Raw genomic sequence first — 144,179 nt, 5'->3', positions numbered from 1 at the left:
ACTGCTCATGCCTGGATCTCAGGCACTGAGCAGTCATTCGGCGATCGGACAGCGAGGAGGCAGGAAGGGGCCCTCCAGCTGTCCTGTCAGCTGTTCGGGATGCCGCGATTAGCCGCGGCTATCCCGAACAGCCCGACTGAGCTAGCCGGGAACCTTCACTTTCACTTTTAGCCGCGCGGCTCAGCTCTGAGCGCGCGGCTAAAGGGTTAATAGCGCGATCGGCGCTGCGCGCTATTAGAGGCGGGTCCCGGCATCACTATGACGCCGGGCCCGCCATGATATGACGCGGGGTTACTGTGTAACCCCGCGTCATATCAGAAGAGCAGGACCAAGGACGTACCGGTACGTCCTTGGTCCTTAAGGGGTTAAGTTAATACTTTGTAGCGCCACCTTTTGCTGTGATTACAGCTGTAAGTCGCTTGGGGTATGTCTCAGTTTTGCACATCAAGAGACGGGATGGGGAGCTTTGTGAACAGCAGTTTTCAGTTCTTTCCACAGATTCTCGATTGGATTCAGGTCTGGACTTTGACTTGGCCATTCTAACATCTGGATATGTTTATTTGTGAACCATTCCATTGTAGATTTTGCTTTATGTTTTGGATCATTGTCTTGTTCGAAGACAAATCTCTGTCCCAGTGTCAGGTCTTTTGCAGACTCCATCAGGTTTTCTTCCAGAATGGTCCTGTATTTGGCTCCATCCATCTTCCCATCAATTTTAACCATCTTCCCTGTCCCTGCTAAAGAAAAGCAGGCCCAAACCATGATGCTGCCACCACCATATTTGGCAGTGGGGATGGTGTGTTCAAGGTGATGAGCTGTGTTGCTTTTACGCCAAACATAACGTTTTGCATTGTTGCCAAAAAGTTTGATTTTGGTTTCATCTGATGAGAACACCTTCTTCCACATGTTTGGTGTGTCTCCCAGGTGGCTTGTGGCAAACTTTAAACAACAATTTTATGGATATCTTTAAGAAATGGCTTTCTTCTAGCCACTCTTCCATAAAGGCCAGATTTGTGCAGTATACAACTGATTGTTGTCCTATGGACAAAGTCTCTCACCTCAGCTGTAGATCTCTGCAGTTCATCCAGAGTGATCATGGGCCTCTTGGCTGCATCTCTGATCAGTCTTCTCCTTGTATGAGCTGAAAGTTTAGAGGGACGGCCAGATCTTCGTAGATTTGCAGTGGTCTGATACTCCTTCCATTTCAATATTATCGCTTGCACAGTGCTCCTTGGGATGTTTAAAGCTTGGGAAATCTTTTTGTATCCAAATCCGGCTTTAAACTTCTCCACAACAGTATCTCGGACCTGCCTGGTGTGTTCCTTGTTCTTCATGATGCTCTCTGCGCTTTAAACGGACCTCTGAGACTATCACAGTGCAGGTGCATTTATACGGAGACTTGATTACACACAGGTGGATTCTATTTATCATCATTAGTCATTTAGGTCAACATTGGATCATTCAGAGATCCTCACTGAACTTCTGGAGAGAGTTTGCTGCACTGAAAGTAAAGGGGCTGAATAATTTTGCACGCCCAATTTTTTCAGTTTTTTTTATTTGTTAACAAAGTTTGAAATATCCAAAACATTTCGTTCCACTTCATGATTGTGTCCCACTTGTTGCTGATTCTTCACAAAAAATTACAGTTTTATATCCTTGTTTGAAGCCTGAAATGTGGCAAAAGGTCGAAAAGTTCAAGGGGGCCGAATACTTTCACTATGCACTGTACATATCATTGGTTAAGGATACTCACGCGAGATTATGACGTGAAAACAGTTGATTGGAGATCTGGCATACAGGAAGTCATCACAATAAGAGCCTATATAATTTGGTAAAAGGCGTCTGTGAGAGCATTAGCCTCATAGCCCTTGACAAAGCTGATTCGTCAGGGAAACGTCGGGGAGGCTATCAGCTTGATGTTTTAATACAGTGGTGTCAACTGCTAACTTAGGCTGGGTCCACACTACGTTTTGTCCCATACGGGAGCGCATACGGCAGGAGGGAGCTAAAAGCTCGCGCTCCCGTATGTGACCGTATGCGCTCCCGTATGTCATTCACTTCAATAAGCCGACCGGAGTGAAACGTTCGGTCCAGTCGGCTCATTTTTGCGCCGTATGCGCTTTTACAACCGGACCTAAAACCGTGGTTGACCACGGTTTTAGGTCCGGTTGTAAAAGCGCATACGGCGCAAACATGAGCCGACCGGACCGAACGTTTCACTCCGGCCGGCTCATTGAAGTGAATGACATACGGGAGCGCATACGGTCACATACGGGAGCGCGAGCTTTTAGCTCCCTCCTGCCGTATGCGCTCCCGTATGGGACAAAACGTAGTGTGAACCCAGCCTAAGATAGGAAATCAGCTCTGGGAGAAAGAACGCATTGATAAGCTATAATAAACCAGGCTTAACAAAATACCTGCAGTAAGGAGAGATCACATATCCTCCCAAATCAACGATATACTGCACCACTGAGAATTTTAACCCAATATATGTGGTGTCACGATTCGGCTTACAGGTAGTGGATCCTCTGTGTCAGCGAGGGATAGGCGTGGACCGTGCTGGTGGACCGGTTCTAAGAGGCTACTGGTGTTCACCAGAGCCCGCCGCAAAGCGGGATGGTCTTGCTGCGGCAGTAGCAACCAGGTCGTATCCACTAGCAACGGCTCAACCTCGCTGACTGCTGAGAAGGCGTGGGACAGAGGGACTAGGCAGAGGCAAGGTCAGACGTAGCAGAAGGTCGGGGCAGGCGGCAAGGTTCGTAGTCAAGATGGATAGCAGGAGTTCAGGTAACACAGGCTTTGGACAACACTAAACGCTTTCACTGGCACAAGGCAACAAGATCCGGCAAGGGAGTGCAGGGGAAGTGATCAGATATAGCCAGGGAGCAGGTGGAAGCCAATTAAGCTAATTGGGCCAGGCACCAATCATTGGTGCACTGGCCCTTTAAGTCTCAGAGAGCTGGCGCGCGCGCGCCCTAGAGAGCGGAGCCGCGCGCGCCAGCACATGACAGCAGGGGACCGGGACGGGTAAGTGACTTGGGATGCGACTCGCGAGCGGGCGCGTCCCGCTGTGCGAATCGCATCCCCGACGGCCATGTCAGTGCAGCGCTCCCGGTCAGCGGGACTGACCGGGGCGCTGCAGGGAGAGAGACGCCGTGAGCGCTCCGGGGAGGAGCAGGGACCCGGAGCGCTCGGCGTAACAGTACCCCCCCCTTAGGTCTCCCCCTTTTTTTGTCCGACAACTGCTTTACCTGGGACGAGGACACCGGGAAAGAATGGAGGGTTTCCTCAACGGCAGGCAGTACAGCAGGAGTGGGAATGGGGAGGGAGGGCAGAGGGCGAAGCCTGGCACGGGGCAGTGTGTCACCAGGACGGGGGCCATGAGGAGGCACAGAGGCTTGCCTGACGGGACTGGGAGGGGGGGAGAGGCACTTCCTATGGCAGGCAGAGTCCCAGTTCTTGATCTCCCCGGTGGTCCAGTCAAGGGTGGGAGAATGAAGCCGGAGCCATGGCAGACCGAGGAGGACCTCAGAGGTACAGTTGGGAAGGACGAAGAACTCAATCACTTCGTGATGGGGTCCAATACACATCAGGAGGGGTTCTGTGCGGTAACGCACGGTGCAATCCAATCTGACTCCGTTGACCGCGGAAATGTAGAGCGGCTTGACGAGACGGGTCACCGGGATGCGGAATTTATTCACCAAAGAATCCAGAATAAAATTCCCAGAGGCACCAGAGTCCAAGCAGGCCACGGCTGAGAGGGAGGAGTTGGCTGAAGGAGAAATCCGCACGGGCACCGTGAGACGTGGAGAAGCAGACTTTGAACCAAGAGACGCCACACCCACGTGAGCTGGGTGCGTGCGTGCGTTTCCCAGACGTGGAGGACGAATAGGGCAATCCACCAAGAAATGCTCGGTACTGGCACAGTACAGACAAAGATTTTCTTCCCTACGGCGATTCCTCTCTTCCTGGGTCAGGCGAGACCGATCCACTTGCATGGCCTCCTCGGCGGGAGGCCCAGGCGTAGATTGCAACGGATACTGTGGGAGAGGTGCCCAGAGATCTAAGTCTTTTTCCTGGCGGAGCTCTTGATGTCTCTCAGAAAAACGCATGTCAATGCGGGTGGCCAAATGGATAAGTTCTTGCAGGTTGGCAGGAATCTCTCGTGCGGCCAGCACATCCTTGATGCGACTGGATAGGCCTTTTTTAAAGGTCGCGCAGAGAGCCTCCTTATTCCATGATAATTCGGAAGCAAGAGTACGAAATTGGATGGCGTACTCGCCCACTGAAGAATTACCCTGGACCAGGTTCAGCAGGGCAGTCTCGGCAGAAGAAGCTCGGGCTGGCTCCTCGAAGACACTACGGACCTCAGCGAAGAAGGACTGGACTGTGGCTGTGGCAGGATCATTGCGGACCCAGAGCGGTGTGGCCCAAGACAAGGCCTTTCCTGAAAGAAGGCTCACTACGAACGCCACCTTAGACCGTTCTGTAGGAAACAAGTCCGACAACATCTCCATATGCAGGGAACACTGAGACAGAAATCCACGGCAGAGTCTAGAGTCCCCATCAAATTTGTCCGGCAGGGATAAGCGGAGGCTAGGAGCGGCCACTCGCTGCGGAGGAGGTGCAGGAGCTGGCGGAGGAGATGGTTGCTGCTGTAGCAGAGGCAGAAGTTGCTGTAACATGGCGGTCAACTGCGACAGCTGCTGTCCTTGTTGGGCAATCTGCTGCGATTGCTGAGCGACCACCGTGGGAAGGTCAGCGAGACTTGGCAGCGGCACCTCAGCGGGATCCATGGCCGGATCTACTGTCTCGATTCGGCTTACAGGTAGTGGATCCTCTGTGTCAGCGAGGGATAGGCGTGGACCGTGCTGGTGGACCGGTTCTAAGAGGCTACTGGTGTTCACCAGAGCCCGCCGCAAAGCGGGATGGTCTTGCTGCGGCAGTAGCAACCAGGTCGTATCCACTAGCAACGGCTCAACCTCGCTGACTGCTGAGAAGGCGTGGGACAGAGGGACTAGGCAGAGGCAAGGTCAGACGTAGCAGAAGGTCGGGGCAGGCGGCAAGGTTCGTAGTCAAGATGGATAGCAGGAGTTCAGGTAACACAGGCTTTGGACAACACTAAACGCTTTCACTGGCACAAGGCAACAAGATCCGGCAAGGGAGTGCAGGGAAAGTGATCAGATATAGCCAGGGAGCAGGTGGAAGCCAATTAAGCTAATTGGGCCAGGCACCAATCATTGGTGCACTGGCCCTTTAAGTCTCAGAGAGCTGGCGCGCGCGCGCCCTAGAGAGCGGAGCCGCGCGCACCAGCACATGACAGCAGGGGACCGGGACGGGTAAGTGACTTGGGATGCGACTCGCGAGCGGGCGCGTCCCGCTGTGCGAATCGCATCCCCGACGGCCATGTCAGTGCAGCGCTCCCGGTCAGCGGGACCGACCGGGGCGCTGCAGGGAGAGAGACGCCGTGAGCGCTCCGGGGAGGAGCAGGGATCCGGAGCGCTCGGCGTAACATGTGGGGTATATATTTTAAACTGATCCAATAAAGAATAATAATTGTAGGGGGGGGGGGTTCTAGTAAGGGTTCTTCCCCGAAAGGGGGTGATCCCTTAAAGGTTGTATATGCATTATTTGCCCTGGAATCTCCAGGGTTTTTTTCTGTATTAAAGTAAAAAATTTTCGCAAATCAACACTTGCCCAGACCTGGCTTACAAAACTGTCTGTGATTTGCTACAAAATATGTAGTGTAATTATGAAAAAAAGGAAAAAAGGTACTAGTACCATATTCATTACATGCCATTCAACTACTTAATAAATTTGGTACACATATGCTTTACCACTACACAAATTTAAGGTGTCACTAAAACCGATGCTTTTTACATCTGGACATCCCCCCTTTTAAATTGTATCAAAAATGAGCTGACAAGGTAATTTCAGGTCTATAATCCTTCTATACCATTAGTTATCTTTTTCACCCTCCTATGCACTCTCTCCAGTTCAGAAATGTTGTTTTTATATAGAAAAATCCAAGGTAGTCACAGCACTGGTAAAACGTCCATGTATTAGAATCCATTAAAATCCACAAGATACAAAAAGGTGCAATTCTACCTGTTCAAAGTAAAAACCGCCCCGTTTAATGTCCTTTATAAAAAGGACATTAGAGGGGGCGGTTTTTACTTCGAACATGTCGAATTGCACCCCCGTTTTAAAAGGGGGGGGGGTGTCCAGATGTAAAAAGCATCGGTTTTAGTGACACCTTAAATTTGTGTGGTGGTAAAATATATGTGTACCAAATTTATTAAGTGGTTGAATGGCATGTGATGAATATGGTACTAGTACCTTTACAGGGGCCCAAAATTGGACACAATACTACATATGTAGTCAGACTAGTGATTTACACATCAAAACAAAAAATGTCCATACATATTAAAAAGAAAAAAACACAGTTGGCCCTGCATCTGTAGGCTAATTGAGTACATCCAAAGCGATCCTCTCTGGATGATCGTCCTGCTTAGTCCACAGTGGTGCTATCTTTCATAGAAGTCTAGACATAGATATCAAAATATTGGAGAAAATGTCCAATGGCACTCACCAATGGACATGTAAGCAGCTTACATACAGTGGGGCAAAAAAGTATTTGGTCGGCCACCAATTGTGCAAGTTCTCCCACTTAAAAAGATGAGGCCTGTCATTTTCATCATAGGTATACCTCAACTATGAGAGACATAAGGAGAAAAAAAAATCCATAAAATCACTGTCTGATTTTAAAGAATTTATTTGCAAATTATGGTGGAAAATAAGTATTTTGGTCAATAACAAAAGTTCATCTCAATACTTTGTTATATACCCTTTGTTGGCAATGGCAGAGGTCAAACGGTTTCTGTAAGTCTTCACAAGGTTTTCACACACTGTTGCTGGTATTTTGGACCATTCCTCTATGCAGATCTCCTCTAGAGCAGTGATGTTTTTGTCGCTGTGCAACATAGACTTTCAACTCCCTCCAAAGATTTTCTATTGTATTGAGATCTGGAGACTAGTTAGGCCACTCCAAGACCTTGAAATGCTTCTTACGAAGCCACTCCTTCGTTGCCGCCTGGGTGGTGTGTTTGGGATCATTGTCATGCTGAAAGATCCAGCAACGTTTCATCTTCAATACCCTTGCTGATGGAAGGAGGTTTTCGCTCAAAATCACACGATACATGGCCCCATTCATTCTTTCCTTTACACGGATCAGTCATCCTGGTTCCTTAGCAGAAAAACAGCCCCAAAGCATGGTGTTTCCACTGCCATGCTTCACACTAGGTATGGTGTTCTTTGGATGCAACTCAGCATTCTTTCTCCTCCAAACATGACGACTGGTGTTTTTACCAAAAAGTTGGTTTCATCTGACCATATGACATTCTCCCATTCCTCTTCTGGATCCTCCAAAGGCTCTCTAGCCGGGCACGGACATGTACTGGCTTAAGCAGGGGACACGTCTGGCACTGCATGATTTGAGTCCCTGGCAGTGTAGTGTGTTACTTCACACCAAGCTGTTTGCCTATTGCAGATTCAGTCTTCCCAGCCTGGTGCAGATCTACAGTTTTGCTCCTGGTGTCCTTTGACAGCCCTTTGGTCTTGGCCATAGTGGACTTTGAAGTGTGACTGTTTGAGGATGTGGGCAGGTGTCTTTTATACTGATAACAAGTTCAAACAGGTGCCATTAATACTAGAGATGAGCGAACTTTTCAAGAATTCGATTCGGCCGATTCGCCGAATTTTCCGAAAAAGTTAGTTTTGATCCAAATTTTTTCACTGCGAATCTATATTAAAAAAGGCTATTTCTAGCCTACATACAGCTTCTATAGGGGTATAGAACACTTTTCTGTGTTCTAAAACGCATATGGAGTGTGCTGGGGTAGTGAAATACTACTGTTATTCAGAATAACATGCAGATTACCGGCATCGCTTTTAGATTCACTGCACAGCAGCACAATGACAGAGCCTGGTGGTGGCATCAGGGTCAGGAGACCATATAGTGACTGAATGACATAGCATGGAGGTGTTGGCAGCATGAGGAGACCATATAGTGGCTGAATGGCACAGCGTGGAGGTGTTGGCAGCATGAGGACACCATATAGTGGCTGAATGACACAGTGTGGACATGTTGGCAGCATGAGGAGACCATATGGTGGCTGAATGACACAGCGTGGAGGTGTTGTCAGTATGAGGAGACCATATAGTGGCTGAATGACACAGCGTGGAGGTGTTGTCAGCATGAGGAGACCATATAGTGGCTGAATGACACAGCGCGGAGGTGTTGTCAGCATGAGGAGACCATATAGTGGATGAATGGCACAGCCCGGAGTTGCCAGCAGCATGAGTAGGCACTAGGCCTTCACAATCCCTAAGATTAAAAGATGAATTAAGAAATTTAAACCGAAGATTTTGGATAGCGGGTGCTACCTATGAGAAAATTTGAAATTCCCAGGCCCAGCAGCACCATCATTTTTTGATTTGAAATTTAAAACAAACTTTGAGTGTCCCGGACCCCAGCGTGTGGGTACGAAGGACTAAATGCAACAAGCCCCCACAGGGCTCATGTGCCCGTGAGATGTAGGCGCAACGTCTCCATTGCCCTGACCGGCCATTGTTTCCAAGACTTTTCGCCAAGGCAAACCATGTGAAGAACAGCGTGACACTGCCGTGCCCTGCACACATGGTAGGCTGAAGGGCCACTGAGACTTGTCCGGGCAGTGGAGGCTTAAGACACAGTGGAGGATGTGGAGGCGGAGTACCACACTGTCACAGGACCAAGGGGCTGACAGAATGTAGCAGGAAGCAGCATTGAGTACACACCAGGGCTTCAGAATCCCAAAGAAAAAACAACCATTTAAAAAAAAAAAAAAAAAAAAGTAAGAATATTTAGGACAGCGGGTGCTAACAATATTTGCCTGAATGACAGCCTGGAGTTGGCTGGTGCATGAGTATACACCAGGGCTTCACAATTCCCCCCCCCCCCCCAAAAAAAAAAAAACAACACAACAATTGTAGAAATTTATGAAGAAGACTTTTGGATAGTGTCACGATTCGGCTGGCTGGAGGTGGGTCCTCTGTGCCAGAGAGGGATTGGCGTGGACCGTGTCGGTGGACCGGTTCTAAGTTGCTACTGGTATTCACCAGAGCCCGCCGCAAAGCGGGATGGTCTTGCAGCGGCGGTAGCAACCAGGTCGTATCCACCGGCAACGGCTCAACCTCTCTGACTGCTGAGATAAGCGCGGTACAAGGGAGGAGACAAGAGCAAGGTCGGACGTAGCAGAAGGTCAGGGCAGGCAGCAAGGATCGTAGTCAGGGGCAACGGCAGGAGGTCTGGAACACAGGCTAGGAACACACAGGGAAACGCTTTCACTGGCACAATGGCAACAAGATCCGGCGAGGGAGTGCAGGGGAAGTGAGGTATAAGTAGGGAGTGCACAGGTGAGGATACTGATTAGGCCTGCTGCGCCAATCAGTGGCGCAGTGGCCCTTTAAATCGCAGAGACCCGGCGCGCGCGCGCGCCCTAAGGAGCGGGGCCGCGCGCGCCGGGACAACACAGATGGGGAACGGGTCAGGTACGGGAGCCGGGATGCGCATAACGAGTGGGAGTAAAATTGCAGCGCATCCGGTCAGCAGGTCTGACCGGGGCGCTGCGAATGAGAGGACGCTGCGAGCGCTCCGGGGAGGAGCGGAGACCCGGAGCGCTCGGCGTAACAGTACCCCCCCCCCCCTTGGGTCTCCCCCTCTTCTTGGAGCCTGAGAACCTGAGGATAAGACTTTTGTCTCCTCTGGGCCACAATTCTCCCAGTCAACCAAGAAGAATCTTTTACCTCTGACTGTCTTGGATGCTAGAATCTCCTTCACCGAGAAGACGTCAGACGAACCGGAAACAGGAGTGGGAGAAACAACTTTGGGAGAGAAGCGGTTAAGGATGAGTGGTTTAAGGAGAGAGACATGGAAGGCATTGGGAATACGGAGAGAAGGAGGAAGAAGGAGTTTGTAAGAGACAGGGTTGATCTGGCACAAGATTTTGAAAGGACCAAGATAGCGTGGTACCAGTTTATAACTGGGGACACGAAAGCGGACATACTTAGCGGAGAGCCATACCTTGTCTCCGGGAGCAAAAATGGGGGGAGTTTTTCTTTTTTTTCATCCGGGATGAAGCCTGTAAAAGAGAATTTTGGGTTTCTTTCCATATGGTGGAAAGATCTCGAGTCACTTCATCAACAGCGGGCAAACCAGAGGGCATGGGAGTGGGGAGGGGAGGAAGAGGGTGACGGCTGTACACCACGAAGAATGGGGATTTAGCAGAAGATTCGGAGACTCTGAAGTTGTATGAGAATTCGGCCCATGGTAGAAGATCTGCCCAGTCATCCTGGCGGGAGGAAACAAAATGTCGTAAATAGTCACCCAGGACCTGATTAATTCTTTCTACTTGCCCATTGGATTGGGGATGATAAGAAGAAGAGAAGTGTAATTTGATCTTGAGCTGCTTACAGAGGGCCCTCCAGAATTTAGACACAAATTGAACGCCTCTATCCGAGACGATATGCGTGGGCAACCCGTGAAGGCGAAAAATGTGTATAAAAAATAGCTTAGCCAACTGAGGCGCTGAAGGAAGGCCTGGAAGAGGGATAAAATGTGCCATCTTGGAAAATCGATCAACGACCACCCAAACAACTGTGTTGCCACGGGATAAGGGCAAGTCAGTAATAAAGTCCATACCAATCTGTGACCAAGGTTGTTCAGGAACCGGCAGAGGATGAAGGAGACCAGCAGGCTTCTGGCGAGGAGTCTTATCCCGGGCACAGACAGTACAAGCCCGCACGAAATCAACAACATCAGTCTCCAGAGTAGGCCACCAATAAAATCGAGAGATGAGTTGAAAGGATTTTTTGATGACCGCATGGCCTGCGAGGTGGGAGGAGTGTCCCCACTTGAGAATCCCGAGGCGCTGGCGTGGAGAAACGAAGGTCTTCCCTGGAGGAGTTTGTCTGATGGAGGCTGGAGAAGTGGAGATCAGACAGTCCGGAGGAATGATGTGTTGCGGAGAGGCTTCCACTTCAGAGGCATCTGAAGAACGAGAGAGGGCATCGGCCCTAATGTTCTTGTCAGCAGGGTGAAAATGGATTTCAAAGTTAAAACGGGCAAAGAACAACGACCACCTAGCCTGGCGAGGGTTCAGTCGTTGGGCAGACTGGAGATAAGAGAGATTCTTGTGATCAGTGTATATAATAACTGGATATTTGGATCCCTCCAGCAGGTGCCTCCATTCCTCAAGCGCCAATTTTATGGCCAGTAATTCTTGATCACCAATGGAGTAGTTTTTCTCTGCCGGAGAGAAGGTCCTAGAAAAAAAAACACAAGTAACAGCATGCCCGGAAGAATTTTTTTGTAGAAGAACTGCTCCAGCTCCCACTGAGGAGGCGTCTACCTCCAATAAGAAGGGTTTAGATGGGTCAGGTCTGGAGAGTATGGGAGCAGAAGAAAAGGCAGACTTGAGATGTTTAAATGCGTCTTCCGCTTGAGGAGACCAGGACTTAGGATTGGCATTTTTCTTGGTTAGATCCACGATAGGAGCCACAATAGTGGAAAAGTGTGGAATAAATTGTCTGTAATAATTGGCGAACCCCAAAAAACGTTGGATAGCACGGAGTCCGGAGGGACGTGGCCAATCTAATACGGCAGATAGTTTATCTGGGTCCATTTGTAGTCCCTGGCCAGAGACTTCCTAGGAAAGGAAGAGACTGACATTCAAAGAGACATTTTTCAGTTTTGGCATAAAGTTGATTGTCCCGAAGTCTCTGAAGAACCATGCAGACATGCTGGCGGTGTTCTTCTAAGTTGGCAGAAAAAATCAGAATATCGTCCAGGTAAACCACAACACAGGTATATAGAAGATCACGAAAAATGTCATTTACAAAGTCTTGTCAAAAAGATGGACCTCAAGTCCGGGATGAGCAAATAGGATTAATGTATATATTAAAACATAACGTTTAATTCTATCTAATAAAATAATATATTAAATTCTATGGTCAATAGAAATCGAACTAGGCGGCTCTGGGTTCTGCAGGGCCCAGCCAGCCCAGAGCTGCCACCCACTTGGGGTATGTATATAGCAAGAACCACAACAAGTAGGACTATGATGCAAAATGCCAACGCGTTTCTGCCAGTTTGTATTCACTGGCGTCCTCAGGGCATCAAGAAATTATCTAACACAATTGACCATTGGTTAAGAATGTATACAGGTGGCTAGACAACTTGTGGGCCTGTTGGAGGAAGGAGAGCATCCTGAGGGCCTGGGCCCGTTTACTAATTTAAAACCAAAAAGTAAAATTTTCCCTCCAATTAATGATACATCATGTATCGATGTCTTCTTGAGACTAGTCACGAGAGATATTAAGGAACTCTCAGATACGTCAAGAGAAACTTCTGCTCTAAGAGATAATTTAACACATTGGGAGAGAAGGGCTCTGTCCCAACTCAGGAGTGAGGACCAATTGATTATAAAAGCCTCTGATAAAGGGGGGAACATCGTCCTGATGGATAAACCAAAATACATCAGGATGGTAAGAAAATTACTTGATGATCAGGAAACCTATGAGACACTCCCCGCAGATCCTACCAATAATTATTGCAGGGAGCTAATATCGATCCTACAGACTGCCCTAAGCAAGAAACTTATTGACAAAAAAGAATTTGATTTCCTAACCCCCTCCACACCTACGATCCCCACGTTCTACGCCCTACCCAAAATACATAAGGGCCTAATTCCTCTAAAGGGCCGCCCCATTGTATCTGGGGTTGGTAGCATGGCGCAGAACGTGGGGATCTATGTGGATAAAATTCTGCGACAATTTGTACTCTGTTTACCCTCGTACCTTAGAGATACGATGGACCTCTTAAAACGGATAGAGGGAATTACAGTGACTGAAGGAACTATACTAGCAAGTATAGATGTTGAAGCCCTTTACTCGTCTATACGCCATTCAGTAGGACTACAGGCTGTAGAATACTTCCTGAACACTAGGGGCTCCCAGTACCATGAGCATAATCTTTTTGTTCTACAATTAATGAACTTTGTTCTGACAAGGAATTATTTTTTGTTTCAAGGCCGCCTCTACCACCAGCTCAGGGGGACCGCGATGGGGAGCCCCTGTGCCCCCAGCTACGCGAACCTCACCCTGGGCTGGTGGGAGGCGACCACCTTGTTCAGCGATGAAAGAGAACATTTTAGCGACCCAGCCATGATTTGGCTGCGGTTTATTGATGATATTTTTGTTTTATGGAATGGTACTGAGGAAGAGTTCGGTTTACTAGTGAGAGAGATCAATAAGAATAATCTGGGCTTGTTTTTCACCTATGAAACCCAGACCAAAGAACTGGCCTTTCTTGATATTAAAATACTGATAGACAGTGATCTCTCCCTACAGAGCACCATATACCGCAAACCAACGTCGACGAACAGCCTCCTGAGGTGGGAGAGTTGCCACCCAGCCCCCCTTATAAGGGGGATCCCCAAGGGGCAGTTTCTCCGCCTCAGGAGGAACTGTTCGAGACATGCGGATTTCCAGTCTGAGGCTAAAGAGATGACAAAACGCTTCCAGGAGAGAGGTTATCCACATTATATCCTCAAGAAAGCACTCACTGAGGCAACCACTAGGACACGCGGCGATCTTTTGATACCTAAACCTAGGGAATTAATGGGGCGCCAACCAGCTAGAATCATCAGAATGTTTGATAAACTAGCCATCCACATTAGAAACATAATTTCGCAACATTGGGATATTTTAAAAATGGACCCGGACCTAAGTGACTTAATAGGGGAAAAACCCGAGATTACATACAGACGTGGGAAAAGTCTAGGAGATCTTTTAGTACAGAGTCACCTGAGCACTAATGATTCTAGTAGACAAACTTGGCTAGGAAAATCAAGACCCCCCAATGGATGTTACCAATGTGGCCACTGTCGGGCTTGTCAGTTTGTTAATAAGACTTCTTGTATACCATCTTCTTCCCTGAATATTAATCAGTTCATTAATTGCTCGACCCCTGGAGTAGTATATGTTGCCACATGTACCTGCCCACTACTTTATGTAGGCAAGACTATTCGCCCACTAAAGAAAAGAGTCCTAGAGCATATGGGGGACATAAGGAATCATAGAGAGACCCCGGTAGCTCTCCATATGAATACTGTACATAGTGGTGATCCGAAGGCTATACACTTTACAGGAATTGAGAAGATTATCCCTTCAGAGAGGGGGGGCAACCTGGATAGATTGCTACAACAAAAAGAATGTCGTTGGATCTATAGGCTAAACTCCACATCCCCATATGGGCTAAATGAACAATTACATTTTGCTAGCTTCCTCTGAGGTGGCAATGACTTGGGGAGTGTGGATAGGCAGCCAGGGACAGCTTTAGCCAGGCTGATAAGGAGTCAGTCACTCCCTTAGCTAGGGCTAAATAGATTTTAACAGGAGGTTCCTGTGCGGGACCGCCCTTATTAGGGCGGCCACCCCGCCTAGGCTTAGGGCTGGCAGTGTAGGGCCTTCCAGGACCATGACAGGCTCCTTAGGGCCCCGCTATTACCCCTCCCTTACCATTTAGGGACCCCCTCCTTCTTCCTAATTGCCACCTCGGAGTATTCTCCTGAGTAATATACGATAACTCTTGGGGTTTTGCCCCCATTTTATAATAAAAAAATTTTCTATTTGCGCCGCGTGTCCTAGGGCTTGCCAGTGGCTGTGCCTGAGGTATTTCTAGCATTTATGCTTAATATATGTTAATCCATTACATCCCCTTTGTGGATATGTTTAGGATCTATCTTAATTATTTATCTGTCTCATCTAAATGACAGATATACATCTCAGCTTACTTAATAATCTCTATATCACGAGCCAGCGTTAGTATCCTGTCGGAGTCTATCTGCCAGATAACCCTGTTAGTTTGTTTACATTCGCCGCCCCGCCCGCGTGCTTTCTGTTGTGGCAGCGCGGATAGGCAGAGCCGGACCGCGCCTCCCAGGTCGCGTCATGGGAGGCGCGGCGCTTCGCGCTGTATAAAGGCAGAGCGGGCGGACGTGACGTCAGACGCCAACTCACCGCACTAGGTGAGAGATGCCGAAACAGGCGTCCTGCTGATCAGCAGGACAGCGTCGTATGCTGCTGTGACACTTCAAAACCGTGAGTAGGACTGGACCTGTTTATGTACAGCTCTAGTGCCTTTTCTTCACAGGATCAATTAGTAAATGTGGATTATCTTTCTTACAGGGAGAAGACCGAAACAGAGACCACTAATAGGGCTAGACTTCTCCCTTTGTCCCCCTATGTTTCTTTGCAGGAATCTGTCATGCTGTTTCACCTTGCAGGAGTAAACTAGGGAAAGCATATAAATATTTTCTTGCAGAGTCTCTGGTCTAATTTAATCGATTGTCACAGTATATATGACCAAGCCACAACTGTTGGCACAAATATTGATGTTTAGAATCAGAGAGACCTTTATATACTCTTAACCAATGGTCAATTGTGCTAGATATTTTCTTGATGCCCTGAGGTGGCATAAATATTGATGTTTAGAATTATTGTGACCTTTATACATTCTTAACCAATGGTCAATTGTGTTAGATAATTTCTTGATGCCCTGAGGACGCCAGTGAATACAAACTGGCAGAAACGCGTTGGCATTTTGCATCATAGTCCTACTTGTTGTGGTTCTTGCTATATACATACCCCAAGTGGGTGGCAGCTCTGGGCTGGCTGGGCCCTGCAGAACCCAGAGCCGCCTAGTTCGATTTCTATTGACCATAGAATTTAATATATTATTTTATTAGATAGAATTAAACGTTATGTTTTAATATATACATTAATCCTATTTGCTCATCCCGGACTTGAGGTCCATCTTTTTGATATAATTTTTGAGGCTGGATGTTGAATACATCGGGACCTGCGTGAGCCCCTTATAATTTTTCACGTTTTGATTAATTTACAAAGTGTTGGAAGACGGCAGGGGCGTTGCAAAGGCCAAAGGGCATGACCAGATACTCAAAGTGTCCATCTCTGGTGTTAAATGCAGTCTTCCATTCGTCCCCCTCCCTGATGCGGATGAGATTATAAGCACCTCTTAAGTCCAGCTTGGTAAAGATGTGGGCGCCTCGTAGGCAGTCAAAGAGTTCTGAGATAAGAGGTAGGGGGTAGCGTTTTTTTTTACCGTGATTTTATTAAGTCCGCGGTAATCAATGCAAGGGCGTAGGGAGCCATCTTTTTTGGAGACAAAAAAAAATCCAGCTCCGGCAGGAGAGGAGGACTTGCGGATAAACCCCTTTTTTAAGTTCTCCTGGATGTATTCCGACATGGCTTGGGTTTCCGGAGCAGACAGAGGATAGATTCTGCCCCGGGGTGGAGTAGTACCCGGGAGGAGGTCAATAGGACAGTCATAAGGCCTGTGAGGAGGCAAAGTCTCTGCTTGTTTTTTGCAAAAAACATCAGCATAGTCCAGATAGGCCTTAGGAAGACCAGATACCGGGGGAACCACAGGGTCTCGACTGTGAGTACTGGGAGCCGGTTTAAGACAGTCCTTGTGGCAAGAAGTACCCCAGTTCTTGATTTCCCCTGTGGTCCAATCAAGGGTTGGGGAATGGCGTTGAAGCCACGGTAATCCAAGAAGAATTTCTGAAGTGCAGTTAGAGAGGACCAAAAATTCGATTTTTTCGTGATGGGGTCCGATGCACATTAAGAGAGGTTCCGTGCGGTAACGAACGGTACAGTCCAATCTTTCATTGTTAACAGAGTTGATGTAGAGGGGTCTGGCGAGACTGGTCACCGGGATGTTGAACCTGTTGATGAGAGAGGCCAAAATAAAATTTCCTGCAGATCCGGAATCCAAGAAGGCCATAGCAGAGAAGGAGAAGGTAGAAGAAGACATCCGCACAGGCACCGTAAGACGTGGAGAAGCAGAGTTCACATCAAGAGCTGTCTCACCTTTGCGCGGAGTCAGCGTGCGTCTTTCCTGGCGAGGAGGACGGATAGGACAATCCTTCAAGAAATGTTCGGTACCGGCACAGTACAGGCAAAGGTTCTCCATGCGGCGTTGTGTCCTCTCTTGAGGTGTCAAGCGAGACCGGTCAACTTGCATAGCCTCCACGGCGGGAGGCACAGGAACGGATTGCAGAGGACCAGAGGAGAGAGGAGCCGGGGAGAGAAACCGCCTCGTGCGAACAAAGTCCATATCCTGTCGAGCTCCTGGTGCCTTTTGGAAAAACGCATGTCAATGCGGGTGGCGAGATGAATAAGTTCATGCAGGTTAGCAGGAATTTCTCGTGCGGCCAGCACATCTTTAATGTTACTGGATAGGCCTTTTTTTAAAGGTCCCGCAGAGGGCCTCGTTATTCCAGGACAATTCGGAGGCGAGAGTACGGAATTGGATGGCGTACTCGCCAACAGAAGAATTACCCTGGACCAGGCTCAGCAGGGCAGTCTCGGCAGAAGAGGCTCGGGCAGGTTCCTCAAAGACACTTCGAATCTCCGTGAAGAAGGAGTGTACAGAGGCAGTGACAGGATCATTGCGGTCCCAGAGCGGTGTGGCCCATGACAGGGCTTTCCCAGACAGAAGGCTGACTACGAAAGCCACCTTAGACCTTTCAGTTGGAAACTGGTCCGACATCATCTCCAAATGCAGGGAACATTGCGAAAGAAAACCACGTCAAAACTTAGAGTCCCCATCAAATTTATCCGGCAGGGATAATCGGAGGCTGGAAGCGGCCACTCGCTGCGGAGGAGGTGCAGGAGCTGGCGGAGGAGATGATTGCTGAAGCTGTGGTAGTAGCTGCTGTAGCATCACGGTCAGTTGAGACAGCTGGTGGCCTTGTTGCGCTATCTGTTGCGACTGCTGGGCGACCACCGTGGTGAGGTCGGTGACAACTGGCAGCGGGACCTCAGCGGGATCCATGGCCGGATCTACTGTCACGATTCGGCTGGCTGGAGGTGGATCCTCTGTGCCAGAGAGGGATTGGCGTGGACCGGTTCTAAGTTGCTACTGGTATTCACCAGAGCCCGCCGCAAAGCGGGATGGTCTTTCAGCGGCGGTAGCAACCAGGTCGTATCCACCGGCAACGGCTCAACCTCTCTGACTGCTGAGATAAGTGCAGTACAAGGAAGTAGACAAGAGCAAGGTCGGACGAAGCAGAAAGTCAGGGCAGGCAGCAAGGATCGTAGTCAGGGGCAACGGCAGGAGGTCTGGAACACAGGCTAGTAACACACAAGGAAACGCTTTCACTGGCACAATGGCAACAAGATCCGGCGAGGGAGTGCAGGGGAAGTGAGGTATAAGTAGGGAGTGCACAGGTGAGGATACTGATTAGACCTGCTGCGCCAATCAGTGGCGCAGTGGCCCTATAAATCGCAGAGACCCGGCACGTGCGCGCCCCCTAAGGAGCGGGGCCGCGCGCGCCGGGACAACACAGACGGGGAACGGGTCAGGTACGGGAGCCGGGATGCGCATCGCGAGCGGGCGCGTCCCGCGTCGCGAATCGCATCCCGGCTGGGAGTAATATCGCAGCGCACCTGGTCAGCAGGTCTGACCGGGGCGCTGCGAATGAGAGGACGCTGCGAGCGCTCCGGGGAGGAACGGGGACCCGGAGCGCTCGGCGTAACAGATAGTGAGTGCTACCTATGAGAACATTTTAAATTCCCAGACCCAGGCCCAGCAGCGCCATCAGTAAACCATATATTGCCTGATTGACACAGCCTGGAGTTGGCTGATGCATGAGTACGCATCAAAGCTTCACAATCCCTAATAAAAAAGATATAACATAAAAAATAAAACATTTTTGACGAAAATTTAGGACAGCGGGTGCTCTCTATATATTACCTAAATGACGCAGCCTGGAGTTGGCTGCAGTATGAGGAGACCATTGAAATGTCAGATTTTTTTTATTTGAAATTTAAATCAAAATTTGTGTCCCGGACCCCGCCATGTGGGTACAAAGGACCTAATCTCACAAGCACCCACAGGGCTCATGTGGCCGTAAGATGTAGGCGCAACGTCTCCATAGCCCTGACCGGCCATTTTTGTTTTTTGTACCTTTGTTTAAGAACAAGCGCATATCCAAGAGTCCAGAAGACTCTATAATGCAGGACGGTGGACCACCAAAAGACATTCTTCTCTAAAATAATTTTTTATGAAATAAAGAAGCAGAGTTCATCCCTCTCCGTGTTTTTTTTCAAAATTTTACTTAAAAAAATCACACGCAACAAGCTTTCAATCATGTAATGGTTATTAATCTTGAAAATTCAAGTTTATTACTGTGATAATTATCAGAAAATTTGAAAAAAAAAACACTACCCAAGAGTGTTTAACCCCTTAAGGACCAGGGTTTTTTCCATTTTTGCACTTTCGTTTTTTCCTCCTTACCTTTAAAAAATCATAACCCTTTAAATTTTGCACCTAAAAATCCATATTATGGCTTATTTTTTGCTACTACTACAATTTCTACTTTGCAGTGACATCAGTCATTTTACCCAAAAATCTACGGCGAAACGAAAAAAAATAATAATTGTGAGACAAAATTGAAAAAAAATGCCATTTTGTAATTTTGGGGGCTTCTGTCTCTACGCAGTAATTTTTTTTGGTAAAAATGACACCTTATCTTTATTCTGTAGGTCCATACGATTAAAATGATACCCTACTTATATCGGTTTGATTTTTTCGTACTTCTGAAAAAAATCACTACATGCAGGAAAATTTATACGTTAATTGTCATCTTCTGACCTCTATAACTTTTATTTTACCGCGAATGGGTTGGTATGAGGGCTAATTTCTTTGCGCCGTGATCTGAAGTTTTTAGCGGTACCCTTTTTGTATTGATCGGACTTGTTGATCACTTTTTATTCATTTTTTCAGGATATAAAAAGTGACCAAAAATACACTTTTGGAATTTCTTTGCGCACACGCCTTCGACATGCGGTTTATATAACGATATATTTTTATAATTCGGACATTTCTGCACGCGGCGATACCACATATGTTTATTTTTATTTACACTTTTTTTTTAAATGGGAAAAGGGGGTGATTCAAACTTTTAATAGGGGAGGTGTTAAATGATCTTTATTCACTTTTTTTTTGCAGTGTTATAGCTCCCATAGGGACCTATAACACTGCACACACTGATCTTTTACATTGATCACTGGTTTCTCATAGGAAACCAGTGATCGATGATTCTGCCGCTTGACTGCTCATGCCTGGATCTCAGGCACTGAGCAGTCATTCGTCAACCGGACACCAGGAGGCAAGGTAAGAGACCCTCCTCGTGTCTAACAGCTGTTCGGGATGCCGCGATTTCGCCACGGCGATCCCGAACAGCTCCCTGAGCTAACCGGCACGGTTTCACTTTCACTTTAGATGCAGCGTTCAACTTTGAACGCCGCGTCTAAAGGGTTAATAGCGCGTGGCACCGCGATCACTGCCGTGCGCTATTAGCCACGGGTCCCGGCTGTTGTTAGAGGCCGGCCCCAACCCGCTATGACGCAGGGGCCACGTCGTCGCCCCGCGTTAAAGAAAGGGAAAGGACTCAGGACGTACTGGTACATCCTTGGTCCTTAAGGGGTTAATAACCACATACATTGCACCATAAATGTTGAAATTTAAATTAAGCACGTATGTATGTATTTCAAAAATCCTAAAATTAAAGGCCCAAGCCCAGAAGTATCATGAAGTCAAGTAGTTCCTGAAAGACACAGGAGCAGTCAGGAGTAGGCATCAGCAGTACCCAAGAGGCTTTAATAACCCCTTACATTGCACGATCAATCGTGAGATCGAGCAATAACAGGTGTGTTATGCCCTCAGATGTCCGAGGCTGCAATCGAACTACACTGAACGGACCAGCGCATGTCTATCTTTCACCGACAGGTGGGGGTAACCCACTGAACCCTGTTCATGATAGGGATCAGGGATTGCAATTATTTGCCAGGAAAGAAGAATCCCAACTAAGTGCGGGTCATAAGCTCGGGTTCATTAAGTCCCTGCCCTTTGTACACACCGCATGTCTCTACTACCAATTGGATCGTTTAGTGAGGTCCTCAGATCGGCCCCGGCAGGGTAGGAGTAGGCCCTGGCAGAGCGCCGAGAATTTAAAGATCATTGTTGAAATTTGCATTCAGCATGTATTAGCTACTGCTAAACGTACAAAAATTAAAGGCCCAAGGCCAGAAGCGTCAGTGAGGCAAGAAGTTCCTGAAAGACACAGGATGAGCCAGGAGCAGGCATTTGCAGTACCTAAGAGGGTTTCATAGCCCCTTACATTTAAAAATCAATGTTGATATTTGCATTAAGCATGTATTTAGCTACTGCTAAACTTCCAAAAATTAAAGGCCCAAGGCCAGAAGCTCAGTGAGGCAAGTAGTTCCTGAAAGACACAGAATGAGTCAGGAGCAGTCATTCGCAGTACCCAAGAGCGTTTCATAAAGATCAATGTTGAAATTTGCATTAAGCATGTATTTAGCTACTGCTAAACATCCAAAAATTAAAGGCTCAAGGCATGAGGCATCAGGGAGGCAAGTAGTTCCTGAAAGACACAGGATGAGTCAGGAGCAGGCATTCGCAGTACCCAAGAGGGTTTCATAACCCCTTACATTTAAAGATCAATGTTGATATTTGCATTAAGCATGTATTTAGCTACTGCTAAACTTCCAAAAATTAAAGGCCCAAGGCCAGAAGCTCAGTGAGGCAAGTAGTTCCTGAAAGACACAGAATGAGTCAGGAGCAGTCATTCGCAGTACCCAAGAGCGTTTCATAAAGATCAATGTTGAAATTTGCATTAAGCATGTATTTAGCTACTGCTAAACCTCCAAAAATTAAAGGCCCAAGGCTAAAAGCATCAGTAAGGCAAGTAGTTCCTGAAAGACAGAGGATGAGCCAGGAGCAGGCAATCGCAGTACCAAAGAGGGTTTCATAACCCTAATTGATAACCCAAGAGGGTTTCATAACCAACCATAATTGGGAAATGTTGGTGTAGCAGCACGGTCAATCTACTCTGAGGCATCTGGCATTGGTGGCTGGAAATCCTGGCTGATCCATCCCTGATTCATCTTGACAAACGTCAGTCTCTCCACATTTTTAGTGGACAGACTAGTTCGCCTTGGGGTGACTATGGCCCTGGCTGCACTAAACACCAGCTCTGATGGCACACTACTGACCGGGCAGGACAGCTTTCCAGGGCAAACTCTGCTAGTTGCGGCCATAAATCAAGTTTGGCTGCCCAGAAGTCCAGCGGATCTTCAATGGTTGTTGGCATGGTCATGTCAAGGTATGCCACCACCTGCTGGTTCAGGTCCTGCTCCATGTATACCTGCTGCTGATGAGTTGCTTCACTATGCGGGTGAAGAAAGCTACTCATCAGCGACTGTAGACTCAGGCTGCTGCTGATTGAGCTGGTACTGCTCCTGCCACCCCTCCCCTCCCCAGCAGCCATGGCAGTGGAAGGTGAGCACAGAGGGCCCCCCGAGTCAGACCTGTGAGTGGATGGACCATGTGGACGATAGGCATCGGCCAACTGACTACGTAGAATCTCTCTGTAGTAGGTCAGTTTGTCCTCCCTCTCAGTGAGTGTAAAAAAGGCCCCCATACTGGGACGGTAGCGAGGGTCTAATAAGGTGGAGATCCAGAAGTCATCCCGCTGACTAATTTTGACAATTCGGGGGTCACTACGCAAGCAACTGAGCATGCATCATGCCATTTGCGCCAGTGACTCGGAGGGACTACCTGCCTCCATCTCCACTGCATACTGCCACGGTATGTCTGGGTCCTCTCTCTCACCTTCCTCATAACCCTCCAGCTCCTCTGGCTGCTCCTGCTCCTCCTCTCCTGTCCGATGACTAGAAACACCGGCCATCTCATCCAACCTAAACTGTGCTCCGCTCTGCCCCTCATCATCCTCCTCCTCCAGTTCAGCCCCCACAGGGCTCATGTAGCCTTGAGATGTAGGCGCAACATCTCCATTGCTGTGACCAGCCATGGTTTCAATCATTTGTTGTAGGAAATGTAGGAGTGGAATTACGTCATTCATAGCGTAATCCAGGCGAGTTACAAATAATGAGGCTTCCTCAAAGGGCCTCAGCAAACGACAGGTGTCACGTATGAGCTGCCACTGGTTCACATTGAAGTTACACAGGGGAGTACTCCTATCTGCTTGGATCTTCAAGAAATCGGTGATGGCTTTTCTTTGTTCGTATAGTCTGTCCAACATATGGAGGGTGGAATTCCAATGTGTGGCAACATCACAAATAAGACTATGTTGTGGGATACCGTTCTGACGCTAAAGCTCAAGGAAGGTGTGCTTGGCGGTGTACGAGTGGCTGAAGTGCATGCACAGTTTCCTTGCCATTTTCAGGAAGTTTTGCAAATGGGGTGAAGACTTGAGGAAGTGCTTGACAACCAGATTCAAAACATGTGCCATGCAGGGCGCATGTTTCACACTTCCTTGTCGCAGCGCGGACACGATGTTCTTCCCGTTGTCGGTCACCATGGTTACCATTTCCAGATTTTGTGGCGTAAGCCATACTCTGATTTCTTTACGAATGAACTTTAGCAGTTCCTCCCGTGTGACTCCGTTTGCCAAGGCAAACCATGTGAAGAACAGCTTGAAACCGCCGTGCTCTACACACATGGTACGATTAAGGGCCACCGAGATTTGGATGTGCAGTGGAGGCCGAGGACATGGTGGAGGATGAGGAGGTAGCGTCGCACACTGTAACAGGATCAACTGCCTGAGAGCGAGGAGGAGGAAGCGGTGTGACCTGTCCAAGTTGCTGTTGTGGCTGTGCAGGAACCACATTTACCCAGTGGTAAAAGACAAGTATTGTCCCTGCCCGTAGTTACAGCTCCACACGTCGGTGCTGCCGTGCACTTTTGAACACACCAACAGGCTTAAGGACTGGCCCACCTTCTCTTGTACAAACTTATGCAGGGCTGGTACTGCCTTCTTAGCAAAGAAATGATGGCTTGGGACTCTCCACCTCGGCTCGGCACAAGCCATCAATTCTCTGAAAGGTACAGAGTCCACCACTTGAAAAGGGAGGGACTGCAACACCAGCAACTTGGACAGGAGCACATTCAACTTCTGCGCCGTTGGATGAGTGGGCGCATACTGTTGTCTCTTGGACATGGCTTCGCCGATGGATTGTAGGCGGAATGGCTGACTAAAAGCGGGAGCAGGAGCGACAGAAGGAGGGTTTGACACACAGCTCCCTTCGGTGGTGAAGCCTTGGCTGGATGAAGGAGGGAGCGGATGGCCACTGGGTGATACAGCAGGCTGGACCACTACATCGGAGCCACGGTTCTCACAGGCCGCTTTATGGTGGCGAAGCATGTGTTGACGCAGGGCCGTGGTGCCGACATTGGGACCCTGGCCACGCTTCACCTTCTGCCGACAGATCTTGCATGTGACTACATGAACCTCCTCCAGATGCCTTATGAAAAACTTCCACACCGCCGAGTAGCTGATTTTCCCACCAGCAGTCCGCACTAAGTGACTGCTACTGGCGCCGTCTCCAGGAACCCCTGTTCCACTACCTCCCGGAAAGGTAGGCTGCCACGAAGCAGGGGGTCTCCCAATGGCACGTTTGGCTCCTGAATTTCCACTCCTGCCACCACGCTGACTGCCTTGCTGCCTCAAGGGCAACCTGCAACCCTCTTCTCCTGATGATGATGAAGCCCCTTCTGCACCTGGCTCCCAATTGCGATCGGCTTCATCATCATCAACAGGTGTGTTCCCATCACTGATGTCCTCCTCAGGTTCCCCAACAGTGTCTGTTTCAGGACCCTGAACCCTTGCAACACTGCCTCCCAGGTCACTCTCCTTATCACTACTTGGCCACCTAGCGGAGCATGTCTCCTCCCCTTCTTGGCTGGCTAGTAGCTGCTGACTGTCCTCTATTAGATCGTCCTCAGTAAACAGTGGAGCTGAACCCAAAGCATAAGATACTTCTTTAGGAGGGGGAACAGCATAGGACAAAGGCAATGGGAGGACACAGACTGCTCCCGGGCCATGCCAACTGAGGGTTGTGTCTGAAGAACCCACCGACTGTTGACTGGGGGTGTCAGATGTCACTTGTGATGATGTGGATGAGCGTGTTAACCAATCGACGACAGCAGATGGGTTGCTGGTCGAGACACGACCGCTGGCTGATAACGGGAGCTCAGGCCTATCGCTGCAACTCCTGCTGCCACTCACCCCAAGTCTGCTGCAAACTCTGCCTGAAGTATTTAGGCCTCTGCCACTCCTCTGCACATCCTGTCACTTCTCTGCCTGACATACTTAGTGCGTTTATGAGGGTATTACAATACGCTACACTACTCTCTAAACAGTATTTGCCTAGAACAGCAGCAGGTGATTACTTATGGCTGTCGTTTCACAGTATGTAGGCCCCTTACAGATTAACAGGTACAAGATGGTACACTACTTTGATGAACGTATGCGGTATGCACTGATGAGGGCAGTAATATTCACAACTATACGCAGAAAAAACTTTTTTTTTTTTTTTAAAACACCAGCTGGTGAATACTATTGTTTGGACTTTGACAGTATGGAGCACCTTGACAGATTAACAGGTACTAAATGGTACAATACTTGGATGTACCTATGCGGTATGCACTGATGAGGGCAATAATATGCGCAACTATACGCAGAAAAAATAAGTATTTTTTAAAAACACCAGCAGGTGATTACTTTTGCCAGGAGTCAGGACTTTCCCTGTATCTAGACTTGCTACAGATACAGAATAGTAGACTGCTTTGATGTAGGCATGTGTTATGCATGTATGAGGGCAGACAAATGCACTACAGTCCGCTGAAAAATAACGTATTTGTGAACAGCAGCAGGACCCAACAGTGCAGCACCACAATAAAAAAATATACAGGGATTAAACCCTAAATTGCAATCTGTCACACAATTCTGAGCAGCAGATGATTTGTGGAGCAAAAAAATAAATAAGTGAATTGCGCTGAAAAATGAGGTGGTAAGATGGTTGATAAAGTTCAGGCAGCTTGTTGATCTGTATGAGGCAGCTAACAGCTATCTGCCCCTCTCTGCTGCAATACTCAATAATGTGAATAGGAGGTTTAGCTATCAATGATCCTTCTCAGTGTGAACAGCAAAGCACTCTGCACTCCTGTCTTTCCCCAATGCTGATGTGACTAGCAGTTGCAGTGTAACGCTGTGGTATAAGCTAGTCAGACACACGCAGTCCCGTTCTCTCTATCTCTGAGTGCATAGACTAAATGAAGAGAGGCAAGATGGATGCCGATTATATAGGGCTTTGACATCACAGGGGTCAATGAATGCTGATAGGCTGCATCTCACATGTGATTCAGGGTCATCCCTCCTACCTTCATTCCCGCCCTCCCATAATCCGTTGCCCCTTGTACTCACACGTGGATCCGCCATTTTAGGTCTCCAATAGCCTGGAACGCTATAAAATGAAGTTTAAGCACACCACCTGATGCGCAAATACTTTGAGATCTGCAAGAAAGTATTTGCATAAGTCAGTGCGTGAATGGGTATAAGCCTCTCATAGTTGTGCACTTACCAATACATTAGCCAGGTCCAAATGGTAAGTGTAAGTTCCTCTCAACTGCACATAAAACAAAACACACACACTGTGGAGCTCTGGAATTGATTATGGAACCACATACCTACATATAGTACATGTACATATACATATTTACAGTGGCCAGCAGTGACGTCAGATGCCTGCACCGAGCGAGCAGACCTGGGAATCTCCGGTTGCGTAACAGCGGGTTTGTGCTATGCCCGCTACCCACTCTGCATAACCGTGAGTAATATCAGGGAACTGTTATATTACAGTCCCTTGTTTCTTTGCAGGGCAAAATGCTGAACGGGCATATGTGCATATGTCTCTTTTTATTTTGCAGGGTGAATCGGCAGCTGTATATGGCTAGTGTGGCACCATACTGGAACTGAAAGGACAAATTCTTTTGTCTACAGGATACCTGGCTGTGTATTTTTGTTCCTTACAGGACTCTTAGGGACAGCTTTTCCCTCCACGGCGGGCTTATGTACCATGGGTTACACCCATATGCCTTTTCCTTTAACAGGAGGTGCTGCCGTATAATTTACCTCTTCTGAGTCCTGTGGTCATTTTAAATTGTTATGATACGAAACCTTTGTTTAGATCTCCCTGATGATGCTACTAACAAATAAGTGGTAGAAACACGTCGGTAGTACCCTGTGTATTTCTTTTTGGCGTAGGTTGGCTTGCACCATTTGTTATAATAATATCAAGAATAGATCACACTATATAACACAGGATTTTATTTGGTGTTGGTTACACAGGCACGCTACTTTAGAATATTTTAGTGATCAAATAAAAGTTTAATTGGTTACAAAAGATTTACTGCTCGACTTTATGATGAAATTGTTTGATTAGAAAAATGTGATAAAAAATATACATAAAACTACTACTAAAACTTTTTACCATAAATTTTATTGTTGTCTCATTTATTTTTATAACACCCCCATCTACAACAATCCTTTGGGATAACACCCTTAAATTTATGTGAAATAAAACTTAAATCAAAATTGTATTGTAATCGGGTGGCGCGCATACTTAGCTGCAAATTTCAAGGCGTTCGCAAATTGGTTTGTGCGCATACTTACCTGTAAATCTTAAAGTGTTTGCACATCAAATTGTGTGCCCCACGAGCATCTGCGCAGTAGGGTGTTCCTTTGCATTCGGCGAGATTCAAAGCCTTAGCGCATCAGCTGATGCACATCCATGTCAGATCATTATAGCCAATAGATTGTAGGTGCACACCTCCTTCTCTCTCATTGGAAGATAGAATATGTTTTGAAAGGTCACAATGAGTGCGCGATTGAAGGCTCGATTGACATAGGCTGAGCCAAAATGAATGTTTTCTATTGGCTCCACCCTGAATCAACCCCCTTTAGTGATGTCACTAAAGAAGTCATTCTAAACTTAGTCCCGCAGCCTCTTGATAAAGCCACACACGTGGCAAAACTGTTGGGGGGGGGGGTGTCCTGTGTTAAATGGTTTTAAAATATGTTTAGCCCTATATTTGATCAAGCATACTGCAGACACTAGATGATCAGTATATTACATTTCAGAAAAATGAGACATAAATGGAATAACAATTAATTTACTATATAGGGTGCAACAATTTTTAAACGTTTTGTAGTGTGGGATTTCAATAAAGATTTTCTCATTTTAGTGGTGTGGTAAAATTAAAGGAATACTGTAGTGGAGTAAAACTTATCCAAAGGATAGGGGATATGTTATAGATCATATGGGGGGGGGTCGGGGTCCGGGCAGTCCCTGCATGACATAGAAACATAGAATGGGTCAGCAGCTAAGAACCATTTGGCCCATCTAGTCTGCCCAATATTCTGAATACTATAAATACTCCTTGGCCCTATCTTGTATGAAGGATAGTCTTATGCCTATCCCATGCATGCTTAAACTCTTTCACTGTATTTGCAGCAACCACTTCTGCAGGAAGGCTATTCCATGCATCTACTACTCTCTCAGTAAAGTAATACTTCCTCATTTTACCTTAAAATATTTGCCCCTCTAGTTTAAAACTATGTCCTCTTGTGGTAGTTTTTCTTCTTTTAAATATACTCTCCTCTTTTTCTGTATTGATTTATTTTATGTATTTAAAAGTTTCTATCATATCCCTTCTATCTCGTCTTTCTTCCAATATACATGATATGTGATCTATAAGCAAAAATAGGCAGAGCTCCTCATGGGACAAATACCATTTGGTAGAGGTGGTGAAGTTGAGAGGGTGGTTACACAAGTTATTGTGTTTGTTACACAACAAAGCAAGGTGAGCAGAATACAATCACATATGCGCATGTCAGAACCTGGAATAGTCCTGGCCGAACAGCATGAATTCCAGGATAGAAGAAAAGTGGTGTGGACACATCGGGGCAGAGCATGTGAGTGGTGCGTGTGTGAGACGCCGCTCTGACCACCCAGCCTACCCAGCATGTTTCAACTGAGGTGATCCCAGGTACCTGAACATATGTGCAGCTACTGCGCTCGAGAGGGCCACTGTACTTGAGGCGAGGTTCCTCAGGTGTAGGCAGGTGTTGAGATTGGGGAGAAGGAGGCTGAGTGCGGGAGACGTGATGGGGTGGAGCAAGGAGGAGGTGGACGATTGCAGTGGTGATACGGCTGTGAGAGGCGAAGGGGAGCGGAGGAGGCCGTGGAGGTGGCCGTGAACACGTGGGATACTGGGTATTCACGATCATGAGCCGGGACTGGTGAGAGGAGCGGAGCTCCAAATGTAGCCAAGAAGTGAGACTGAGATCTGATATGACCAGAATTGCTGAAATTGAAAAACAATAATCTAGATGAATTTTGTTTCATTTTGCCTCTTGGAACCCAAATTGGGTTATGGGGGACAAAAATAGATACAGTTCAAGGTTCTCTCCAATTATAACATATAAGCTATCCTGCCACCCCGGTTCTTAACGAAAGAAAAACGCTCAAATAGGATTTTCTTTTTTTCAATTGGTGAAGTAGGGGATAGTCCTGCAAAAAGACTGTGGGATACCAAGAATTTCCGCATAAATATTTGAAATCTATTTCGCTGCTATGTTTGGATCTGCTACGTTAAATTACTGCCCTTGTCTGATTCCCTAACAGTTAATATCAAAGTATGGGGCTCTAATATTTGTCTTCTATTTTAAGGCTCAACATCGGAGTAAGAGCCTTAAATCAACTGCTGAACTCTGAATTTTTGTGCTCTGACATTTAATATCAGACTTTGATGTTCTATTATCTATTTCCAACTGCTTGGCTATAATATTCAACATTTATTTAAGTGCCTTAACTACCTATTGATCCTGCTATTCCCTGGCCATAACCCTTCTTTCTCCCACTTTCTCTATTGATGCATTAACAGCAACTCCTGGCTAGAAATTATTATCGCTCTGCTAAGGATTTGGATAGAGTGCTTTTTCCTGGTGTTTTGAACCCAACTTGTTGAATTGTGAAAATTGATGCATTTTAAATGATTAACTGCTTCCTTCCCGAGGTTCAATATTTTATAACTGGATAACTGACTTCTATTCTAGTACTCGAATACCTAATGTATGACTTCATAATGACGGGTAGTGACTGAGGTTAACTGTTGTGGTAAATAACGGTAGGGTCGGAGGGACCAACTTGTGGGGTGGTCTTTGGTAGAAAGGTAAGGGAGAGAAGAGAGTAGAAGTTGGTCAGGGAGGTCAGGATAAAATGGGGGGGGGAGCGCAAGAAGAATGCAGGGAAAGAGGACTCGGTGGCCAACCGCATGTCAGGGGGTTGGACATCGACCCGTCAGAAAGAGAAGGGAGATGTTGCGGTGGACGGAGGCTCAATGGAAACGTTTTTTTAGATTTCCAGGGATTAAGGGGGGGGGGGGGGGGGGAAGTGAATCAACAAGAGTTGGAAAGGAAAAAAAAATAATAGCAGTAGAAAATTTTGAGGAGGATATAGAAGAAGACAATCAGGAAGAAGAAGGAACTAATGCAATGCTCAGTAAAATATTTGAGGGGGTAGAAAAAACAAATGAAGCAATAAAGGAGGTTCAAAATCAGATAGGAAAAGTAAGACAGGATACTGTAATCTTAAAAAAGGACTTCCAAAAAATTTGAGAAAGGCTGAATGAGGTAGAAGATAAAGCAAAAGGGATAGAACGTAAAATAGATGAGCTAGAGAAAGAGGTGGGTAAATTGTCAGGGATGTGTCAGGAATTGAACGACAAAGTGAGAGATCTAGAGGATAGAGGAAGACGATCAAATGTAAGAATAGTTAAGATCCCAGAAAAACTAGAAGGAGAAGATTGCCGAGGGTTTGTTAAAAGCTGGATACTAAAATTTTTTTATTACGGTAACAAAGTTTATCTAATCTATTTGAAGTAGAGAGGGCGCACAGGGTGCTGTCAAAACCTCCTCCACCAGGGGCTCATCCGAGAACAATTCTAGTCAGGTTGCTATCAGTGGCAGATAGAGATGTAATTACAAAAGCAGCCAGAGGAGCAGATAAAAAAAAAATGATGGTAACAAAATAATGGTATATGGTTAATATCAATTCTTTTTGTATAGATTTGTGGGGTTCTTTTTATTTTCTCTTGCCCAACGATTGATGGTGGGGGTTGAGAAGTGTACAGGTGGGAGGGTTTAAAAAATTCTGTAATATTGATGATATGTGAAGAAAATGGAAGTGTAATTTTATGAAGAATGTTTAACTACTGTTATTGAAATGGATTGATAAAGTAAAAAAAAAAAAAAAAGGATGGAAGAAAAGTATTACCGGGCTTCTGGCGCAATCCACCAAGCAGACGAAGCAGAATAACCTTAGAGTAATTTTTATTAGCCAAACATGACGCGTTTGGAGCATAGGAGCTCCTTCTTCAGATAAAATGGCAGACACTGGCGTCATGTTTGGCTAATAAAAACTACTCTAAGGATATTCCGATTCGTCTGCTTGGTGGATTGCGCCAGAAACCAGGTAATACTTTTCTTCTATCCTTGAATTCCAATATACATGTTAAGTTCATTTAAATGGGCACTGTCATTAAACATGATTTTTGATCCTTTATGCCAAATAAATAACTTTTGTAATTGGCTTGTAATGGCAGGAGACTAAACTCAGGAAGTGTTTCTCTGCAATGAGCTTGATTGACAGCTGCACAGAACCTCACTGAAAGAAGCACAGACTGAAAGCTGCTGCACAGAGCCTAAGGTCTTCTATTCATCACAGTGCCACAACGATGTGAGGGCAGAAGTGGTCCCCCAGCAGGCTTCAGTGATGTCATGCCTGCTGGGAAACACCTACTTTCTTCTGCTGAGAGATTGCACTATGTGAGCAAGAAAAAAATGTATGATACAGAGCTTTTGAAAGCTCTGAAATTTTTTCTAAGGGTGTAAGGGGTGTTAGGGAACATAACCTCAATTAGTTTAATTTTGAAAAACGCGGTAAAATTGTGCCATTGTAGTTGCGATTTTCCCCAAAAAAAATTCTTGTAATGTGACGTGTTCGTAACCTGTGGACACTGGAAGTATGACCCCACTGGGCTGCTACTATACACATCACCCAGCCCCCCAGGATATACTGCTGATCAGAGGGGAGAGAGGTAGCACACAGGGACATCACTCACCCTCACATGAAGCCGCTCTGTGTTCCTGGGAGGCCTGTCAGCTCCCGGCCCCCGTCCGCTTCCTGTGTTGGTGGCGGAGCCAACAATCAGGTTCCCTTCATCCCTGCCCTGCTGCCTGTCTCTGCTAATGATACCCAGAGTAGGAGCAGTGCAGGGATAATTATATAGAGAAAGACATCACCTGAAAGTAGCGCTTGTCTGACTGGGGATCCGGGACAAGTGTCATTAATCCTCAGCAGCTGCAGCGGGCCCTTTACCTGACTGGTCAGTCCGCACCTGAACACCTATACAAATGAATGAGGAGAGAAACGCGGGCGGTCCGGATGACTGGCGGCCGCGGTCCAGATCTGGACCGCGGTCCGCCAGTTGAGTACCTCATGTCTATACTCTGCCCGAGGGTCTTTACATCCCAGGTGCATTATCTTACACTTATCCACATTAAACTTTAGTTGCCAGAGTTCTGAGCATTCCTCTAGTTTACCCAAATCTTTCTCCATTTGGCATGTCCCTCCAGGAACATCAACCCTGTTACTAATTTTTGAGGCATCAGCAAAAAGACATACATTACCATCGAGTCCTCCTGCACCATCACTGATAAAGATATTAAACAAAATGTGTCCCTGTACAGATCCCTGAGGTACCCCACTGGTAACAAGACCTTGCTCTGAATATACTCCATTGACTACAACCCTCTGTTGTCTGTCCTTCAGCCACTGCCTAATCCATTCAACAATATGGGAGTCCAAGCTCAATGACTGCAGTCTTCTATGTGGGACAGGGTCAAAAGCCTTACTAAAATCTAGATAAGCGATGTCTACTGCAGCTTTCTGGCCTATAGTAGCATGATTCCTCTCTACTACCTTTCATTGTGGCCGCCATGTAGGGGATTAGTTATATTGCACTACTGTACTCCATTAAGAGATTTTTTGGACCACCTTTTAAGTTGGTCTATGTGTTAATAAGTTGTAATACCACATCTTTAACTTTAGGACAGGCTGTTTCTGGAAGAATTTTTTTTGTCCCTGAATAACCCCTTTATTGTTCTGGCTAATAAGAGTGGAGAGTGACGACAAGAAGTTTTGACCTCTCATGGCACTACATACAGTATCTCACATGTAAATATTTTATTGTATCTTTTCATGTAATAATACTTAAGTAATGACACTCTGCTACAACATAAAGTAGTGAGTACATGGCATGTATAACAGTGCTGAATGTTGTGTCCCACTAAAAATAACACACAGCCATTAATGTCTAAACTTTGGACCAATCCCTAGATCATCTTAACTGCTTCTGTGAAGAGTTTACGTTAAAGGAGCTTCAGAGTTAAGAGTTATCAGTCAACAAAAATAAAATCCACTTTAAATCAACTATGACAATAAATGTTAATTTCAAGAGTCTCTTTGTAGACAAAGCATGTTACCGCGAGTCAATATTTTACCTACATATGCATGGAAACAATAGCATATACAGTTATGCTGAAAAGTTGGCATACAAATTGAGAAGTTTTGGCATTTATTTAGAAAATATGACTGACTGAGTAACAAGGTAATGGGACTTTATAAGGATGTTTATATAAGTTTCATAGAATACAGTGGAAAATTTGGGCATTCCTTGATACCAAGCATCGGTCAGATAGGTAGATCAAGAAAAAGTTCAGTTACAACTGCCAAAAGAATTGTTTTGGATACAAAGAAAACCCCACCGGTAACCTGAGAAGAAATACTGTCTGCTTTGAAAAAAGACAGTGTGGTTCATGGTACACAATATGACGATACTTGAACAAAAATGAGCTGCATGGTTGAGTTGCCTGTAAGAAGTCTGTGCCAATGCCACATAAAGCCAGGCTACAATAAGCCCAACACCACCTTGACACACTTCTCAGCTTCTGGCACTGTACTGTACTATCCCCACTGTGAAGCAAAGTGATGGTTAATACACCTCCCCTAGGACTGTTTATTTAACATATCCATATTTTTGGAACACATTTTTGTGACACATTCAGCAATAGTGCCTGCCCACTCTTTCTCCTAGCCTAAAGTGGTGGCTAACTGTGAATTTATGGTGTGTGAGCTCTGAAGGCATAGGAAAACCAATGGCAAGATAAATGCAGCATGCTATAAAAAAATACTAATATATATAAAATAGGAGAGGATCCTATCTGCTAGTTACCTTGATCCGAGCAACTCAAATGGCACATGTACCCACGGTGTTGGAAAGTAAAGTGATTAAAAGGAAAATTGAGGCTCAGGATCTTGAATACCGGATAGACATTTATTAATTAATTGTTTAAAATATGTAATGTGCTCCGTGACGCACAGAGCCCTTGTGGATCAGCGGGGACACAAAATACAACTTAATAAATTATAAAATTACATAGATAGCATAGAATACATTATAATATAAAAATATGTAATAAAATACAATCAATATAAAAGCCACACGTCTTCTCTTCTGCAGACCTCTTAAAGCTGCTGAAGAAAAGTCCTATGGAGGACTTGAAACGCGTCCAGCTACTAACACCACATATATCCAGCCTCTATATTGGAATACAGCTATTGCGATTATACGGCATCCGCTAAGCCCCAGGTACTTATGCGCATTGCCACGGCCACGAGGACTCCACATACCCTCTGACCGCATCGGGGATTACCTGTACAGCCTCAAAAAAACTGGATCTTTCATTATTGCTGTAACTTCTTAGACGGCTGAGTCTCTATCAGTATATGCCACACATAATAGGACTGTGAATTTGAACATTGTCTCCATGCATTCTACGCGATTTGGAAAAATTCACGGCTCATTGAAGCGCTGCAGTCCCCATCATTGAAGCCCACTATCACCGATATCCATATGAGACGGCCGAGTCTCTAAGCGGCGATCTATCCTTCAGCTCTTCAGTACTGCAAGTATACTTAACATTGCTACTGTTTGTTCATAAACACTGCTAGTATACCAGACATTGCTACATTGTTACCATGCAATAATTGTTACATTATTGCCAACGGATACCACTCATTCTACAAACAGTGCATTGAACAGTACAATTCTGCACTTTACATATTCGTTTCTATTCAAAAGACACGTGCACCACTATTTTATTCTTACAGGCTGGAATATCCACAGACGTGTGGCTTTTATATTGATTGTATTTTATTACATATTTTTATATTATAATGTATTCTATGCTATGTAATTTTATAATTTATTAAAGTTGTATTTTGTGTCCCCGCTGACCCACAAGGGCCCTGTGCGTCACGGAGCACATTACATATTTTAAACAATTAATAAATGTCTATCCAGTATTCAAGATCCTGAGCCTCAGTTTTCCTTTTAATAAAAAAATACTGGCAGACAATTTGCATTCCGTATGAAAGCTTTCCAGCGCAACAATAACCCTAAGCACAAGGCCAAGTTGACCCTGTAGTGGTAACAGCAGAAAATGGTAAAGGTTCTAAAGTGACCATCACGCCTCATGATCATTGAGCCACTCAGGGAAGATCTCAAACCGCACATTTATACAAGACTACCAAAGACTTTGCATGACCTGGAGGCATTTTGCCAAGACGAATGGGTAGCTGTACCACTTGAGGCCTTATAACAGCTATTATAAAAGGCTGCACTCTGTCATTAATGCCAAAGGAAGATATACACAGAGTATGCAGACTTTTCAACAGGCCATTTTTAATTTGTTACAATTTTTGTATAATAGTGGCATTCTGTTATAACCTACAGTCGAACATGAATAAGAGATAAAAGAAATGTGTTTTTCTCTGCTCCCTTATATTCTCTTAAAAAATGGTAGATATCCAAGGGAATGCAAATTTCTGAGCACAACTGTATGTGGTTTTCCTATGCATATTTTAGAATACTGGAACACTATATACACAGCAACCTGCATTGAATGCATAGTAATTGTAAGTGCTGTGGCTTCTAGACTAATTTTATTTGTATAAAAACTTAATGTAAACTGTATGTATAATTGAAGGGATAATCCCATCTCCAAAATCAGTCTTTACATTGTAGAACATGTAAAGCTATAACATTTTGTAAATTATATTTTAAATTTTAAAGCTTGCCTCCTTTTTATAATACAGCTCTGCCTCTTGTTTACTGCTGGTTGTCTAGGCTACAGACCACCTCTCTTTACGCTGGAAGGTAGACAGGCTGTTGCTGACATCACAAACTCTCTCTGCACAGAGCTTCTGCTGAGAACCTTATCTTTATGTAACAATCACTGACACTATAGACACACAATCTCTTTTGCTTGCATGCAAGCTGTACCGTGTCAGTGAGTCATGCAAAGTGCTAGTAGCGTGCACACATCCAGTGTGTCTGAAGTGTCAATCGCAGAGCAGTAGCGCTTCTTGCTCAAAAGAGGAGGTTCAGCTCTGTGAAGACCTGAAAAAGGCAGATGGGAAAATCCCTTCAATTTATACAAGAGTTTGGTATGCATACCACTGTGTAAACATTGGAAACAACAACCTTAATAATTATGATGTCAATGTCTTATTCATTCTGAGTTAGAGCAGCTTATATTCATAGGTTTACAGTCTTTAAATATTTAAAGATGTAAAAAATGATGATCTCTGATGAAACACAATTCTCCTGTTTTCTATTTACATTTTAAAAGTGACATTACTTGCATGGCAAAAGATTATTACAGTCACCACTGTTTTCAAAGACTATGTTATGAATATGCTATGAAGAAAAGTTGATAAGCAAGCTGATTGGTTGCTATGGGCAACTGGTCTTTTTCTCTGTACAAGTTTTGTTAAATTTCCCCTATGTTCTGTATGAATCAGAAGCATTTGGTTGTTTCACAAGAAAGGGTTAATAAATCGTTTAACAGTTTTCTTTTTTTCTATAGCAAAACAAATAGAATCTTGTTAATGTAGACAATTTTCACTATCTGGGACATTATAGTGTAAGTAGACTAGTTCTGTAGAGGACATGAGATAATGGAAACTAAGCAGTCAAAGACGGAACTGGGGGTTGTATCTCCTAATTTCCGCTAAGAGCCGATTCTCTTGGTTTTGCTGTTGTTCAAGCTTTGCACGTGCTGCTAACAGTTCTCGCTGAAGCTCCTATATAAAAACAAAACACATCAGTCTGGGTGATTTGGTTATTTTCTTTAACTTAATAATATAGACATTATTATTGACATACAGTGGCTTGAGAAAGTATCCTGTGTCAAGTATATGATATTTGTACCACACCAAATATTTTCATTGCCAATATTATATATATATATATATATATATATATATATATACACACACCGTATATACTCGAGTATAAGCCGAGTTTTTTAGCACGATTTTTCGTGCTGAAAACACCCACCTCGGCTTATACTCGAGTGAACTCTCCACCCGCAGTGGTCTTCAACCTGCGGACCTCCAGAGGTTTCAAAACTAATACTCCCAGCAAGCACGGGCAGCCATCGGCTGTCCGGGCTTGCTGGGAGTTGTAGTTTTGAAACCTCCGGAGGTCCGCAGGTTGAAGACCACTGCGGCCTTCGACATCATCCAGCCCCCTCTCACCCCCCTTTAGTTCTGTACAGCATTCACCTCCGCTCGGCGCTGGTCCGGTGCTGCAGGACTGTCCGGAGAGGAGGTGGTCCGGTGGGATAGTGGTTCCGGGCTGCTATCTTCACCGGGGAGGCCTCTTCTAAGCGCTTCGGGCCCGGCCCCAGAATAGTCACGTTGCCTTGACAACGACACAGAGGTACGTTCATTGCCAACGTACTTCTGCGTCATTGTCAAGGCAACGCCTCTATTTCAGGCCCGCAGCGCGGAGAAGAGGCGCCCCCAGTGAAGATAGCAGCCCGGAACCACTATCCCACCGGACCACCTCCTCTACGGACAGTCCTGCAGCACCGGACCAGCGCCGAGCGGAGGTGAGTACTGTACAGAACTAAAGGGGGGTGAGAGGGGGCTGGATGATGTCGAAGGCCGCAGTGGTCTTCAACCTGCGGACCTCCGGAGGTTTCAAAACTACAACTCCCAGCAAGCCCGGACAGCCGATGGCTGCCCGGGCTTGCTGGGAGTTGTAGTTTTGAAACCTCTGGAGGTCCGCAGGTTGAAGACCACTGAGGGCGGATGATGACAAGAGGATGATGAAGGGGGGGTGTGGGATGATGACAAGAGGATGATGAAGGGGGGGGTGTGGGATGATGAAGGGGGGTGGGGATGATGAAGGGGGGATGTGTGGGATGATGACAAGGGGATGATGACAGGTGATGATGATGAGGGTCTGGATGATGATAGGCGGTGATGATGATGAGGATGTTAATGACGGGTCTGGATGATGACAGGGGGGGATGATGTATTTCCCACCCTAGGCTTATACTCGAGTCAATAACGTTTCCTGGGATTTTGGGTTGAAATTAGGGGTCTCGGCTTATACTCGGGTTGGCTTATACTCGAGTATATACGGTATATATTATCTGATAATATGGCCATAGAGGAGCCTAACAGAAAAGACCTCTCTGAGGCCAAATTGGTGACTACATGGATTAAAGTCATATCCAAAACATGGTTGACCTCTCTGTAAATAGGTCGGTACAATCCGCCATACGTAAAGCTATGTCATCCATGCAGAACTCAATAGCAAAATCTGTGGCGTTGGCAATATCACAAGTCACCCCTATGAAATCCCCTCAGTGGGTCCCCAATATCATGTCAAAACTATTTTGGTCACATGTCAAATGGCCAAGAGCTTCTAAAATCTGGAAAAGCCACTCATAAGAGGAGTTTTTGTACTACCAAATCCCTTTTTACCCAAGTATAGGAAAATTCTTTAACCCCTTAAGGACCATGGGTTTTTCAGTCTCTGCACTTTCGTTTTTTCCTCCTCACCTTTTAAAAATCATAACCCTTTCAATTTTTCACTTAAAAATCCATATGATGGCTTTTGCCACACCAATTCTACGTTACAATGACATCAGTAATTTTACCCAAAAATCGGTGGCGAAACGGGGAAAAAAATCATTGTACAATGAAATTGAACAAAAAATGCCATTTGGTAACTTGTGGGGACTTCCGTTTCTACGCAGTACATTTTTTGGTAAAAATGACACCTTATCTTTATTCTGTAAGTCCATATGATTAAAATGATACCCTACTTATATAGGTTTGATTTTGTCGTACTTCTGGAAAAAATCATAACTATGCAGGAAAATATATACCTTTAAAATTGTCATCTTCTGACCCCTATAACTTTTTTTATTTAACCGCATATGGGGCAGTATGAGGGCTGATTTTTTGCGCTGTGATCTGAAGTTTTTAGCGGTACAATTTTTGCATTGATCTGACTTTTTGATCGCTTTTTATTCATTTTTTCGTGATATAAAAAGTGACCAAAAATACATTATTTTGGACTTTGGAATTTTTTTGCGCGTACGCCATTGACCGTGAGCTTTAATTAATGATATATTTTTATAGTTCAGACATTTACGCACACAACAAAACCACATATGTTTATATTTATTTTTATTTACATTTTTTTTATGGGAAAAGGGGGGTGATTTGGTCTTTTATTAGGGAAAAGGTTAAATCACATTTATGAACTTTTTTTTACACTTTTTTTTTTGTAGTGTTATAGCTCCCATAGGGGGCTATAACACTGCACACACTGATCTTATACACTGATCACTGCAAAGCCATAGCTTTGCATTGATCAGTGTTATCGGCGGTCGATTGCTCAAGCCTGCATCTCAGGCTTGGAACAATCAATCGACGAATGGACGTGACGGAGGAAGGTAAGAAGACCTCCGCTCAAGTCCTAGGTGATCGGGACACCGCATTTTCACTTCGGTGGTCCCGATCAGCCCCACTGAGCAGCCGGGAAGCTTTTACTTTTGTTTTGAACGCCGTGTCTAAAGGGTTAATAGCGCGCGGCACCACGATCGCTGCTGCGCTATTAGCCCCAGGTCCCAGCATGAGTTACTTGCCGTGACTGACCCGATATGACACGGGGTCACCGCTTGACCCTGCGTTATATCGCGGGAGTCGGCCAAGGACGTAAATATACGTCCTTGGTTATTAAGGGGTTAAACAGAGAGAATAAGGTTAAATTAATGGCTTGCAATCCAAAGGCAGCTCTTCTCATGGTGTCTCCAAATCATACCCTAGACCCTCCGCCCGTGAGGAAGTAACTACATCAGGCAATGAAAGCCTCTAGCAGAGTTAAGCCAGATTATTTTGAAACTTCTTCCAGCCAATCATCTGCTGATGACTCTGAACCCTCAGACTTGGAGGCGGACTTGGGGGGAGGACATCTCTAATGAGACTGATAATAGGCCATAATGTTGTGAGAACTCTCACACTGTTATATTAGACAGTATTGGGGAACCATATTTCGATCTAGAAGACATAAAACACCCTCGTTGTCCTGAATGGGTCCCTCATCCTCTTGAGTATTTGAGTCTTTGGATCAGAAAATCCTTAGACAAAGCAGACTGTAATAAGTTAAAAGCTGAATGTCCCAGACCTACCTTGCCCAATAAAGCGGCTTGCACCTCATAATTTAACCCTACTTAAGTAACGTATTTGATTAAATCTGTGAAGAACTCGAAAAAAAGGGTAGAGAGATCCTTCAGATTCTGTCAAGACAGATTTTTGGATCTTCTAGGCCGATCACCAAAATCCTAGGTCTGTCTGAAAAGGCTCTCTCTTCTGGGAATCCAGTAGGATGTTAGTGTCCTCCGTGGTTGGGCCAAGAGAGCAGTTTGGCATTTAGAGGATCCTGAATACCATATGAGATAGAATTTGTCCACTAAATGTTCCAAAGGCGCAATTATTTCAGTTCCGCTCCAATCTCCAGGTTTTCTAAGAAACCTACTACTGTGTGAAAAAAAAAAAAAAAAAAGGACGGAAGCTACACGACAGTCATAAATTTAAAAACCCTCAACAATTATGTCAAATATCAACATTTTAAGATGGAGGGCATTCATTTATATATAAAGAAACTTTTTCATGCAAGGAGACTGGCTGGTCAAAATAGACCTCGAAGACAACTATCTCACAGTGCCTATGCATCCTGCTTCCCAACCATATCTGTAAGAGGACAAGCAAAAATGGCAGTTTATCAGCCTAACATTTGGCCAATCTACAGCAATAGAGCTGCAAAATATATCGCAACTGAATTGCAATAATTGCGATATAGCCCTTTGCAAAATGTTGCGATTATCTAACACAATTGAGGAGCCGAGCCACGCAGAAGACGACATTCAGGTGAAATATGGGACGGCGAGCCTGTAGCCTCGGTTCCCGTGCAGCGCACTATGGGCCCTTCCATTTTGTGGCCCCCTGTTTCTCCTCCCAGCAGGGCCTAGCTTTTGGACGAGGTTTAAACCATTACACGACTGGCTGTCGTATGTATACAGCGCAGATGTGCAGCGGGTCCATGAAGCGAGCTCATAGTAGCTAAGCCGGACATTACCGATCAGGATGATGTCTGTCATTAACCCTTAAGACACTGCAATCAAAGTTGCATCTAAAATACCGAAAATAAGTGCCAATTGCTCAGCTGAGCTGATCGGGACACCCGCAGGCCACCCGCTGGTTTCTGATCAGCTGGGAGGACAGGTGGAGCCTCAGAAGGCTGTAGTAATGGAGTGCCGAAAACACCGATCAGTGCTGTGCTATAGGCTCCTATCTGCAATCACAAGACTGCAAGTAGTAGTCCCTATGGCAGTGTTTTCCAAACAGTGTGCCTCCAGCTATTGCAAAACTTCAACTCCCAGCATGCCCGGATAGCCAAAGGCATGGCATGCTGCAGTTGTAGTTATGCAACAATTGGAGACACACTGTTTGGAAAACACTGCCCTATGAAGACTAAAAAATTGTCCAAAAATAAAAATAAGAAGAAAATGTAATAAATGTTAATAAGTCCCTCCCGTAATAACAGTTTCAATCACTCCCCTTTTTCTCATTTTTAAAATAAAATTATGTAAACAAACTAGTACTGGGCGGTATACCGGCTCATACCGAATACCAGTGTGTTTTTTCTTATCAATTTTCTAAATCGATTTTTCAATTTTTCATATACCAGTCCGGTCCCCCCCCCCCCCCCCCGAATTAATTATCAGCCGCAGCACGCTGTCTGTCCCCACATTAGGGAACTAATCATATATATGACCCGCGGGTGCTGCTCTGCTTCTCCTCCCATCCACTGAATGAATCAGCCGCAGCGCGTTGTCCTTACATCAGGGAACTAATCATATGTTACCCGCAGGTGCTACTCTGCTTCTATTCGCGGCACTGCACATCCTCCCCACATCGGGAAATTAATGATTTGTGAGCCGCGGGCGTAGAGCTTCTGATCCCTGTCCCTTCTGATTAGAACAGAAGCCCTGCGCTTGCGGCTCACAAATCATTAATTTCCCGATGTGGGGAGGATGTGCAGTACCGCGGCTAGAAGCAGCGTAGCACCTGTGGGTAAAATATGATTAGTTCCCCGATGTAAGGACAACGCGGTGCGGCTGATTCATTCAGTGGCTCACTGGCTTTCAGCGCTTGCAGGGGGAGGTGACAGCTTCCGTTCTCTGATCATAACAGAAGGCCTGCACCCACGGCTCACAGGAGGAGAAGCAGAGCAGCGCCTGCAGGTAAGATATGATTAGTTCCCCAATGTGGGGACAGAGTGCTGCGGCTGATAACTCATTAAGTGATTCAGTGCAGAGCAGCGCCCACAGGTCATATATGTGGCTGATAACTCATTTGGGGATTTGGGGGGTTGGGGGATGAGTGAAAAAAAACAAAACGTTAAAATACTGTGAAACTGCCATAATTTAGAAAAATACTGTTATATACATTTTTGGTCATACCGCCCAGCATTAAAGCAAACATACATAATTGTACTGCAGCATGCGTAAATGTCCGAACTATTAAAATATAATATTAATGAAATTGCACCGTCCTCATACAGCCCCATATACGGAAAAATACAAGTTATAGGGTCAGAAGGACAATGTTAATCCTTTTCAGAAAACAATTTTTAGGTAGTAAATGAAAACAGAAGAATAAAGATAATGTCACTGTAATCGAAAAGTGCACTGCATAGAACCTACCAACACCCTTGCCCAACCCCCCCCCCCCCCCCAAACAAATTGCTAAAATGCTTTTTTTCCCCCTATTCCTCCCCAAAACTATATTTTTATGTTTCTCTGCAGATTTTTTGGGTGGTAAAATGAGTGATTTCATTAAAAAGTACAATTGATAGTCTGTAGAGGGGAAATTGAAAGCAGTATGGCTATTAGAAGGGGGGGAAAACGAAACCCCCTACCCTTACGGTTCCTTAAAGGGGTACTCCAGCAGAAAACAAAATGTTTTCAACTGGTGCCAGAAAGTTAAATAGATTTGTAAATTACTTCTATGTTAAAAAAAAAAAATGTTTAATTTACCTCTGTCCATGACCAGAGCAGGAGCAAATCCCAAACCTCTCCTGCTCTAAACTGCTGTTGACATGGACAGAGATGTCAGCAGAGAGCACTGTGGTCAGACAGAAAAGAAATTCAAAAAGAAAAGAACTTCCACCGGAGCATACAGCAGCTGAACAGTACTGGAATGATTAATCTGTTTAACTTTCTGGCACCAGACTTAAAAAAAAAATAGTTTTACACCCCTTTAAGTGAAGTCACTTACTCTGTGCTTCCTCCAAAGCGGCTGCGCTGCACCGCAAAGCAACAGAGAGTGTGCGGACTATACTACTGATAAGATGATTATTTAAATATAAAATTTATTTTAAAAAAAATGAAAATTTTACCAAAAAATAAAAAATGAAAATAGCCGCCAAACTACTCTGTATTTTACAGAACACTGTGATCCCTCAACTTACAATGGCCTCAACATACAATAGTTTTAACATACAGTGGTCTTTTCTAGACCATTGTAACTTGAAACCAGATTCAACATACAATGCTACGGACAGTCCAGATCTGCAAAACATGTCCATGGCCGGAAGAACCGACCTATGAGAATAGCATTCACTGGTAAAACACCTGTATTACTGAAGTGCATGCACTGAATCCCTGTCTGGTAGCGCCTCCCTACAGTACAGGGAGGTATTACATGTTCTGTACTGCTCTTTACCTGTGCCAGGGTTAGCTGCTCCTTTGGACACCAAGTAAGGGCGGCTCCAAGTTCGTTTTTTAGGACACTGTGTGTACTGTACAGGACCCTGAAGAAGCTCCTTTCCTCTACATAGACAGTGATTACAGCTCCCAGCAGATCTTTCTTACTTTTATATGCAAGGACTTGCTTTATCTGTATTAGTTATCTACTTATTTTTCTTTAATCCTCACTTTTTCCTATTTTTGGATGACATTGTGGGGCTTCAGAACCAATTACCAGGTTTCCTTAGAGTTATGGCCTCAACATACAATAGTTTCAACATACAATGGTCCTCCGGGAACCAATTAATATTGTAACTTGAGGGACCACTGTACTGAGTACCGGCCATAAAGTGTGTTGGTATCCAGTATAGGAGATCACCATTGCACCACTACATGATTGGAGTTGTAGTTTTGCAACAGCTGGGGGTAGAATCGTTGTAAAACTCTGTTAGAGCTGTTTATTCTCCAGCTGTGTGCCTTCAGCTCGTGCAATACTACAAAGAATGTGTGGGCATGCTGGAAATTGTAGTTTTGCAACAGCTAAAGGCAACACTCCCCTAACACGATGCTTTAACCCCTTAAGGACTCAGCCCAATTAGTTTTTTCCTCCTCGCCTTCTAAAAATCATAACTTTTATATTTTCATTCAGAGACTAGTATTAGGGCTTGTTATTTGTGCAACCAGTTGTCCTTTGTAATGACATCACTTATTTTACCATGAAATGTATGGCGCAACCCAAAAAATACTATTTGTGTGGGGAAATTGATAAGAAAATCCGCAATTTTGCTAATTTTGGAATGTTTTCTTTTCATGCTGTACACTTTACAGTAAAATGGACATGTTTTCTTTATTCTGTGGGTCAATACGATTAAAATGATACCTATGATGACATACTTTTCTACTATTGTACCTCTTTAAAAAAAATCGCAAACTTTTTAACCAAGTTAGTACGTTTTAAATCCCTTTATTTTGCTGACCTATAACTTTTTCATTTTTCCGTATAAGCAGCAGTATGAAGGGTAATTTTTTGCGTCGTGATCTGTACTTTTTTTTGTTACCAAATTTGCATATATAAAACTTTTAATACATTATTTATCAATTATAATTATTTTTTTCTTTTATAAAATGTTATAAAAAAGCAGCAATTTTGGACTTTTTTTTTTACATTCACCCCGTTCACCGTACGGGATAATCTATATATATATATATATATATATATATATATATATATATATATATATATGTATAAAACTCAATGTTCCAGCATCACGTCCAAACGGCTAAAGATATTAACATGAAACTTGGCACACATGTTACTTATATGTCAACAACAAACATAGGATAGGTGATTTAACCCTTACTCACCCCTATTTGCCAGGGTCTGGGTTTTTGTTTAAAGTCCCATACAAGTCTATGGGAAATATATGTTACTGCATAACTTCCAAATGGCTGGAGATATTTCGATAATACCTGGTACACATATTACTTATATGTCAAATAAAAAGATATGATAGTTAAATTAACCCTTATGTACATCCTTCTATAAAAGATGGGTTTTTGTTTCAGGTCCCATGCAAGTATATGGGACTTCTAGTACCTTACTCCACAAGCTCCGCTCTGCATCTCCTGGTAAATGTGTCAGTCTGGCTTGCAAGTCACAACCCATCTCAAAAAGACATGCCCACATTTTAAGCCCCATCCCTTTTATTATCTACCCTTTTTGTGCATCGGTCTGGCTTGCAAATCACGCCCAGTCCCACAAAGCCACGTCCCCTTCTATTTTTAGCTTACAATATCTTCATCACAAATCAGTCCCACCTGAGGACAGGATATGAGGATGGGACATAAGGAAAGGATATGAGGATGGGACATAAGGACGTGACATGAGGAAGGGACATGAGGGCGGGACCTGAGGTCGAGACAGGATGTGATAGGAGGTTGTGATAGGAGGACGGGATAGGAGGACGGGATAGGAGGACGGGATAGGAGGACGGGATAGGAGGACGGGATATGAGATCGAGATAGGAGGTTGGGATAGATGTCCGCAGATGTCGTGTTCTGTATTGATCACGGCATCTGAGGGGTTAATGGCAAACATCCATGCGATGGCAGAAGTCGGCCACTACCGGCAGGTCCCTGGCTGCTATCAGCAGCAGGGAACTGCAGCGCATGACGCGAGCATCACTCCGATGCTCGCGGTCATGTACAGGACCTAAATGTACGTCCTGGTGTGTTAAATACCACCGCACCAGGACGTACATTTATGTCACAAGTGGTTAATGTGTTAAAAACACTTCAGCCCCAGCTGTTACAAAACTACAACTCCTAGCATGTCTAAACAGCCAAAGCTTTCTCTAACTCCTAAATGACAAAGAAGCTGATCAGACATTCAGGAGTCTGTAAAAGCTGAATGACACACATAGTGACAGCTATGTTGATTAGCAGCCAGCTTTACTAGGAACAGATAGAAAGTGTATGCATATAAACTACTGTGCAGTGATTTTCAGGCTGCTCCCAGACTCACAGAAGAGGAGTCACCACAGTGAGGGAGAGAGATGGGCACGCCTCCTCCATAAGGCAAGAAGACAAAGCAAGTGAGCAACATATAAATGCTATTTGTTAAGGATACCTAGGTCCTAGACACACAGAAATTATTTTGGTACTCGGGACTAATTGCGTTACAAATTTTGGGGAATTTTTCTCCTTTAACCTCTTATGAAAAGGTAAAATTGGAGTCTACACCAGCATGTTAGCGTAAATTTTTTTTTTTTTTTACCATAACATGCTGGTGTTGCCCCATATGTTTCATTTTCACAAGAGGTAAAAGGAATAAAAGACCACCAAAATTTGTCATACAATATCTCCTGAGTACGGAAATGTCCCACATGTGGACGCAAACTGCTCTGCGGGCAGAAGTGAGAGTGCACCATGTACATTTGAGGTCTAAATTGGTGATTTGCAAAGGGGTGGGTGATCGGTACAGTGTTCTGACATAAACGCAAAATAAATACCCATATGTGACCCCATTTTGGAAACTACACCCCTCACGGAACGTAACAAGGGGTATAGTGAGCCTCAACACCCCACAGGTGTTTGACAAATTTTCATTAAAGTTGGATGTGAAAATGAAAAAATAAATAAAATTCGGAGTATGGAAATACCCCATATGTGGATGTAAAGTGCTCTGCGGGCTAACTAACAATGCTCAGGAGAGAAGGAGCACCATTGGGCTTTTGGAGAGAGATTGTGTCTAAAATTGAAGGCCATGTGTGTTTACAAAGCCCCCATGGTGCCAGAACAGTGGAGCCCCCCCCCCCCCCACACACACACACACATCTGACCCCATTTTGGAAACTACACCCCTCACATAGTATTGTAATTAGGGATACAGTGAGCATTTACACCCCACAGGTGTCTGACAGATTTTTGGAACAGTGGTCCGTGAAAATGAAAAAACAACATTTTTAATTTGCACAGCCCACTGTTCCAATGATCTATAGAACCGAAAAGGCAAATAACCCACTTAAAGATGGACCATTTGTAAAACTGAATACATTTTATTTATGGATAGTTCCAAAAATACATAAAACAAACACAGCGTGGACAAACATAAGTGGGAACCAGGGAGCAGGGGGACAGTAAAGAAATTGTCCGGGTGCACTAGCATATGAAGACTGGTAAGTCACAGGGTAGGTATATAAGTATGTAAACATGAGACATGTACAAGGGCAAAAAACGCCTCAATAAAAAGGTGAACGTTTATACAGGTCTCATAAATAAAGTGCCAATATATACAAAATAAACTGTAATGCAGTAGGAAGTTATTAGCATGCTAACCGGACTAAAGAGAAAAGAACCAAATGCAATGATGGCACAAATCAGTAGGCTCCCCAGCTACCCAGCAGACCTCCTACACCTGGACAAAGCCCCGTTGGGTGAAACGCGTCGGAGGTCTGGTGGGTAGCTGGGGAGCCTACTGATTTGTGCCATCATTGCATGTGGTTCTCTTCTCTTTAGTCCGGTTAGCATGCTAATAACTTCCTACAGGATTACAGTTTATTTTGTATATATTGGCACTTTATTTAAATTCTGTGAGCGGTGTAGTTTCCAAAATGGGGTCACATGTGGGAGGGGGTCCACTGTTCTGGCACCACAGGGACATTGTAAACGCACATGGCCCCCCGACTTCTATTCCAACCAAATTCTCTCTCCAAAAGCTCAATGGCACTCCCTTCTCTTCTGAGCATTGTAGTTCACCCGCAGAGCACTTAACATCCACATATGGGTTATTTCCATACCCAGAAGAAATTTTGGGGGGAATTTTCTCCTATTACCCTTGTAAAAATTTAAAATTTGGGGAAAATTAGCATTTTAGTGAAAACATTTTTTTTTATATACACATCAATTTTTAACGAAAAGTCATCAAACACCTGTTCGGTGTTAAGGCTCACCGTACCCTTTGTTACATTCCTTGATGGGTGTAGTTTTCAAAATAGTATACCATTTTTTTTTTTTTTTGCTGTTCTGGCACTTGCAAGGATTCCTCCTGGGGAATTAGCTCTGGGATCGTCCTAGTCACTTGCCACGGGCACATTTCCTCGCAATAACTCGCCAGACAACCGTTCAGCATACAAGTCTGGCACCTCTCCTGCTTTATTTACACAGGTTGCAGGTAAAACAAAACATAACTCCGGAACAAACCAAAGTCCCAGACCGTCTGGTCAATGACTACACATGTACAGTGGGGATCAAAAGTTTGGGCACCCCAGGTAAAAATTTGTATTAATGTGCATAAAAATCTCCAAAAGGCATCAAATGACAGATTAGACATTCTTATAATATGGCAACAAAAGTTAGATTTTATTTCCATCATTTACACTTTCAAAATGGCGTCTGCAAAAGTTTGGGCACCCTGCAGAATTTATAGCATGCACTGCCCCCTTTGCAAAGCTGAGACCTGCCAGTGTCATGGATTGTTCTCAATCATCATCTGGGAAGACCAGGTGATGTCAATCTCAAAGGTTTTAAAGGTTTTAAATGCCCAGACTCATCTGACCTTGCCCCAACAATCAGCACCATGGGTTCTTCTAAGCAGTTGTTTAGAAATCTGAAACTGAAAATAGTTGACGCTCACAAAACTGAAGAAGGCTATAAGAATATAGGAATATTACATAGTACGGTTGAAAAAAGACATGCGTCCATCAAGTTCAACCAGGGAATTGAAGGGTAGGGCGGTGGCGCGATATTGTGGAAGGGATGGGATTTTATATTTCTTCATAAGCATTAATGTTATTTTGTTCCAGGAATGTATCTAAGGGTGGGTTCACACTACGTTTTGTCCCATACGGGAGCGCATACGGCAGGAGGGAGCTAAAACCTCGCGCTCCCGTATGTGACCGTATGCCATTCACTTCAATGAGCCGACCGGAGTGAAACGTTCGGTCCGGTCGGCTCATTTTTGCGCCGTATGCGCTTTTACAACCGGACCTAAAACCGTGGTCAAAACGTAGTGTGAACCCACCCTTACCCTGTTTTAAAGCTGTAAATTTTTCCTGCTGTGACCAGTTCCTGAGGTAGACTGTTCCATAAGTTCACAGTTCTTATGGTAAAGAAGGCGTGTCGCCCCTTGAGACTAAACCTTTTCTTCTCCAGACGGAGGGAGTTCCCCCTCGTCCTTTGGGGGGGTTTGACCTGTAACAGTTTTTCTCCATATTTTTTGTATGGGCCATTAATATACTTATATACATTTATCATATCCCCCCTTAAACGTCTCTTCTCAAGACTAAACAATTGTAACTACTTTAATTGCTCCTCATAGCTAAGATGTTCAATGCCCCATATTAGTTTAGTCGCGCGTCTCTGCACCCTTTCCAGCTTCACAGTGTCCATTTTATGGACTGGTGCCCAAAACTGAACAGAATATTCCAGGTGAGGCCGTACCAATGCTTTATAAAGGGGGAGTATTATGTCCCTGTCCCTCGAGTCCATGCCTCTTTTTATACATGACAATATCCTGCCGGCCTTGGAAGCAGCAGCCTGACATTGCATGCTATTCTGTACGACATGCGGCAATCGCCACGGTCGGCTAGAAACCCTTTAGATCACCGCTGTTAAAGCTGGCAGCATCTAACTACTCTCTGGTGGTCCAGTGGGGTGGATCAATCCACTTCTGAAGTAGCCGGAGGGCTTACCTCTCCTGTAGTGCTTGCTGCTGTGCTGTGAATGATAAAGCTTGACAGCACCAGGCTTTATCAATCGAGCACAGAGCACACAGATCAATGTGATTCTATGGAACCGAACCACATTGATCTGTATGAGGAATCAAATGAGTCCTCCTAAAAGTTCCCTAAGGAGACTACAAGTGTAAAAATAAATAAATAAATAAAAAAAGTTTAAAAAAAATTTAAGAACACACACATTAACCCCTTCCTTATTAAAAGTTTAAATCACCCCCAAATTCCATAATAATTCCATAAAAATATATAAACATAATAAAAATAAACATAAGGTGCTATTGTCGCGTGCGTAAATGTCCGAACTATAAAAATGTAAGGTTAATTAAACCGCACGTTCAATGGCGTGCACGTAAAAAAATCCCAAAGTCCAAAATTGCGTATTCTTGGTAACTTTGTAAACCCTAAAATAATTTAGAAAAAGTTATCAAAAAGTCCGATCAAAACAATCCTGGTACCGATAAAAATTTTAGATCACAGTGCAAAAAATTTGCCCTCCCCATATACGGAAAAATAAAAAAGTTATAGGGGTTAGAATAGGACAACTTTAAACATACAAATTTTGGTGCAGGTATTTAGGATTTTGAAGTAGTAAAATAAAGAAAAATTATATAAAATTGGGTATCATTGTAACCGTATGGACCTACAAAATAAATATATGGCGTCATTTTTACCAAAAAGTGAACTGCGTTGTGGTGAATTGATTGATGTCATTACAAAGTACAATTGGTGGTGCAAAAAATAAGCCCCATATAGGTCTAAGTATAAGCAAAATTGAAAGCGTTATGACTTTTAGAAAGTGATGAGGAAAAAATTAAAGTGCAAAAACTGAGAAACCCGTGGTCCTTAAGGGGTTAAAATGAATGTGGTCAGATGCACAAAAAATGCTTTGGTCCTTAAGGTGAAAATGGGCTTGGACCTTGGTTAAATAGGGGGGATTTTACCATTTGTTTATTACATCACAATCACATATTGAAATCGCAATATCTTTACAAGAGAAGTGGAATTTGTCGGCTTTAAGGTCAACACACAATCTGCTCTACTGAGTCTCCCATCCAAGAAGTTAAAGACTATCCGGAGGGAGATTCGATCAATCTTGAATAAACTTGCTTGTATCATAGGTTTGTACAGCCTCCATTCAGGCTATTTTTCCAGCTACTCTTCATTACAGGGCCCTACAACGCATCAAAGCTCAACTTTGATAGACTGTTTGGGTTATTCAGACAAAATAACCTCACTCCAGACACCAGGGAAAAACTTCTATGGCGGCTGCACCATATCCAGGCTTGGAATGCTAAATCCATCTTCCATTCTATACAGAGGCGTCTCTAGACTTTGTGAGGCCTTAGGCGAAACTCAAACATGAGGCCCCCACAAATACAAGATATGCAGGCGACATCACTTTGTGTATTATTCCTTGTACTGTGACATCACTGTGTGTATTATCTCTGTACTGTGACATCACTGTGTGTATTATCTCTGTACTGTGACATCACTGTGTGTATTATCTCTGTAATGTGACATCACCGTGTATTATCCCTGTACTGTGACATCACTGTGTGTATTAACCTTTTACTGTGATATCAGTGTGTGTGTTATACCTGTACTGTGAAATCACTGTGTATTATCCCTGTAGGTAAATGAAGAAAGGTAGTCCAGCAGTCCCTTAAAACATAGATCCTTTATTTCACTTTTCTTTAAAAATACAGAGCACACACCATCCCTGTACTGTAACATTGTTGTGTATGTTAACCCTGTACTGTGACATAACTGTGTGCAATATCCCTGTTCTTTAACATCATTGTGTACGTAAAACCTGTACTAGGATGCCAGTGTGTATCTTAACCCTGTACTGTGAGTCCCAATACAGGGTTAATATGTACAGTGACATCATAGTACAGGGTTAACATAGACAATGATGTTAGAGAACAGGGATAATATACACAGTGAGGTCACAGTACATGGGTAATTCACACAGTGACACAACAGGGTTAATTTACACTGTGATGTCATGGTATAGGGTTAAGCACAATAACAGAATCTACATGTACATGCACATGTGGGGTGGATAGTAGTACAGCCAGGGTAGTGGGCACAGTGGTTGGTATACAATGAGATAGTACTAAGGACATATATAAATTTATACACTGAAGGATTTCCTTATCCACGTCTTGAACAATACTGGTCTCCCAGTCTAAGAGAAAGATGTCATGAGATTACCATAACACTGTGGCTAGCATTTTGTGAACTTGTATTTCCTGTTTGAGTTTTCTTTTTTTGTCTACAAATCCCACAATTCCATGTTGCTCCCTCCCACACATCAGCCACCCCACCCATTGAAACAAAAGACCTGTGGTTTTCAATCAGGGTGCCTACAGCTGTTGCATTAGTTGCAGATTCATCTCACTCCCACCAAGCGATCGCTCCACCCATTGAAGCAGACAGGCTCCCTGTCATCAGCTGACTAGTGAGTCAGGTCTCGGCCACATTGCAAGCTGGGAAAAATCTGAGACAACAGTCATTTTGTAATGCTGGTAAAAATAAATAGTGGGGTGAAAATCACAGAAGAATTGTGAGAAAACTGTCACACACTAACTTTACAGCCCCTCTAGCATAGTCAAATAAAAAAAAATCCTGGAATACCCCTTTAACTATTGCATGATATCCCAGTAGCAGCGACGTGGTATACTTGTGTTAAATCAGATCGGAAAAAAACAATAATAATGTAAATTGTGCCCTACCAACAAGTCTACGAACTACTGAAGCATGTTTGTCTGCAAGCAACGTCTCTAAATTTTGGATGACTTTGGAACCAGTATTATGATCCCCTGCTTGCTGCACATGTACTAATACTGCTAGTGGTGATACTAACATGAACTGGTGTATGCGGACATTTTAACCCCTTAAGGAGCAAGCCCGTTTTGATCTTAAGGACCAGGTCACTTTTATTTTAGCATTTTCGTTTTTACCTTCTCGCCTTCTAAAATCCATAACTCTCTTATATTTCCATCTACAGACCCATATGAGGGCTTGATTTTCCTGACCAATTGTACTTTGTAATGACACCTCTCATTTTACCATAAAATGTACGGTAATACATAAATTGCGTTACAGATTTTGGGGGTCTTTTTTTCCTTTTACCTCTTATGAAAATGTAAAGTATGGGGCAACACCAGCATGTTAGTGTAAAAAATAAAAAAATTTTTTACAACAAGATGCAAGTGTAGACCCCAACTTTACCTTTTCATAAGATGCAAAAGGAGAAAAAGCCCCCCAAAATTTGTTAGGCAATTTCTCCCGAGTACGGAAATACCCCATATATATGGCACTAAATTGTTGCCTTGAAATACGACAGGGCTCTGATGCGCCATGCGCATTTGAGGCCTATATTAGGGATTTGTATGGGGACAGACCCGGATGCAAGAATTACACTTGCCTCCAATACCAAAGTTACCCTACGGCAGTGTTTCCCAAACAGGATGCCTCCAGCTGTTGCAAAACTCAGGACAGTCAATGGCTGTCTGGCAATACTGGGAGTTGTTGTTTTGCAACAGCTGGAGGCTCCGTTTTGGAAACATTGATGCACCAGACGTTTTTCATTTTTATTTGGGGGGGGGGGGGGGGGTAACTGTGTAGGGGTTTATGTATTAGGGATCGACCGATTATCGGTTTGGCCGATAATCCCGATTTTGGTAGTTATTGGTATCGGCAATTACCTTGCCGATATGTCCCGCCCCCCGGCCAGAGACGACCAATGCCGCTGCCCCATTGCCTCCCCCCATCCTCTGCCCACATACCGCCGCCCCATTGCCTCCCCCCATCCTCTGCCCACATACCGCCGCCGCTGCCCCATCGCCTCCCCCCATTCCCGGTGTTATAATTACCTGTTCCCGGGGTCCGCAATCCTTCTGGCTCCTGCGCTGTTGCTGTGCGCTGCGCAATGACGAGTGACATCCCCAACGCGATGTCACCGTCAGTGCACACAGTGACAGCGCAGGAGCCAGAAGGATCGCGGACCCCGGGAACAGGTAATTATAACACCGGGGATGAGGGGAGGCGATGGGGGGGCGTCGGTGGTATGTGGGCAGAGGATGGGGGGGCGTCGGCGGTATGTGGGCAGAGGATGGGGGGGCGTCGGCGGTATGTGGGCAGAGGATGGGGGGGCAGCAGCGGTATGTGGGCAGAGGATGGGGGCAGCGGCGGTATGTGGGCAGAGGATGGGGGGGCGGCGGCGGTATGTGGGCAGAGGATGTCTCTGGCACCGCAAAAGCCGCTGCAGTTCATTGATTTAAAGCGCCCGCTTTAAATCATTGAACTGCAACGGCTTCTGCCCCGCCGGGTGGGTTGAAATAGCCGATAACTTATACCGATATTCCGGTATAACTTATCGGCTTGAAAGGTGAGAGATTATTGGTATCGTCCCTAAAAAAATCGATATCGGTCGATCCCTATTATGTATATGTAGTTTTTTACATTTTATTTTGTGTTGGTGTAGTGTAGTGTTTTTAGGCTACATTCACACTGGCGGAGGTTTACAGCAAGTTTCCCACTGGGAGTTTGAGCTGCAGTGGAAAATTTGCTGCATCTCAAACTTGCAGCGAGAAACTCACTGTAAACCCGCCTGTGTGAATGTACCTCCAGCTGTTGCAAAACTACAACTCTCAGCATGCCCTTTGGCTGTCGTGCATGCTGGGGTTGTAGTTATGCAACAGCTGGAGGCACACTGATTGCAAAACACAGAGTTTGCTACTTAACTCACAACCAGTGTGCCTCCAGCTGTGGCAAAACTACAACTCCCAGCATGTATGGTCTATCAGTGCATGCTGGGAGTTGTAGTTTGCAACAGCTGGAGGGAGACTGGTTGCGAAACACTGATTTAGGTAACAAACTCAGTGTTTTGCAACCAGTGTTCCTTCAGCTGTTGCAAAAAGCTACAACTCTCAGCATGCAGTGACAGCCAAAGGCCATGCTGGGACTTGTAGTTATGCAACAGCCGGAAGCATACTACCAAAACTCCCAGCATGCCCTTTGGTTGCCCGTGCATGCTGGGGCTTCTAGTTATGCAACAACTGGGGGCACACTGGTTGTAAAACACTGGGAATTTGTACTTAACTCAGTGTTTCGCAAACAGCGTGCCTCCAGCTGTTGCAAAACTACAACTCCCAGCATGTACGGTCTATCAGTGCATGCTGGGAGTTGTAGTTTGCAACAGCTCAAAGCACACTGGTTGTAAAACACTGAGTTAGGTAACAAACTCAGTGTTTTGCAACCAATGTGCCTTCAGCAGTTGCAAAACTACAACTGTCAGCATGCAGTTACAGCTGAAGGGCATGCTGGGACTTGTAGTTATGCAAAAGTTATGCACACGACTGCAACTCCCAGCATGCCCTTTGGCTGTCCGTGCATGCTGAGGGTTGTAGTTATGCAACAACTGGAGGCACAAAAATGTGCCTCCAGCTGTTGCTTAACTACAACCCCCAGCATGCACAAACTACCAAATGGTATGCTGGGAGTTATAGTTGTGCCTTCTGCTGTTGCATAACAACTCCCCCCAGCATGCCCTTGTGCACATGCTGGGAGTTGTTGCTTAGCAACAGCAGGAGGCCAGCCTTACCTACTTGCTGCTGTGCAGTGAAGATCCGCCTGCCGTCACAACAGCCGCCTCCGCAGCTGGGGCCCCGATCCCACCGCCGATGCCGGGGATCAGGGGCCCCATCCTCAGGTGAGGCACCTAACATCCTTTTTTTCTGATGTTTTCTGAATTGATTGCCAATATGGAGGGTCTCAGGACCCCCCCAGGCGTTGTCACGGGATGCCTGTTGAATGCTGTGGAAATGCTCAGAGCGTACAGGTACGCCCTGAGTCCTTAACGATTGGGGATGCATGGCGTATGCATACCCAAGAGGTTAAAGGGGTACTCCGGTAGAAAACTTTTTTTTTTTATTTTTTTTTATGAACTGGTGCCAGAAAGTTAAACAGATTAGTAAATTACTTCTATCAAAAAATCTTAATCCTATTAGTACTTTTTTTTTTTTTTTTACTTTACTAGTTCTTTACGTTTTGAATTTCTTTTTTGCGTTGTCCACAGTGCTTTCTGCTGACACATCTGTCCGTTTCAGGAACTGTCCAGAGCAGCATAGGTTTGCTATGGGGATTTTCTCCTGCTCTGGACAGTTCCTGATACGGGCATCAGGTGTCAGCAGAGAGCACTGTGGATAACACAAAAAAGAAATTAAAAAAATAAAGATTTTCCTCTGTACAAAAAAGCTGCTAAAAAGTACTGAAAGGATTAAGAGATTTAATAGAGGTCATTTGCAAATCTGTTTAACTTTCTGGCACTAGTTCATTTAAAAAATAAAGTTTTCCACCAGAGTACCCCTTTAAATTCTCACAGTAAGATGTATATACCTTATGGGAATAAAAGGGTCAGAAATAAAAGAAAACCAATATGGATCAATAAAAACGTTAAGGGGGCAATAAATGACAAAAAATAAAGCATTTAAACTATTAAAACAGGACAACAGTGACGAAGCATTAAAAAGCTATAGAGAAAAATGTAAAATATGTAAAAAACTGATAAAAGCCACAAAATAGAGACAAAAAGACTCATTACCAAAGAGTGTAAAACTAACCCCAAAATGTTCTTTAACTATATAAATAGCAAAAGGGTTAAAAATGAAAGTGTAGGCCCTTTAAAAAATGATGAGGAAGAAATTATAATGATCAGGAAAAAGCTAATATATTAAACTATTTCTTCTCCACAGTATTCACCAAGGAAAATGAAATGCCAGGTGAAATACAGCGAGATAAGGTAAACTCCCCAGTACAGGTCACCTGTCTAACCCAGGAAGAAGTACAGTGCCGCCTACATAAAAATCAAAATTGACAAATCGCCAGGTCCAGATGGCATTCACCCCCATGTTCTAAAGGAGTTAAGTAATGTAATCGACAGACCCCTATTTTTGATATTCAGGGACTCTATAGTAACAGGGACTGTTCCCCAGGACTCTCACATGGCAAATGTTGTGCCAATATTTTAACCCCTTAAGGACCAAGGACGTACCGGTACGTCCTTGGTCCTGCTCTCCTGATATAACGCGGGGTTACACAGTAACCCCGCGTCATATCACGGCGGGCCTGGCGTCATAGTGAAGCCGGGACCCGCCTCTAATAGCGCACAGCGCCGATCGCAGCGCCGTGCGCTATTAACCCTTTAGACGCGCGCTCAGAGCTGAGCCGCGCGGCTAAAAGTGAAAGTGAAAGTTGCTGGCTAGCTCAGTCGGGCTGTTCGGGATAGCCGCGGCTAATCGCGGCATCCCGAACAGCTTACAGGACAGCGGGAGGGCCCCTACCTGCCTCCTCGCTGTCCGATCGCCGAATGACTGCTCAGTGCCTGAGATCCAGGCATGAGCAGTCATGCGGCAGAATCGTTGATCACTGGTTTCTTATGAGAAACCAGTGATCAATGATGAAGATCAGTGTGTGCAGTGTTATAGGTCCCTATGGGACCTATAACACTGCAAAAAAAAAAAGGGAAAAAAAGTGAATAAAGATCATTTAACTCCTCCCCTATTAAAAGTTTGAATCACCCCCCTTTTCCAATAAAAAAATAAAACAGTGTAAATAAAAAAAATAAAAAAAACATAATTTTCCTGCATGTAGTTATGATTTTTTCCAGAAGTCCGACAAAATCAAACCTATATAAGTAGGATATCATTTTAATCATATGGACCTACAGAATAAAGATAAGGTGTAATTTTTACCGAAAAATGTACTACGTAGAAACGTAAGCCCCCAAAACTTACAAAACTGTGTTTGTTTTTCAATTTTGTCGCACAATGATTTTTTTTCACCGTAGATTTTTGGGCAAAATGACTGACGTCATTACAAAGTAGAATTGGTGGCGCAAAAAATAAGCCATCATATGGATTTTTAGGTGCAAAATTGAAAGAGTTATGATTTTTTAAAGGCAAGGAGCAAAAAAACGAAAATGCAAAAACGGAAAACCCCCCGGTCCTTAAGGGGTTAAAAAGGGTCAAAAGGTGAACCCGGGAATTATAGGCCTGTTAGTTTAACCTCCGTTGTATGTAAATTGTTTGAGGGTTTTCTAAGGGATGCTATTTTGGAGTACATTGATAAAAATAAATGTATGACTCCATATCAGCATGGCTTTATGAGGGATCGATCCTGTCAAACTAACCTGATCAGCTTTTATGAGGAGGTGAGCTCCAGACTGGACCAGGGGCAATCGCTGGATGTCGTATATCTGGATTTTTCCAAAGCATTTGAAATGTGCCACATAAAAGGTTGGTGCATAAAATGAGAATGCGTGGACTGGGGGAAAATGTATGCAAGTGGGTAAGTAACTGGCTCAGGGATAGGAAACAGAGGGTGGTTATTAATGGTACTCATTCTGATTGGGTGACTGTTATTAGTCGGGTACCACATGGGTCAGTCTTGGGTCCTGTTCTATTTAATATATTTATTAATGACCTTGTAGATGGGTTGAATAGTAAAGTAGCAATCTTTGCAGATGACACTAAACTCTGTAAAACAGTAAACACTATAGATGACAGGTTTGGGCTGAGAAGTGGCAGATGAGGTTCAACACTGATAAATGTAAGGTAATGCACATGGGGAAGAAAAATCCGGGCTTTGATTATGTATTAAATGGGATAACACTTGGGATGACTGACGTGGAAAAAGACTTAGGAGTCTTAGTTAACAGTAAATTTAGCTGTAGTGACCAGTGTCGGGCAGCTGCTGCCAAGGCTAATAAAATCATGGGGTGCTACAATAGGCACATAGATGCCCACGACAAGGAAATAATTCTACCGCTGTACAAATCACTAGTCAGACCACACATAGAATACTGAGTACAGTACTGGGCACCAGTGTACAAGAAAGATATACCGTATATACTCGAGTATAAGCCGACCCGAGTATAAGCCGAGGCCCCTAATTTTAAGCCAAAATCACAGGAAAAGTTATTGACTCGAGTATAAGCCTAGGGTGGGAAATACATCATCCCCCCTGTCATCATCCAGACCCCCGTCATTAACATCCTCATCATCATCACCGCCTGTCATCATCCAGACCCTCATCATCATCACCTGTCATCATCCCCTTGTCATCATCCCACACCCCCCCCTTCATCATCCCCTTGTCATCATCCCCACCCCCCTTCATCATCCCCTTGTAATCATCCCACACACCCCCCCTTCATCATCCCCTTGTCATCATCCCCACCCCCCTTCATCATCCTCTTGTCATCATCCCACACCCCCCTTCATCATCCTCTTATCATCCGCCCTCAGTGGTGTTCAACCTGTGGACCTCCAGAGGTTTCAAAACTACAACTCCCAGCAAGCCCGGGCAGCCATCGGCTGTCTGGGCTTGCTGGGAGTTGTAGTTTTGAAACCTCCGGAGGTCCACAGGTTGAAGACCACTGCGGCCTTCGACATCATCCAGCCCCCTCTCACCCCCCTTTAGTTCTGTACAGTACTCGCCTCCGCTCAGCGCTGGTCCGGTGCTGCAGGACTGTCCGGTGAGGAGGTCGTCCGGTGGGATAGTGGTTCCGGGCTGCTATCTTCACCGGGGGGCGCCTCTTCTCCGCGCTTCGGGCCCAGAATAGAGGCGTTGCCTTGACGATGACGCAGAAGTACGTTGGTAATGAACGTACCTCTGCGTCGTTGTCAAGGCAACGTGACTATTCTGGGGCCGGGCCCGAAGCGCTTAGAAGAGGCCTCCCCGGTGAAGATAGCAGCCCGGAACCACAATCCCACCGGACGACCTCCTCACCGGACAGTCCTGCAGCACCGGACCAGCGCCGAGCGGAGGCGAGTACTGTACAGAACTAAAAGGGGTGAGAGGGGGCTGGATGATGTCGAAGGCCGCAGTGGTATTCAACCTGCGGACCTCCGGAGGTTTCAAAACTACAACTCTCAGCAAGCCCGGACAGCCGATGGCTGCCCGGGCTTGCTGGGAGTTGTAGTTTTGAAACCTCTGGAGGTCCGCAGGTTGAAGACCACTGCGGGTGGAGAGTTCACTCGAGTATAAGCCGAGGGGGGTGTTTTCAGCACGAAAAATCGTGCTGAAAAACTCGGCTTATACTCGAGTATATACATTAGTGGAGCTAGAGAGGGTTCAAAGATGGGCAACCAGGGTCATACAGGGAATGAGAGGACTACAGTACCCAGAAAGATTATCAGAATTAGGGTTATTTAGTTTAGAAGAAAGAAGGCTTAGGGCAGGCCATGATCTATTTGTGTATCTATAACAAGGGGGCATCCTCTAGTTTTAGAGGAAAGAAGGTTTCTACACCAGCACAGATGGGGGTTCTTTACTGTAAGAGCAGTGAGACAGTGGAATTCTCTGCCAGAGGAGATGATCATGGTGAACTCTGTAAAATAATTTAAAAGGGGTCCGGATGCATTTATGGAGAATAACAACATTACAGGTTATGGATTCTAGATCTATAGGGACAGAAGATTGATCCAGGGATTTATTCTGACTGCCATATTTGGAGTCGGGAAGGAATTTTTACCTAGAGTATGATGGACTTTTGCCTTCCACTGGATTAACCCAGTAGGGACTCATTAGGGATATAGGTTGAACTTGATGGACTTTGGTCTTTTTTCAACCTTGTGAACTATGTTACTAATGGCGAACATCAGCATGATCGCTTATGTCCGCTATTAGCGGCGGTGGCCGTTTATAATAGTGTGTTTAGTATATCTTATCTATTTTATAGTATTTTTCTAACCAATAAAAGTTAAGTTTTAAACGTCCCAGTAGCAAATCATTTAGGTATATATACATTGCAGGTGCTGTAAGCACTGTCCTGACTGGCCCATACTATTATATATATATATATATATATATATATATATATATATATTACACTGGCTCATACTACATATATTATACACACATATACATTATATATATATATATATATATATATATATATATACATACACACATACATATACACACACACACACAGCACAGTAGTTGGGTATACAGCACAGTGAAAATATCTTCTTACAGCCAGCCAGGCCCCTAATGCTTACTGGCAGGCATGAGCAGCCTGCAGGGACTACTTCATACCTGAAAAAAGCAGGCAGCCACCGAGCAACTTGGGGAACTGACACTTGATGCGGCGGGACGCAGTTGGCGGGAGGGGAGAGAGGCAAAGCTGGAGAGGCTGTCGGACAGCGAATATCTCTTCTTCGTGAATTTTGGTGAGCAGCTGGGGGCGGGACATTTATGCACGCGGCGATACTACATATGTTTAAATTTATTTTAATTCACATGGTTTGTTTTTTTTAAATGGGAAAAGGGGGGTGATTCAAACTTTTATTATTATTTTATTATGCCTCAGGTTAAATGACATTCATTTTTTCACACTTGTATAGTCCCCACAGGGGACTATACCATGCAATACCTTGATTGCGTACAATGATCAATGCATTGATCAGTGTTATCGGCGTTTGATTGCCTGGATCTCAGGCATGGAGCAATCAAACGACGATCGAACGTTGAGGAGGAAGGTAGGGACCCTCCTCATGTTTGCACAGCTGATCGGGAAAGCATTGTTTTACTGAGCTGCCGGGAAGCATTTTTTTTTTTAGATTTTAGACGAGTCGATCAGCTTTGATCGGCGCATCTATGGGGTTAATACCAGACATCATTGCGATTGCTGATGTCCGGTATTAGCCAAGGGTCCCGACCGTTGATAGCCGCCGGGACTGACCCGATATATCACGGGTGTGGGCCTTAAGAGGTTAATGTTTATCGCTCTGTTATTTCTTTTAACTACACCCCAATTGGATCCATACCAGTTGTTAAACATCCTTTAATTTGTAAATACATGAAGGGAATTAGGTTTAAAAGACCCCATTTGCCCAAATATCTTTTCACTTGGGATGTCAATATTCTCTTAGATCTGCTTATCTCTTGGGGAAATAACCTACTGCTAGAATTTAAATTATCATTCAAACTCACAGTATTATTGTGTCTAATCTGTTTTAAAAGAGTATCTGATGTCAAGGCACTAGATATTTCACATAGACATTTTTTCCTCATGGAGTTCAATTTACCATATGTAGATGTACAAAAACGAATTTGCATACAATTTTCTATCCCGTGTTCCCTCACCATGTTAATCTGTGTATTTTGCTGTTTAAAGACATATGAGCAGAAAACTAAATCTTAGAAGTCCATCCTCCTCCCAATTACTTCTCTTATTGTAAACCCTATTTGCCTGTATCTTCTCCCACTTTAGCTAGAAGGGTCATTAGCTGGTACTTATACCTCCATTTTGGGTCTCACTCAACCAAAGTGTTTCAACCAGAAGGATCTCTTTCAGACATCCTTAACCCCTTAAGGACTCAGCCCTTTTTCACTTTAAGGATTCAGCCCCTTTTTTGCAATTTCTTTTCTTGGTGAAAAATCCCAAAATTTTATGGAAATTTTGCATTTGTCTAGCTTTGAAACTCTCTTGTAAGGAAAATGGATATTCCAAATAAATGTTACATTGATTCACAAATACAATAGGTCTACTTTATGTTGGCATCAGAAAGTTGAAATGTTTTGATTTTTTGATGACATTAGAGGGCTTCAAAGTATAGCAGCAATTTTTCAAAATTTTTACGAAAATTTCAAAATCTCAATTTTTCAGGGACCAGTTAAGTTTGAAGTGGATTTGAGGGGCCTTTCTGTGAGAAATACCCCATAAATCCCCCCATTATAAAAACTACACCCCTCAAAGTATTCAAAATGACATTCAGAAAGTTTGTTAACCCTTTAGGTATTCCACAAGAATAGCAGCAAAGTGGAGGAGAAAAATCAAAATCTACATTTTTTACACTAACATGTTCTTGTAGCCCCATTTTTTTCATTTTTAAAAGTGGTAAATGGAGAAAAAGCCCCCCAAAATGTGTAGCCCAATTTCTCTCGAGTATGGAAATACCTTATATGTTGACACAAAGTGCTCTGCAAGCTCACAACAAAGCTCAAGAGGGAAAGAGAAACTGGGATTTTTTAAAACAAATTTTGCTGTCATGGTTTTTGGGGCCATGTTGCATTTAGGAAGCCCCCATGGTGCCAGAACAGCAAAATAACCCCTACATGGCATACTATTTTGGAAACTACACCCCTCAAGGAACGTAACAAGCGGTATAGTGAGCCTTAACACCTCACAGGTGTTTGACGACTTTGCGTTGAAGTTGGACATGAAAATTGAAAATTTGATTCTTAAAGGGTACCTCTCATCAAATAAACTTTTGATATATTTTAGATTAATGAATGTTGAATAACTTTCCAATAGCATGTTAATGAAAAATATGCTTCTTCTATTGTATTTTTCCCGATCAGTCCTGTCAGCAAGCATTTCTGACTCATGCTGGAGTCCTAAACACTCAGAGCTGCCAGCCTGCTTTGTTCACAGCCAAACAGGCTGTGAACAAAGCAGGCTGCTAGCTCTGAATGTTCTCCTTTGTGAACAAAGCAGACTGCCAGCTCGTAGTGTTTAGGACTCCAGCATGAGTCTGAAATGCTTGCTGCCAGGACTGGTAGGGAGACCCCTAGTGGTCATTTCTTCAAAGTGGAAAATTAAATAGAAAGAAGTATATTTTTTAATAACATGCAATTGTAAAGTTATTCTGCATACATTAATCTATAATATATCAAAAGTTTTTTTGATGAGAGGTACACTTTAACACAAAAATAATGGTGTTACCCCAAATTTTTATTTTTCACAAGGGGTAATAGGCGAGAAATAGACCACAAAATTTGAAGACCAATTTCTCCCAATTAAGAAAAAGCCACATATGTGGACGTTAAGTGTCTGCTGGCGCACTACAATGCTCAGAAGAGAAGGAACATAATTTGGCTTTTTGAAAGAGAATTTTGCTGAAATGGTTTTTGGGGGGCATGTTGCATTTAGAAAGTTCTCATGGTGCCAGAACTGCAAAAAAAAAAAATATACACATGGCATACTATTTTGGAAACTGACCCCCGCAAGGAAGGGAACAAGGGGTAAAGTGAGACTGAACATCCCACAGGTGTTTGACAACTTTGCATTGAAGTTGGACGTGAAAATGGAAAATTTGATTTTTAACACTACAATTATGGTGTTACCCCAAATTTTTCTTTTTCACAAGTGGTAATAAGAGAAAATGGACCCCAAATTTTGTAGCCCAATTTCTCCCGATTAAGAAAACACCCCATATGTGGACATTAACCCCCTTAACGCATATGGACGTTTATGAACATTTATGAACATAAGCGTCTCCTGAGGTATGACACGCGCTCAGCATGTGAGCAACCAGGACCCGTGGCTAATGCAGGACATCGCCGATCGGGCAGATGTCTGGCATTAACTCTTTAGACGCAGCGATTAACCTCTTAAGGACCCATGACGTATGCATACGTCATGAGTCCCGGTCCTGCGATATAACGCGGGGTCACACGGTGACCCCGCATCATATCGCGGCGGGCCCGGCGTCATAGTGAAGCCGGGACCCGCCTCTAATAGCGCGCGGCACTGATCGCTGTGCAGCGCGCTATTAACCCTTTAGCCGCGCGCTCAAAGCTGAGCCGCGCGGCTAAAAACGAAAGTAAAAGTGCCCGGCTAGCTCAGGGAGCTGTTCGGGATCGCCGCAGTATAATCGCGGTATCCCGAACAGCTGTAGCACAGGAGGAGGTCTTCTTACCTTCTCCTGTGCTGTCCGATCGCCGAATGAATGCTTCAAGCCTGAGATCCAGGCTTGAGCATTCAATCGCCGAAAACCCTGATTGATCCATTCCTATGGAGATGGATCAATCAGAGTAAAAGATCAGTTAATGCAATGTTATAGCCCCCTATAGGAGCTATAATATTGCATTAAAAAAGTGTAAAAAAATCATTAACCCTTTCAATTATCCCTTCCCCTAATAAAAGTTTGAATCACCCGGCATTTCCAAAAATAAAAAAAACATTATGTAAATAATAATAAAAATAAACATATGTGGTATCGCCGCGTGCGGAAATGTCCGAATTATAAAAATATACCGCTTTTTAAACCGCTCGTTCAATGGCGTACGCGCAAAAAAATTCCAAAGTCCAAAATAGCGCATTTTTGATCACTTTTTATACCACAAAAAAGTGAATAAAAAGTGATCAAAAAGTCTGATCAGAACAAAAATCGTACCGCTAAAAACTTCAGATGACTGCGCAAAAAATGAGTCCTCAAAGTGCCCTGAACACAGAAAAATAAAAAAGTTATAGGGGTCAAAAGATTACCATTTTAAACGTATAAATTTTCCTGCATGTATTCATGATTTTTTTCGGAAGTGATACAAATTCAAACCTATACAAGTAGGGTATCATTTTAACTGTATGGACCTACAGAATAAAGATAAGGTATCATTATTGACCAAAAATGTACTGCGTAAAAACAGAAGCCCCCAAAACTTACAAAATAGTGTTTTTTCATCAATTTTGTCGCACATTGATTTTTTTTCCCGTTTCACTGTAGATTTTTGGGTAAAATGACTAATGTCATTACAAAGTAGAATTAGTGACGCAAAAATTAAGCCATTATATATAATTTTAGGTGAAAATTTTTAAGAGTTATGATTTTTTAAAGTTAAGGAGGAAAAATTGAAAATGAAAAAACGGAAAAAGCCCGGGTCCTTAAGGGGTTAAAGTTGATCGCGCGTCTAAAAAGAAAGTAAAAGCTTCCTGGCAGCTCAGTCGGGCTGATCGTGACCATTGCGGTAAAATCGCGATGTCCCAATTAGCTAGGATGCAGCAGAAGGGTGCCTTACCTGCCTCCTGCGTGTCCGAACGGTGATTGATTGCTCCAAGCCTGAGATCCAGGCTTGAGCAATCAACCGCCGATAACACTGATCCCTGCAATTTAATGCAATAGCAGTGATCAGTGTATTGAATAAATGTACTGCATGTTATAGTCCTCACGGGACACAAGCCGACAGTGGGAGGATTTTTCCTGCACTCACAGCTGTCAATCAAGGAAGTGTGTCCATGACATAGGTGATGATGCATGGACAGAGCAGGACTAGTATGTGTCCAAGCAAGCAGGGGGGGGGGGGGCAGTAGGCTGACTGGCTTTTTCAGTATGAAATACTGAAAAGTTTCTAATGAAAGCAATTACAAAACCTATAGGTTTTACATGCTTTACAACATACTATCCAAAGAGACACACCGAGAACAATATTATAAACTGTGTCCATTCTTTATTAGAAAGTGAATAATAAAAACAATATAAAAAGGGAACAGGAGCAGACAGACTGCTGAGGTGTCTGGTTACATGGGCACAATGGTAGTAAAGTGCAAGAATCACATATATAAGGGCTCAGCATAGATATCCACAAAGTGTATATATACAGAAGATAATAATGGCTGTACAAAAATATACTAGCACTGGACAATTAGAAATATAACAATATACATGAAAGAAAATTGCACACTAGCCCAGATTAAACAGAGGATCGTATAAGGAAACAGAGGTTCAGTTTATAGAGTGCTCAGTGAATCATAAGAGGCAAATGGGAATAGGTGGCTGAAGCCCCGTACCAACGAATAGTCAGCCTACCAGTCCCATATAAAGGGCCTCACAAACAATCAGTATACAAAAAAAATGCTCACAATAAGGGTCCAGCAGGAAGACCCAATCTCCCAGTCATTAACTGAATAAATGTGAACTCCTGGTGTGCAACCAAAAAAGTGGGGAGTGAACAGATAAAACCTAACTTTTACTATAATTATATATATAAAAAAAGAAAATATACTGCAATTAAGCAGGAACCAGACTTAAACAAAAAATTCAGGACACAGATGAGTCCATGGATATAGTGTATTCCATCTGATGTCCTGAGTATTTAAAAATATATTAAATAATGCCACCTATATAGTGCGGCCTACAATGACCTCAAAGTACATACTGTCTCAGAATGTAAGATTTCTCGATGATCTCTCACATTCCAAGGTTTTTCAGTGATATATCTCAATTACAAGGTTTCTCGACGGGTTTCTGCCAAAATATGTCGGCTTCCTCAGGGGAAACCGTTGCAAGGTAACTATCAGAGAACTCAATGACGCATTAACAATGTAGATCAAATGTAATATAAATATCCCTATAAAGCAGATATGACTCCGATGCTTATAATGTCAAGCATCCTGATACATTTAGACCATGTTGCTATGGGATTAAACCGCAGGGTATCCGTTGCCTAGAAAAAAGAGAAAAAGGGCATAGTATAGAATAGGGAGCATCACTGCATTACATCAGTTCCCCCATGTCCTTTACTCACATACAAGGTTTTCCTATTTAGATAGACCTGCAATAAAGCACAAGAGGAAAATATTTTCTTCACTCTGTGTCCTGTGAAGGGAATCAATAAGCTTTGTATGCTTATTCTATTGATTACTCACAGTTTAGTAGTCCGGCCCTCAGTCCGGCCCTCAGTCAATGCGGTGATGTGCAAACCTGCATATAGCAGGGAGCCGTGAACACAGCTTCTCTGCACATCCCGCCTGTCAGCGGCGTCTGATGTTATATCCGGTCGCCCGGACACACGTGTCAGAAGGCCGAGCCCCGTCAGACGCCTCTAACAGGCGCAGCTACGATACTCTATGCGCATGCGTACTGATAACGGCGATCCCGATCAGAGACTAAGTGTCAAGGCTGGCTTAGTTCAATACAGTCCCGTCAGTGAGGCTTATCCATCTCAGTATAATGGATCCAAATCTTATTTAAAGAAAGGGCAGACAGTATATCTCAGAGATATTACTATAGGAACTGGTAGGCTAAAGTTTGAGTTTTACTCTTTCCAAAAAGAAATCATTTTCTTTATTGTATATTTATTAGTGGCACATGTAGACTCACATCAATAATTTTGGTATATTCAAGAAATTAATACTCAGGATAAATCGCTATTCATAGAGTAACCCATCAAGACTATTTATTTCCCTATAAATGTGGAGACCACCGAGATGGCGCAGACACCTCGTGCCCATTAATGATTGGGCACTTTTGCCACTAATCTAAGGGGTATCCCGCCGTATCAGCGGCCACCACATAAAACCACATTGTATTCAATACAGGTTGGGGGGGGGGGAGAAAAAAAGAGGGAATATTCTCATAAATTGTCACGGTCTCTTTGGACTGGGAGGCCCTAGGGGGAGGGAGATTAATATGGGCCTACTGGGACATACAATCCCCTATTCTAACTTATTGGCCCTATTCCTAGGCAGGATGGTCAGCCCTAAAAAAGGGCGGTCCCGCTCACCAACCTCCTCAGATGCCTAAATTGCCCCAGCTCATGATGGTGGCACTACTTTGGAGGGCCATCTAAGACCTTCACTATCTACCTACTAGTCACCGTAACTAGAGACAGTGTATATGAAGCAGGCAAAATTTAATTGTTCATTTAGCCCTGCTGGATCAACTGTATCAAGATGATAGATCCACCGACTTTCCTTCTGAAGGAGAAGTCGGTCAATATCCCCTCCTCTTACTGATGGTGTCACTCTTTCAAGTCCAATGAATTTAAGATTTCTGTAATTTTCTGAGTGTAAGGTGTTGATGTGTCTTGCTATAGGGGTGTCACGATGGGGTCTAATATCCTCTAAGTGCTCTAAAACTCGCTTCTTGAACTCTCTAATCGTTTTACCAATATACCTCAGGCCACATTCACATGTGACCATGTATATGACATATCTAGAATTACAGTTGATGAATTGTCTAATATTTGTTTTGATGTTATCGCGTGTCATGAAATAGTTTATTTTAGAAATTTTTGGACACGCTTTGCAACGGCCACAGGGGTATGTACCTAGGGGTTTCGAAGCTCTATCTAGCCACGTTTCCTGTGATCTCGTATCGGGTGCTAGATGGCTGTGTGTTAATATATCACCTAGGTTCCGCCCCCTTCTATATGTGACCTGTGGTGTATCCGATACTTCTCCAGAGAGGTCTCTGTCCAGATTTCTCTGATTTGGGGTGCATATTCATAGAATGTCCCTATTATTCTAGTCTGATGTTGTCCTTCCTCATGTTGTTTAGGTAACAAGAGTGTCTCTCTGGGAGTATCGAATGCGGTTTTAAATATGGATGCAAGTACGTGTTCTGGATAACCCCTATCTCCAAAGCGTGTTCTTAATTTATTTGCTTCCCTCATGAAATTCTCTTGTTTTGAGCAGTTCCTCCTGAGGCGGAGATACTGCCCCCTCGGGAACCCCCTTTTTAGGGGGCCCGGGTGGCAGCTCTCCCACCTCAGGAGACTATTGGTGGCAGTGGGTTTTCTATGAATGTTAGTACTAATACTGCCATCTGCTTCATTCTGTATTAGAATGTCCATAATTAAAGTAGAGCCCAATGTTATTATGATTGAGAGAGTCCACAAATGCCACAAATTGTTCATCCGAGCCATACCAAAGAATGAATATGTCATCAATGAATCTGGCCCAGAAGAGGGCCAGTTCACTGAAATGTTCCCGTTCATCATTAAAAACATTGGTGGCCGGAGGGTGGGGGGATGGGTTTTCTGTTCTTTATTTGGGTATATGTTTGGATTGTTTATGTAACTATGATGGTTCTGCGATTGCTATGGTACACAATTTTTTGTTGTGGTTATATATTTCCGCTGACCGTGGTATTTTGTGGAGTTCGCTCTCCTCACAATGTTTGTAAAATGTGAAATCCAAATAAAAATTATGTTTAAAAAAAAAAAAAAAAACATTGGTGGCCTCCCACCAGCCCAGGAGCAAATTAGCATATGTGGGGGCGCACGGGCTCCCCATTGCTGTGCCCCTGAGCTGGTGGAAGATCTTGCCCTCAAATAAGAAATAATTACGTGTAAGGATATATTCCAGTAATTGTAATATCAATTTATTGTGTGCTTCAAGATGAACTCCCCTGAATGACAGATAACATGCTATCGCCTTTAGTCCCACCTCGTGGGGGATCGATGAATACAGTGCCTCAACGTCAATACTGGTTAACAGCGTGTTATCCTTAACAGCGAGACCTTCCAGTTTTTTTAAAAGATCCATCGTATCACGTGTGTACGATGGTAGGGCTACCACAAACTCACGTAGCACCTTATCGATCTATATCCCTACATTTTGACTGAGGCTTCCTATCCCAGATACAATTGGGTGGCCCTTGAGAGGGGTTGCCCCCTTGTGTATCTTCAGTAAAGCATAAAAGGTAGCTATAACCGGTGATCGGGGGACAAGGAAGTCACATTCTGTCTCACTGAGAAGTTTGTCATTTTTAGCTTGTGTAACGATCCCAACCAATGCATACAAAAAACTATTGGTGGAATCATTCTGAAGTATCTCATAGGTATGAAGAAGTTTATGGCACATGGTTACATATTGGGATCTGTCTAGGAGTACTATGTTCCCCCCCCCCCCCCCCCCCCCCTTGTCGGCAGATTTAATGACAATATCCTGATTGTCTTGAAGTTGTTTCAGAGCTTGTCTCTCTGATCTAGACAGATTTTGTCTGAGTGCCGACAAGGGGGAGGAAGATAGACTCCTAATGTCACGGAGAACCAGCTCCAAAAAAACATCCAAACAGGAAGCTTCAGAGACCGGTGGAAAGGTTTTAGATGTAGGTGTAAGTGAAGTAAAGGGGCCTTCACTTCTGGCGTTTTCGTTATCATCCAGAAGAGATATTAAATCCCTAATGGCAGGACGTTCATTGATGCCAATACCCAATTCCATGCATTCCCTCCTGTCTTTCTGCTTAAAAAACTTCTTCCACTTCAGTTTCCTAATAAATAAGTGGAGATCTTTGGTCCAGTTAAATGCATCGAATTGGGTAGTTGGGACAAAGGAAAGACCCCGACTGAGGATCCACATCTGAATATCAGAAATTGGACAATGGGAAAAATTAACCACTCTCAATGAATTTTCATCATCACATTTCATTTGTGGCATACCTCCCTTGTCTGTGTGGGGTATGGGTCCCTGTTACCTAAAAAAGGAGAGGAAGAGGCAGGCTGTGAGAAGGAGGATGCACCGTTCCATTCTTGATTATTAAAATGGTTTCTATTCGGGTCGCCCCTGTTACGGCCCCCTCTATTTCTTCTACCACGATAGTTTCCTCTCCCTCTATCTCCCCTTCCAGTAGTTCTGTCACTATCCCCTGCATCAGTGTCCGATGAAGATATCTCAGTATCTGTCTCACGTACAGCAGGGGTTTTATCAATAACACTATAAGCTCTATTTTCTCTAAACTCCTGTTGGTCTCTGATGAAATGAAAATGCTTCCTTTCTTTAAGTTACATAGTTGATATTGGAATCTTTCAAAGATACCCTGAGTCTGGGTTTCCTTAGTTACAAAATCTGGATCGTATTTGAACTTGAGAACTATTTATTTTTGCTCTTTTAATTTCACTTCTGCCACAGCTAGATTTGCCCTTTCCTCCTCTAGGAGTATGTGCAGGAATTTAAGGGAGGAGTTTGTGGCTTCCTGCTCCCACTTTTTCAATAATGCCAGAGTCCGCAGTCTAGCTGCTGGGAGTATTGGAATTCTCAAACCTCTCGGTACTATATTGTGTTTTATATAATTTTCAAACCCCTGCACCTCCCAAAAGGAAATGGCGTATTGTTTGTAGCAGGTGACAAGATCTTTAAGGGCAACTTTTAATGACGGAGTAAAATTTTGCTGAGAAAATGCCCTCTCAGAGAACACCTCCTTAGCCTCAGTTCAGCAAGATATGGGGTGCCTATGACAAGACTGGGCATCACTTAAAATATTAACAACTTGTATACAAAAAACTGCTCACAATAAGGGTCCAGCAGGAACACCCAATCATTAAAGGCGTACTCAGGGGAAAAACTTTTTTTTAAATCAACTGGTGCCAGAAAGTTAAACAGATTTGTAAATTACTTCTATTAAAAAATCTTAATCCTTCCTGTACTTATTAGCTGCTGAATACTACAGCAGTAATTCCTTTCTTTTTGAAACACAGAGCTGTCTGCTGACATCTCTGTCCATTTTAGGAACTGTCCAGAACAGCATATGTTTGCTATGGGGATTTCCTTTTACTCTGGACAGTTCCTAAAATGGACAGAGATGTCAGCAGAGAGCAATGTGCTCATGATGTCAGCAGACAGTTCTGTGTTTAAAATGGAAAAGAATTTCCTCTGTAGTATTCAGCAGCTAATAAGTACAGGAAGGATTAAGATTTTTTTAATAGAAGTAATTTACAAATCTGTTTAACTTTCTGACACCAGTTGATTTAAAAAAAAAAAAAAAAAAAAAAAAAACTTTAAACTGAATAAATGTGAACTCCTGGTGTGCAACCAAAAAAGCGGGGAGTGAATAGATAAAAGTTAACTTTAACTAAAATTATATAAAAAAGAAAATATCCTGATGGGACTGTATTGAACTAAGCCAGTCTTGACACTTAGTCTCTGACCAGGATCGCCGATATCAGTATGCATGCGCCTGTTAGAGGCTTCTGACGGGGCGCGGCCTTCTGACGCATGTGTCCGGGCGACCGGATATAACGTCAGACGCCGCTGACAGGCAGGATGTGCAGAGAAGCCGGGATCGCGGCTCCCTGCTATATGCAAGTTTGCACATCACCGCATTGACTGAGGGCCAGACTACTAAACTGTGAGTAATCAATAGAATAAGCATACAAAGCTTATTGATTCCCTTCACAGGACACAGAGTGAAGAAAATATTTTCCTCTTGTGCTTTATTGCAGGTCTATCTTAACAGGAAAACCTTGTATGTGAGTAAAGGACATGGGGGAACTGATGTAATGCAGTGATGCTCCCTATTCTATACTATGCCCTTTTTCTCTTTTTTCTAGGTAACGGATACCCTGCGGTTTAATCCCATAGCAACATGATCTAAATGTATCAAGATGCTTGACATTATAAACATCTGACCCATATCTGCTTTATAGGGATACATTTGATCTACATTGTTAATGCGTCATTGAGTTCTCTGATAGTTACCTTGCAAAGGTTTCCCCTGAGGAAGCCGACATTTTGGCAGAAACGTGTCGAGAAACCTTGTAATTGAGATATATCACTGAAAAACCTTGGAATGAGATATATCATCGAGAAATCTTACATTCTGAGACAGTATGTACTTTGAGGTCATTGTAGGCTGCACTATATAGGTGGCATTATTTAATATATTTTAAATACTCAGGACATCAGATGGGATACACTATATCCATGGACTCATCTGTGTCCTGAATTTGTTGTTTAAGTCTGGTCCCTGCTTAATTGCAGTATATTTTCTTTTTTTTATATATATAATTATAGTAAAAGTTACGTTTTATCTATTAATTTCCCACTTTTTTGGTTGCACACCAGGAGTTCACATTTATTCACATACAATCAGGTCAGCAGCATAAACAAAGTGAACCATGCGGACGTCTTACCCCGATCAGGACACAAAGTGAACCATGCGGACGTCTTACCCCAATCCCCCTGATGGTGTCCTGATCGGGGTAAGACGTCCGCATGGTTCACTTTGTTTATGCTGCTGACTTGATTGTATGTGAGACCCTTTATATGGGACTGGTAGGCTGACTATTCATTGGTACGGAGCTTCAGCCACCTATTCCCATTTGCCTCTTATGATTCACTGAGCACTTTATAAACTGAACCTCTGTTTCCTTATGCGGGCCTCTGTTTAATCTGGGCTAGTGTGCAATTTTCTTACGTGTATATTGTTATATTTCTAATTGTCCAGCCATTATTATCTTCTGTATATATACACTTTGTGGGTATGTATGCCGAGCACTTATATATGTGTTATATTGTTGCAATTTACTACCTTTGTGCCCATGTAACCGGACACCTCAGCAGTCTGTCTGTTCCGGTTTCCTTTTTATATACTTTTTATTATTCACTTTCTAATAAAGAATGGACACTGTTTATAATATTGTTCTCGGTGTGTCTCGGTGGATAGTTCCTGGATAAATTAATCACACCTGAGATGCAGTTTGAATTGTATTCTACCTGGTTTGCCCCCCCCCCATCCCTTTTGGTTAGTATGCTTTACAACATATCAAAAGTTTTTGTATCTGACAGTGCCCATTTAAGAGGTTAAGTGCTCTGCTGGCGCACTACAGGTCTCAGAACATAAGGAGCGCCATTGGACTTTTGGAGAAATTTTGATGAAATTGAAGTCGGTGCCATGCGCATTTACAAACCTCCTATAGAGCCAGAACAGCATAAACTCCCCACATGTGACCCCATTTCGGAAACTACACCCCTCACAGAATTTAATAAGGGGTGCAGTGAGTATTTACACCCCACTGGCGTTTGACAGATCTTTGGAACAGTGGGATGTGCAAATGAAAAATTACATTTTCCATTTTCACGGACGACTGTTCAAATAATCTGTCAGACACCAGTGGGATGTAAATGCTCACTGCACCCCTTGTTACATTACGAGAGGGGTGTAAATTCTAAAATGAGGTCACATGTCCACTGTTCTGGCACCATGGGGGCTTTGTAAACACACATGGCCTTCAATTCCAGACATCCAGGTATTTCCGTACTCAGAAGAAATTGTGTTACAATTTTTTTTACTTTTACTTGAAAATGAAAAGTATGGGTTAAAAATTTTATTTTTTTACAATAACATGCTGGTGTAGACCCAACTTTACCGTTTCATAAGGGGTAAAAGCCCCCCAAAATTTGTGGCACTAAACTGTTGCCTGGAAATATGACAGGGCTCCGAAGTGAGAGCGCGCCATGTGCATTTGAGGCCCAAATTAGCGATTTGCATAGGGACTGACCCGGATGCAAGAATTACACGTGCCTCAGATACCAAAATTACCCTACGACAGTGTTTCCCAAACAGGGTGCCTCCAGCTGTTGCAAAACTCCCAGCATGCCTGGACAGTCCATGGCTTTTGCAACAGCTGGAGGCTCCGTTTTAGAAACCGTGGCGTACCAGACATTTCTCATTTTTATTATGGGGGGGGGGGGGGGGAGGTAACTGTGTAGGGGTATATGTAGTGTTTTACCCTTTATTTTGAGTAGGTGTAGTGCAGTGTTTTAAGGGTACAATCACACGGGCGGGGTTCACAGCGAGTTTCCCCCTGGGAGTTTGAGCTGCAGCGGAAAATTTGCTGCATCTCAAACTTGCAGCAAGAAACTCACTGTAAACCCGACAGTGTGAATGTACCCTGTACATTCACATGGTGGGGCGGGCAAACTTCCAGCTATTGCAAAACTACAACTCCCAGCATGCCCTTTGGCTGTCCGTGCATGCTGGGGGATGCAGTTATGCAACAGCTGGGGGCACACTGGTTGCAAAACCCTGAGTTAGGTAACAAACTCTGTGTTACGCAACCAGTGTACCTTCAGCTGTTGCAAAAGCTACAACTCCCAGCATTCACGCACAGCTGTAGGGCATGCTGGGACTTGTAGCTATCCAACAGCTGGAGGCATACTACTACAACTTCCAGCATGCCCTTTGGCTGTCCATGCATGCTGGAGGTTGTAGTTATGCAACAGCTGGAGGCACACTGGTTGCAAAACACTGAGTTTGTTACTTAACTCAGTGGTTCCCAACTAGTGTGCCTCCAGCTGTTGCAAAACTACAACTCCCAGCATGCATGGTCTATCAGTGCATGCTGGGAGTTATAGTTTTGCAACAGCTGGAGGCACACAGGTTGGGAAACACTGAGCTAGGAAACAGACAATGTTTCCCAACCAGTGTGCCTCCAGTTGTTGCAAAACTACAACTCCCAGCATGCCCAGACAGCTAAAGGCAGCCCAGGCATGCTGGGAGTTGTAGTGCAGTGAAGGGACCACAATTCCCAGCATGCCCAGACAGCTGAAAGCTGCCCAGGCATGCTGGGAGTTGTAGTTAAGCTTCGATTAGACAGCGAAGGGACCACAACTCCCAGCATGCCCACACAGCTGAAGGCTGCCCAGGCATGCTGGGAGTTGTAATTTAGCTGATGGGACCACAACTCCCAGCATGCCCAGACAGCTGAAGGCTGCCCGGGTATGCTGAGAGTTGTAGTGCAGTGAAGGGACCACAATTCCCAGCATGCCCAGACAGCTGAAAGTTGCCCGGGCATGCTGGGAGTTGTAGTTAAGCTTCGATTAGACAGCGAAGGGCCCACAACTCCCAGCATGCCCACACAGCTGAAGGCTGCCCAGGCATGCTGGGAGTTGTAATTTAGCTGCTGGGACCACAACTCCCAGCATGCCCAGACAGCTGAAGGCTGCCCGGGTATGCTGAGAGTTGTAGTGCAGTGAAAGGACCACAAATCCCAGCATGCCCAGACAGCTGAAAGCTGCCCGGGCATGCTGGGAGTTGTAGTGCAGTGAAGTCACCACAACTCCCAACATGCCCAGACAGCTAAAGGCTGCCCAGGCATGCTGGAAGTTGTAGTTTTACACAGGTATAAAGTAGTTAGAGTAGTGTTAGCGCGATTTTAGCGTAGTTAGCGTAGCGTTACCACAATTTTAGCGTAGCTTTAGTTTAGTGTTAGCGCGGTTTCACAGTTTTTAGCGTAGCATAGTGTTAGCGCAGTTGTAGCATATTTAGCATAGCGTAGTGTTAGCGCAGTTGTAGCGTAGCTTAGTGTTAGCGCAGTTGTAGTGTATTTAGCATAGCGTAGTGTTAGCGCAGTTTTAGTGTATTTAACGTAGTGATAGCGCAGTTTTAGTGTATTTAGCGTAGTGTTAGCGCAGTTTTTGTGTATTTAGCGTAGTGTAAATGCAGTTTTAGCGTATTTAGCGTAGTGTAAACGCAGTTTAAGCGTATTTAGCGGAGCTTAGTTTTAATGCAGTTTTAATGTATTTAGTGTAGTGTAGCATTAGCACAGTTTTATTGTATTTAGCCTAGCGTATTGTTAGCATAGTCTTAGAGTAGTGAGCGTAGTGTAGTGTTAGTCCAGTTCTAGCATAGTTGGCCACGGGTGTAGTGTAGCTAATTTAGTTTTACAGGCAGATGAAGTGTAGCTTAGAGAGTTCAGCGTGGGGTGTAGCTTACCTTAGTCATAAAGTGAAGGGGCTACAACTCCCAGCATGCCCAGACAGCCAAAGGCTGTCCAGGCAGGATGGAAGTTGTAGTTTTGCAAAAGTAGCAGAGGCAGTTGCGCTCTGCTACATTAATGTAGTATACAGCCACCTGTATAGATGGCTGGATACGGTGATCACAAGGGCACTTACCCACCTCCGTTCCTGCTCAGTCACTGGACTATTAGCAATGCAGGAAGATGACGGAGCTCGAACGGGGGTGATAAGTTAGGCTCTCCAGGTACTAACCCATTTTTTTTTGTGTTTGTCTTCTCGTTTCAGATACGTGAATGTGGAGGACTACATCGGAATCGGTGGACTACAACAATGACCTGCATTTTTTTTCTTTTCTTTTAATAAAATGGTTAACGAGGGCTGTGGGGGAGTGTTTTTCCTAATAAAAATGTTTTAACTTGTGTGTGCTTTTTTTCTTTGTTATTACTTTACAGGCTTAGTAGTGGAAGCCGTCTTGTAAACGGAGTCCATTACTAAGTCTTAGCGTTAGCCCCCCAAAAACAGCTAGCGCTAACCCCGAATTATTACCCCGGTACCCAACGCCACAGGAGTACAGGGAAGAGCCGATACAAACAGGCTCAGAGCGCCAAATATGGCGCTCTTGGGCCTAGGCGGTAACAGGCTGGTGTTATTTAGACTGGGGAGGGCAAGTAACAATGGTCCCCGCCCACCCTGGTAACATCAGGCTGTTGCTGTTTGGTTGGTATTTGGCTTAAAATGAAAAGACGGGGAACCACACACATTTTGTTTTTTGTTAAAAAAAAAAACGTGTGGTTCCCAGTCTTTTAATTTTCAGCCAAATACCAACCAAACAGCAACAGCCTGACGTTACCGGGGTGGGCGGGGACCATTGTTACTGGCCCTCCCCAGCCTAAATAACGCCAGCCTGTTACCGCCTAGGCTCAAGACCGCCATATTTGGCGCTCTGGGCCTGTTGGTATCGGCTCTTCCCTGTACCTCTGTGGCGTTGGGTACCGGGGTAATAATTCAGGGTTAGCACTAGCTGTTTTTGGGGCTAAAGCTAAGCCCCGACTTAGTAATGGACTCCGTCTACAAGACGGCTTCCACTACTAAGCCTGTAAAGTAATGACAAAGAAAAAAAGCACACACAAGTTAAAACATTTTTATTAGGAAAAACACTCCCCCCACAGCCCTCATTAACCAGAAAAGAAAAAAATGCAGGTCATCGTTGTAGTCCACCGATTCCGATGTAGTCCTCCACATTCCCGTATCTGAAACGAGAAGACAAACAAAAAAAATGGATTAGTACCTGGAGAGCCTAACTTACCACCCCCGTTCGAGCTCCGTCATCTTCCTGCATTGCTAATAGTCCAGTTACGGAGCAGGAACGGAGGTGGGTAAGTGGCCTTGTGATCACCATATCCAGCCATCTATACAGGTGGCTGTATACTACATTAATGTAGCAGAGCGCAACTGCAAAACTACAACTTCCATCCTGCCCGGACAGCCTTTGGCTGTCTGGGCATGCTGGGAGTTGTAGCCCCTTCACTTTATGACTAAGCTAAGCTACACCCCACGCTAAACTCTCTAAACTACACTTCATCTGCCTGTAAAACTAAGTTAGCTACACTACACTCGTGTACAACTACGCTAACTATGCTAGAACTGGACTAACACTACACTACGCTAACTACTTTAAGACTACTCTGCGCTCACTACTCTAAGACTACGCTAACAATACGCTACGCTAAATATGCTAAAACTGTGCTAATGCTACACTACACTAAATACATTAAAACTGCGTTACAACTAAGCTCTGCTAAATACGCTAAAACTGCGCTAACACTATGTTAAATACACTAAAACTGCGCTAACACTACGTTAAATACACTAAAACTGCGCTATCACTATGTTAAATACACTAAAACTGCACTAACACTACGCTATGCTAAATACGCTACAACTGCGCTAACACTATGCTACGCTAAATACACTAAAACTGCGCTAACACTAAGCTACGTTAAATACACTAAAACTGCGCTAACACTAAGCTACGCTACAACTGCGCTAACCCTACGCTAAATACGCTACAACTGCGCTAACACTATGCTAAAAACTGTAAAACCGCGCTAACACTAAACTAAAGCTACGCTAAAATTGAGCTAACGCTAAGCTAACTATGCTAAAATCGCGCTAACACTACGCTATCTACTTTATACCTGTGTAAAACTACAACTCCCAGCATGCCTGGGCAGCCTTTAGCTGTCTGGGCATGCTGGGAGTTGTGGTCCCTTCACTGCACTACAACTCTCAGCATACCCGGGCAGCCTTCAGCTGTCTGGGCATGCTGCGGGTTGTGGTCCCATCAGCTAAATTACAACTCCCAGCATGCCTGGGCAGCCTTCAGCTGTGTGGGCATGCTGGGAGTTGTGGTCCCTTCGCTGTCTAATCTAAGCTAAATTACAACTCCCAGCATGCCTGGGCTGCCTTTAGCTGTCTGGGCATGCTGGGAGTTGTAGTCCCTTCACTGTCTAATCTAAGCTAAACTACAACTCCCAGCATGCCCGGGCAGCTTTCAGCTGTCTGGGCATACTGGGAGTTGTGGTCCCTTCACTGCACTACAACTCTCAGCATACCCGGGCAGCCTTCAGCTGTCTGGGCATGCTGGGAGTTGTGGTCCCATCAGCTAAATTACAACTCCCAGTATGCCTGGGCAGCCTTCAGCTGTGTGGGCATGCTGAGAGTTGTGGTCCCTTCGCTGTCTAATCTAAGCTAAACTACAACTCCCAGCATGCCTGGGCAGCCTTTAGCTGTCTGGGCATGCTGGGTGTTGTAGTCCTAAACTACAACTCCCAGCATGCCTGGGCAGCCTTTAGCTGTCTGGGCATGCTGGGAGTTGTAGTCCCTTCGCTGTCTAATCTAAGCTAAACTACAACTCCCAGCATGCCCTGGCAGCCTTTAGCTGTATGGGCATGCTGGGAGTTGTTGTCCTAAACTACAACTCCCATGCTGGGAGTTGTGGTGCCTAACCCCCTTTCACTGCTAGCGGGCACCGGGGTCCCGTTAGCGGTGAATAGTGATCGCGCTGGCGGGTGACACTGACTGTCAGCTTGTGCGAGGGGCACATAAGCTGACAGGCGCAGCGGGGAGGACACAGTAAATGGATTGACTTCTGTGGCTCCATTCCGCTCTCGGAATCGGGCCACAGACGCCATAAGAGCTCCGTGCAGCTTCGGGCTATCACAGGGAGAGATCCTCTCCCTGTGATAGCCCAAGTGAGACTGCCGTGAGCTGCGATGCCTGATGATTAAATATGTGGTTTCTAGCTACGCCCCTGGTTAAGACCCAGGGTGTCATGACGTAACGTTACGTCATGGGTCCTGTAGGGGTTAAAAAATATATATAGGTACCATAGGAAAAAGACAATAGATTAAGGCTAGGTTCAGACTACGGAATTTCAGCCTGCAATTCCGCTTTGAAATTGCAGGCAGAAATTCCGCTTTCTAAAATGTATAGTGTAGTGAATGGGTTTCCGTTCACAAATTCACACTTCAGAATTTGTGAAGCAGAATTTGTGAATGGAAAATCTGCTTGGAAATTTCCACCTGAAGAATGGCGTTGCTCTTTCTTCAGGCGGAAATACTCGCGGAACACATTGCAGTCTATTAGAGACTGCAGTCTCCGAACGTTCCTAGAGCCGACTGATTCAGTCTGCGCTGGCTGCACTCTGAATCTCCAGGCAGAAATTTTCTGCCTGGAGATTCCGTAGTCTGAACCTAGCCTAAAGTATGGGGTCCTGTGCTGTGTACAAAATAGCTACCATTCCTCATTTTAATACTACAGACTCGCATGTAGGCTGTATTGTTTACAGAGGAGAACACTGGTGTAGTCACAGCTCAAAGTTTCTATTATTGCTCAGGAGTGTCACCTCACCTCTTTGCTAACAGGCAATTCTTGAGAAGTATTAATTGTAGGTAGCGAAAACAGACTAGAAGGTTCATACCCTGTAAAAACGAAGACAAAAAATAACAAGAAAAAAACAAAAAACAAAGATTAGCGAAAGGTTCTCACCCCAGACCACATTAGATGAATAAAAAAAAATAAAAAAAAACATTGCATTTGTAAACTTATGCTAATTATTTTACTACTCCTATAATAATAGAGCAAAACACACCCCTATAAAAATACTGTCAGCGACACAGTTTTAGATTTGAATGGTTTTCATGGCTACAAAATGTATCTGACATTTGGAATTTGCATGATCTTTAGTGGTGCCAGGTCTGTGATGTTTCATGACTTTTTAGTCTCAATTAGTGCTAACTGATAGAGATGAGCAAACTTACAGTAAATTTGATTCGTCACGAACTTCTCGGCTCGGCAGTTGAGGACTTATCCTGTATGAATTAGTTCAGCTTTCAGGTGCTCCGGTGGGCTGGAAAAGGTGGATACAGTCCTAGGAAAGAGTCTCCTAGGACTGTATCCACCTTTTCCAGCCCAATTTATGCAGGATAAGTCATCAACTGCCGAGCCGAGAAGTTTGTGACGAATCGAATTTACTGTAAGTGTGCTCATCTCTACTAACTGACAAACATTAACTTGATGTGTGAAAATAATAAGCTGTTAAGCAATAATAAGGATCCAGGGGGGAACTTATCAACCTGTACATTTAAGATCAGATGTGAAACAGAACTCTTCACAAACGCTCTTTACACCTTCTCACATATTTTGCACTGATGCAATATCCATAAAATGTGACTTTTTAAAAGAGACATTTTTGTGCAAATTGACTAAAGTTATGGGCATGCTTAGAAGCTAACATATCTGCAAACTATCTGAGGTTATCACTGTACACATTAGACAATCTGTACAGATTCAAATATAATATATTGTGCACCCTTTTGCGAAATTTGTTGCATGTACACAAGCCGTTAACATATTGTGGGAAGAAAAAACTAAATAGTATGAATGATAAATTCCCCCTTACTGGCTACTAATGTAAGGATTTCATATAGCATTTTAAAAGAAAATACATTTTAAAAGCATTTTTTATTTATTTATGAAATTTTTGTTATAATAAATGAATGTATATGTACATATTTGTGTGTTGCAAAGTGCACTGCATTTTTATTTATGGTTAATAAATGTTTATACAGGGGGCTGCCATGTCTAAAACATCTCTGTACTGCACCACTGCAGGATATAGAGTTGCTTTATGGCAGAGACGGTGCATTGCCGTGGAATGAGATTTGCCATAGAATGAGATGGTCCGCCTCCATCACATCCTATTGGCTCTCTCTTATCACGTGACATATTTAAACGTCACGCATCGATGCGCACAGCAGTGTCAGTTTGGCTATCACAGGGAGAGGATCTTCTCACCCTGTGATAGCTGAAGCTGTACGGAGCTCTCATGGCCTCTGTGGCCCGACAGAAGTTCACACATGTACGCAGCTCATACGGCTGCCTCATATACATTTACTGTTGATCCACAGCGCTATCGGGATCCCTATGCCCGATGGCGCTGTCATCAGAATCCCCACGCCCGCAGCTCTACACCCCGTCCCCCGCAGCTCTACTCCCCGTCCCCCGCATCTCTACTCCCCGTCCCCCGCATCTCTACTCCCCGTCCCCCGCAGCTCTACTCCCCGTCCCCTGTGAACGCTCAGGGAGCGATCCACAGCGCTATGGGGATTCCTACGCCCGATGGCGCTGTCATCAGTGTGCGTCCCCGCGAGCGCCCCATGCCCGCAGCTGTACTCCCCGTCCCCCGCTGCTCTACTCCCCATCCCGTTAACGCTCAGGGAGCGGGGAACAGAAAGTAGAGCATCGGGCGCAGGTAAAGTAGTACTGCGCATGCGCAGCACTACGCGAATAACTTAACCTGCGCCCGATGCTCTACTTTCTGTTCCCCGCTCCCTGAGCGTTAACGGGACGGGGAGTAGAGCTGCGGGGGACGGGGAGTAGAGCTGCGGGCATGGGGCGCTCGCGGGGACGCACACTGATGACAGCGCCATCGGGCATAGGGATCCCGATAGCGCTGTGGATCAACAGTAAATGTATATGAGGCAGCCGTATGAGCTGCGTACATGTGTGAACTTCTGTCGGGCCACAGAGGCCATGAGAGCTCCGTACAGCTTCAGCTATCACAGGGTGAGGAGACCCTCTCCCTGTGATAGCCAAACTGACACTGCTGTGCGCATCGATGCGTGACGTTTAAATATGTCACGTGCCAAGAGAGAGCCAATAGGATGTGATGGAGGCGGACCATCTCATTCTATGGCAAATCTCATTCCACGGCAATGCACCGGCATAGGGAATAACAGACTAAAAACCTCTGCCTCAGTTACATGCAGATACCTAACTGAGACTACAACTCCCCGTGTGGACTTTGTTTATGCTGCCTGTGCCCCTCTTCAGCTTTGAGCCCTGAGGAGGGGGACACAGGCAGTGAGTGCACACTGGGAGTTGTAGTTTAAAATTGTCTAATACAAAGTTACCTCAAAAACCTACAGTTCCTGTGGTACATAAAGCCCTGAGCCTTATGTAACATGCCCCATGGGGACTAAACCAGCTTAAAAAAAGTATTAAAAAAAACAAAAACCCTAATAAAAGCCCTTTAATCCTTAAAGGAGTACTGTAGTGCAAAATAACTTATCCCTTCCGAAGGACCCCATACCGATCTTCTGTAACGGGCCCTGGCAGTCTGCATGAAGGTAGAGTTCCGTCCCCGCATGACGCAGCGGCTGACATGCCCCCTCCATGTATCTCTATGGGATACATGGTGGGTGTGTCAGCCAACAAATCATGCTTGGGACGGACACACCCCCTTCCTGCCGACTGCCGGGGCCCCGTACGGCAGATTACAGGGGGTCCCAGCGGTCGGACTCCCCCCCCACCCCCGATCTATAACTTATCCCCTATCCTTCAGTTATTTTTCCTTTAACCCTTTAATGCGCAGCAAATTAAAATTTTGGGTTTAGTTTTTTTTTTCTCCTCACCTTTTAAAATCTATAGCGCTTACATTTTTCACGTACAGACCCATATGAGGCTTGTTTTGTACGCCAACAATGGTACTAATGACATCAATCATTTTACCACACAATCTACAGCAAGGCCAAAAAAATATTATTTGTGTGGTGAAATTGAAATGAATAGAAAAAAAATTTTGCAACTTTTGTGGGCTTCATTTTCTATTTTTTATGGTAAAAGTTTGAGATGAGCGAACTTACCGTAAATTCGATTCATCACGAACTTCTCGGCTCGGCAGTTGATGACTTATCCTGCGTAAATTAGTTCAGCTATCAGGTGCTCCGGTGGGCTGGAAAAGGTGGATACAGTCCTAGGAAAGAGTCTCCTAGGACTGTATCCACCTTTTCCAGCCCACGGGAGCACCTGAAAGCTGAACTAATTTATGCAGGATAAGTCATCAACTGCCAAGTCGAGAAGTTTGTGACGAATCGAATTGACTGTAAGTTGGCTCATCTCTAGTAAAAATGACACATTGGGGGAGATTCATCAAAACCTGTACAGATGAAAAATTTACTAGTTACCCATAGCAACCAATCAGATTGCTTCTTTTATTTTTCAGATGCCTTTCGAAAAAATAAATAAATGAAAAAAGCGATCTGATTGGTTGCTATAGGCAACTTTTCCTCTGCACAGGTTTTGATAAATCTCCCCCATCATCTTTATTCTGTAAGTCCATACGATTACATTGATACGATATGTTTATCATTGCCAGATGTCTCTTGCCAGTGGGTAATGGATTCATCATACATCATTAGCGATTTTGTCACAGAATTTGTTGCAGTTCGCTCAATTTGTTCCAAGTCTACACAAGATCAGATCAGAGTTGTCTTAAAAAACTGGCTGAGGACAACATTTGTAAAAAGTCACAAATTTCGGCACAAACTGGTTAAAAAGTTGTAGAAAAGTTGCAGAGAAGGCCCCATACAAACTAGTGTACTGCACCATTTAAGAAATTTGGTGCGCGGGGGCGTGGCTCAGCTGCCGAGCTGCCTGACCGAAGAGCTCCGCTTAACCAGCCTGCATTAGCGGCGTTCTCAGCGCTCACCGCCCGCATTGCTCTGGTCCTGCAAGCGTCCCTACCTCCCGCAGACATGCAGAACAGAAGAAAGAGGCCGGCACGCAAGGAGAAACTTTCTAAATTTTACTTTTCTCTGCCGGCCTGTGACTTCCAAGATGGCGCTGGACGGGAATCGCTTACCTCCCCTGCCTCCTCACAGCCGACGGATCCCAGCAACCTGGGCTCTCCTGCAGGAATGCCACCCAGGAGATCCTCCTCGGACCCTGCCCTGCACGGCAGATCTCCGGGGGGGCTCTGCCGGTCCTCGATCCTCCAATGTCTCCCTCAACTCGGCCCACAGTGCTGCAGATATCTCCCAAGATGGTGCCCGTCCTCCTCCTGACTCAGCTGCAAACTGGGGCTCCTGCACATCATCTCCATCGCAGATGGACTCACAGCGCCTTTCCATAAAATCTCGGTGTATGCTGACCTGTCTGCCGCCACTCTTCAAGCACGTAGAGAGCTCCAACCTATCACGCAGGCACTCCGTCTCGCTAGAATAGCCTACCGCTGGGGGTTTCCTGTTCGTCTGCTCATCTAAAGAGGTGACAAGTTCCATGTTGTAAAAACTCTGCAAGAGGGACACTCGCTTCTTTCTTCTTTGAATGTCGCTATTTCTTCGCCTGGCGAACCTTCTACTGGTGCACTGCGTCCTGGACCACGTAAGACCTGACTTTGTCTAAAGCTACATGGCGGTGTTTATTATGTCTAGTTTTGCCTTTTTACCTTTCTACCAAACAGGCTGGTTTGGAACTGTTCGCCTTCGGCCACAACGAGAACTGTTCCCCTCACTACTATATTGACTCCTCCATTAGAGTCAAAGATGCTTTGTTGGTATCTTTTTTCTGTATACTCTCTGTTTTTGTTACAGTTTCCTACTTGTTCTTTATCTACTGCATTGCTTGACCATATTGAAGTGATGCCTGTCTCTGATAGGGGAATGCATGCTGGCTGGGAGGCGCATCCCCCCTTTACTCTTACACCCTTTATGTCATCTAATCTGCGGCAAAAATATACAAGTTATGGTTATCACTATAGTTAGCTTCAATGTTAATGGTCTTAATGTGCCTCATAAAAGATCCCTGTTTTGGAAGGAGACTCTGGCTCTCAGAAGTGAAGTAATTTGCGCACAAGAGACACACCTTCTAGAGAAAGATGTACACAGATTCAAACACCCTGCATTCCAACATACATTTTACTCTCACTTCCGTTCTAAGTCTTCATTGGGATTAAAAATACGGTATCTTTCAAACTAGAAAGTGCAGATATAGATCCTAAAGGTAGATTCATTATATTATACTGTCATATTAACTCAATCCCACTAACCCTGGTGTCTCTGTATGCCCCTAACAAGGGACAAGTTAGGTTTCTCACCTCCTTACTTAAAAGAGTTAATAAAAAGAAATGGGGCTCCCTACTCCTCTGTGGAGACTTTAACATGATTATGGATCCCGCCTTAGATTCTACTTCTACCTCCCGACTCCCCTCCCTATCTTTGTCCCCCTGGGCTTGGCAGTCTGAACTATACGATATATGGAGACTCCAACATGCTACTGAAACTGACTTCACCCACACGTCTACTGCCCATAACACGTATGCCAGATTGGACATGTTCCTCGTGGACAAAAATGTATTACAGTCCGTACATCATTCTTCTATTGGCACGATCACATGGGCAGATCATGCCCTTGTCTCAATTGCCCTAAATGACTCAATCTCTTCACCACCTGCACATATAGCCAATTCATTCTGTCGCACGGGGAGTATTCCAAACAGCTTTCAACTGACATCAAGGAATACTTCCACCTTAACGCCCCCTCCGCCCCTAATCCTATCACGCTCTGGAACTGCCACAAAGCAGTAGTTCGTGGATTTTGCATAAAATATGGTGCGATTTTAAAAAATCAGCGGGAGAATCATGTTTCCTCACTACTTACCCAAATACACAATTTAGATAGCGTTAATAAACAGTCGCCCTCCCCCACATTAGCCTCACAATTACTCGCCCTCCGTCGTGACCTCCGCTCTTCGCTTTTACTAACATATGAGAAAGCATTCAGAAAGACTAAATCTAGATATTATTCGCAAGATAACAAGGCGGGTAAGCTGCTTGCGAACCACCTTAAATCCCAACATCTGAAATCTAGAATTCCTTCCCTCATCCATCCGGTTACTACACACCCACTACACACCCCAAAAGACATTGCTAATGGGTTTCAGGCGTACTATTCCAACCTATACAACTTACAGTCCTCTATGCCAGAAACCCCTCTCGCATCCAATCCTATTTACACAAACTATCTTCCCTCCCTGTCACCAGAACAACTAATTACCCTGAATGCACCCATTCTTCCCTCTGAAATACAAAAAGTCATCCGCTCCCTACCCCTAAATAAAGCGCCAGGACCGGACGATTTCATAAGTTCCTATAACAAATGATATCACGATATTCTGTCTCCCTACTTAGCCGCCTTTTGCACGACAGCGGTGTCCTCTGGAAGTCTTCTCAAAGAAAACCTGCAAGCTTTAATCACGACCATACCCAAACCAGGTAAATCTGCAGATTTGCCACAAAACTATAGGCCTATTTCTTTATTAAACCAAGACCTTAAAATATTCGCAAAATTATGGGCGGATCGCCTGTCAGGCGCCCTCCCCACTCTAGTCCAACATGACCAGACAGGGTTTGTTAAAGGCCGACAAACATCAGATAACACAAGACGACTATTACATATTCTCCATCACATAGAGTCCCGAGCTTCCCCAGCAGCGATTCTAGCATTAGATGCAGAAAAAGCCTTCGACCGCCGAAAATGGTCTTTTGCCTTTGCAGTCCTTCGAACTATGGGATTTGAGGGAAACATACATTTCATCCCTGTACTCTAACCCGTCTGCCCGGGTGTTGGCCAACAGGACTCTTTCTGACGAATTTCTAATTACCAACGGAACCCGCCATGGGTGCCCTCTATCGCCACTCATTTATATCTTGTCCATCGAACCCCTCGCACAAGCCATTCGGTTAAATTTCATGATCACCGGCATACATATAGGGCCTTACCCATCACCTCATCTCGCTATACGCGGATGATGTCATTCTATCCCTAGGTAACCCCCTAACTTCCCTCCCTGCTGTCATGAACAACATCAAAGAATATGGCGACTTATCCTATTACTCACTTAACAGCTCTAAAACACAAGCCTTGCTCTTAAACCTCTCCCAATCAGATACTGCCTCCCTACACTCACGCTTTTCATTCGATTGCTGCCCCTCCACTATCGACTACCTTGGTACACACATTACATATCCCGCCAACATGCTCTATCAGGCTAATTATGAGCCCCCTTCTAATGGATATCCTTGCAGAAACATATAGGTTGTCGATTTGACATATCTTGGATAGGGCGTGTAGCCACATTTATGATGTTTCTATTGCCCAAATTGATCTATGCTTTCCGTACCCTTCCCATCTCTCTCCCCATGTCTTTTTTTTTTTACCAAAATACAACGTATCGTCTCTAGTTTCTCAATTAAAGTTTTGGTTGTTACCTTCACTCACATCCCCTTGATCTCTAATAGAACAGACATTAACTTCACCATGTTCCTTACATGACCTGATGCTATCCCCGCTTTAGAATCGAACACCTCCCCCTGTCGCCAACCCGATAATTAAGGCCTCCTATAGCGCTTGGGTGGATCTATTACATAAACTAGACACCCCTACCACTCCTGATACTGCCGACATCCCCTTGAGTCTCATCCAATCTCATCTTACAGGTCTTGATTTAGATAGATAAAGGCATAACACACGCTAAAATCCTATACACCGGCTCCACTCTCATACCCTTCGACCAACTTCAAACCAAGTTTTTGATTCATAAATCAGATTTCTATAAATACCATAGACTAGGCCATTTCTTGGCAACTACAAAACCCTCCAATATAGGTATGTCTCCTCCAATACACAGATTTTTCAACTCCACTATCAAAGGACTCAAAACGCTATATGCAGGGTACACACACTCAGACTATTGTGTTGGGAGAGAGACCTTGATATACATGCCTCCTTAGAAGACTGGTAGAAAGCCTTTTGCATTGCCAATAAAGCTTTCCAATGTTCCTCCCACGTAGAGTCTTATTATAAAACGATACTACGATGGTATTTCACACCAGACAAAAAAGCATTGGCCTATCCTGGCTCATCGCCCCTCTGTTGGTGGAGCTGTGGTCAAAAAGGTACACTTCTACAAACACTATGGTTCTGCCCTAATATCGCACAATATTGGTCTGACTGTAGAAATCTAGCACACAGCATTTTTAAGATTCCACTGCTAGCTATGCCCCGTTCAGTGCTATTGCTCCTAAATTTGGAATTTCTTCCTGCACAACTCCATGAATTTTTTTTGTATATTCTGCATCATAGCTAAATCTACCCTTATTACCCTTTGGAAATCCTCCACATTACCCACCACTGACATTTTAATAGCCAAACTTAATACCACATTCTCATACGAAAAAATTATCGCTTTAGGAGCGGGAAAAGTTACAGCTTTTCTAAATAGATGGGATCCATGGATGACCTCACCCCTGTGTAGAAATAACTGATTGCACAATATTTTGGCCTCGCACAAGACCGTTTTCCATCAAAACGCCACTAACCTTATACGCTCACCCATATACAAGCCTAAGGCTTCACTGTGATCACATATATACTCACAACTGTATTTTGTTTGCTTTCGGTCAACCTTTTCACTACCAGACTTTCTTTCCTTTGCTCTATGGTTTATGTTTGTTAACATATTTGCATACAAAAAGGATATGTTCATGCCACTTTTAGTGACAGCTGCGTCTGTCCATACGGTTTGTTATTATGTTCTTTTTGAAAACTGAAAAAACCCTTCAATGAAAATATATTGAAAGGAAGAAATTTGGTTCGCGTACAAATTACCCCCACCCAAATTAAAGGATGAAAAAAAAAAATTGTTGCCCTTGATGAATTCCGCCCACGGACTGGTGTGCATGTTATCACTGCGCAAACTTGTTCTCTGTCACACGTGTTTTGAGATTTTTTTTTAACCTCTTAGGGAAGAAAGGGGGTACCTGTATGCCCTTGCCCCATTCCCCTTCTATAATGCGGGCTCAGGAGCTGAGCTCGCGTCATAACGGGGTGGTCACGGCAGCTATGTGCTTCCGGGAGCCGTGCCTAATGCCGGACATCACCGATCGCGGTGATGCCCGGCAAAAACTCCTCCTCCTTAAGGACTGAGCCCTTTTTCACCTTAAGGACGCAGCCCTTTTTTGCAATTCTGACCACTATCACTTTATGCATTAATAACTTTGGGATGCTTTTACCGATTATTCTGATTCAGAGAATGTTTTTTTGTGACATATTCTACTTTAACACAGTAGTAAATTTTCGTCGCTACTTGCATCCTTTCTTGGTGAAAAATCCCAAAATTTCATGAAAATTTTGAAAATTTAGCATTTTCTAACTTTGAAACTCTCTGCTTGTAAGGAAAATGGATATTCCAAATAATTGATTCACAAATACAATATGTCTACTTTATATTTGCATCATAAAGTGGGCATGTTTTTACTTTTGGAAGACATCAGAGGGCTTCAAATTTCAGCAGCAATTTTCCACAAAATTTTCAAAATCGGTATTTATGTGGGACCAGTTCAGTTTTGAAGTGGATTTGAGGGGTCTTCATATTAGTAATACCCCATAAATGACCCCATTATAAAAACTGCACCCCCCAAAGTATTCAAAATGACATTCAGAAAGTGTTAAACCTTTAGGCGTTTCATAGGAATAGCAGCAAAATGAAGGAGAAAATTCAAAATCTTCATTTTTTTACACATGTTCTTGTAGACCCAGTTTTTAAAATTTTACAAGGGGTAAAAGGAGAAAGCCCCCGAAAATGTGTAACCCAATATCTATTGAGTAAGGAAATACCTCATAGGTGGATGTCAAGTGCTCTGTGGGTGCTCTACAAGGCTCAGAAGGAAAGGAGCGACAATGGGATTTTGGAGAGTAAGTTTTTCTGAAATGGTGCCAGAACGGTGCCATTTAGGAAGCCTCTGTGGTGCCAGAACAGCAAAAGAAAACAAACATGGCATACTATTTTGGAAACTACACCCCTCAAGGAACGTAACAAGGGGTCCAGTGAGCCTTAACACCCCACAGGTGTTTGACAACTTTTCGTTAAAGTCGGATGTGTAAATGAATAATAGTTTTTTGTCACTAAAATGCTGGTTTTGCACCAAAGTTTAAATTTTTGCAAGGGGTTATAGGAGAAAATGCCACCCAAAATTTGTAACCCCATCTCTTCTGAGTATGGAAATACCCCATGTGTGGACTTCAAGTGCACTGCTGGTGCACTACAATGCTCAGAAGAGAAGAAGTCACATTTGGCTTTTGGAAAGCAAATTTTGCTGAAATGGTTTTTGGGGGGCAAGTCGCATTTAGGAAGCCCCTATGGTGCCAGAAAAGCGGAAAAAAAAACACATGGTATACTATTTTGGAAACTACACCCCTCAAGGAACGTAACAAGGGGTCCAGTGAGCCTTAACACCCCACAGGTATTTGACAAATTTCCGCTAAAGTTGGAGCAGAAAATTAAAAATTTGATTTTTTTTTCACTAAAATGCTGATGCTACCCCAAATTTTTCATTTTCACAAGGGGTAATTGGAGTATGGAAATACCCCATATGTGGACGTAAAGTGCTTTGCAGGCGAACTTCAATGCTCAGAAGAGAAGGAGCACCATTGAGTGTTTGGTCAGAGAATTTGGTTGGAATAGAAGTCGGGGCCATGTGCGATTACAAAGCCCCCCGTGGTGCCGGAACAGTGGACCCCCCAGATGTGACCCCACTTTGGAAACTACACCCCTCACAAAATTTAATAAGGGGTGCAGTGAACATTTACACCCCACTAGCGTTTGACAGATCTTTGGAACAGTGAGCTGTGCAAATGAAAAATTTTATTTTTCATTTTTACGGACCACTGTTTCAAAAATCTGTCAGACACCTGTGGGGTGTAAATTCTCACTGTACCCCTTATTACAATATGTGAGGTGTGTAGTTTCCAAAATAGGGTCGCATGTGGGGGGTCCACTGTTCTGGCACTATGAGGGCTTTGTAAACACACATGGCCTTCAATTTCGGACACATTCTCTCTCCAAAATCCCAATGGCGCCCCTTCTCTTCTGAGCATTGTAGTTCGCCCGCAGAGCACTTTACATCCATATATGGGGTTTTTTCCTATATGCTTTTTTCCTATTCTCCCTTGTGAAAATGAAAAATGTAGGGTAACACCAGCATTTTAGTGAAAAATTTTTTTTTTCATTTTCACATCCAAATTTAACGAAAATTTGTCAAACACCTGTGGGGTGTTAAGGCTCACTATACCCCTTGTTACGTTCCGTGAGGGGTGTAGTTTCCAAAATGTGGTCACATCTGGGTATTTATTTTTTTGTGTTTATGTCAGAACCTCTGTAAAATCAGCCACCCCTGTGCAAATCATCAATTTAGACCTCACATGTACATAGTGCGCTCTCACTCCTGAGCCTTGTTGTGCGTCCGCAGAACATTTTACGCACACATATGGGGTATTTCCGTATTCAGGAGAAATTGCGTTACAAATTTTTTTTTCCTTTTACCGTTTGTGAAAATTAAAAGTATGGGGCAACACCAGCATGTTAGTGTAAAAATACATTTTTTTACACTAACATGCTGGTGTAGACCCCAACTTTACCTTTTCATAAGGGGTAAAAGGAGAAAAAAGCCCCCCAAAATTTGTAACGCAATTTCTCCCGAGTATGGAGATACCCCATATGTGGCCCTAAACTGTTTCCTTGAAATACGATAGGGCTCCAAAGTGAGAGAGTGCCATACGCATTTGAGGCCTAAATTGGGGATTTTAATCCGCCACAAAAATCCCCCACGACAGTGTTTCCCAAACAGGGTGTCTCCAGCTGTTTTTCAATGTTTTTTTTTTATTGGGGGGACTGTGTTGGGGTATGTGTATATGTAGTGTTTGACTTTTTATTTTCTTTATGTGTAGTGTAGTGTTTTTAGGATACATTCACACGGTTGGGTTTACAGTGAGTTTGAGCTGGGAATTTGAGCTGTGGTGGAAAATTTGCCGCATCTCAAACTTGCCGCAGAAAACTTGCTGTAAACCCACCTGTGTGAATGTATCCTGTACATTCACATGGGGGGGGGTCAAACCTCCAGCTGTTGCAAAACTACAACTCCCAGGATGTACTGACAGACCATACATGCTGGGAGTTGTAGTTATACAACAGCTTGAGGCACATTGGTTGAGAAACACTGAACGTTTGTTACTTAACTCAGTGTTTCGCAACCAGTGTGCCTTCAGCTGTTGCAAAACTACAACTACCAGCATGTACAGTCTCTCAGTGCATGCTGGGAGTTGTATTTTTGCAACAGCTGGAGGCACACTGGTTGCGAAACACTGAGTTAGGTAACAAACTCGGTTTCACAACCAATGTGTCTCCAGCTGTTGCAAAACTGCAACAATCCGCATGCACTGACAATCGAAGGGCATGCTGAGAGTTGTAGTTTTGGAACAGCTGGAGGCACACTGCTACAACTCCCAGCATGCCCTTTGGTAGTCTCTGCATGCTGGGAGTTGTAGTTATGCAACAGTGAATGCACACATTTTAATAGAAAAAATGTGTCTCCAGCTGTTGCAAAACTACAACCCCCAGCATGCACAGACTACTAAAGAGAATGCTGGGAGTTGTAGTTGGAACTCCAGCTGTTGCAAAACTACAACTCCCAGCATGCCCTTTGGCTTTGCATGCTGCGAGTTGTTGCTAAGCAACAGAAGGAGGTGAACAGGCTCAGCTCCTGCTGTATCCTGCCGCCGGGACCTCACGCTGTATCCTGCCACTGGGACCAATCCTGCTGCTCCAGGTGCCGCCACCCATCCTGAGGGGACCCCGCCAGCGCCGATCTCCGCTTCGATCGCCGTCCCGATCACCGTCCAGCAGGTGCCTGATCAGGTCCCGATCAATCACGTGATCGGGAGGCGGCACCCGTGCCACCTCACTGCTGCTGGGTATGGGTGAATGGGGCTGTCTCGGACAGCCCCATTCACCCTTTTTTCCGGGTCACCAGAGACCCGATTGACCCGGAATAGCGGAAAATCGCAGGTCTGAATTGCCATTTTGTAACTTTTGGGGGCTTCTGTTTCTACACAGTAAATTTTTCGGTAAAAATGACACCTCATCTTTATTCTACAGGTCCATAAGATTAAAATGATACCCTACTTATATAGGTTTGATTTTGTCGTACTTCTGGAAAAAATAACTACATGCAGGAAAATGTATACGTTTAAAATTGGCATCTTCTGACCCCTATAAACTTTTAGATTTTTTCGCGTACGGGGCGGTATGAGGGCATATTTTGCGCCGTGATCTGAAGTTTTTAGCTGTACCATTTTTGTATTGATCAGACTTTTTGATCGCTTTTTATTCATTTTTTTCATGATATAGAAAGTGACAAAAAATACACTATTTTGGACTTTGGAATTTTTTTGCGCGTACGCCATTGAACGTGCGGTTTAATTAACTATATATTTTTTATAATTCGGACATTTCCACACGCGGCAATACCACATATGTTTATTTTTATTTACACAGGTTTTTTTTTTTTTTTATAGGAAAAGGAGGGTGATTCAAAGTTTTATTTGGTAAGGGGTTAAATTATCTTCATTCACTTTTCTTTTGCAATTTTATAGCTCCCATAGGGGGCTATAACACTGCACACACTGATCTTTTATATTGATCAATGGTTTCTCATAGGAAACCATTGATCAATGATTCTGCCGCTTGACTGCTCATGCCTGGATCTCAGTCACTGAGCAGTCATTCGGCGATCGGACAACAGGAGGCCCTCCTGCTGTCCTTCAGCTGTTTGTGATGCCGCGATTTCACCACGGCGATCCCGAACAGCTCCCTGAGCTAACCGGCATTGGTTTACTTTCACTTTAGACGTGGCGTTCAACCTTGAACGCCGCGTCTAAAGGGTTAATAGCGCGCTGCACCGCGATAGGTGCCATGCGCTATTAGCCATGGCTCCAGGCCTATGTTAGAGGCTGGGCCCGACCAGCTATGACAAGGGGCCACACCATGGCCCCTGCGTTATAGTAAGGGAGAGGACTCCGGACGTACCGGTAAGTTCTTGGTCCTTAAGGGGTTAAACCCTGTGGCATGATTATCACGATGAAAGGCTTTCATAACAGCAACACTATTTGAGGCAATCTTGTGTAGTCTGAGGTTAGCCTCAGAGAGCATACCTTGTGTTCTTTGGAGCAGATCTATGGCTTCTTCATCTGTAGGTTAAGACCATCAACATGAAAGTCTCTCTCCACAAAGTGTGGAGCGTCTACGCCATACTCCTTTTCTCCAACAAGGGCAGTCCTTCTTAAACCATATGTTGCAACAGCGGATGAGGGACTATTCCCGAATACATGCACTTTCATGCTTTATTCCCTCATTGTCCATGTTTTTGTTACGTGCCACAGAAATCTTAGGAAGGTCCTATGGTCTTCGCATACAATGAAACATTTGCTCAATGGTGGCAGTTATTGCAACTGGCTCTCTTCTAAACCTCATAAGTACACCTACAAGGTTGTTGGTTAGATTTGGGCCCGTGAGTAGAACATCATTCAGGGATACCCCTTGATGCTTGGCACTGGAGTCAAATACTACCCTGATTGGTTTAGGCTTGCATGGTTTATACACTCCGAAAAAAAGGCATGTACCAGCATTCATCATGTCTTTGAAGTGGTGACACTGGTTCAGAGTAATCATTGTCGAAAATCCTTTTCATAAAGGTGATGAAGTGATCCTTCATTTCAAGCCTCTTCTTTAGTGTTCGTTGAAGTGAATTGAACCTGGATAGAGCCTGTTCACGATTGGTTGGGAGTTTGGCCCTTGCAGCACGAAGAGGTATTGGCACAACCCAGCTGTTAGACTCATCCTGGAAGAATTATTTGTCCATTATTTTGATGAACTCTCAGTCTTCAACTGACAAGGCTATTTTGTTGTCATCACTTGTAGTACTAAACACTGCAGCACCTAGGGTGTCATAACAAAGGACAAGAGTAACATGCCGTACCTGGATGATGTCAAGAGGCTTCTCCTTTACTTCATAATGGTGAGGGCATCATTTGAAGTGGGAGGCACGTCCATTCCCCAACATGTAAGTTTTGAAGGAGCGGATCTCCGATGACGTACACTTCCTGCCCAAGCATACATTGCCCACTATTACCAAGCCTGGGTCAAGTCTTTGTGCATAAGGGGCGTCATCAGGTCCATCACACTGGTCACATACTTTATGTACTCTGAGAATGTCTTTTCCTAGCAGGACCAAAATTTCAGCACTCCTGTTCATTGCAGGAATCTCATCAACAAGGTGTCTTAAGTGAGGATGGTGATATGCGGCATCTGGAGTGGGAATCTCTTCCCTTTCGTCTGGTATCTGGTCACACTCAACTAATGTTGGTAGGGGTATGCCCTCTCCCCCCTTGATGTGAGAGACCATGAACCCATAGACCCTTCTGCCAAAGGTCTCTACACTACCAGAAAAGGTTCTGAGAGTATACGGTGTTGCATGACCCTCTATGAAAAAGATCTCAAAGAATTTAGGCTTAACCAGGGATTTGTTGCTCTGTTCATCTATTATGGCATGCATCCTAGTAGCTTTCTCAGGATGGTCTTTGGGGTATATCTTGACTAGGCATACCTTGGTGCAGCATTTGTGATCCAAGCCCTCTCCACAGACTTCTGTGCATGAAGAGAGAACATTATCTTTGGCTGGAGCATGACCTTGTTGCTCCCCGCCATGATTTGAAGCAGGGGAGGAGGTAGGTGGCTGCTGTAGTCTGTCTGGAAGTTGAGTAGGATGGGAGAAAATCAGGAAGGGGGACAATGGCAGCCGTGTGATCCAAGCCCTCTCCACAGACTTCTGTGCATGAAGAGAGAACATTATCTTTGGCTGGAGCATGACCTTGTTGCTCCCCGCCATGATTTGAGGCAGGGGAGGAGGTAGGTGGCTGCTGTAGTCTGTCTGGTAGTTGAGTAGGATGCATAGCTGTAACAGGTCTGTCGCTACTGCATTCTGTGCACTTGATGACGACTTTACAGTCTTTAGCAAGATGGCTATAAGAAGCACAGCACACTTGAAGCATATTCCAAGTTTCTGGAGAATCTTCCTGCGCTCTTGTAAAGTCTTTGCCCTAAGCCCACAACATTTCTTAAGAAGGTGAGGTTTTTGTAAATAGGACACTGGCAATTAGGTTCTTTATCTTTGTCCTCCACAACACCCTGATCACTAGGTGAGGTAGTGGAGGTTGAGATGTCTGTCCTCTTGACAGATATTGCTTTATTAAAGTCTCTACGCTTAGGTGCTGTGTTATCATACCTTGATGATGATGAGGATGAAGCAGGCAAGTTGGGCTCGCTGAAGCTGGGGTCGTTTCTCATCCAAGCTTGATCACTAATGAACCTGTAAAAGTATGAGAATGGAGGAAAAGATACGTTATAGTCTCTTTTGTACTTTGAGCCCTGTTGTTCCTATTTCTCTTATAGGCTGTATGGCAGTTTAGACACAACTGGGTTGGCACCATGAGCGGTGTCCAGGAAGCTTAGTCCAGGTAGACATGGATCTGTCTTTGCCAACTCTAGCGCTATGAGGAGGTCACTTAGATCTTGCAGCTTGCGATAGTCTTTGTTTGCTAATTTTGGGAAGTTTTGCAGTCTCTTGAATAGAGCGCTTTCTATGGCTTCAGAGCTACCATAGGTTTGCTAAAGTCTTGCCCATGCAGCAGCAAGACCTGCATCTAGGTGGTCAACATGTACTGTTCTCAGTCTTTTACCACGATCTACAGATTCTGGTCCCAGCCATTTTATGAGTAAATCAAGTTCTTCCTTAGTAGTAAGGTTGAGATCAGCAATAGCCGCCTTGAAGGTTGATCTCATGGCCCTGTAGTTCTCTGCACAATAATCAAACCTTGAGAGGCTAGTGTTAATGAGCTCACGGCATAGCATATATCTGGCAAAGTAATTCAAATCTGATTTCTCACCCTTTGGTACCAAAGTAACTTGTGGAACCCCTTGGATGTGAAAGTTCTCTGGTGATGTAGGGTGAGGTTTACCAGGGTAAAAGGATGTAACATGAGCGCATAACTGTGGTGTAGTCTCTAAGGCTTGTGATGGCTGTGGCACGAGTTGCAGCTTGTCACCGGAAGTCATGGTGTTGTTGGCAGGAGTTGATGTGGCTTTCTGCATAGAAGTACTTGAAGAGGCTCAGGCATATGGCGTTGAGAGGTCCCCGTCTTGAGAGTCAGAACAGTGTTAGTAGGAGGTCCAGGAGATGACTCTGTATCTTTGCAAATGTTATGCTTTAGTACATATTAACTGGTGCGTTAAACTTAATATTCCAGTTCTGCTGGGATAATACAGTCCAAATTAGTGCTTTGTCCCATTGCTTGTTCAAGGACATTTAGCCTTGCCAGGGAAGCTGCTTCCATCCCTTCCATTTGTAGAATCTTTATTTGGGAATCTGCCTCTGCTTGTTTAGCTACCTTCTCAGCGTGGTGAGCTGCCTTGCTTGCTTCTGCCTCTGCTTGCTGAGCAACTATCTCAGTGTGGCGAGCTGCTTTGCGTGCTTCTACCTCTGCTTGCTTTCAGCTAAAAGAACTTTGCACCTATTTTGCTTGGGCATCAGCGCGGGCCTATATTAGCTTGTCGCTTGATGTTGAATTTCTGGAGCGAGAGGATCTAGAAGAAAGTGCAGTGAGCTTGGTTGAGGTATATTTGTGAGATCTGGTCTCCAGCAGTTGAGAAAAGTGGAGTTCTGCCGTAAGTGCATTTTGCACTGCAAGATCCCTTTGTTGGTTCAGTGCATTGGTCCTGGTCAGTTCTGCTGAAGAATGGGCCAAGGATACAGCATATCTATTTTGTAGATGTTAATATGATCAGAATGTACATATTTACATGTTTCTATATGGATACTACAAATTGGGTTGTTCTGGTGGTGATTTGAATTGTTCCAACTAGACTCATATTAAAAGGGTGTATAGTATCTGACTCTACTGCGTAAATGTGGTTCTCGTCTATGATGCGTAAATAATGTATTTTTACGTGATGCAGTGTATGATTACATGCTGCATTATGCTGAAAAGTTGCCTCTGCGGTTATTGGTATGTTGAGGTGTATCACTATCGAGCTATTTGACATTGATTCCTTTGGTTGATGAATTTCTTTTACAATTATGTTACAATTATCATAAGAAACTTAAGAAAAATTTAATTAATAACATGAAAGAAGAACCCAATTGACAACATGTAAGAAAAATCCAACTGACAACATGTAGAAAAACCCAACTGATAACATGTAAAAAAGAATTCAACTGCAGAGGAAATAAGCTAGCATAAGAACCTAATTGACACCAGATAAAGAAAAACCCAAGGAACAATACGCAAGTAAAATTAACAGCATGAAAGAAGAACCCAATTGACAACATGTAAGAAAAAAAAACTAACATGTAAGAAAGAATTCAACTGCAGAGGAAATATGCAGAAGAAATCTGCCAGTATAAGGGACCAATGTTAAACGGCTTAGCTATAGTTCCATATGCATGAGAAGAACATAATTGTAACATAACTGTAAAAGAAATTCATCAACCAAAGGAATCAATGTAAAATCGCTTGATTTTGATGCACATCAACATACCAATAACTGCAGAGGCAACTTTCCAGCATAATGCAGCGTAATCATACACTGCAACACACAAAAATACATAATTTACACATCATAGGCGTGAACCACGTGGAGCTTTACATTTACGCAGTAGAGTCAGATACTATACCCCCTTTTGTAGCATCCATATAGAAACATGTAAATATGTATGTTCTGATCATATTAACATCTACAAAATAGATCTGCTGTATCCTTTTTTTTTTTTTTCAAACTTTGTTTATTGAAAGGATTTTCAAAATGTTACAATTAAGGAAAACAACAATCAGGATAATAAGGCAGGTATGCAAACAGAGAGAGGGTCACTCCGGACCCAACAGACATAAAGGAAATATGATATATCAGTCCCCGTTCGAGGACAAACAGATCACCGGAAAACAGGCAATCACAATCCAAAATACAGTGAAACAAATCAGTACGTTTTTCAGCATAGTGCAAGAACACTCACTCCCACACACAGGGGCCTCCTCCACATACCACACGTGACATCCACCCAAACACACATACCCACACACGCAGAAAAAAAAAAAAAAAATATGTATCCTTTCTTTTTTCCAAGAAAGAACAAACCTGAAGCTGATCAGTATGATAGTACCGGCCGGAATAATTACAGCACTGCCAATCGGCAGCGTTGCAGTCCCCATGCGCTAGAAATTAAACCGCGGTAACATCAATGTTACATCAGCAGCTGCGCATATACACAAAGCGGATCAGTCTATTAACCTATGCTTTTACATAACAAATTAGGGATATTTATGTGTGAGTTTTTATAGGAAACATCTGGATAAGAGGATTTTAAAACATTCTGTCATTATGAATGTATTACTGACAAGCTCATTGACACACGTCAGTGAGCAGCGCTACTATAGTGTAGTCTTATGACACTTAAAGATGCACCGGCCGCTAATTCTGGCACCCATTTTTAGCCTACATATACTGTATGTAAGGTTAGTATGTATGTCTGCCGAGGTCATTGAGAAAATGTTGCCCCCTTTTGGAGAGAAGTGATGAGGTTTTTGGCAGACAATTTGGATTTTCCCCTTCTCCTCACGCTTATGGTGTGTCTCCTGGGAGTTATTAATTGGGTTGTTTTGGGTTCCCATAGACGTTTGTTAATCCTGTTCCTTCTCTTCTGTTCCCATAAAGTGGTGGTGATGACTGGGAAGGATGCTTCTCCTCTGTTCAGGTGGCTTAGTTCGGTCAACAAATATGTCCCGCTGTACCAGGCGTTGTATCCGAGGGTCCCAAGAAGTTTGATTAGATCTGGACCCCCTGGCTTTCTACTTGATATGTCGGCTGACCCTTCGACTAGGCAGTCCCAAGTAGGTCTCATGTGTTTTGGGGGTGTTGGGCTGGGGCGGGGGGGGGGGGGGGGGGGGATGAGGATACCGGGTTGTGTGTGTTGTGTGCTTATTTTTGTATGTCTATGTTGGGCTTTTCTCCCACTGGGTCCTGGCCCTGCCTAACACCTGCTGTTGAGTGGATAACCACTCCTCTTTTTCCATTTTTTCCTTTGTGGTACTGTATGTTGGTTAAAATTGAAAAATTTATAAATAAATACATAGAAAAAAAAAAAATTATATATATATATATATATATATATATATATGCCCCCCGTAGCGCTGTGTGTCAAAATGAGGCAACACATCATGATCCTCACTGATTGACTTTAAAAACCCCACCAGGAGCCCTGAATGGCCACGGGAACTACTACTCCCATCATGGAAACGAGTCTGTAGCTGGCTTACTTTTCATACTAACTAATTAAAAACTGATGCAAAAGGATGCCACTAAATGGCATCCCTTTGCATCAGTTTCCATCCGTTAGTATTATGGTCCGTATGGGAGAAAATCAGGAAGGGGGACAATGGCAGCCGTGTGAACCTAGCCTAGCTTGATCAATTTTTGGGCAACTCACCACTGGAAATCAAAAGGTCGTTGAACAGGTAGGAAAGAAGGATTATGGAAAAGAGGAGTAATAGGTGAGGGGACAGATTGAAGGAGAAATCCTAAGCAAACCTGTCACCAGAGAGAAAGTAGAGTTCAAACTGCGTGGAGAAAGAAACAAAATGAGCAACTGGAGAAGAAGACCATATCAGAGCAGTCAAGGAGCACAGTTTGATCAGGGCAGATTCAATAAGTCCCACAACAGCATCCCCTGAGACACATTAACTAAAGTGAACTGGGCCAACCTGATCACATAGTAGAATTTCAGAAAATGTGGCACCGATAGACCGCCCAGCTATTTATGGTAGAGCATAATCCTACATGGAATGCGCGGTTGCTGGCCACACCAAATAAATATCAACACATCTTTTTGGAGGGATCGCAAATCACTAAGATTTACAGAAATCGAGGGGGCGTGACCTGGCCGTGAGTGGAAATGGCCGCTTAGTTGCACAGCTCCGCAGCAGACTCTCGGGTATTAGTGGTTAAAACCTGCCAGCGACTCTACCTGTGCCTCTGCAGCATTATGGCGACTCAGGGCAGGAAGTGGGCTAAGAAGCGGGGAGAATTTGGGACTCTAAGGCAGTTCTTTGTTCCGGGTTCTGTCTCAGCGCGTGGGCTCAAAGATGGCGCGGCCTCCTCCAGCTACCGGATCAATGCAGTGGAACCTGTTTCCCCACAAGCTCATGGGACTCAGGCCGCAGCTACTAGCCACCAAGTAAGGGGGACTCTGCCCACCATTAAAGCCGGGTCTACCTGCTATTTACCGGCCAACTGGGCTGCTACTGATGCCGCTTGTCAGCCAGACATGGCGGCGATGGAGGAGGGGGATGACACGCTGCCACTACGACCTGGGGAGGTTACTGACCTGCTGGGGGATGATGCCTCTCCCCCACACCACCGTTTCACCTCGTCTCCTCACACGAGCCCCGTGAAGCAAAAACCGAAGTTAGCTGCTGCAACAGCTGACACGTGGGATGCGGATCCTGCTGGGGCTCCCAGTGACCGAGAGACCGAGAGTGATATGTTTGCCTTCTACCAGGCTTCGGATTAAAAAGCAGCGTCAGAAGCGACATTAAAGGAGATACTGCAACTTCTCCGTTCATCCCTCCATATGGACTTTGCTTCTCTCGAGGCCAGTTAACTCCACGGTTAAAGCTCTGGAACGCAAAATCGTGCATGCTGAAACCAAGTTGGCATCCTTCGCTGCAGTGCATAACGAGCTGGTGGATGCTCACAATACATTGGATGATAAAATTCTTGTGGTTCAGGAGAAGTTGGTGGATACTTAAGACCGCAACAGAAGGAATAATGTTAAATTTCGGGGCATTCCGGAAACAATTCCAAATTCGCAACTCGCCAAATATGTGAGGGAGCTGACCAGTCACTTGCTACCAGACCTGGAAGTGTTTGAATATAGCATAGATCGGGCTAAGCCTAAATCGCTCCCAGATGAAATACCTAGAGATGTTCTGGCTCGCTACACATTCTTTAACCCCTTAACCCCTTAAGGACCCAGCCATTTTACACCTTAGGACCCGGCAATTTTTTCACATCTCACCACTGTCACTTTAAACATTAATAACTCTGGAATGCTTTTAGTTATCATTCTTATTCCGAGATTGTTTTTTCGTGACATATTCTACTTTAACACAGTGGTAAATTTTTGTCGATACTTGCATCCTTTCTTGGTGAAAAATCCCCAAATTTGATGAAAAATTAGAAAATTTAAATTTTTTCTAACTTTGAAGCTCTCTGCTTGTAAGGAAAATGGATATTCAAAATAAAAAAAATTTTTTATTCACATATACAATATGTCTACTTTATGTTTGCATCATAAAATTGATGTGTTTTTACTTTTGGAAGACACCAGAGGGCTTCAAAGTTCAGCAGCAATTTTCCAATTTTTCACAAAATTTCAAAACTCACTATTTTTCAGGGACCAGTTCAGGTTTGAAGTGAATTTGAAGGGTCTTCATCTTAGAAATACCCCACAAATGACCCCATTATAAAAACTGCACCCCCCAAAGTATTCAAAATCACATTCAGTCAGCGTTTTAACCCTTTAGGTGTTTCACAGGAATAGCAGCAAAGTGAAGGAGAAAATTCACAATCTTCATTTTTCACACTCACATGTTCTTGTAGACCCAATTTTTGAATTTTTACAAGGGGTAAAATGAGAAAATTTTTACTTCTATTTGTAGCCCAATTTCTCTCTAGTAAGCACATACCTCATACGTCTATGTAAAGTGTTCGGCTCAGAAGCGAAGGAGCGACAAGGGGATTTTGGAGAGTACGTTTTTCTGAAATGGTTTTTGGGGGGCATATTGCATTTAGGAAGCCCCTATGGTGCCAGAACAGCAAAAACACCCACATGGCATACCATTTTGGAAACTAGACCCCTTGAGGAACATAACAAGGAATTAAGTGAGCCTTAATACCCCACAGGGGTTTCACGACTTTTCCATATGTACATTTTTTTTATTTTTTTTTCACTAAAATGTGTGTTTCCCCCCAAATTTCACATTTTTGCAAGGGTTAATAGCAGTAATTACTGCCCAAAATTTGTAACCCCATCTCTTCTGAGTATGGAGGTACCCCATAAGTTCCCCTGAAGTGCACTACGGGCGAACTACAATGCTCAGAAGAGAAGGAGTAATATTTGGCTTTTTGAGAGCAAATTTTGCTAGGGGGGCATGTCGCATTTAGGAAGCCTCCATGGTGCCAGAACAGCAAAAACACCCACATGGCATACCATTTTGGAAACTAGACCCCTTGAGGAACGTAACAAGGAATTAAGTGAGCCTTAATACCCCACAGGGGTTTCACGACTTTTCCATATGTACATTTTTTTTATTTTTTTTTCACTAAAATGTGTGTTTCCCCCCAAATTTCACATTTTTGCAAGGGTTAATAGCAGTAAATACTGCCCAAAATTTGTAACCCCATCTCTTCTGAGTATGGAGGTACCCCATAAGTTCCCCTGAAGTGCACTACGGGCGAACTACAATGCTCAGAAGAGAAGGAGTAATATTTGGCTTTTTGAGAGCAAATTTTGCTAGGGGGGCATGTCGCATTTAGGAAGCCTCTATGGTGCCAGAACAGCAAAAACACCCACATGGCATACCATTTTGGAAACTAGACCCCTTGAGGAACATAACAAGGAATTCAGTGAGCCTTAATGCCCCACAGGGGTTTCACGACTTTTCCATATGTACATTTTTTTTATTTTTTTTTCACTAAAATGTGTGTTTCCCCCCAAATTTCACATTTTTGCAAGGGTTAATAGCAGTAAATACTGCCCAAAATTTGTAACCCCATCTCTTCTGAGTATGGAGGTACCCCATAAGTTCCCCTGAAGTGCACTACGGGCGAACTACAATGCTCAGAAGAGAAGGAGTAATATTTGGCTTTTTGAGAGCAAATTTTGCTAGGGGGGCATGTCGCATTTAGGAAGCCTCTATGGTGCCAGAACAGCAAAAACACCCACATGGCATACCATTTTGGAAACTAGACCCCTTGAGGAACATAACAAGGAATTAAGTGAGCCTTAATACCCCACAGGGGTTTCACGACTTTTCCATATGTACATTTTTTTTTATTTTTTTTTCACCAAAATGTGTGTTTCCCCCCAAATTTCACATTTTTGCAAGGGTTAATAGCAGTAAATACTGCCCAAAATTTGTAACCCCATCTCTTCTGAGTATGGAGGTACCCCATAAGTTCCCCTGAAGTGCACTACGGGCGAACTACATTGCTCAGAAGAGAAGGAGTAATATTTGGCTTTTTGAGAGAAAATTTTGCTAGGGGGGCATGTCGCATTTAGGAAGCCTCTATGGTGCCAGAACAGCAAAAACACCCACATGGCATACCATTTTGGAAACTAGACCCCTTGAGGAACGTAACAGGGAATTAAGTGAGCCTTAATACCCCACAGGGGTTTCACGACTTTTCCATATGTACATTTTTTTTATTTTTTTTTCACTAAAATGTGTGTTTCCCCCCAAATTTCAAATTTTTGCAAGGGTTAATAGCAGTAAATACTGCCCAAAATTTGTAACCCCATCTCTTCTGAGTATGGAGGTACCCCATAAGTTCCCCTGAAGTGCACTACGGACGAATTACAATGCTCAGAAGAGAAGGAGTCACATTTGCAAACTTTGCTGAAATGGGGGGGACATGTCGCATTTAGGAAGCCCCTATGGTGCCAGGACAGCAAAAAAAAAACACATGGCATCACATTTTGGAAACTAGACCCCTTGAGGAACGTAACAAGGGGTAAAGTAAGCCTTAATACCCCACAGGGGTTTCACGACTTTTGCACATGTAAAATAAAAAAATAAAAATTTCACTAAAATGTGGGTTTTCCCCAAAATTTTACATTTTTACAAGGGTTAATAGCAGAAAAGACACCACAAAATGTGTAAATACATTTCTTTGGAATAAGGACATACCTTAATTTTTTATGATTTTCGCTCCGCGGGTGCACACCAGGTCTTAGAGTGGGAAGTCAGTCAGGGGCCTTGAGCTTATTATAGCAGCCAGGATGTGGGACCCCCCCCTCAAGGAGCATTAATGGGGGGAGCACTGAGCCCTAAAATAGGGGAACACTATGGGGGACAACGGGCCGTAACTGGGGTAGACAGGTGGGGTACAGAGGGCCAGAAAACTATAAATCATAAAATAATAAAACAGGATATGTTCCCAGAATGATGACCCAGAGCATAGCCAAAACTAAAAAAAATATGCCGCCACAAACCCTATGCTCTGAGTCATTATTCTGGGAATGTGATGTGTGTGGCCGTCCCTAACCTGTTGCCTCAAATGCGCACCCGCTCAGGTGGAGAGAGAGCACTGCGCATTTGAGGCAACATAAAAAGTCCCTGATGATAGTGACTCAGTGACCTATGACCCATTTCTGAAAAAAACACCCCTAGAGGTCTTATCAGGTTTTTTTTTTTTTTTCAGTTTTTTTGGGCAATTTAGTGGTTTACGGGGGTTAAAATTTGGAATGTACTCTGGACTTTGTACATTGGTCAAATTATGGAAAAATAAAATGTAAAGGGAAAATTTAGTGCTCCATGGAAGTGTGATACTCCCTGAAGCAGCCTATGCAGAGGCCCGGATTATCTGGGCAAGTGTCACACTGATACGTGGTGTCCTTCCGTCTCCCCTTCTTGTGACACACTCTGCATCTTTTCTGGGATCGTCCCGACTTTCCACTGTGGGGGATCACACCTGGAAAGTGCTGGCCTGGGACGATCCTGGCGCCTACAACTCCAGACCCTTGGGAACTCCGGCCTGATCTTTCCTGGTCAGCAAAGATCAGGAACCTTAGGACTTCTTCTTGGTACTGGAGGAATGTCCCTGTGTTGCCAGCGTACTGGGATAGTACAAAAGCGTTGTACATGGCAACCTGTACCAAGTAGACCGCAACTTTTTTGTACCATGCCCGTGTTTTCCGCATGGCGTTGTATGGCTTGAGGACTTGATCTGAGAGATCAACTCCCCCCATATACCGATTGTAGTCCAGAATACAATCGGGCTTGAGGACCGGTCCCGCGGTACCTCGCACAGGGACAGGGGTGCTGCCATTCCCATGAATAGTGGTGAGCATAAGGACATCCCTCTTATCCTTATACTTCACCAACAACAGGTTATCATGGGTAAGGGCACGGGACTCACCCTTGGGGATAGGCGTCTGGACCAAATTTAGAGGGAGGCCTCTCTGGTTCCTCCGCACGGTCCCACAAGCGGATGTGGATCTGGCGGCAAGGGATGTGAAGAGAGGGATGCTGGTATAAAAGTTATCCACGTACACGTGGTAACCCTTATCCAGCAATGGGTGCATAAGGTCCCAAACGATTTTCCCGCTAACACCCAGAGTGGGGGAACAATCTGGGGGTTCAATACGGGAATCTCGTCCCTCATATACTCTAAACCTGCAAGTGTACCCGGAGGTACTCTCGCAGAGTTCATAGAGCTTCACGCCATACCGCGCCCGCTTCGAGGGAATATACTGGCGGAAGATGAGTCTCCCCTTAAAACTGATGAGAGACTCATCTACCGAGAGGTCCCTGAGCGGTACATAGGCCTCCAAAAATTTGGCCCCAAAGTGATCGATGACCGGCCTCACTTTGTAAAGCCGGTAATGGGCGGGATCACCTCGGGGCGGACATGCCTCATTATCTGCATAATGCAGGCATTTCCGAATCGCCTCGTACCGCTTCCGTGTCATCGCCATACTGTAAAGTGGGGTCTGGTAGAGGACGTCCCCGCTCCAGTAATGACGGACACTTGGTTTTTTGTCCAGGCCCATATGCAGCGTGAGGCCCCAAAATGTCCTCATTTCCGCTGCATCAATGGCGCGCCATTCATTGGACCTGGCCAAAAACGAATCTGGGTGGTGGGCAATGAACTGCTGGGCGTACAAGTTCGTTTGCTCCACCATGTGATTGACCAGGCTGTCACTGAAAAAAAACGTTAAAAAGTCCAGATCAGTGAAGCCAGCCGTGTCAATCCGGATTCCTGAGTCGCCAACATACTCAGGAATCCGTGGCTGATAACCCTCTGGGGGGCTCCAGACAGGTTCATCGGAAGGGGGCTCCGGTGCACTTGTCTGGGGGGGCCGGACTCCTATTACGAGCAGCATTGCCACTCGTACTAGTGTCAGCCACTGGGTCACTATCATGGGGGGTGCGTGGCCTCGCCTGGCGGCGTCTCCGCCGTCGTACAGGGGACTCATCATCACTGCTAGATGATGAGGAGGACGATGAAGAACACAAAAATGTAGGATCTTCATCGTCCTCACTGGCAGATTCGGAGTCGGAGGCTAAAAAAGCGTAAGCCTCGACTGCCGAAAATGCCCGGCGAGCCATCGCCTTTTTTCTACGGTGGCGGGGGGAGGGGGGGGTGTGCGGGGGGGGGGGGGGGGGGGGGAAGTATGTAGTGTGGTGCTTGGTGTAATACTTTATATAACGGTGTGTGATTATCACTCACACACAGTTATAATGGAAAAAAAAAAAAAAAACACGCTGCGGCCAAAAAAAAAAAAAAGGGGTGGCGCACGCAGCGCCCTGAACCCCTAATAGGTCCCGGGTGACACTGATCACAGGACCCTAGGGGCCTATTAGGGGGTCAGGTGGGGGGGGGGGGGATTTTTTTTTTTTAACTTTTAGGTTACTTTTACTTTCAGTTTACCTACCTTTCCCTAAGGGACACACTTTCCCTGCACTAGGGGGGCAATCTTCTCCTGTGAGGGGGCTCTGGATCATAGAGGGGGGGTCCCGGTCCTCTTCACACAGCTTTGCCCGCTTACTGAACTCGAGCGAGCGCGCAAAGCTGCGTGAGAGGTCCGTTAACCCCTCCTCTGCCGCGCTGCTATTGGCCGGACGATCGCTGCTATTGGCCGGACGATTGCGTGATTTCGCAAGCGATCTGTGACGATCGCCGATATGTGGGGGTCCCGGGACCCCCCTTGGCGTCTGCCCTGGATCCCTGCTGAAGGATTTCAGCAGAGATCCGCTTCCGATCTCCGCCGGGTGAGCGGTGGAGACCAGGAAAAGACATGATGTATGCATACGTCATGGGTCCTTAAGACCCAGGGTGTGAAGACGTATGCATACGTCATGGGTCCTGAAGAGGTTAAGGACCAGGCCATTTTACACCTTAGGACCAGAGCGTTTTTTGCACATCTGACCACTGTCACTTTAACCCCTTAAGGACACATGACGTTCTCATACGTCTCCATTTCCGAGTCCTTAAGGACACATGACGTATGAGAACGTCATGTGTTTTACAGGCCCCCCGCAACCATTTGGAGCGGAGCCGGTCCCCGATGCCTGCTGAAATCGTTCAGCAGGCATCGGGGCATATCGCCCAGGGGGGTCATTATGACCCCCCCATGTCGGCGATGGCCGCAGATCGCTGGACAATTCAGTCCAGCGATCTGCGGCGGATTCCGGGTCAATCGGGTCTCCAGTGACCCGGTGACCCGGAATTATTGGCTGATCGGGGCCGTCAGAGACGGCCCCTAACAGCCAGAGCCAGCAGGGGTGAGGTGGCACTGGTGCCACCTCACGATCGCCCTGATTACCGGCCGACCAATCAGGGCGCCTGCTGCGGGTGTCACTCCCGCAACCCGCTCCGCCCCTCTTCCGGAGGACGTGAGCGGGTGCGGGACGTGCACCCCGGGTGCTGGGGACCCCGATCCCCGGCGCCCCTGTTGGGATCGGGGCCCCAGGAGCAGCGGCGGAGACGACGAGGGACTGACCTGTGCGGCGAGGATCGTTGGAGGTGAGTGACAGCCTCCTGTTGTTGCTTAGCAACAGCTCCCAGCATGCAAAAAGGGCATGCTGGGAGCTGTAGTTATGCAACAGCAGGAGGCAGACCACCACAACTCCCAGCATGCCCTTATGGGCATGCTGGGACTTGTAGTTTTGCAACAGCTGGAGGCACATTCTTTCTATGGAAAAGTGTACCTTCAGCTGTTGTGTAACTACAACTCCCAGCTTGCACAATCAGCTAAAGTGCATGCTGGGAGTTGTAGTGGTGCATCTGGTGGTTGCATAACTACAACTCCCAGCATGCCCGTTGGCTGTCGGTGACTGCTGAGAGTTGTAGTTTTGCAACAGCTGAAGGCACACTGAGTTAAGTAGCAAACCAGTGTGTCTCCAGCTGTTGCATAACTACAATCCCCAGCCAAAGTAGTATGCCTCCAGCTGTTGCATAACTACAACACCCAGCATGCCCTTCCGCTGTCCGTACATGCTGGGGGTTGTAGCTTTTGCAACAGCTGAAGGCACACTGGTTGCAAAACACTGAGTTTGTTACCAAACTCGGTGTTTCACAACCAGTGTGCCTCCAGCTGTTGCAAAACTACAACTCCCAGCATGCACTGATAGACCGTACATGCTGTGAGTTGTAGTTTTGCAACAGCTGGATGTCCCCCCCCCCCCCCCCAATGTGAACGTACAGGGTACACTCACATGGGCGGAGGATTACAGTAAGTATCCGGCTGCAAGTTTGAGGTGCGGCAAAATTTCTGCCGCAGCTCAAACTGCCAGCGAGAAACTACTGTGAACCCCCCGCCCGTGTGACTGTACCCTAAAAACACTACACTACACTAACACACAATAAAATAAAAAGTAAAAAACACTACATATACACATACCCCTACACAGCCCCCCTCCCCTCCCCAATAAAAATGAAAAAACGTCTGGTACACCACTGTTTCCAAAACGGAGCCTCCAGCGGTTGCAAAACTACAACTCCCAGCATGCACTGATAGACCGTACATGCTGGGAGTTGTAGTTTTGCAACAGCTGGATTCCCCCCCCCCCAATGTGAACGTACAGGGTACACTCACATGGGCGGAGGATTACAGTAAGTATCCGGCTGCAAGTTTGAGCTGCGTCAAATTTTCTGCAGTAGCTCAAACTGCCAGCGAGAAACTACAGTGAACCCCCGCCCGTGCGAATGTACCCTAAAAACACTACACTACACTAACACAAAATAAAATAAAAAGTAAAAAACACTACATATACACATACCCCTATACAACCCCCCTCCCCAATAAAAATGAAAAACGTCTGGTACGCCACTGTTTCCAAAACGGAGCCTCCAGCTGTTGCAAAACAACTACTCCCAGTATTGCCAGATAGCCGTTGACTGTCCAGGCATGCTGGGAGTTTTACAACAGCTGGAGGCACCCTGTTTGGGAATCACTGGCGTAGAATACCCCTATGTCCACCCCTATGCAAGTCCCTAATTTAGGCCTCAAATGCGCATGGCGCTCTCACTTTGGAGCCCTGTCGTATTTCAAGGCAACAGTTTAGGGCCACATATGGGGTATCGCCGTACTCGGGAGAAATTGGGCTTCAAATTTTGGGGGGTATTTTCTGCTATTACCCTTTTAAAAAATTAAAAATTTTTGGGAAAACAAGCATTTTAGGTAAAAAAAATATATATTTTTTTACATATGCAAAAGTCGTGAAACACCTGTAGGGTATTAAGGTTCAAATTACCCCTTGTTACGTTCCCTGAGGGGTCTAGTTTCCAAAATGGTATGCCATGTGTTTTTTTTTTGCTGTCCTGGCACCATAGGGGCTTCCTAAATGCGGCATGCCCCCAGAGCAAAATTTGCTTTCAAAAAGCCAAATGTGACTCCTTCTCTTCTGAGACCTGTAGTGCACCAGCAGAGCACTTTTCACCCCCATGCGAGGTGTTTTCTGTATCGGGAGAAATTGGGCTTCAAATTTTGGGGGGTATTTTCTGCTATTACCCTTTTTAAAAATGTAAAATTTTTGGGAAACCAAGCATTTTAGGTAAAAAAAATATATATATTTTTTTACATATGCAAAAGTTGTGAATCACCTGTAGGGTATTAAGGTTCACTTTACCCCTTGTTACGTTCCCTGAGGGGTCTAGTTTCCAAAATGGTATGCCATGTTTTTTTTTTTTGCTGTCCTGGCACCATAGGGGCTTCCTAAATGCGGCATGCCCCCCAAAAACCATTTGTCGCTCCTTCCCTTCTGAGCCCTCTACTGCGCCCGCCGAACCATTAACATAGACATATGAGGTATGTGCTTACTCGAGAGAAATTGGGTTTCAAATACAAGTAAAAATTTTCTCCTTTTTATCCCTTGCAAAAATTCAAAAATTGGGTCTACAAGAACATGCGAGTGTAAAAAATGAAGATTTTGAATTTTCTCCTTCACTTTGCTGCTATTCCTGTGAAACACCTAAAGGGTTAATACACTTACTGAATGTTTTTTTGAATACTTTAGGGGGTGTAGTTTTTATAATGGGGTCTTTTATGGGGTATTTCTAATATGAAGACCCTTCAAATCCACTTCAAAACTGAACTGGTCCCTGAAAAATAGTGAGTTTGAAAATTTTGTGAAAAATTTCAAAATTGCTGCTGAACTTTGAAGCCCTATGGTGTCTTCCAAAAGTAAAACCTCATACATTTTATGATGCAAACATAAAGTAGACATATTGTATATGTGAACCCCAAAAAAATATATTTTGAATATCCATTTTCCTTACAAGCAGAGAGCTTCAAAGTTAGAAAAATGCAAAATTTTCATTTTTTTCATCAAATTTTGGGATTTTTCACCAAGAAAGGATGCAAGTTACCATAAAATTTTACCACTAAGTTAAAGTAGAATATGTCACGAAAAAACAATCTCGGAATCAGAATGATAACTAAAAGCATTCCAGAGTTATTAATGTTTAAAGTGACAGTGGTCAGAATTGCAAAAAACGCTCCGGTCCTTAAGGTATAAAATGGCCTGGTCCTTAAGGGGTTAAACATTAATAACTCTGGAATGCTTTTAGTTATCAATCTGATACCGAGATTGTTTTTTAGTGACATATTCTACTTTAACATAGTGGTAAAATTTTGTGGTAACTTGCATCCTTTCTTGGTGAAAAATCCCAAAATTTGATGAAAAATTTGAAAATTTTGCATTTTTCTAACTTTGAAGCTTTCTGCTTGTAAGGAAAATGGATATTCAAAATATTTTTTTTTTTTATTTACATTTCCAATATGTCTACTTTATGTTTGCATCATAAAATTGATGTGTTTTTACTTTTGGAAGACACCAGAGGGCTTCAAAGTTCAGCAGCACTTTTCCAATTTTTCACAAAATTGTGAACCTCGCTTTTTTTCAGAGACCAGTTCAGGTTTGAAGTGGATTTGAAGGGTCTTCCCATTAGAAATACCCCACAAATGACCCCATTATAAAAACTACACCCCCCAAAGTATTCAAAATTACAATCAGTAAGTGTTTTTACTCTTTAGGTGTTTCACAGGAATAGCAGCAAAGTGAAGGAGAAAATTCACAATCATTTTTTACACTCGCATGTTCTTGTAAACCCAATTTTTGAATTTTTACAAGGGGTAAAAGGAGAAAATGTATACTTATATTTGTAGCCCAATTTCTCTCGAGTAAGCACATACCTCATATGTCTATGTAAAGTGTTCGGCGGGCACAGTAGAGGGCGAAGGAGCGACAAGGGGATTTTGGAGAGTACGTTTTTCAGAAATGGTTTTTGGGGGGCATGTTGCATTTAGGAAGCCCCTATGGTGCCAGAACAGCAAAAATAACCCACATGGCATACCATTTTTTTCACTAAAATGTGTGTTTCCCCCCAAATTTCACATTTTTGCAAGGGTTAATAGCAGAAAATACCCCCCAAAATTTGTAACCCCATCTCTTCTGAGTATGGAGGTACCCCATAAGTGGACCTGAAGTGCACTACGGGCGAACTACAATGCTCAGAAGAGGAGGAGCACCATTGAGCTTTTGGAAAGAGAATTTGTTTGGAATGGTAGTCAGGGGCCATGTGCATTTACAAAGCCCCCCGTGGTGCCAGAACAGTGGACCCTCCCCCCACATGTGACCCCATTTTGGAAACTACACCCCTCACAGAATTTAATAAGTGGTGCAGTGAGCATTTACACCCCACTGGCGTTTGACAGATCTTTGGAACAGTGGGCTGTGCAAATGGAAAATTACATTTTTCATTTCCATGGATCACTGTTCCAAAAATCTGTCAGACACCTGTGGGGCGTAAATGCTCACTGTACCCCTTATTACATTACATGAGGGGTGTAGTTTCCAAAATGGGGTCACATGTGGGGGGGTCCATTGTTCTGGTACCATGGGGGCTTTGTAAACACAAGTGGCCTTCAATTCCGGACAAATTTTCTCTTCAAAATCCCAATGGCGCTCCTTCTCTTCTGAGCATTGTAGTGCACCCATAGAGCACTTTACATCCACATATGGGGTATGCTCTTACTCAGAAGAAATTGGGTTACAAATTTTGGGGGGCTTTTTTTTATTTTCCCTTGTGAAAATGAAAAATTTAGGGTGACACCAGCATTTTAGTGAAAAAAAATTTTTTTTTTCATTTTCCCATCCAACTTTAATGAAAATTTGTCAAACACCTGTGGGGTGTTCAGGCTCACTATACCCCTTGCTATGTTCCGTGAGGGGTGTCGTTTCCAATTGGGGTCACATGTGGGTATTTATTTTTTGGGGTTTATGTCAGAACCGCTGTAAAATCAGCCACCCCTGTGCAAATCACCAATTTAGGCCTCAAATGTACATGGTGCGCTCTCACTCCTGAGCCTTGTTGTGCGTCCGCAGAGCATTTTACGCCCACATATGGGGTATCTCCGTACTCAGGAAAAATTGGGTTACAAATTTTGGGGGTCTTTTTTTCCTTTTACCTCCCATGAAAATAAAAAGTAAAGGACAACACCAGCATGTTAGTGTAAAAAAATATTTTTTTTTTTACACTAACAGGCTGGTGTAGACCCCAACTTTTCTTTTTCATAAGGGGTAAAAGGAAAAAAAGCCCCCAAAATTAGTAACGCAATTTCTCCCGAGTATGGAGATACCCCATATGTGGCACTAAACTGTTTCCTTGAAATACGACAGGGCTCTGAAGTGAGAGAGCGCCATGCACATTTGAGGACTAAATTAGGGATTGCACAGGGGTGGACATAGGGGTATTCTACACCAGTGATTCCCAAACAGGGTGCCTCCAGCTGTTGCTAAACTCCCAGCATGCCTGGACAGTTAGTGGCTGTCCGGAAATGCTGGGAGTTGTTGTTTTGCAACAGCTGGAGGCTCTGTTTTGGAAACACTGCCGTACAATATGTTTTTTTATTTTTTATTAGGGGGACAGTGTAAGGGGGTGTAAATGTAGTGTTTTACTCTTTATTATGTGTAAGTGTAGTGTTTTTAGGGTACATTCACACTGGCGGGTTTACAGTGAATTTACCGCTAGGAGTTTGCGCTGCAGTGAAAAATTTGCCACAGCTCATACTTGAAGCAGAAAACTTACTGTAAACCCGCCAGTGTGAATGTACCCTGTACGTTCACATGGGGGGGGGGGCAAACCTGCAGCTGTTTCAAAACTACAACTCCCAGCATGTACTGACAGACCGTGCATGCTGGGAGTTGTACTTTTGCAACAGCTGGAGGCACACTGGTTGGAAAACCTTCAGTTAGGTTCTGTTACCTAACTCAGTATTTTCCAACCAGTGTGCCTCCAGCTGTTGCAAAACTTCAACTCCCAGCATGTACTGATCGCCGAAAGGCATGCTGGGAGATGTAGTTATGCAACAGCTGGAGGGATCGCAACTACAAGTCCCAGCATGCAGAGACAGCTGTTTGCTGTTTAGGCATTCTGGGAGTTGCAGTTTTGCAACATCTGGAGAGCTATAGTTTAGAGACCACTGCACAGGGTTCTCCAAACTGTGGACCTCCAGATGTTGCAAAACTACAACTCCCAGCATGCCCAGACAGCAAACTGCTGTCTGGGCATGCTGGGAGTTGTAGTTTTGCAAGATCTGGAGGTGCACAGTATAGAGATCACTTTGCAGTGGTCTCAAACTGTAGACCTCCAGCTGTTGCAAAACTGCAACTCCCAGCAAGCCTAAACAGCTCTCTGGGCATGCTGGGAGTTGTAGTTTTGCACCATCTCGAGGGTTACAGTTTAGAGACCACTATAGTGGTCTCAGACTGTAGCCCTCCAGATGTTGCTAAGTAACTCACTGGCTTCCGTTGGATCCAGGGAGATGCGTCGCGGTCCTCTTCTTACGTCGGTCGTCGCCCGCTGCCGCCGCTGATCGTCGCCCGCTGCCGTCGCCGATGGGTAAGTGGATCTTCGGCGCCGGTCCCTGTCGGTTTCCCGGTCCTGCCCCGCCTATAGTGGGTGGGCAGGACCGGGAAACCGAAAGTAAACCCCTCCGCCCCCGATATTGGTGGTCGCGTCTAGACCACCAATAGCAGAGATAGGAGGGGTGGCAACCCTGCCACCTCACTCCTATCGCTACAGGGGGATCGTGGGTGTCTAGGACACCCGCGATCCCCCTTCTATTCCGGGTCACCGGGTCACCATAGACCCGTATGACCCGGAATCAGCGCAAATCGCAAGTGTGAATTCACTTGCGATTTGCGCCGATCGCCGACATGGGGGGGTCTAATGACCCCCCTGGGCATTTGCGCGGGGTGCCTGCTGATAGATATCAGCAGTCACCCCGGCCCGATCCCCACAAGGCGCGCGGCGGGGACCGAAATTCCAACGGGCGTACAGGTACGCCCTTGGTCCTTAAGTACCAGGGAGCAAAGGCGTACCTGTACGCCCTTGGTCCTTAAGGGCTTAAGACTAAGGACTCCCTCTTACAACTCTCTAGGAAACGCAAATTACTTCTCACACCCTATGAGGGGATTCAACTGTTCGTGGATTTATCGGTGGCCACACTCCAGGCGAGGAGGAACCTCCACCCTATGACTCAAGAACTGAGACGGTTGGGTATTCCTTACAGGTGGGGCTTCCCCACGAAGCTTTTGGTGCCCCACAGCAACAAGATGCATGCTATCTCCTCCTGAAGGTCTTGAGATTCACCGAAGTTGGGGCTCCCTGACCACCGAGCACCGTAGCCCACGAGACGACCTTCCAGACTGTGACTCTCCTGCACCTCCCTGACCCGACACCTGAGTCTTGCTCCACTGATGGACTCTGTATGGTTTGTTACTTGTTTAGTGAGCATAATGTACCCTGAGTACCCTGCTGCCTAGTGCTTATTGTTGCTTAACCTCCACGTTTGCAAGTGAAAGGTGTCTTCTTGATATCTACAGTAGTGTTTGTATTAGGTTTTGTCTTTCTCTTTTCCTTTACGTTGTGCTTAATCTCTGTGCGCACAGTGATACCTATATCTGTGGTACCGGTGAGAAGCCAGCGGACTACCCCCCTCCTTTTGGCGCAACCCCCCCCCCCCTCCCCCTGTGTCCTTCCTATTGCATTCTTTTGTCTTACCTCTTTCTATCCTATCCCCTTTCCTCTCTTACCCTTTTTTCCTGCTGATTCCTCTCTGACTATGGGCATTCAGGTCTTATCTTTAAACATGAATGGATAATAGTTAATAGTCCTCAGAAACGGAATTTCCTGTGGTGCGAGGCTTTACGAAGTCCAGCAGACATCCTGTGTATTCAGGAGACACATTTGTCATCTGTCAACCTTCCGCTTCTGCGCCATAGGAGATTCCCAATAATTGTCTCTTCAGAGTATCCTCGGAAAAAGAGGGGAGTCCTAATAGCGTTCAGTGACAAAATAGCAGTGACTATTCAGCAACAAATTATTGATCCCCAGAGCCGCTATATTATTATATTGGGTCTCATTGACAGTGTTTGTATACCGTAGTCAACCTGTACACTCCTAATGTAGGACAGAGGCGTTTTCTGAAACGAGTGTTAAAGAAAGTGGAGACTGTTAGACAGGGCTCCCTAGTGATTTGTGGGGATTTCAACTCAGTGATGTCGCCCTCGTTAGATTGCTCCTCTCCTACTCCCACACAGAGTTTTTCTTTAGAGTCCCTTTTGCCTGGCTATAATCTTTTTGATATCTGGCAACTACAGCACGCCTCGGAGAGGGATTATACGAATTGCTCGACGAGGTACCACTCCTTTTCGAGAATAGACATGATTTTGGTAGATAGAACGTTAATTGAGAGAGTGATGAACTCTGACATTGGTCTTCGGACATGGTCCGACCACACACCGGTCCGGGTGACCATTAGCGATGTTTTCCCGAAACATAATGATTTTGTATGGCGTGCCACCACTCATTTAATTGCGCATGATACCCACGCGGCTTGTTTGAAAAGTGTTCTTACTGAGTATTTTTCTTTGAATGTAACCACAGACGTTAGCCCTGCCACTGTCTGGATGGCCCAAAAGGCAGTCATACGGGGTTCCTTCTTTCAACTGGGGGCCACCTTAAAAAAACACAGGACTCTCGCTCTCAATGAGTCACTTAACAAAATTGCTTTTTCTCCTGAGGGAGACGCCCATTTGAGGGCCAAATGTCTGCATATGAGACGCCTGCTACTCCATGACTGAGAGGTCACTTAGAAAATCTAAAATGTCTTTCTATATGCATGACAATAGGGTGGGCTCGCTACTTGCGAAAAAGCTCAGACCGTGGTTTCTTAGGTATCGTATCTCTACTCTGACACACCCCAAGACCCTCCAACATCAAAAATCACCCCAACACATTGCTGATGCCTTCAGAGACTACTATGAAACTTTATACAATCTACATAACGATCCCCAATGCCCCCAGCCGCCCCAATCAGATATTGACGCTTTTCTTGCTTCTCACAATCTACCCCAACTTTCTTCCTCTGCTCTCTCTACTCTCAATTCACCCCTTACTGCCCAGGAGATAGTTGACGCTGTCAGATCTATGCCCACAAAAAGCCCCTGGACCAGATGGTCTTCCTAATGAATACTATAAGAGATTCCTACCGATTTTACTTCCTCACCTACTCCCTGTGTTTACCTTGGCTACTGAGACAGGTTCCCTTCCTGCAGATATGCTAGACGCACTGATAACCACAATCCCAAAACCATGGAAATCTCCTGAGTTGGCCTCTAAGAAAAAAAAAAAAAAAGAAAGAAAAAAAAAAAAAAAGATTCACAGAAATCGAAAGGGTACAAAACAGATAAAAGAGGCATGGTAACTGGATCAGTTGAGACTCCCTGTTCTGTACAGATCACTTTTCTCCTTATCACAGATAGGATTACACTAAAACTGACAACTTAGCCTCCCATTCCTGTTTAGATTGACCCCTGCAAAGGTCACAGGACAAGGCATTTCCAAAAACCTCTCCCATTTGTGTCAATAGGTCAGCTACAGAATACTGTTGCTTACGTTCATGGGGCTTGTTGTAAAGCATATGTCTACATCCTGTTGAAAATTGCTCAGGCAAGATGCCAGGCCTCATAATAAAAGCAAATATAGATGTATATCAGCTTACCCCAAAGTCCATATAACCAGGCACGGAGAAAGGCGCAGACTGCACCCCAACTAAATCAGCAAAATCAAAAGAACTCCAGCTCGGTACAGATCAGTGTGCCATCTTTAATCACATGACACTACACGGATCACAGGTACAAACAGGATGTGACGCGTTTCGCCCAGGTGGTGGCTTTACTCATTAGTAAGGCCAGCACCTGGCCGAAACGCATCACATCCTGTTTGTACCTGTGATCCGTGTAGCTTAATGTGATTAAAAATGGCATACTGATCTGTACCGTGCTGGAGTTCTTTTGATTTTGTCCCCTTAATAAGGTACAAAAAAATAAATACAATCAGAAATCCGAAACAGATTAAAAAGGAAAAAAAATTATCTGGCGTTAGTCAGAAAAAATTTATTAAATCTAGACGACACATACCTGGACCTGTCAGCAGCTTCCCGCCCTTGCTTACAACCCTGCTGCTGAGCATTGTGCTCAAACTGTTTACAATAATTTACTCCATTTTGTTTCTGTCTCTCTTACAGAACCCCATTGGAATTTATTCAACTCTTTAGAATGAACCATTCTTTCACCAATATTTTAAGGCAGACTGCATCGTTAGGTCCTTGGTGGCAATAGGATTGAATGAAACAGCTGAATTCAATGACAAAGTTGTCTCCCAATGTTTTTGCCCATAATTATATGTTGTGACATTACAGAAGATTTATGAAATATCAATTACAATTCTACTTTATAATTGTTGAGATACAGGTATGTATAAGATTTGACACGGTTTATTATTTACAGGACTAGTACACATACCAGTGAGCCAAAAAACTCCATCCTCTTGCCGATGGACTTTGAGGTGTTCCACTGAAAAGGCAACTGGTTCGGGAACAACTGGGGAGGGGTAGATACTTGGACCATCATCCTGTGACACAAAACATATCAGCAATTCGGCTATCTGTCTGGTTACAACCGTAGCGATTCCTTTTTTTTTTCTTCACTATATGATTGAATCCAGATGGTATAATGCACAACAGAAATGCTTTTAAGTAGGGGGAAGATATTCTACCTCTAAAGGTGGCCATACACCTTATTTTGCTAACTGATCCCCCTATACATGCACACTTGGTAAAGCTAATTCTTATTGTGTCCCACTGCATAGGAAAGTATAGCAACCTATGCTTTTCTACGCAATAATGGTAGTGGTATATGCCTAGTAATACTACAAAAAAAGATTTTTGTACTCACCGTAAAATCTATCTCATAGCCTTTATTGGGGGACACCTAACTGATGGGGTATATGCTCTTGCCACTAGGAGGCGCTGACACTAGGAAAAAAAGTCGGCTCCTCCCTGGCAGGATATACTCGCCCACCTGCAGTGATGTAATCAGTTTTGTCACAAAGCTGTAGGAGAAGCCAACAAAGACAAATGTCCAAAGGACCCTAGAAGGGAAACCCGGATGAACTATCCAAGAGACGGAAAAACAGTCCGGAATAAAAGACGAAGAAATGGGTGGGTGCGGTGTCCCCTTATGAAGGCTATGAGAAAGATTTTACGGTGAGTACAAAAATCTTCTTTTCTCAGTCGCTCTTCATTGGGGGACACCTAACTGATGGGATGTACCAAACCAGTCCCCTAGGGTGGGAAAAACAACCCCCGGAGAAAAGGAATCAGTCCCGAGACTGAAATCACATGTCCATAAGGCCTGCAGAAGAGCCCCCCCAGGCGGAGACACACTAGGCCCAGAAAATGGACTCCTGGAAAAACACCCGTCCCAGGAGCTGGCCTAGGACGCCAAGGGAAAAAGCCGACCCTGTAGAGACCCAAGGCACCCGGGTCATAAAGAGAGACAAGGAACCACAGGAAACAAAGAGAAGGAATCCTGCTCTGGAGAGGCCCGGAGCATGAGAGCAAGGACCTGAACAGCCGCAGACAAAAGAACCCCTATCCCAGGGGCCCGCCATGAGCACCCAGAAGGCAAAATAGTCATACTAGTGTAAAGCCGATAACCTGAACGCCCTCCAACTCTGGAGGACATAGACCCCGAAGGAAGAAAGGAGCGGCCAACACCCTGAAAAGAGGGGGAATCTCGGATACCAGAGAGACGGACAAGGAAACTGGAGACATAGAGCCACCTGGAAGATAAATCCCTGAAGAGTATGGGAAACAGACATCCTAGAAAAACTCTCTGGGCGACAAACTTCCATGAAAAAGTGGAGGCGTGCGGAACAGAAAGACCGCCCAGATTAATGGTATCGCGGGGGAGTCTTGGCCGGATCACTACACATGCCCAAGACATAAACCATCACCAAGGCCCCAGGAACCGGAAAAAAAAAAACACCAGAAAAGAAGGTACTCAACAGCTTCATAGGACAGGGTCCAAGCTGAGGAGACCAACCATTCCCCGACCCCGGTGGTCCAAGCACCAGAGCACTCTGAAGAAACAACCCGCCAGAAGGGAACGGAGGAAGAAATAAATGAGAACCTAGCTGGGATTCTCAGGGCCTGGGCACAGGAAGGATGAACCCAGAAGACTTTGGTGTCTGCGCAGTACAACTGGTACAGATAAAAGGGAAAAATCTTCCAGGGAGATTGTACCAGCTCCTCCACAGAGGAGAGTGCCAAGCTGCGTGAACAGCAGTAGATAACCAAAAGCAGAAAGAGAGGCAGGCTGCAATGGTGGACAGCGAGCCCACCAGCCTAGAAAGGAAAAGGCTCTGTTGAATGCTCTCAGCAAAAAAACAAATGAAACAAAGGTGGTCGAGATGAAAACTCAAGAAAAGACCCATGCCAAACTCCCTGATCCCCATATCCCCTGTAGAAAGGAGATTGGCAAGGCACGTCAGGCACAGTAGGAGCAGGGAAATGCTGCCCCACAGCCACGGAACAAGTACTGGGTGGACGGAGCCCCCCTGGCACAAACGGCAGCCAAAGTTGTCCAGAGGAGCCACCTTGTGTGCCCAGAGGAGTTGTAATCCCGTAAACTGGAGCTGGGCAAAGACCACAAGACGTGTTGAGAGCCGTTCCAGAGTGTGATGAGTAGGAACCTGAGTCATCCTGGAGAGAACCCCTGGAACACACACCCGGAGACATAGAGAGGGACTGAACCGACCCAGCAGGCCCAGAGTCAGAAAAGAAGTTCAAAACTGCCGCAGAACTGCGGAAACAATATACTAGAAACCCTGAGGCACACCCCACCAAACAAAAGGAAGGTGGGCCCTACACCTACAGGGCGGTCCTAGCATAAGTAGGAACACAGAAATGGGTACCCTACAATAGTAGTGGAGTACTAAAACTGTGGACATGAAAGAACCGCAGATATCCAAGGGACCCGCAGGGAGGGAGGTATGCCTCTAGCAGACCAACAGTGCAACCTGAGAAAGGAGAACAGAGTGAATGCTGCTGACACTGAAAAAGTCCCTGGGACTTACAGAAAAAAAGCCCACACCCCATCTCCTAATGGCGCCAGACCCCAGGAGATGAAGACAGAACCTCAGGAGATGAAGAAAGAATGTGGAGCAGGCAAAATGCAGACACAGTGTGACCTCTAGGTAGAAAGGGTCCCAAGAACCCACGGGTACACACTCTGCGGAACTACACCTGGAAAGGAGACACTGCACTGCAGCCGCAGCAGCGGCAGAAAATGGGAAGTTGACCAGGTGGATTAGAACCCCATGCAGACACAGTCTGGCTATGTGGCAAAGGGACCATGGCCATGCTGGGTCCCGCACATGGAAACAAACCGTGAGGAGAAAAAACAGCCTGTAGACAGAGCAGCAGGCAGCAGAGAGGGAACTGGCCAAGTAGGTAACCCTGTAAACTAGCATGTGGAGCAATGTATAAGGCCCATGGATAACATGGGGAGACACACAAAACTATGCTATGGTAGTGGGTAACCTGAACCACCGCCCATGGGGTGAAAATGTATGGTAGTTGACCAGACATAGTAAGTCCTGTGGAAACCCATCTGGTTGAGAGGTATCGAATTCCTGAGCATCCAGGGTCACTCCAATCAACCTCCAACAAAAACGGGGTACTGGAGTGTGGCCTAACCAAACGTCTACCCCAGTGGTGTAGAACCCCAACAGACAAAGACTGTCCGGCTGGAATCAATCCCAAATACTTGCAGGGACCCTGCTTCAGATCCCTCACCCAGCAGTGAAGGTACGGGGAAACCTGTCTAGTTCCACGGCAGCCCAGAGGTTAGAGACCAATGGCGGTGGAACCAGTGTAGACAACAGTCTGACTGAACAAGAACCCCCCAGGCATCTGACGAAAAGGGAACAAATCAGACAGGCGATAACTGTGCCCTTCGTCATAGGTGGGAGGGCGGGGAGACAGAGAAACCCCACCCTTTGGAAGATATAGGGAGGCAGAGGAGAGGAGCCGTGGAATGCATCCCTGACATCCTGCATAATGTTTCTGGGTCACGCAGGGTCAAGTAATACATATACCGTGCACAGAAAAGGAGTACTGGAACTCCAGTCGCAAAAACATCAGCCATGCGCCGTGTGAAAGACGGCAGAAGAAAAAATGCAGACAACTGTCTGGCTGGCTAGTATGGGCCCACAGTGGACAGTGAGTCATTCCGCAGACACCTCGCACAGCGGAGAGGTATCGAGACACCAGTCACAGATACAACGGCCGTGATATGTGTGACAGGCAGTATAGTAAACCAAGCAGACCGCTGTCTGGCTTACTAGTATGGAACCATAGAGAACTATAGAGAACATCGAGTCATTCCGTCTGATGGCTCACAGTAGTGAGGTACCGGAAGGCTAGACAACGATACACCCGCCAAGTGATGTGTAACAGATGGTGTCTGAAACCATGCAGACCACTGTCTGGATTAGTGTAATGGGTCCATAGAAGACAAGGAGTAAATTCATCGGCACCATGTACAGCAGTGAGGTAGCGGAATCCAGTTGCAGATACATCAGCCATATGCTGTATGACAGGCGGTGTAGGTAACCATGCAGATCACTGTCTGGCTTACTGGTATGGATCCATAGTAAATAATGGGACACTCCGACTGAAGCCTCACAAGCAGCGAGGTACCGAAACGCCAGCTGCAGATGCACCAGCAGTTTGACGTATGACAGGCGGAGTAGGCAACCATGCAGACCACTGTCTGGCTTACTGGTATGGGTCTGTAGTAGACAACGATTCATCCCATCGGCACCTCGCCCAGTGGTGAGGCAGCGGATCTCCAGCCGCAGATACATCAGTCGTTTAAAGTAAGACAGGTAGTGTAAGCCACCATGCAGACCTCTGTCTGGCTTACTGGTATGGGTCTACAGTAGATAATGGGACGCTCCATCGGACACCTCCAACAGTAGTGAGGTACCGGGACTGCAGCCGCAGATACAGCAGCCGATGATGTATGACAGGTGGTGTATCGGGCCCTCGCATCAGCAGGGGGGTACCGAGCGGGAGCCGCGGACGCGGCAGCCATGAAATGAGTAGTAGGTGACACTACCGTATGGCATAGTGATATCAGGTCTAATGCATGCCACGCAGGAATATTCCCGAGGACCGTGTTCTGGATGCAAAGAGATGGACTAGGTATGAGCAACCATAGAAATCACACTGTAATACAAGTGTTGGCCACCAGAGGGAACCAATTACCACCAAATGATCTAAATGACCATTTTTTATTTTATTTTAAGCCCCTGGAGGAGTGACGGCTCATAGCAGTGCTAAAAGTGCCAAGCCGCCGCCACGGGGCAATAGCGGGCTGGACCGCAAGCTCCTGCCGGGCTGCTGCGGCGGGAGCGAAGCACCGCTGCCCTCCCCGACCCCGCAATGGGGAAGGAGGGCGGGACAATAACTTCCAGCAGCGCGCGAGCCTCTGATCTCCCGGTGTGAGCGCTGAGACGGGGGGGGGGGGGGGGAGGAAAAGAAGCAGAAGGGCGAAACTATCCGCCGTAGCGCTGGGACAGTGGGATCAAGGAAACAGAGAGGCGGCCATGTGCCGCCAGGGAACTGGCCTCCCTGCGGCGAAAATTCTACAGCTCCCGCTGTATATCGCTGTCGGCTCGCACAGTGCAGTCGGCACCTGTATAGAGAAATAGCCGTCGAGAAGGAACAGCCAGGCTGTTCAGAAGTGAGCCAGCACAAGCTCCTGTGGAGGGAGCCGCTACAAAATGTCGGCGACTGTCCTCCACAGGACCTAATATGTATAAAACACTGCTCCCCCCAGGGGACCTGAGGGACCCCCCAATATGAACCCCCCCCCCCAATAAAGGACAGAGTCCCTAAGAACCCCCAATCCAGGACCCACAGGTAGAGGAAGGTAGGGAGCACAACGGGAGAGGGGGGGGGGGGGGAATATATACTCACCTGTCTTCTTATACTCACCTACTATACTCAGCCAGTCTTATAGTCACCTGCATCACGTCATGCTGCTACAGACCAAGACGAGCAGGGAAAATAGGGGGGTTCCGGACCCAAGGTGCGACCCCAAAGTGCTGGCCATTGGCGGGAAGGGGTTAACAGTGCATTTGTATGTATATGTCCCGTGCCCCTTAGCCGCATGTTGGCGGGAACGGGTTAATGGTGCATTTGTATTTTATGTCCCGTGCCCCTTAGCCGCATATGGGGGAACAGGTAGCGCCATGCTCCTGAACCCCCACGTTAAAAAGGAAACAAAAGGGAATAAAGAATCTAACTAAACAGCCCTTACAAAAAAATTATAAAAAAAGACAAGGTCTGGAGAGCTCCAGACCTGTGTCTGACCTCCTAGATGACACTAGTTAAAACTGATTACCTCACTGCAGGTGGGCGGGTATATCCTTTCCTAGTGTCAGCGCCTCCTAGTGGCAAGAGCATATACCCCATCAGTTAGGTGTCCCCCAATGAAGAGGGACTGAGAAAACAGAAAATTTTGAGCTACATAGCCTCTTTATGTATGTGGTGCTTTTATGTTATGGATGTATCATGTGTTTTGCTGTATACATACAATGACTGTTTGTGCCTGTCATTTTCACAAGAAAACCATGTAATGCAGACTAGACAGTCTAAGGCTGCTTTCACACTGTGAAATAGTTCCGTTTAGGAACTTCCGTCACCAGTTCCGTCACTATATCGGCAAAACCCGGCCGTTACAAAACCCATGACGGCCGTGACTAAATTGCATTGCAGCCTATGGGGTTTTGTAACTGCCCGTTTGCACCCGTATATGCCCGTAATTCATTACGGGCATTATACAGTGACGGGACATCGTGGCGGAAAAATTACTGCATGCAGTCATTTTTCTGCCATGATGTCCCGTCACTGTATAACGCCCGTAATGAATTACGGGCATATACGGGTGCAAATGAGCAGTTACAAAACCCCATAGACTGCAATTTAGTCACGGCAGTTAGGGGTTTTGTAACGGCCGGGTTTCGCCGATATAGTGACGGAACTGGTGACGGAAGTTCCTAAACGGAACTATTTCACAGTGTGAAAGCAGCCTAAGTTCACATTGAATGGACCCTGTGCACAATAGACACCGCCAGGTGCAGACAGATCTCACTGACTTGAATAGGGTCAGTCTAGTGTCTGTTATTTTAGGTGAGTTGAGAAAAATACTTGACATGCACTATTTTTTTCTCAGTTCAACTCCCTTTAGCAGAGCTCAGCGGTGATTTGCACAAGCCCAAAGAATGTCACAAATTTATCAGTTGCTCATGCTGTTAAATTTTAGGAACTTTAGTTTGCTTTAAAGGGAAACTGACCCGCACCAACTTAATATGCAGGATATATAGTGCTGGTGACCCTTTTTCTAAAGAGGTTTACCTAATCCAAATATGTCCAGCTGTTCAGAAAGGATAAGCAAAAAAGGATTTATACTTATTTTCAGAAACTAGCAATGGGGGCATTTTAATTTCTGTATTATGATTGCAAATCCATGGTAACGCTCCCACTGCTAGTCTCTGCAAATTAGCATAAATACATTTTGTTCATATCTTCTGAACAGCTGGACGGATTCGGATGAGGTAAACAGAATCAACTGCACTAAAAAAAGTAACCACTTATCTTCTGAAATGTTTAGGGTTAAAAAGGGTTTTCTACCAGAAGGTAAATTACATTTAGGTTGTACAACAGATCAAACATTAAAGTTATGTTTTCTGTATGTTTTCTCAGTGCTAACATAGCTACATGACATAATAAAGGTTGGTCAGCATATGTTTGGTCAATTTAATACAACTCTGTGACCTACACATCAATTGCAAAAACTATTATATATTTTGTTTTGTTGGTACATTATTTAGTGTTGATACTCACTTTTAGTGTAATCCTGCTGTTGGTAACTTCAATAATCATAGGTAGTATTTCCGGAATCTGCTCATCCTCTAGGAAAGGTCCTATATGAGTTAGAGCAGAAACAGGCATCTCTGACCTGAAGTCTTGAATATGTAATCGTAAAAAGCCATTATGTACAGCAAGTGGAGAAAGGTGGGCTGCAGCAGGACCAAGATCAAACTTCAAAATCAGATGTGGAGAAGATTTTGTTGTAACAGGGGGACTTGCTAAAAGATCTATTAAAATATAAAAAAGGATAGATTTAGAGTATCATACACTGCAAAATGAGAATCAAATTACTTAACACGTTCTTTATAACTTTAATGCAAACACAAGGGTGAGGGACAGCTGGGCATATTTTATGAAAAACTATGCATGGACAACAGAATACTATTAATTTGTTTTTATGTCAGTGCATTTCTATTTATACACTAAGTTTTAAATATGATTTTCTGTTCCTGTATAGAGGTGTAACTTTGTTTGTTATTTGCCTCTGGACACCTTCGATATTTGTATGCACTAAGTATTCCACTGCGTAATTTTTCGATTGAGCATGTATAAAGTATTTTAAATATTACTGCACGTCCACAACATTATTATTGGGAACAACAGGGGGTGCCAGTATCGGACTCTATTCCTTTTAATATACGGTATTTATGACACTATAGAGGGATTGCATAAGCTATAGGGTACGTTCACATATGGGTATTTTCTGCTGCAGATCTGCTTAGTAGATTTTGCTACCCATTAAAGTCAATGAGCAGCAAATCTGCAGCAAAAATATGTATGTGTGAATGTACCTTTAATGTATATCTTATTGTGCAGCAATTTCAAAAACTAGGGTTTCCTTCCAGCCCTCTTGCAGGGAGCATATGGTATGTGTTCACACTGGTGTGGTTCTGTGTGTCAGTCATTGTTGCTGTGGTGCTCAGTCTGTGGGCGGCGCGGCCCAGAGCTGGGGGCTTGGTCAGGCAGCAGTGTGTCATCACTGCTGCTTGGTGTTGCAGCAGAGGTGTCCGCCGCCTGGCTACGTCAGTGTTAGTTAATAAATATTTTTTCACAAATATGGATGCTGGAACCTCTAACTTTGTTCTACAAGAGAAGGATCCTGTGTGTGGAGGCCCTAACTATATTATGAACGGGGCATTACTCCATTCTCACATTTACCTTTTAAATCTTCCAATTTCTTAGCACAGCTGATGTCTAAAGCTTTAACAGTAACAGACAAATCATCCTCAAAAAGCCGTGAAACAGAGTAAACATTGTAAAGGGCCACTGTAAGAATCTAGAATAAAGAACCAAAATGTACTGTAAGTCAACAAAAAATTCATTGATTCACACACACACACACACACACACACTTGTTTTTAACTACTATTTGACATCCATTTCAAACCTGCTGTGGTTCAGGGCCTTCTGTACTTTGTGATGCATCATCTTGTTCTGGTAAAACACTTTCTCCGTCGACAATCATTTCTAATTTAAAAAACAACAAAAACAAAAACAATGAGAATTTGGGGAGAACTTACCAATATTGTTAAATGTTACCAAAGAGTGTGCACAAAACTTGGTCCACAACAAAAACTGGATAGATTTTGCACACAACAACCAATCACAGCTCAGCTTTTACTTTACCAGAGCTTGTTAAGATAAGGAGTCTGAGCTGTGATTGATTGCTATGGACAAAATCTCTCCAGTTCTCTCTACAGTTTAATAAATCAGGGCCACAGAGTTTTGAAGAAAGATGCCACAGCAGTTTTCTTGAGACAAAACTAGGAGTGAATCAAACAGGAAGTAGTACAAGTATCCTGGTGCACTAAGTCACATCGCATCTGGACATCCATTTACAGCCATTGTCCTTAAGGGGTTAAAAAGATATGTAAAAAAAAAAACCTACTATGTAATGTGCATAAGTAGGAAGCATCTATCTTGGTGGTTAGGATTGAACAAATCAGCATCTTGGGCTACAGATTTAGCAACTTAGAAGAAATATTCCTGTTTGCATCCCATCGAGCTGGATATTCCTTGCTTTTGCTACTAATTGAGACCGGAGGCATTGCCAGTTAGTCCGTGCGAGGTGTGGGAGACATTGCGGAGGTGAGCCGTCTAATCTGCTTGACTATTGTCTACACCACAAGATCGCTGGTTGGTAATGGCTTTCATGGCAACCAGGGGACTAATGAAGGCCCCCAGCTTTGCCATGTATGTGCATCTATTCGTCCTTGTCAGCATTATGTTAATAGGCATTAATAAAGTAGTAGTGAATGTATTGTATGAGCAATCAGAATATTGTAAGTTAAATATATAAACATACACATTTTTTCCGATAAAAAAACCCATTCATATAAAGCATAAAAAAGACACAAATGTGTTACAGCCACATGCATATTCACCAGTCTAATTATTTTTCCAGGGATTTTTGCTAAAAAAAAGTTATTAAAACTTATATAAACTGCAAAATAGTGTCATTAAAAAGTACAATTGTCCTGCAAAAAATAAGCTTCAATGCAGCTATGTCAACAGAATAAAAAGTTACAGCTCTTGGACAATGGAAAAACGAAGAGAATCGTATGAACTTGCCTGCATCTAATTTTAATATGAAATTCTCAGTAGTTTCACTGTCCAAAGACAACACATCCAGACCATCTATAGAGAGAGTATCTAAAGACTGTGTACGAATGAGGGCTGAACTCATCCGATTATGCGGCATATCAACATCTCTAAAAAAAAAAAAAAAAAAATTATATATATATATATATATATATATATATATACACACACATATATATATATATATATATATATAAAATATATTGTCAATATCATGTACTAAACAATATAGATGGTAAATTATAAAAAAAAAAAGAAATTATAATAGAAAGGAAAAGAAAACAAGTGTTATCAGAAAGAAAAAGTAATCAAGATGACAAGACTAGGGAAAAGTAAAAACACACCATTGAGAGAAATACCAAAAATGTGAACACCAGTGAAAAATGTTTAGGTGAAGTAGCACACACTTATGTTTTGTATCACTCAGAAAGCGCTGCATACGTTCCTTTCCAAGGCTAAAAGTCTCACGGGTCAAACCAAGTGTGCTAAGCAAAGTGTCACGTGCAAACTCCTTCCCCAGTAAAAGGTCTTCTTTTGTCTGTACAGCTTCAACCTTCCCCAGTAGTCTGTCTTTTATCAAATCATCTTTTTCTTCATTATTGTTCTGTTGAGTCAATACATCCTCAGGTTCTTTGCCTCGCTCAGGACAAAGAAAAGTATCTACAAGTTCAATTTTATTTGTTAGTTGTGTCTTGTTTGCTCCTTTTTCACAAGTCATTGCCTCTTTCACCAGTTCAGATCCTACAAGACTGCTCCTTTCAGAGTCTTCTGGTTGCACGGGGGATACAGGGGAGATTGAGGCAGGAAGTAAAAGAGAAACAGTGACAACTGGTATTTTCATTCCAACACATATTTTCATATGGTGGGAAGGGGACATATGTATTAAAAAATCCAACTGTGAATTTGCTGTTTGTTTCAAGTTATCAATTAAAGCCTGCAACTGTTCCTGAAAACGTAACATGGTTAGGTAATGATAATGATTCAATTGTAGTCGTATTACATCATCCACATTGATAATGATTTGAAGCTCTAGTTCAGGAAGTAAAAGGCAGGCCAGGGCTGTAAAAGGCATATGATGTAACAGTATCTCATGCTTAACAATCCCTCCCTCAAAATGAAAAGACAAGCCAGCACTGTGTAAAGTCCACATTGATGTTTGTTGAGTATCAGAAGATGGATACAAGTGGGAAAGAAATACTGGATGCAGGGGTCCTGGAGGCCAATGAAAATCTTCATGTGCTGCAAAGGATCGAAAGATGCTTTGAAGTAGATTTAGATTTGAGCCTGGTGCCTGACGTGTGTTAGTGAGGGTAACTGAGGAGAGATGGGCACAAATAGAAGATGGTCTATCAGGTGGACTGTAGGCAGGAGCTGTCACAGGAAAACTAAGCTGTAAGAAAGAGGAGATAGAAAAAAAGGAAATGATGGTGGAAAAATAAAGCAATTTAATTTTAATTTAACAAAAAATGAAGACAAACCTTAAGGTTGAATCCATCTAGACGCACATCTCTATCCTCCATTGCTCCTTCATTCACCATACTACTTACATCTGTTAACTGCTGTAAGTAATGTGACAAATCTAGCATAAAAATATTTAACCAAAGAATGGACTGGGTAGCAAGGTATAGAAGCAGACCATGGAGCTGTATGTATAAAGCAGGAGGAGGAACTGCAATAAGAGAAAATTACTAAGATCAGAAAAACAGACACATACAGACACATAGAGACAACTATAAGGCTGGGACCACAAACAGCATTTAAAAAAAAATAAAAAATAAAAAAAAGGATCATCGCAATTTATTGACTACTACCTGGAAGACACTCTCCTGGTAGACGGTAATACTCCATGTATTGGAGATGGACAGCAGAAGAAGCACTTGGAATATGATGGCATGAAAGAAGAGGTGGTCTTTCAGGGGTCTGTCCAGATGAAGATACCTTTAAAATAAAAGTAACTGCAATTACATAGAATAAAAACTAACAAAAATTTACAGTTCAGGAAGCCTGTTAAACCACAATGCACCAAAGATACAAGATAAAACTAGACAGAAAGACAGACAGAGATAAAGAGATAGATAGATCAAATACACACATACAACATTTCAGGCTGCATCCAAACAGCACAGTAACACACCAGTCCGACATATTCTATTTTCCTACCTGATGAATATCCAAATCATCAATCCTAATAAGCACAGAACGAAAGTAGAGAGAAGGTTGCTTTGCATTCCCTGTTTACATATGAAAAAGAGATCCTAGTTAATTAAAGAGAAGGAATCTGAACAAAATAAACAATGTAAAAAAAAAAACATAAAAATGGTACCTTGCTCATTATTTGGAGAAGGAATTTTTCCTAACATGCTAACGTTAAAGTCTTCCTTGGCTTGTCTTTCTTTTGTAAGATCCTGAGTCCACTGCTCGCAAGTAGTCATTACAGGGGAATGACGATTCCAATGGGCACAGCTCTGTCCTATGAGATGAAGCACATGTTATTGTATATGCTTTTGCTAATTTGTGTCGCATAATGGTCATAAGGTTTAGTGAGGGTGAACAGGCTGACAATTTCCCTTTAAATAATTTAGGCATTAAATAAACTTCTTTGTCTAATGAGTAATGCGGCAGCCTGTAAGTCGGTCACATAGAATAATACAGTATAACACTAAATATGTAATTTGGGGGGGGGGGGGGGGGGATAGTACATGAACTTCCTCCCATGGACTTTACAATAAATAAAAAATATTTTATATTAATACGTAGCCATTACTGCAGCATTATATGACAATTGAAATACTACATTTAAGTCCATATTATAAATAAATAAACTACATTTAGAATGTAGTGGTGGTGGTCCAACTGTTTGGACCTTCATCAAATCACTAAAATGGGCAAGCCCAGTGGGTACTCCACTGACCAGCGTTTGGAACTAAATGTTCTGAACACTGTTTTCACACTGCGGGGTTCGGCCACTCCCCTCATGACATCAAAGCCACGTACCCAGTACCAGTTTATGGGAGGGGGTGTGACGGCGTCATGCCCCCTCCCTTTGACTTGCATCGACATCCTGAGGGACGTGGCCGACCCCTGCAGCGTGAAAACAGCGTTCGGAACTAGTTCCGGACGCTGACCAGTGGAGTACCCCTTTAAAGAGAACCATGGTTAATCGTGTGTAATCTAAAACCATTTAAAGCCAGTAGCAAAAGTAAAAAACAGCACAGCACTCAATCGTTTCTGATTGTAACAGATTTTAACTTTTTTAAAGGAGTACAATGGTAGTTTTTTTTATTTTTTATTATTATTCTCTGTGCTCTGGCTGCAAAACTATACAAAACAAACTTTAACTCACCTGCCTAAGTTCCCCCCCGTTGCTCCGATATCAGTGTCCCGTTCTCCAGTTCCTGTCTTCCTCCAGTTCCTGCGGGTTGGCGAGTCCCACTGCTCTTAGCGTATCACCGGCTGCAGCGGGACAATGCTGCATCCTGTGATATGCTGAGAGCAGTGTGACTCACCGACCCGCTAAAAGCGGAAGAAGACAGGGACCGGAGAACGAGACCGATATCGGAGCAACGGGGGAATGTAGGCAGGTGAGTTAAAGTTTGTTTTGTATAGTTTTGCAGCCCGGGCCCAGGGAATAATAAAAAAATAAAAACACACCATAGTACTCCTTTAAATATACCTCAGCAAACTACACAGGGCAATGAAACACACACATATAAAAATTCTTCATACCTTCTTTGTGGGTAGGATAATAGTCTAAAATGATTTTCCGGAAAGTCATTTGTACCGCTCCTCCGGACACTAAATAGAAACAAACAAGACTATTATGTCTTTTTTATAACACAATTAGAATTAAAAATGTGAGAAACCAAATATCTATTAAAGACGTAGCATGGCATACTCTACAACTGAATCTGACATTGGGCTTGGAAGCAACTTCAAGCTAGGCACCATAATTGATGAGGCAACCATCTCGCATGCAGCATGTTTCATGTATCAGTCAAATTAACTGAAACAGGACCCATGCACAATACTCACTGGGCATCTGATAATTGTGTTGGCAACTGGAATGTCAAGCATGGAATTATTCTGCATCAGATTTCAGATCGAATGAGAGTTATTCCTGATTTAATGCAACTTTAGATGTCATCTCAAATCTGCTACTAAATCAGCATACACCGGTTCAAGCAACATCTGCTATATACAGTATGTCAACAATACATGCTTGTATACAAGAAAATGTGTACACAAAAATACAGTAACATGTCAAATTTTAATGGGACAAAAATATGCCATGAGAATTACCTGTTTATTAATTATTCTTATAACGTTGACTCAAAGTTGCCTATGCTTCCATTAAAATTGGGTTTTCCAACTAAGCAAAGTTGGTAAAATCAGTAATGGAGTACAAATGTGCTGTATTTTAGGTCAAATTAACTATATTCCTGCATAGTTCTTCTCCCCCATGGATCTGATCACTTCCTTGTTTCCTCTCAGAACTGTGACCATGCTCCTGCCATGCAACAGGGCACACACTTTCCTAAAATCTGCTTTGCTTATATGAACAGTGAAGACCACTTGCCAATACTTTCAAATGAAACTGACAGCCTGTTCAACTGCACTAAACCCAATGCACTTGGTTATAGTGTGGAAAACAGGAGTAACACTATCTCTCACTTACATGAATCAGTCCAGTAGTTCCAAAGTTATGCCCGTCTGTTCTATGCTAACTCGATTTTGTGCACCATGAAGGTGGGGAGCAAGCCTGCCGAGCTTCCCAGCCTTCTCAATATGCCATACAATGCCTGCCTCTGAAATAAATATGCAATTTTCTTCATTCCAACATCCTAGTGACATGAGAACCTGCGGGCACATGAGGGATCTGCTATGGCACGGCTCAGTCGCTACAGCCTAAAGAGCAGCACCTGCACTCTGCTACAATAGCAGAGCACTTACGTGACCATGGGCTCTCACATCACTAAAACATGAAAATGAAGAAAATGACATATTCATATCAGGGAAGGGCATATTGAGGAGGCAGGGAAGCTCGGCATGCTGGCTTCCCGCCTACATAGCGCACAGAAAACCTTAACAAGAGAACAACAGGGAGGCATAACTTTGAAACTACTGGATCGATTTATGTAAGTGACATCGTTTTACTCCTGTTCCCCCGCACTATAACCCAGTGTTTAAAAGATTGCAGTTAGAGATGAGCGAACTTACAGTAAATTCGATTCGTCACGAACTTCTCGGCTCGGCAGTTGATGACTTATCCTGCGTAAATTAGTTCAGCTTTCAGGTGCTCTGGTGGGCTGGAAAAGGTGGATACAGTCCTAGGAGACTCTTTCCTAGGAATGTATCCACCTTTTCCAGCCCACCGGAGCACCTGAAGGCTGAACTAATTTACGCAGGATAAGTCATCAACTGGCGAGCAGAGAAGTTCGTGACGAATCGAATTTACTGTAAGTATGCTCATCTCTAATTGCAGTTGAACTGAGCACGTGTGACTGTTTTAATGAGTGGTAACCAAAGGTCAAGGCCGGTTTTAGACAAAGTGTGGCCCTGGGCATAACTAAAAGCGGGGCCCCAAATGCTAAAATATTGTAACAACAATACAGTCACGTTCAGACAATTCAGGTAGAGTGGCATGCTAGGAACATTGTTAGTCTTAAACAATCAGGGGCACATGCCACAAGAAATATGTCCCCTCTAAAAACACACAAAATATTTATATGCATAGTTATCAATAGTTATCAAATAATAACACTACAGTGGTGTGGAATTCATTTCACCTAACGCCGAGGACTTTTAGTTCCAAGCACTGGGCGGGTGCATTTTTTTCATGTTTAGCCCTGCTTCAGGCAAGCTGCAGAGCCAGAGAGAAGGCCAGTGGCAGCTGCCAAACATATCTAGTGTTCACACAGCGGAATGTCCGTGCGGAATTCCACAGGAATATTCTGGATGGACATTCGGCTGCAGGAGATTGCTATTGATTTCAATGGAATTCTGCTGCACTGTTTCCATGGTGGAATTTCCGCTACAAAAACATGTTTCTGCCATGGAAATCCCGATTCCGGAGTCCACAAAAAGAACAGACGTGTCTATTCTTTTTGTGGATTTAGCTTTGAAATGCATTGCCATCTATTTCCAAGCGGTCCTAGCAAACTATTCAAATGTGCGAAAAGTCCTCACGTGTTTTCCAGATGGCAATTCCGGACATTTTACACTGTGTGAACATAGCCTTACAACCACAGCTATCCCTGCATGCCCCCTCTACAAAAGATTACTGGCCTAAAGGGTATGGAGTGATGTTCCACAGGTGTGGAGTTAATTTACTACATGTCCCGTTTCTTTAAATAGCACAGGGTAATGTGGTGGCCCAGTACAGAATCTGTCATTCTGTACACCTGCCCACACACATGGCATAACATCCCACAAATTTCACACACGTTCCCACACCACAGACCTGGCCTCTATACGTTATTTCCCACCCTCAGACTTCCGTCCAGAGTCCCAGCTGACTGAGCTCACTCGGGGCTAGCATCATGCTGTGTCCACTGCGCACACGCAACTTCTTGCTGTCTACTCTACCCACCATCTGGTACTAGTGTACCAGAATGTTATGTGACATTGAACAACATCCGTTGACTGGACATTAGGGGTGTGAATCGTCAAGAATTTGGCGATTCGATTCGAATCGCGATACCAGTGTGGCGATTCGATATATATCCCGATATATCGCGATACCGTCTAGGTGACGATACATCGCGATATATCCCGATACATCACCCACCTGGGAGCATCCATAGATCCCAATAGACGCCGCTGTCAGCTTTGACAGCGGCGATCTAGTACTCCGGTGCTCACTTTTCTCATGTTATCCCGTCCGGGCTGCAAAATAAAAGAAAACGCACTTTATCTTACCTGCCTACGCTCCCCCGATGCTCCGGTACAGGTGTTCCGTCCCCGGGCTGTATTCTTCTTACTTCCTGTTAGCCCGACACATCACATGGAGCTTCAGCCTATCACCAGCAGAGGCGGGACATCGCTGCGGCCAGTGATAGGCTGAAGCTCCGTGGGACGTGCCGGGCTAACAGGAAGTAAGAAGAATACAGCCCGGGGACCGAACACCTGTACCGGAGCTCCAGGGGCTCATTGGCAGGTAAGAGAAAGTGCGTTTTCTTTTATTTTGCAGCCCGGACGGGATAACATGAGAAAAGTGTGCACCAGAGTACTCCTTTAATAGCCAGCCGCGGCGATTGCCGCATGCTGGCTATTAGCGGCGGCCCCCGGCTACTGAAATCAGCCGGGGGTCGCCTAGTACGGAGCGGGCACGAGTCGGAGCCCGCTCCATACACCCAGAGCGTCGCCATGTCAGATCCGGCCTGCCCGGCTCCACAAATGTGGAACTTTTATCTCCTGATGCCCAGGACAGGACATGCTGTTCCAGGCGTCCGGAGATAAAAATTCCACATCCCTAAAAGAATCGATTCAAAAATATTTTGAATCGATTCAGTATCGACAAATGAAAAAATTGCGATTATCGCGAGAATCGATTTTTTCTTACATCCCTACTGGACATATATATATATATATATATATACACACACACATACATACACACACAGTGCCCAACTGTCCACCGACCAGACCACTGACTACAGCAGTGACATTTCTATAGTGGTGCAGATTTGCCTTTCAGCAGTGGGAACTGTCTTACCCAGCTTTTCCAGGCTCCAAGATGGCACATATGCTGACAGCAGTGTTTGACAGTCAGACCCTGTAATGATTACAGAGTAAAGAGTCTTTACAGGGTCTGACTGTCACACACAGCTTTCTCAGGCTCCTAAATGGCACATCTGCTTAGAACTGCAACCATATGACCACTATTTAAGGAATCATATGATTTCTTAAGTTTGCATGTGAATAAATGGATCCAGCTATATGAAGACATGCAATTCAGGAGAACAGAAAAGCTAGATGAGAATATCTGACCTAGTTTTTCCATGCTCTTGAATGGCATATCTGCTTATAGCTGAATCCCTTTATGCACATGCAAACTTCAGATCATCATATAATTATCCCTGCAATGGTGGCCATGTGGTTTCTGTACTAAGAAGATGTGCCATTCAGAAGCCTAGAAAAGCTGGTGGATAATGTAAATGGGGTTATTTGCATAAATAAAAGAGCTAGCAAGATTGGACACACATGTTGCAGGGAGTGGGCAGGATTGGACACACATGGTGGGAGGGGACAGTAATGGTCAGAAATTTATTGGGAGCAGACGCAGCACTGTAATAGTACCTTACAGTAAGTGGGCTATTCCTGCGTAATGCTATACTATTACAGTGCAGTGTGAGTAATTACACCTGTGCCATAACTTGCAGGTGCCTGCAGTATTATACAGCTGATGCCCGACCTTTTGGCTAAGATCAAGTGTAGTACCTATTCTGTTAGTTGGCAGTGTAGGGAACCACACAGTAGGACAGGTGTACCAGGGATGGATGTGGAGGACAGCAGTCATCTCTTATGAGATCTGTTCCTGCTGGATCTGGCCTTAAGGTCCGGGTAGAGTGAAGGCCGAGGTGCACAAGTGCCCTGGGAGTGGTGACCCCAAGGTGCCCGGAATTCACTTGGGATTGGCAACCCCACGTGAAGGAAAGCACGTAGCACACACTTTTTCTCCCACTCTTCTGGGCACTCACCCTTACTATCCTGGTCTTTCAGCTAGGATTGGGGAATTTTTATAGATCCGGTCAGATGTCCAGGCAGTATTAAACACTGCGCACATCCACATTTTTTTTTTTCATTGTGTCCACTTTTTGTGTTCTGTTTGTTCACAAGGATCTGGTAGGGTGCGGTAGACCTTCTGGGTAGCCATGAGGCTCCTCACCTCCCTGCAGGATGCCAAACCGGTTTTACTGGTTCCTTGGTGACAACCTGGTTAACGCCTAGTTGTCCGCCGGGAACACATTGTACCTGGAACCTTGCAGGTGCCTTTTGGCCCGAAGACGAAGGGCTTGGTTTGTTGGGGAGCCTCTCTCCTTTCGGAGAAGGGCTTGCGATAGACCGCATCCTCGTGCACATTTTTTTGTGTGAACACTTGCACTATTTACTTGCACTTGGGTATTTTGAGAGCACGTACCTCGGCTCTTCAATAAAATTATACAGCTGATGCCCTGCTCAAATGGGGTTATGTAAATATCACCATAAGCAGCAATTACATTCACTGATAATATTTATGGTGTAATCACGCCTTTTATTAAATTTACATACACACATACGTGTGATTTGTAATCATTATGGGCCTTACAGGGTTGTGCAGTGTCGCTCCACTGGGTATGGAGAGACACTGCTGTGTTCCAGACGGCAGAGCTGCTGCAGTATGCTGATTGCGGCTCCCCTGCCCGTTGGTACGCAGCTCCCCACTGCATTTTTATTATGCACCAAAAATTAAATAAGTGTAATAATCATCTACAGTGGCTGAGTGCCGTTATTTTAATCTGCCTTATGATTGTTTGATACCCTGTTACTGAGCACCACCCTGAATGTAGATAGCGGTAAATGTTTTTGCACACCCTATATGTGAACACTACTTTATTACACCGATAGTGCCAGACCACCTCTACTATTGTAAATACATAAAGATATTCACACATACATAAACACATTATTGTGTATGTTTGCAAATTGTGTATGAGTGACATATACAAAATCTAAAAAAGTAGAGAGGTCACTCTAGGTCACTAAATAAGATATGGGGGCAGGGCTTTAAGCTTCATGGGGCTGTACACTACCTCCCATCCTCTTCCTCTCAACTGCTCAGCTGTGTTACACCAGCAGCAGAAAGACGGAAGAAGAGAGGAGACAGGGGAAGGGGGGTTCTTAAAGCAGAGCACCGACAGAATGAACCTCTGCTGTTATCAGTAATCCGCTACAGCGAGGTGCACTCCCAAATGCTGCACTCTGCCCAACCCATGTGAGTCAGGGACGCTGCAGAGGCCCTCTGGTGTATGGGGCCCAGGGCAAATGCCCTGTTTGCCTACCCTAACAACGGCCCTGCCAAAGGCAGCAGGTTATCAAAACAATGCAGTAACATGGGGGATTACTAAATCTCTCTCAAACAGAACATTTTCAGAAATATTTGTATTAAAATATTTTTCATTTCAAATAATGCATCAGTTTAGACCTATTTTTCTTTATGAGATAACCCCTTTAACACATAATGGAAATGTACACCATGGGCAGCCTTCTAAATGCTCTGCTCCCTTTACAATAAATAGATTGCACTAGCATCACCTTGACATGCCCTAATAGACCTCCTTGCTAGTATTTCCCCTACAGAAAATAATGCTTTGCAATAAAAATATTGATTTAATTTGAAAGTAGCAGATCATAAAAAACCCACACATATGGTATTACTGCAATTTGTTAAGTAACTATATTATCAATACCAAACAGCATAAAAAAAAAAAAAGTCTTCAGCAAGTACATAAACCTTAAATGGGCACTGTCACCAATTTTTTTTTAATATGTTGTAGTACTTATGTACTACAACATAGCTCTAATATACTTTCATTATTTTTTATTAAAATAGTTTATTTTATATTTGAAAACCAGCCACTAGGGGTCTCCCTCCTAGTGGCCGGCTGCAGCCTGACGTGACGTCACGACTGAATTAGGACCGATGCCGGCCGGGCAATCGGTCCTAATTCAGTCAGCCAATCAGCCTGCGCTCACTCCCTGCCTGTCAGACAGGCGGGAGTGAGCACTGACAGCACAGAGGATGCGGCTCCCTGGCCTCGCATGCCAGCCCCGCCTCCCGGCCTCAGGAATGCCCTGCACTTCAGTAATTGATTTTTGGGGTGTGGGGGGGCGGGGGGCTTGTGCGATGGTGGCGGCCGTGGGGGGTGGTGGGATAGAGCGGGTTGCGGCACTTCGGTAATTGTTTTTTTTCGGGGGGGGGGGGGGGGGGGGGGGGTAGAGCGGGTGGCGGCCGTAGCAAAGATATATTGTTTTCACCACAGTGTGCCTCCATTTGTTTCCCCACTACAACTCCCAGCATGCCCTGACAGCCAATAGATGTCACGGCGAGCTGGGAGTTGTAGTGGTGAAACAGCTGGAGGCACCCTGTGTATATGAACATGAACTAAGGGCGGAAGTGTCGGCCTCAGCAGGCATCAGTGACATCGCGCCTGCTGGGGAAGTTTGCCTGGTAGTGCGCACACTACCAGGCAGACAAAAAGCCATTTTTAATATAGTAAAAAAAAAATTGAAGGCAAGGAGGGGGTTAGGGATAGATGGACAATAGGAAGGGAGAGGAAAAAAAAAAAAGGATGGTGGGAGCTACCCTTTAATGGAGATATCCCATGCAGATCTTTTTTCTGCCATTATGACTGGACTGCCAAATAAAAAAAAATAAAAAAATAACTTGTTCCCTCTGTGCCCGGTATCGCCGCTCTAGTCCTCCAGTGCCATCTTCTTCCTGGTAGCCCGTGGTCAACACGTCACACTGCGGCTCAGCTTATCGCTGCCCCCAGCGATGTCCTGCCTCGGCCAGCAATAGGATAAGCGGCAGTGTGATGCACTGAGACCCTGTGACCATTGCCGGTGGTCAATGTATTACACTGCCGTTCAGCTAATCGCTGCCTGAGGAGTGAAATTGCTGCGCCGACAATTAGCTGAACCGCAGTGTGATGCGTTGATCATGGGCATCCAGGAAGAAGACAGCAGCGGTAGACTAGACTGGGCATCAAGGGAGTGTCGGCTGGTGAATTTCTGTTATTTTCGGTTTTCTTTCTTTTATATTCTGGCAGCTCAGGCATAATAGAAGAAAACAGTTCTGCATGGGATCTCTCTTTTAATAAGGCATTAGCAATAGAAAAATATTAAAAGACTGGCATTTAAAATGCAGTGACAAATATTTTTCCATTAAATATGCCTTTATTTGGCAAAATACTAAGCAATCAAAAAAATCTATCCATCTCTCTCAATCTTTTTTTTTTCTTTTCCCTCAGCCCTCTACCACCACCAAAAAGTGAATAAAATAAAGAAAAAAAGAAAAATAAACAAAAAGAAAACATCATACTGCTATTGCGATGGGAAAATGTATTGTCCCAGTACAAATGTTTCAGCTACAATGCTAAAAAAGTTATCAGGTGGCTGTGTATCTTCATGCAGAAAACATGTATGAAAAGTAAGGCTGCAACGATTAGTCAATAAAATTAAATAGCAGGATTCGTTAACGAATCCATTATCGAATAATCAGACGATTTATTTTAAATGGAAAGAGGCGGTGCCACAAACCTCAGAGTAGAACTTGCAGGTGGTTATGAAGCTGCTGGGAGGTGGTCAAGCACTATGCCTGTTGGTCCCACAAATCCTGCACCACGCAGACTCTGCAAGTTAAGAGAGTTCTGGAGCACTGATCGGATGCCATGTCCCTGTGTGCACCCCCTCTGCCCCAGCCCAGGAAGTGAGAGCTGACACACAGTGCAGAGCATACCAAGCGGCCAGGGGGGTGCGCACACAACTCCTGCACCTCTATTCCTCATATATAAAGCTTATCTGCATCCGCTATCATTTATGTAGTGCTCCTGAAATGTATTATCATTCTTTCAGGTAACCATTAAAGGGGTACTCCACTGGAAAAAAAAATGTAAATCAACTGATGACAGAAAGTTAAACAGATTTGTAAATTACTTCTATAAAAAAAATCTTAATCCTTCTAGTACTTATAAGCTTCTCTATGCTCGACAGGAAGCTCTTTTCTTTTTGAATTTCCTTTCTGTCTGACCACAGTGCTCTCTGCTGACACCTATGTCCATTTTAGGAAGTGTCCAGAGTAGGAGCAAATCCCCATTGCAAACCTATCCTGCTCTGGACAGTTTCTGATATGGACTGAGGAGTCAGCAGAAGCACTGTGGTCAGGAAGAAAAGAAATTCAAAAAGAAAATAACTTCCTGTGGAGCATACAGAAGCTTACAAGTACTAGAAGAATTAAGATTTTTTAATAGAAGTAATTTACAAATCTGCTTAACTTTCTGTCATCAGTTGATTAAAACAAACTAAC

General features: G+C 44.4%; 1 protein-coding gene and 1 long non-coding RNA gene across 3 annotated transcripts; one reads left to right on the top strand and one right to left on the bottom strand.

Moving 5' to 3' along the window:
* Positions 1–35,476: 35,476 nt before the first annotated feature.
* LOC130356323 (bridge-like lipid transfer protein family member 3A) lies at positions 35,477–136,982 on the bottom strand. 2 transcript variants are annotated; one of them, XM_056557659.1, is made up of 14 exons: positions 136,900–136,981; positions 134,840–134,908; positions 133,437–133,583; positions 133,274–133,344; positions 132,925–133,051; positions 132,592–132,782; positions 131,521–132,503; positions 131,084–131,223; positions 129,900–129,979; positions 129,671–129,788; positions 128,486–128,739; positions 121,029–121,137; positions 81,498–81,568; positions 35,477–37,284 (listed from the first exon to the last, which is right to left on the bottom strand). In XM_056557659.1, exons 2-14 carry the CDS (start codon positions 134,886–134,888, stop codon positions 37,174–37,176), a joined length of 2,451 nt encoding a protein of 816 aa, XP_056413634.1. In that variant the 5' UTR covers positions 134,889–134,908; positions 136,900–136,981; the 3' UTR covers positions 35,477–37,173. The 2 variants fall into 2 exon arrangements, with proteins under 2 accessions (XP_056413634.1, XP_056413635.1); XM_056557660.1 differs by lacking the exon at positions 81,498–81,568 and having other exon boundaries at positions 136,900–136,982.
* LOC130356324 (uncharacterized) lies at positions 56,145–120,949 on the top strand. The gene is made up of 3 exons (XR_008888849.1): positions 56,145–56,270; positions 57,313–57,359; positions 120,752–120,949. It is a non-coding gene; the product is annotated as an uncharacterized LOC130356324 (long non-coding RNA).
* Positions 136,983–144,179: the final 7,197 nt, after the last annotated feature.

Source organism: Hyla sarda, chromosome 2 (assembly GCF_029499605.1).
Source record: "Hyla sarda isolate aHylSar1 chromosome 2, aHylSar1.hap1, whole genome shotgun sequence".
NCBI classification, from domain to species: Eukaryota; Metazoa; Chordata; class Amphibia; order Anura; family Hylidae; genus Hyla; species Hyla sarda.
This window is presented reverse-complemented; position numbering and strand designations above follow the sequence as displayed.

Excerpts from the sequence above, each read along its gene's own strand:
- LOC130356323 (XM_056557659.1), bottom strand. The coding sequence starts at position 134,888 with ATGACTTTCCGGAAAATCATTTTAGACTATTATCCTACCCACAAAGAA. Across the intron at positions 132,783-132,924 it reads ACCAGGAGAGTGTCTTCCAG|TTCCTCCTCCTGCTTTATAC; the intron begins GTAGTAGTCAAT and ends CTCTTATTGCAG. Across the intron at positions 81,569-121,028 it reads TGGAGTTTTTTGGCTCACTG|GGTATGAACCTTCTAGTCTG; the intron begins GTATGTGTACTA and ends TCGTTTTTACAG.